The sequence below is a fragment of the Phyllobates terribilis genome, unplaced genomic scaffold (genome assembly GCF_046119375.1).
Source record: "Phyllobates terribilis strain yellow unplaced genomic scaffold, ASM4611937v1 Scaffold_7__3_contigs__length_470593459, whole genome shotgun sequence".
Classification (NCBI taxonomy): Eukaryota; Metazoa; Chordata; class Amphibia; order Anura; family Dendrobatidae; genus Phyllobates; species Phyllobates terribilis.
Genome location: NW_027362767.1, coordinates 251,431,802 through 251,555,014, shown reverse-complemented (window position 1 = coordinate 251,555,014; position 123,213 = coordinate 251,431,802). Strand labels below are relative to the sequence as shown.

Here is a 123,213-nt window from a genome sequence, read left to right as displayed (position 1 = left end):
CATTTTGTCTACAAGAAGAAACAGGGAGAGAAAAATCCGTCATATCACACCTGCCGAGGACACAGGTAAGAAAAATGTTCCCCAAATTTCCATTTGTACTAGATGTTGTCCCCAAGTGACGCCATTTGTTGGCATGCCACGCTTGGTGCCCTTGTTCAATATGGCATGTACTATTTACATATGATGTGGAGTGGTGCAGGCATTTAAGGGGTTAACCACATCTTCACAGATAAATATTTTTGGATACTATTTGTAAAAATAAGCACTTTTGCAGTTTACTGATTCTTAAAATATTAACACTTTTCTTTTGATACTGCTTGTTGCCTAGGAGACCGACCACCGCTGCTGTCTAGCTACGCTGAAGATGGACGGGATTAGGAGGTAACAGTATTCTCCAACAATCCTGGACAGCATAAAAAACAGCGCTTACAAGCTCAATAGAGAAAAGCTTGTAACTACTGCGCATGTTTTGCTGTGTGACCAGTGTCCACTGTAAAGTGTGTTAATATCTCAAGAACGGCTGAAAATTTTAACAAGCAGAAAATTACTTGTATTTACAAGCACTATCCAATAATACCTATTTATGTAGATGAGCATAGCCCTTTAAGTGGGCTCATATACACTGATGTCCTAATTTAAAGGGGTGTGACTTAGTGAAAGATACTCTTTATAATGGTATCTGATACAGAGCTCCAAATCACCTGCTCTAACATAGAAATTCTTGCTGCCTGCGGCCACCAGTAGAGGGAGTTTTTGAGCTTACTGCATACAATAGAGTGAATAATAAAACAGTAAACTCCTAAGCTCCCCCTAGTGGTGTCTACAAGCAATTAGAATTTTTTAACAGAAATGTTTAGCTTTGTATCAGAAAATAAAGATGTCTTTAAGATAGGTTACTATAGACTTTCTGGTCCTTCTATGTATTAGGTTTTTCTTAGTGGTTCAGGACAATTTGAGCACTGTAGAGAGGCATATAAAATATCAATTTGTGCCTAAAAACATAAGCTTCGAAAGTGACCAATGTAAATGTTGGTAACTAATCTAAAATGAGTGCAAGCCTTATCAGCCAAAGAGAGGTCTACATGTAAAAGGCCACATTACACCATTTAAAGGGGTAGTCTATATTTCTTTTTCCTCAAACAGCACCACCTCTGTCTATGGTTTATGTCTGGTATTGCACTTTAGCCCTTTTCACTTAAATGGGCATTTTCAGCAATACAAGACACACCATGGTGAGAGATGGCGGTGTTTTTTCTGGGAAAAAAATATCCAATTTTTTAAATCTTGGGGTTGTCCACCTCTGGGAATATTTTTTGGGAGGCTAAAAATCTTTTTTTGCAATTCTGTCTCATAAAGAAAAATCTAAGGGGTAACATTTCTCCTTGCGGAGAGCGACATGTTAAGCATGTCAAGGTGAGGAGACTTTTAAAGCCGCAATGCTCCTCTGGGAAATATGCAAATTGTCTCTTCAGAGAGGAAGAGGACTAGAACTCTAGTGCCACCTACAGGAAGTAGCAATCCTAAAAGTCAATAGTAACCCTTTAACGAGCTTTAAGGCTCGTTAAAGGGTCACTATTAACTTTTAGGATTGCTACTTCCTGTAGGTGGCACTAAAGTTCTGGTCCTCTTCCTCTCTGAAGAGACAATTTGCATGAAGAAACGTGTCACTGTTTTGCTTGCTTTTACAAGCTCTTTTGTTTCTTTGCACATTCAACTTTGATGTGATCCAGGGCCATAAATCAGCTATGGAGCTAAAAAAAAAAGACATAAAAAAGTGTGAAACTCTCCCATCGGATCGGATCGTCAGAAAGAGCTCACTGACAGATTCTAAGTTAACCCATACTGCAGCCAGCAATAGACAGGGCAACACAGAGTCTAGAGAAGGCAACATTTTTGATGAAGCTCAATTACAAAAATAATTTTTAGCCAAAAGTACATGCATTTAAGAAAAAAAAAATTGTCCCCAAAGACCAAAAAACATGCACAAAGGGGTTAACGGGAATGTCCATGCATAGAGCCAACAACTATAGTCCTGTACTTGTGTAATGGGGGGCTCTATATGCTGTGGGGTGTATTATTTATATTATTTAGGGGCTCATAAGCTGGGCATTTTGGCGCCCCCTAGTGTCATGGTATCTACAGGATAGCACCTGTCCCATTGTCTCACAGTTCCTATGAATGGGCAGAACGGCAGGACCGGCAGCAGGCCTTGCTATAGTACCAGTGACTGCACAGATTCACTTTAATGGCTAAAGCACAGTTTGTTCCAGCCTGGTCTTGACAGCTGTCATCTAGAGGAAGAGAGGTACAGCTTGTTACACAGATAGACAATGTACATGAGCCTATTAGTTCTGAAATTACTGGAATAAATAGAATATACGGCATGCAGGCATAGCAGCCCGTCGTATAATCAGCAATTACACTACAAATCAGTGGCCCTGACATTCTCCAGGTGTCTCTGCAGGATGAAAGATTTACTTCTATGAATTTATCCTCATTTTTCATGTTTTTTTCCATGCATTTACACCCCTCTACCTTTTGCCTATACACATTTTACTGTATAGCACCTAGTGATCAATAGGAATAACGACAACCCCTTTGTTTGCTGCCACTGCGGGACCCCACTCCCCTCCCAAACAGATGATTTGTAGTATAGTACAACATAGCAGCCATTAGCTTGTTGTCCTGTCTAATAGAGGAGGAGGGTAAGTGCCCATAGGGGTTACTGGTATAAATATTTAGCTCAGATAAAGCCAGCCAAAGAATGGGATTTAAAACCGACAACCACTTTTCTAATCCAGATATGTGCCCGGAGAAGGTGTCAGCTCCCATCCCACACTCTTTTGAGATGTTCATGCAAAGTGCATTACTCAGAACTAAAATTGCACAATAAACCCCAACCTACCGTAATTTTAAATTTGTTACCGCTTCCGAAAAATGGATTATTCAGAGTCCTCCCTCGGACCCTTGTTCTTTTCCTTTCTGCTTTACAAAACTACTACCTCTCCTTTCCCTTCCTGTGCATTCAGAGGATCGAGCATGATGAAATCCAACATGCTTGATCATAGTTTTCCTCTACAACTGCTGTCTGGAGTGAGGGAAGCCCCCATACTTGACTAGATTTATGGTCCCACAGAAATTTATATAATGTATTTGGGTGCCCCTCACAACCCTTTTCCAGTGATCACCTCTCAGAAATGAACAATCTGTGTGGAGATGAACCCCCTCCATGCAAAGCTCTACGATTTCTTGTAGCTATGCCCTTGGCCGACATGTATTTAAGAGAATTCAGTTATACTTAGTATTGCAATTTGGAAATAGATGTAGACCCCCTCAGTCTTGGGGTCACATGGCAACTGCGATGCCTACAATCCTAAAAGTTTGTCCCTTGGACTCACCTGGTGGATCAGTTGGACAAGGCTGCAAATCGCAGGTCTGTTTTCCAATTGGTTTCACTAAAAGATCGCATCCTCGCACAATATCTCTTCCCTGGAAGCACTTGACGTCCCTCATTCTGACTCCAACCCCACAAGTCTTGCTGCACTGCAAGGTCAAAAAGGCTATCTCATTACGAAGAAGTCACCAGCCTGACCGAATTCACGTCACCCACGACTATTTTTTATATTTGTTAAAAACACCAATGAAACATATTCTACTCATGTCTTAGGTTGATCCTAATTATGTATTTAGAGGTACTCAAAAATTGTGCTCCTCAAAACGATATAAAGTAAAGTCCCTTCAGAAAACATCTGTTGTCCACCTATCGTATGTGTAACGTATGCAAAGGTCTGTTAGATTTACCAAAAAAAAAAAAAAAACTAAACTAGTCACAAGGGGTTAATTACACTTATCCCAAAACAAGCGGGACACTGTTTAGATCTTGGCAGCTGGAGACCACAATGAAGCCTTGGCCAGGCAGTGCTGTAAAGCTGTGTCTGGCACCAATACCCCAAATCTAATCATCTCTTGGCAGCCGAGAAACAGTCTGTCTGCATGATACCCTGTGACGTCCATTAGTGGTCAAAAAATCTCTCTCAAGTAAATTGTTTAGAGGAGAAGGGTTTCCTACCTCAGACCAAGGGGTCGTATACCACTTAAAGCATGGGCGTTCAAAGCAGGTGTTTTCCTCAGCAGGCTTCTTGGCAACGTCACAATCGGAAGGGTTGCGAGTCTTGACTTTACCGTTGGCCACTTCTAGGCAATTGACCACTCGTTGTTTCGCTCCTCTGCCGCACGTCGTGTTACACTGCGGGAAAGGAGGTAACTTTGTGAGCCCTATATGGATTGATATTAGGGATGAAGATGGATGAGCAACCAAAAACTCTACAAAATGTTTCAGATGGAGCATGGCACTAAACCACATGTGCCTACAGGCTCCACTGCAGTAGATGTATAATATCATTGTGTTTGGGAAACAAATGACTGATCCATTGAATACCCCTTAGGCACCAGCTGTGATAGAGTGGGAGACATCATAGTGCACCTTTTGGCCAAGTTGTCACTTCAGGTGATCATGCCCACCAAACATTATACCAAACTCATGTTCTATCTATCAATTACAAACATATTCAAGATGAACCAACTTACCCTTTCCCAGTCCTGGCTGATCCATTGTGCAGGACAGTTCTTGTCCCCACATGGATGTATGGCCAATGGTTTTGTCTCTAGATTACACTGGGACTCAGGTACCACTCTGCCATCACTGGTCTTGCAGTACACGTGTCTTATCATCTTCCCTGGACCACAAGATCCACTGCACTGTGGGGAGAAGTTGGATGGACACAGCAAAATAAACACAAATTTCACTTTTTAGACCCAATTAAGAATCATAGAATCACAGAAGGTTACAGGTGGAAGGGACCTCCAGGGTCATCTGGTCCAACCCCCTGCTCAATACAGGAGTCACTAAACCATCTCAGACTGATGTCTGTTCAACCTCTGCTTCCATTGAAGGAGAACTCACCACCTCTCTCTCGTGGCCGCCTGCTCCACTCATTGATCACCCTCACTATAGAATCATACAATGTTGGGTCTTCACTCGGTATGTAGCTCATTGTGTGGTACTTCAACCCTTGTATGCATCTTCTGGCCATGTGAAGTATCTCATCCATCAAATATCACACTCAGAGGGTCATGTTGTGAGTTCTAGCCACGCGTTTTAGATCAAGCTCACTTCATGAAGGAGTTGGGGAACAGTCTTATTAGTATGAGGCTACCTGAAAGTTTCCCCAATGGTAAATGTCACGGGTAAAATGGATTGGGCATGTTGGATTTCAACATGCCCAATCATTTGCTTCTGAACTACATAGGTCACTGAAGGAGTCAGCCAACGGTCTTATCAGTATGAGGCTGCCTAAAAGTTTCCTAATGAAAATGTCATGGGTAATATAGATTGGGTATGTTGGATTTCAACATGCCCAATCATGTGCTTTTGGAGTAGATAGGTCACTGACAGAGGCGTCTAGCAGCAGATTATTCTCTGTCACTATTGAAATAAACAGGTTAATTAGCAACTAATGTATTTCTGGGTAACAGGTTATGTTACAGCAGACTGCTTCTGTAGACTACACAGACTTGTTTTAGTTTGCCCCACTTGGACAACAAGGTCCAGGAGAAGACTATCTGGAATACATCATGTAGTTAAGAGAGTGATTGGCTCGGGTGAGACAGGAATATGTGTTACAACTAATCTCCTAAAGTCTAACCACCAGAGCCTCGTGGACTTTTGCCTTTTCCAAACCTATTTTCTACCTTTTCCGAAAATCATCAATTACCACTAAAAATAGTCAGTGGCACTGGAAACCGTTGCCTAGCAATATCTGTTAAATGCCCTCAGAAGAGATTTAGAAGTTGCATTTTGCTTGAAGATAATTGGATTATTTGTAGATTGTGAAATCTTTTAATGGCCCCAACATCATTTCACCAGAAGGGATGCAAATTCTAAAGAGAACATATGCCGTCTGAAGCGGCTGTTCGTTCTGTTCCTTGCTTCTTTCGAAAGCTAAATGGGCAGAAAACGCTCCTGGAGAAGGAGATATGCTTTCTGTTTGATCACTGATTACTTTTTTTTTTCTCTATGTAAATCATGTAAATGCAAGGCATAGAGCTGTTCACATCTGCAGGATTAGCTTGTGGTCGCTGACTGATTACTCACGAGATCAACCCTTGTACGTGTTTTGGAGAGATTCCTGATCGTGTGAAATGCCTCAACCAACAACATAAATCACACATGATAGGTTCATGTTCTAAGTCCTGGCCATGCACATTAGTTCAGGATCATTTGGTTAAGGAATTGGCCAATTGGCCCTATCAGTATGAGGCTGAATATACTGCGAGTAAAATGGATTAGGCATGTTGAATCTCAACATGCCCAATCATTTCCTTCCTTAGTAGATGAGCCACTGACGAAGGAGTCTGACAGCATGTTATATCCCATGACTATTGAAATAAACATACATAGTCGCCCAAGAACAGTTCACATTTACTGGCCATGTAACTAATGTCTCTAAGTACTGGCCATGTTCATTGTATTAAGGAATTGGCCAATTGGTCTGAAAGTTTCTGAAGGTAAAAAGGATTGGGCATGTTGAATTGCAACAAACCCAATCCTTTTCTTCCGTAGTAGATAAACGACTGATGGAGGAGTCTAAGAGAAGGTTACTCCCCTTCACTACTGACATAAATGCACTGTCGGGCAAGTTGGCATAGTTGGGGTAAATTAATGTTAGTCAAATAATCTTTAATCCAATGGTTATGTCATGCCAATTCACGGCCAAGTTCACAACTGTACAAAAAGTGTTGGATTAACCCACCAAAGGAGCAGAGCAATTAGAAGAAATTACCATTGCTCAAATGAGCTTTGAGCTCATGGCTATGTGAGCTGTGAGGCCAACGCTAGGTCTAATTCACAACTATTGACAACTGAACAACCAATGTTGGACTGGCCCACCAAAGGACCACATGATCCTAAACTGCTACCAAAATGGTTGGCACAGCCAAACCAAGACCGATGAGATTCTGCAGAAAAAATGTAATACTTAAACTGACATTGGAGACAAATACTAGAAGAAAGTGGCCATCGTCACATCATGGCTTAGATACAGGCCATGAGGGACTCCTGTCAGTGAGATCAGTCCCGATTACAAAAAGATCCAACGAAACCAACCCATTGATAAAATATGTTTCACATGACTTACTACATCAGTTGTACTCATGTCAAGAAACCTGTGTAAGAAATGTCCTTCTTCAGGGTCAATATAACAATTTTCAGATTTAAATTTATAGGGTTGTTTTGCATTTTTTCAGCCTTTGATGGAATTCAGGTAACAATTGGGGAAATTTGATATCACTCACAGGCCCCCAGTCTGATACTGTCCATTGCCGGTCACAAGGAGGTCCGGTGCAGTTCTTCTCTGAAGGTGGTCTGGTGTTCGGGTCACAAAGATTCTCCTCTTCTGAACAGCGCACATCTCTAGTGACACTACTACGCTCCCCACATTTTGCTGTACACTGAAAAATAAAAGAGAGGGTTTAAAACATTTTTGATTTCTTTAAAATGTGAGATGGCGGACCTAAGGACATCTGCAAGGACAGGGTAGTATTAAATTGGCTGATGAAGCATTCATATTTTTTTATATTGAGTAACAACTACATCCATAGTTCTATTTGTTTTTTTAGAGATTATGGTCCCGAACTTTTTGTTGACTTTAGAAGCCATTCTCAATTATGCGGTGGGTAGAACATAGCCTTCAGTAAGTAGCTAGAAAATGTTTTGATCTAATCAGCTGCTTGTTAGGGAAACTTACCTTCACATTTCACCTTCCCCCTGTGGGAAACCACAAGCAATAGTTGTCTCCATCTTTCACTGGAGACTTACATATTGTAGTTCCACCATAGATCTTTTGCTGGGTCAATGGTTTGGCAATAAACTTCCATAATCCGTCATCGGGTTTTATGTAACACATTTTTATTTACAGGAATATATCAAACGGCCCTTTAAGAAAGGGTTGAATGACATCGTAGTCAATAATATAAAAAATATTGGTGGATGGATGTCTCGCTCCATCCACCAACGTCACGATGCACCACAGACTGTCCAGGAGTTGGCGGATGCTTTAGTCCAGGTCTGGGAGGAGATCCCACAGGAGACCATCCGCAACCTCATCAGGAGCATGCCCAGGCGGTGTAGGGAGGTCATACAGGCACGTGGAGGCCACACACAATACTGAACCTCATTTTGACTTGTTTTAAGGACATTACATCAAAGTTGGATCAGCCTGTAGTGTGTTTTTCCACTTTAATTTTGGGGGTGACTCCAAATCCAGGCCTCTATTGGTTAATAAATTTGATTTCCATTGATGATTTTTGTGTGATTTTGTTGTCCGCACATTCAACTTTGTACAGAACAAAGTATTCAATGAGAATATTTCATTCATTCAGATCTAGGTTGTGTTATTTGATTGTTCCCTTTATTTTTTTGAGCAGTGTATATTTAGGATATTTATATCCCTTTCCAAGGAGTGTTTAGAAAACAAGTTGAAAAACCAAGATGGTGGCCATGGACTATACCATGTTCTTCCAGACCAGTTCTTTTGGGCCAACGTTGAACAGCACTAACACATATTTTGAGTGCTAAGGATGGGGGTCCACCTCCACCATTGAAGGAGGCGGATGGCTATTGGTAATCATTGTCTTACTATTCATATTGATTACCTATTACACACCCGTTGACACCTCAACACCAACCCAGAGATCACTGATGGTGCAGTGGAGAACATGGTACACCTCTATTAACTTCTTGGAGAATTGTAGGTTGGAATTAGAGGAGGTTCTCTAAAGCCACTTCTCACTTACTTCGACCCTCCAAGTAATTGGAGTTGACTCTACAGTTTGCCTTTTGGCTTCACTGACCATGAGAGGTGAGGGGTCCAACTCCTCACTTCTGCAAAAAACACAGCCGTGATTGAAACACTAGGAGAACACATGGAAAACTGACCACTTGGCTTTCTCTATTGGAGTCTAACGGAATTACAGAAACAGGAGAGCATGCTTGTCATTACTATAGTCATCAATAGACTTTCCATAATGCCCATAACTCATGTTCTCCAAGCCAAGGTGACCCAAGTAAACTGCATACAACAGGATACCAATTTAAAAAATCTGCTTTCATGGGTTTACTGTGTCAGAGAGGAGCCAGAAGACCGCAGCATCTGAGTTCACGTATTCCTGCATTAATTAAAAGCACTTCTCCCTCTTATTAATTGGTGCTGGTTTCTTTCAGCAGTGCAGGAGTTAAACTGCTCAGCTTGGAGTCTCTGTAGCTTTCTTCCTGGAAGTTCTCAGCTGTGCTGTGCAGTATCAGCCACTCCCCTCTCCTATATACTGTAGTCCTCTCTGGTAATCTGGATTGCCATTGCTAAATCTTGAACAGCCTGGTGAGGAGTGGAGGATTTGGTAGAGGCGTTTAAGGAGAGTTGTTCTGTGACTGTTGCTTGGTGTTTTGGCTGTGTGCATAGTCCTTTCCTCTTCTATTTTTGTTTACCTTCCTAATCCTTTCGGTGTTTTACCTCTGTTGTCTGTGAGTGCATATTTTGTATGTTTGGTATTTTCAGTTATCCCTGTACGTCCTTTCCTCTTTGGTCTGGTTGGTGTGTTTACATACACTATTCCACCCCATTTCTCTGTGTGGGGGAGGGGACAGATAAGGGCTGATTCAGGAGAACAGCAAGGTATGTGGCCCCAGCATCTTCACCATCAGAAGTAACCTGGGGAGCAGGGATAGCTAGTGCGCCCGTAGCGTTAGGGACAGGGTAGGAGCCCCTGGTCCTGGGTTATCAGACAACAGTATCGTGACATCTGCTTTCTTAAAGCCTGTGAGAGTTGTGGGAACAGGTGACCAATTCTCCTAGAATGCAATTGAGAAGCCATTTTAAAATATATCATGCCCATTTTTAAAAAAAATTCTTTAAGATTTGAGCTCTTAGGTCTCATTTCTGAAAACAAGGCAGACATCAGCCGTGGTCTGTTTCCAAATGCAGCCAGCAAAATTCTGAAAAAAGATATATATGAGATGACAAAGAAACAAATCTCTCACAATTGCAGCCTAAAATGATATTTGCAATCTTTCAGCTTTTTTATGTAAAAGCATGAAATGAAGTGGAATTACCCTTCGATGAATTTGCTCTTTTGGGCGGAACGATCAGTTTTAGAGTCTCTTTCGATATGTGGAGAAAGATGGAAGCAGAAAAATGTGCAATAAAATGGAGACAAGGCTTAGCGGGAGAGTCACCCATTACGTGAAATCATGGTGTCCTGCCTGTGAGAAGCCTTGTACCTCCAGACAACATTACTTGCTAATTCTACCTACAATCATAATTAATCTGCAGACAAGAAGACAGCTGAGCAGCGCATATTTATCCGCTGCCAAGACATCTGCTTTAAGGTGTGAGATCATTTCACAAAATGCTAAAGTATCATCTATTATTCTATGCCTGGGCTCTTAAAGGTAAAGGCCGGAATGGTAGGAATAGAAAGCGATGTGATGGCTCCTCCCCAAACAGAAACCACTCCAACTAACTTTTTGCTAAAGAACTGAATTTGGAAGTGATGGATCATGGGACCTAACTACAAATGGATATAAAGGTATGTCTACATTCCGATATACCCCTATAGGTGCTGATATCCTGATTTAAAAAAATAAAATACATTTTCAAATACCTTATTAGAAAATTGTCACTTGTTCTGGAGACTTATCTATTAGCCAGAGACTAGAACACATATAAATACAGTACAGACCAAAAGTTTGGACACACCTTCTCATTTAAAGATTTTTCTGTATTTTCATGACTATGAAAATTGTAATTCACACTGAAGGCATCAAAACTATGAATTAACACATGTGGAATTATATACTTAACAAAAAAGTGTGAAACAACTGAAAATATGTCTTATATTGTAGGTTCTTCAAAGTAGCCACCTTTTGCTTTGATGACTGCTTTGCACACTCTTGGCATTCTCTTGATGACCTTCTAGTGGTAGTCACCGGAAATGGTTTCCACTTCACAGGTGTGCCCTGTCAGGTTTAATAAGTGGGATTTCTTGCCTTATAAATGGGGTTGGGACCATCAGTTGTGTTGTGCAGAAGTCTGGTGGATACACAGCTGATAGTCCTACTGAATAGACTGTTAGAATTTGTATTATGGCAAGAAAAAAGCAGCTAAGTAAAGAAAAAAAAACGAGTGGCCATCATTACTTTAAGAAGTCCGTGTGAAAAATTGAGAAAACTTTGAAAGTGTCCCCAAGTGCAGTTGCAAAAACCATCAAGCGCTACAAAGAAACTGGCTCACATGAGGACCGCCCCAGGAAAGGAAGACCAAGAGTCACCTCTGCTTCTGAGGATAAGTTTATCCGAGTCACCAGCCTCAGAAATCGCAGGTTAACAGCAGCTCAGATTAGAGACCAGGTCAATGCCACACAGAGTTCTAGCAGCAGACACATCTCTACAACAACTGTTAAGAGGAGACTTTGTGCAGCCGGCCATCATGGTAAAATAGCTGCTAGGAAACCACTGCTAAGGACAGGCAACAAGCAGAAGAGACTTGTTTGGACTAAAGAACACAAGGAATAGACATTAGACCAGTGGAAATCTGTGCTTTGGTCTGATGAGTCCAAATTTGAGATCTTTGGTTCCAACCACCGTGTCTTTGTGCGACGCAGAAAAGGTCAATGGATGGACTCTACATGCCTGGTTCCCACCGTGAAGCATGGAGGAGGAGGTGTGATGGTGTGGGGGTGCTTTGCTGGTGACACTGTTGGGGATTTATTCAAAATTGAAGGCATACTGAACCAGCATGGCTACCACAGCATCTTGCAGCGGCATGCTATTCCATCCGGTTTGCATTTAGTTGGACCATCATTTATTTTTCAACAGGACAATGACCCCAAACACACCTCCAGGCTGTGTAAGGGCTATTAGACCAAGCAGGAGAGTGATGGGGGGCTACGCCAGATGACCTGGCCTCCACAGTCACCAGACCTGAACCCAATCAAGATGGTTTGGGGTGAGCTGGACCCCAGAGTGAAGGCAAAAGGGCCAACAAGTGCTAAGCATCTCTGGGAACTCCTTCAAGATTGCTGGAAGACCATTTCCGGTGACTACCTCTTGAAGCTCATCAAGAGAATGCCAAGAGTGTGCAAAGCAGTCATCAAAGCAAAAGGTGGCTACTTTGAAGAACCTAGAATATAAGACATATTTTCAGTTGTTTCACACTTTTTTGTTAAGTATATAATTCTACATGTGTTAATTCATAGTTTTGATGCCTTCAGTGTGAATGTACAATTTTCATAGTCATGAAAATACAGAAAAATCTTTAAATGAGAAGGTGTGTCCAAACTTTTGGTCTGTACTGTATATTAATTTACAACCTGTTATTTTCAGTAGGAATTGTGCAATTCTTTATTTCTCCTGCGGTGGCGCTTCTGGGAGATTGAACACTTGCTTCCTCCAAAGATCATGACTGATCGCTCGGGGTTCTTGTACCAGGACATTTTGTAATCAGCTTGTTATTGAAGTTAACTTTGTAGGAAGAATGTCATGGGTGAAAGAAGCCCACATAAATGACCATAGAAGTAGGTCCTCTCCTAGCCATATGCCTCCTTAGGCCATCGTCGTGTATCATGGCTTGGGCGAGACTGCTACCTCTGTATCCCCTACAGCTACACCGCTCATGTACATCAGTTAGGAAGATCTTCTCCTACCTGTACTTGTCGTAGATCCTACTTGTACTTATTGTAGATATTGCTGAGTATTTCGGCCTACTCGAACTGACAACACCATAGGCATCGCCAGCAGTTACATCCAGTAGGACAGCATCCCCTGGAGATTGCACATTGGCGTAAGGCTGCATGACAGGACAGCATGTGACCAACGCGTTTCTCAAACACTTCACATGGGCTTTAAGGCTGTTCACGTCACTCTGTTACAGGCCGTTTTATGCTCTGCCAGCTGGCGAGAAGCTTCAGACTGATCAAAAAATGAGATTAGTTTAGCTGGTAATGGTGCCCAGAGGTTAGAGGAATGCGTGCAAGCCTCACTCGCAGCAGGGGACGCACAGCTGTACTTTATACAGATCAAACACAGTGGTCACCCATACAAGACGGCATTCTGAACTCAATATTATTAGGCTGGCTAACCGGCAATTATAAGCAGGCCTGAAGTAATGACTGCTCTCAACCCTCCGATGCAGAAAATGCTGAGCGTGCAATCTGCGGCATTGGAATCCTTATTTTGCAAACAGTTGTACTCATGTAGTTATGAAAAGAGAAGCCTATAATACAGAAAGTCACAACGATCACGCAGGTGACTTAAAATTTGTAGAAATCCATGATTGGGGGACTCCTGCCCAAAACAATGGAGGACTAAAGAGTAAGCCTTTCCCTATGATTACCCTGGCTAATTGCAGGTTTTACTGCCGTCCCAATCTCTAGAAATTGAGATCTAGACAGAGTTGCAACCCAGAACTTGCATGAGCTCCTGCACTGCCTAAGAAATGAGAAAGTGATGGCAGATCGCTATGGACTGTTGTGGACATGCTGCTCCCAGTACATTACTGGGAATAATTGCAACCACTCACTCTGTAGGGAACGTTAGCACGGCCCCATTCACTTCATTGGGGCTGTGTTGTCATTCCCTCCACTTTCGAAGCAGCCCCTTCGTCCTAAACATCTGTAGGAATCCTAGCGGTCAGGCCCCAACTGATATGGCATATCGTAGCGATGTGATGGGAACACCGTTACAAAGACTCATACAGTATGTAGGTGATGATCAGCGATTACCTCGGACCATTCCGACATTTCCCACTGGGGTCCACATGCTGGATTTCTGCAAACTTTCTTCTCATCCGGTTTGGTGATATCCGCAGAATCACATAAGTCGCTGTACACCGAGCTGTCGAACCCAGGAGAAATCATTTTCCAGCATCTGACAATACGGAACTGATAGCCCTCGCCGCAGGTCCGCGAACACTCGCTCCAACTACTCGTCTCCCACCTAAAACAAGGAAGAACTATGTTACTGGACTGTCGGGGTTTTAGGACACTATGGGATTATTGTTTCAACATGAACTGCACTTAAAGTTGACATTTTTGGCTCATTGCTCTGCTTAGTATTACTATACCTGATTACAGATACCTTTTTAGTTTTTTTTTTATACAGATATCACTTCATCCTAAAACACCCTCCCATCTATGCATATCATCATAAAATGGGGCCCTGGACAAAGTATGATTCCCACTTACCTTTTCAGGCAGATTTTCTCATAATTTAATTCCACATAACACTGCCATGTAGTGCTGAGACAATGATGCCGCTATTACTAACCACGTAACACCATAATGTAGTGCTGAGACAATACTGCATTATTACTCACCACATAACACCGTCATGTAGTGCTGAGACAATACTGCATTATTACTAACCACATAATACCACCATATAATGCTGAGACAATACTGCATTATTACTCACCACATAACACTGCCATGTATTGCTGAGACAATACTGCATTATTACTCACCACATAACACCGTCATGTAGTGCTGAGACAATACTGCATTATTACTCACCACATAACACCGTCATGTAGTGCTGAGACAATACTGCATTATTACTAACCACATAACACCGTCATGTAGTGCTGAGACAATGATGCCGCTATTACTAACCACGTAACACCATAATGTAGTGCTGAGACAATACTGCATTATTACCACATAACACCGTCATGTAGTGCTGAGACAATACTGCATTATTACTAACCACATAATACCACCATATAATGCTGAGACAATACTGCATTATTACTCACCACATAACACCGTCATGTAGTGCTGAGACAATACTGCATTATTACTCACCACATAACACCGTCATGTAGTGCTGAGACAATACTGCATTATTACTCACCACATAACACCGTCATGTAGTGCTGAGACAATACTGCATTATTACTAACCACATAACACCGTCATGTAGTGCTGAGACAATACTGCATTATTACTCACCACATAATACCACCATATAATGCTGAGACAATACTGCATTATTACTCACCACATAACACTGTCATGTAGTGCTAAGACAATACTGCATTATTACTCACCACATAACACCGTCATGTAGTGCTGAGACAATACTGCATTATTACTCACCACATAACACCGTCATGTAGTGCTGACACAATACTGCATTATTACTCACCACATAATACCACCATATAATGCTGAGACAATACTGCATTATTACTCACCACATAATACCACCATATAATGCTGAGACAATACTGCATTATTACTCACCACATAACACCGTCATGTAGTGCTGAGACAATACTGCATTATTACTCACCACATAACACTGTCATGTAGTGCTGAGACAATACTGCATTATTAATCACCACATAACACCGTCATGTAGTGCTGAGACAATACTGCATTATTACTCACCACATAACACCGTCATGTAGTGCTGAGACAATACTGCATTATTACTCACCACATAACACTGTCATGTAGTGCTGAGACAATACTGCATTATTACTCACCACATAACACCGTCATGTAGTGCTGAGACAATACTGCATTATTACTCACCACATAACACTGTCATGTAGTGCTGAGACAATACTGCATTATTAATCACCACATAACACCGTCATGTAGTGCTGAGACAATACTGCATTATTACTCACCACATAACACCGTCATGTAGTGCTGAGACAATACTGCATTATTACTCACCACATAACACTGTCATGTAGTGCTGAGACAATACTGCATTATTACTCACCACATAACACCGTCATGTAGTGCTGAGACAATACTGCATTATTACTAACCACATAACACCGTCATGTAGTGCTGAGACAATACTGCATTATTACTCACCACATAACACTGTCATGTAGTGCTGAGACAATACTGCATTATTACTCACCACATAACACCGTCATGTAGTGCTGAGACAATACTGCATTATTACCACATAACACCGTCATGTAGTGCTGAGACAATACTGCATTGTTACCACATAACACCGTCATGTAGTGCTGAGACAATACTGCATTATTACCACATAACACAGTCATGTAGAGCTGAGACAATACTGCATTATTACTCACCACATAATACCACCATATAATGCTGAGACAATACTGCATTATTACTCACCACATAACACCGTCAAGTAGTGCTGAGACAATACTGCATTATTACCACATAACACCGTCATGTAGTGCTGAGACAATACTGCATTATTACTCACCACATAACACCGTCATGTAGAGCTGAGACAATACTGCATTATTACCACATAACACCGTCATGTAGTGCTGAAACAATACTGCATTATTACTCACCACATAACACTGTCATGTAGTGCTGAGACAATACTGCATTATTACCACATAACACCGTCATGTAGTGCTGAGACAATACTGCATTATTACTCACCACATAACACTGTCATGTAGTGCTGAGACAATACTGCATTATTACTCACCACATAATACCACCATATAATGCTGAGACAATACTGCATTATTACTCACCACATAACACCGTCATGTAGTGCTGAGACAATACTGCATTATTACTCACCACATAACACCGTCATGTAGTGCTGAGACAATACTGCATTATTACTCACCACATAACACCGTCAAGTAGTGCTGAGACAATACTGCATTATTACTCACCACATAATACCACCATATAATGCTGAGACAATACTGCATTATTACTCACCACATAACACCGTCATGTAGTGCTGAGACAATACTGCATTATTACCACATAACACCGTCATGTAGTGCTGAGACAATACTGCATTATTACTCACCACATAACACTGTCATGTAGTGCTGAGACAATACTGCATTATTACTCACCACATAATACCACCATATAATGCTGAGACAATACTGCATTATTACTCACCACATAACACCGTCATGTAGTGCTGAGACAATACTGCATTATTACTCACCACATAACACCGTCATGTAGTGCTGAGACAATACTGCATTATTACTCACCACATAACACCGTCAAGTAGTGCTGAGACAATACTGCATTATTACTCACCACATAATACCACCATATAATGCTGAGACAATACTGCATTATTACTCACCACATAACACAGTCATGTAGTGCTGAGACAATACTGCATTATTACTCACCACATAATACCACCATATAATGCTGAGACAATACTGCATTATTACTCACCACATAACACCGTCATGTAGTGCTGAGACAATACTGCATTATTACTCACCACATAACACCGTCATGTAGTGCTGAGACAATACTGCATTATTACTCACCACATAACACCGTCATGTAGTGCTGAGACAATACTGCATTATTACTCACCACATAACACCGTCAAGTAGTGCTGAGACAATACTGCATTATTACTCACCACATAATACCACCATATAATGCTGAGACAATACTGCATTATTACTCACCACATAACACAGTCATGTAGTGCTGAGACAATACTGCATTATTACTCACCACATAATACCACCATATAATGCTGAGACAATACTGCATTATTACTCACCACATAACACCGTCATGTAGTGCTGAGACAATACTGCATTATTACTCACCACATAACACCGTCATGTAGTGCTGAGACAATACTGCATTATTACCACATAACACCGTCATGTAGTGCTGAGACAATACTGCATTATTACTCACCACATAACACCACCATGTAATGCTGAGACAATACTGCATTATTACTAACCACATAACACCGTCATGTAGTGCTGAGACAATACTGCATTATTACTCACCACATAACACCGTCATGTAGTGCTGAGACAATACTGCATTATTACTCACCACATAACACCACCATGTAATGCTGAGACAATACAGCCGGTTTTACAGTCTAGATAATACCACCATATAGTGCCCATACCATTAAAAAAAATGCTCCTATGAGGAGTCCATAAAATACTGTTCTATAGATCCCACATAATTTAAGTCAAATAATCCCCCCATACAATGCTACATAACACTAGAGCATTTTATTTTGCCTCTGTATTTTATATATAGACAAGGGATAAAATGACAAAAGCAAGAGGGGATTATGTAATTTGGGTGGAGTAACCTTTTCGGGACTAGAATATTTTTATTTTACTATTTCAGGACAGAAAATAAATCCTTATTTTTAATTACGTTACTTTGGAAAACCAGGGTTGGCGGCGACATAAAGCAGCAAAGTGCAGTACAGTCATGGCTCGGTATCCATCACATCACCGAATGACTCAGTACATTTCTACCAGAAGCCTTCAGAAATGCGTGATGATATTTTTGGCCGCCTCCATCTGGAAGTTGTGAGAAGGTTGGTCCTGGAACGTGGCAGTCGGAGTAATCTGCAAATGAGTGTTTACTACAGTGTGTACCTTGGCTGACATTCCCGCCCGGCACAGAACTCGTGTACGGGCTCGGGACGGGTCAACGCGTCGCAGTGTGAGTCGTCCACCTCCACTCCATCATAACGCACGCACATGGCGTAATTTGACATCACTCCTATGAAGAATTAACAAAAATTAAAATATATATATATATATGTATAAAAAAAATTATAATTTTTTTCCCATTTTTTGGGGGTGGTTTTATGTTTTCTTCCTTGATTTATATCGATCCTGGTAATGTTAGTAATTATTGACTGGTAATGGCTGATCAAAAACGGGCCTCATGGTGCCAGGTCTTGCCATCCAGGACAGAGGGGCCTCATGTTTCTCTTGACTATTGGGCCAATTTCCTTATCACCTTGTTTGCTACAAATGCCCCTTCTCTGGAGAGGGAGTTCTGCATTGGTTTTTGTTACCCTGGAACAAAGGGTCCACCCAATGGCCTTCTTCTCTCCAAGGACTACCTCAATGGTTTACTATTTGGATCTATTCATTAATATAGGATAACAAAAGGGTCTATTTTGTTAACCCAAGAGACCTGTAATGCCTAGCCGTTCTTCATTTTGCTTATTTTATTTGGATTATTTATTACTATTATTTTATATTTATTATATTATTTAATTTTAGTATTGCTATTATTATTTATTTGATGTTGTTCACTTAGCCTATTTTATTTTGATTAATTCTTCTTCTTGTTATTATATTGTATTATATATTTATTTAATTATTTTGTTTTGCTATATTATGACTTATTTATTTTGTTATGTTGAACACTTATTTTTATTTTGATTATTTATTATTATTTAATTTAACATTTATTAAATTATTTTATTTTGTCATATTATTAATTTTTTTATGTTGCTAACTTTTTATTTTGATTATTTTTTAACTATTATTTGTATTATTATCATTTTATTTTCATTATTATTATTATCATTATTATTCTCATTATTATCATTAATTATTCTTATCATTATTATTATTTTAGGTTTATATTATTTTACTTTGTCATATTATTTTATGTTTATTATATTATATTCATTTATATTATTATTGATTATATTAATTTTATTATGTTAACCACTGAACCTGTTTGGTTACTTATTATTATTATTATTATTAATTTATATTATTTTATTTAGTCATAGTATTATTTTAGGTATATTATATTATTTTATTAATTAATTAATATTGTTATTAATAATATTTACTTTATTATGTTGATCACTTAGCCTATTTAATTTTTGTAGCCATTTTCCACCTTGTCAAATGGATGGCGAAGCCATATGAAGTATTAATGCCGCTATACAGATGTTGAAGACATATAGATGGTTAATGGAGGATTATACAAATGGTCTTGCAGGGTTTCAATAATTGAAATAAAAAAAATTCCTAAAAACTAAGCAATGTCTGGTTTCAGGAGTAAGACTTATTTGAGTGATAGGCACATAGAAATGTTACACGTTCCTTGATGGAAAGTGTCTGTCTTCATAGTCAGCATATTTTTTTTATTATCCCGTATAATTCCGCGCTCGGGAGGAAAGGGACATGGCACACGGCGAGCAGCCTTCCTGCAGACGCGGAGTCGCATTTAGTGTCTTCTGGTCTCCTACTCACAAAAGAGCCTTGTCTAAAGTCCCAGGCTGTGCCCCTCTACCACTCTGCCAGTGGAAATATTGCTGAGCCTATCTCACCACCGGGCACTGACAGCCAAGTTGTGGGGAACAGCTAATGTGTATTTATGCACCCTAAGCCAGCTCAGTGTACGTTATTACACTCAGCAGACATCGGGGGGCGCTGTGCTGAGCAGCTGTAGACTAAATATAACATTACTCTCTGGTTTATTTTTTGGTGGTCTACAGGTATAGTCGATGGTTTTGGAAACATTTCCATGATATTATTTATACAAATAGGGTATTGAGCAACCAATTATTCATTTTTTATTGCCCCAAGGCATTTAAAAAAAGGCTACCGTTTTGTGCACACAGCTCCAACGCAAACCAATGTGTCTCATTGGTTACAGAATTCAAATAAATACGGTGTCTCTAGTAGTTCATACAAATTTGAAAATCTGCAAACAAAATTAAAGTGACTTTTAAGGGTTGAGCGCCTCATGGAAGACTGATACTACCTTGGACAGTTGTTAGTAATAGACAATGAGAAAATTCTAGCAAACTTATATAATTTGGTATCTTCGTTCAGGATATTGAAAGTTTCTACATTATTAGGCAATTCCACGTGAAAACAGTTTGTGGCAAACTATTAGACTTCTTAGAAAATTGTTTAGTCAGTTAAAAGGGTGGTCTGCTTTGATTAATCTCTTTTTGTTAGAAAGGTTTCCAGTTGATAAGATGATCATAAAGTTTTGCTGCTGGGGTTTTTGCGCAGCAATTGTTTTCTGTGGAGGAGCTTGGCAACAATTATTCAATTTTCCTGCAGTGCCCCCGCAGGAGAAATTAAGTATTACACCCTTTTCATAGAATTGTCAAAGCTTTTAGAGCAAGACTCTTTGCTCTGGCCAGTAGATGAAGGATCCTAATCAGGTAGTTGACCAGCAATTTAGAAAAAGACTAGCCCTTTCGTGTCCCATGGAGTATGATTTTGGAAAACATTACAGATTTGTTTAATACCAGCTTATTTCAGCCATGTTTCACCACCATTGGATGGATTGTTTCAGTCTGTATAAAAAAAGTTATAAGTCAACGTAGTGCCGAATGATAGGATGGGTATTCCCTTAGGTCCCCACTACCTTGGAGACCTGATGGAGAGGTGGACATGTGTGATCCTCACTTTTGCAGTCTAATGGATGTACAGCACATAGAATTGGCTTGGCAGTCCATAAACTTCATTGTCAGTGTCAGGTGGGTTCCAAATTTTGACCCATGAGCATCCAACAATCTAATTTCAGCCCTGAAACAGGGTAATAGAAGATAGGTATATGGCACAAACCTGTAGTACATGTGGCACTGCACGGCTCGTGAGAAGACAGCTTCCATCGGTACATGTCCACAGCGCTTATTCCCTGCACCTTCCTCAGTAACTTTGGCCCTTTTCTATCGACAGACAAAAAAACAGATGATTTATGAGTGCGCCACCATTACCATGGAAAGAGCGCAAGTTCTTATAGACACAGACAGTTCGTAAAGTTTTTCAGCATCACGATCTCTTGGTTACTGGTTGTGTTGGTTTACTGGTATGTGGACATGTAGAGATACATTATACAGACATATATCTTATGGAGGGATGTGCTTAGGTGGTTGATTTGGGGTATTAAAAACATACCTGTCCTGTTCCCCAAGTAGAATCCCCAGCCTGGTTAGAAGCAGAGCTTCCACTGTCTAAAAAGAGAGAATGGGATAAAAATACCCAGTATAGAAACAGATCAGAATATAACAACAGGGACAAGGAAGTCTAGGGACATAACAACCACCAGTCGTAGCTTCGAAAGAGCAGAAACCGTATGAACGGGTCTTGCTGACCACCATTGTCGGGGTTATTCGTCTATTGATTTCGAAGGCTTTCATGGACATTTGTTTTTTTAAATGTGTCCTTTAAAAAAAAAAAACAAACACCGCCCTTCCTTATACTTGTAAACAAAGGGTTCCTCCCCACTGCGTCACAGGAGACCCCTAAAGAAATTGAGCCTCCACAAAGGAAAAGAGGATGTCCATAATAAGCACAGTGGACCATTTTATCGGGCCCATTCCCCCCTTTAGGCTACTGCTTCATTTCTTCCCACGCAATGGGATTTCATCACCCCAGCGCCCAGATTAGCGGCGCTGGGATATTGAAATGACATTGCGTCTCCTTTGTAGAGGCTCAATTCCTTCATGGGTCCCCTGCTGCGCAGGAGGAGAGAATCCCAGTGGGGCATAGGAAAAATGCCCTATGACACAAGTGCAGGGAGGGGAGGTGCATTTTTATTTAAGGGGCGTTTCCTAAAATGGAGCCACCCTTTATGGTCATTAAGTGCAGTATTTTTGCACCGTTCATTCAGTTTCTGTCTGCGTTGACCTGACAAATGTAGTCATAACATGCAGAACTTCCTACACGGATGTGTAGTATCCCTCATATAGACCCCATATTAATCAGATCTTCACAGGTTACAATATCTATCCCCATTTACACCAGTATGTCCCAATGTTTTTTGTTTTTTTTTTACCATTGGTACATTCAGAGTGTCTAATTCCATACCAGGCACTAAGGCCTTTTAATGCGTCAACTGGCCAATTCAATAATTACCAATAACAAGGGGGTGTGGGAGGTCTTCTGAATCAAGAACCCCACATTCTGATTGGGGGGAGAAGCAGGCTTTTTAGAGAAATGGGATAAAATACATGCACACAACGCAAGTTCCAAAAGGGCACAATCAAACTTGGAAAACATAATTTCGAAAGACAAATGGAATAACAATTTGAGAAATTCTCATTATGACCTTCTATTTATATATAGAGTTGGTCATTGACGTCTTGGAAGAACCTTGGGAACTGGCCACTGTTGAAGAAAGTCAATAAGTGATTGATAAAATGATTCCCTCCTGTCTCCACCTCTGGAAAAGACAAGTCTACATCTCTGAAGGGGACCACCATACCGGTGTTCTGATATGGACTGTACGTTTCGAGTATCACTGCTGGGTTTTGAACCTTCCAGTTGTATTGGTCCTTCAATTTCAAGCACCAAAAATGAAGATAAAATATCATCAGCCAACCAAGTGGAAGTTCAGACTTCCAATATACTCTTTGGCAGACCGAGATGTACGAAGACACTAGGCCTACAAAATGTGGTAAAGATATAATGAGCTCAATGTTGGTGGTCAGTGGTCTCAGGGTTGGATTTGGTTTAGGTATAACAGTAAATCTTAACCAAAGTGACAATGTTGAAAAGGTGTTGGTCAAGAGAGACAATGATGGGACCTTGAAAACCAATTCAATCAATTCCAACAAAATGTAAAGACTATGACCTGGTGTGATTTTGTCAGGATTGTCTGACCATCAGATGTGTATGGGGGTGTCCTGGAGTATCAGTCAGCGGCTTTCTCTTCTCTCACAGTTGAAAATATATGAACATTCATGTATATGGGGGAGTCAGGAGAATGTAAATACTCAGCTTACAGCTATCTCGTGTATGGTCAGCTTTGAGGTAACAATATACATACATTAGTTAATGAAAATGAATGGCTTCAACTTGAAACAATCACAGACTGAGATCATCTAAAAGTAAGTTTCCATGTTTGAAACGGTTGTCTAATAGTTGGAAGAAAAAGCTTTCATCTTGTCCACGAACGACCATCCCTTGAAAGAATATTTCCATAAAGATGGTTCGGCCCTCTGTCAATGTCAAACATGCATGCTATATCCACGCTGAATGCCTGTAACGTCCACCATGGCCGATATGGACGGGTTCAGCCAACAGTCTAATGTGTATGTGTCAGTCAGCTGCTTTCCTATAGAGAACACGGGAGAGCTTGATCGTGGAAGCGCTAGATCGTGTATGGTAGAGTCGGCCAAAATGGTTGTCGACCGAATGATTGGCTGAAGCATCATTCGGCCATTAGCAATCTAATGTGTGTGGCCAGCTTAATCTCTCTTTCACCTAACATGTTCCATTTTAGAAGAGTTGACACCTGTCTATACACATTAGGAAATTGGCCGATTCAGATGACTTACATTTCCTTTAATTTACCCTCCAAATAATTTTTTAAAAAAGTATGTGGACAAAAAAATCCCCTTTTCTACACCGGATAACACATTTCACTAGATTAGATGCCTTGGTGACTTAAAGGGGTCCAATTTTGGCAAAGCCTTTTTGCTAGATGAGTTACATGATCAGAGGTTTTGCTGGGACCCAAGTGTTCAGCTGTAATCTGAAGAGGGACCTGGCACGAAGTATTCAGTTTCCCTGCAGCAACCCTGCAGGAGAAATGAAGTATTACATATCTGATCTCTTTTTTTCAGTCCCTGTCATGCACCCATCGCCTTACGCCCTGTACTAGGCATATAATAAAGTATCAGTTTTGCCTGTAGTGATCCTTTAAGAAAAGAAAAAAGTCTTGAAAATCTAGACCTAAAGTAACCAGTCATAAAAACCAGCAATAGGATGGACTCTTGTTAAGTTTGTCCTTTTTAGCAATATTCTTTCAAGTATACATTTTTTTCGGTTCTGTCTGGCCTTAGGTGGGTGTGCACTTGTGTTTCAGTAAAATTGCCAGCTTTATAAAACAAAACCTATTCTTTCCCTCTGGATTGATCCCGCAGTGTTTTACTGGACTAGTCCATGCCAAAAAGGGAAAAGAGTGAAAAAAAAATAAAAATAAAAAAAGAGGTTTTGGCAAGAAGTTACAGGACTGGATTCAAGTGTTGTTTTGGCTGCCTAAGTTGAAGACGGGTGTTTGAAACAAAAGTATAATGCTGCGGACTCTTGGGACCTAACCTAGTCTGTGCACCTAACTTTAGTGAAATTAAATTTTACATGTTTTTTCCTAATTAGTGTAGTCTTTAAAAAAAAAAAAGACAAAATACTCCTATTGACTAATTTTTCCTAAAATTTAAAGAGAATTTGACTCCACTAAAAAAGTTTGTCTCCCTATCGGGTCTTTGTACTAAGGTGGGGGGGAGTTGCAAGTAAGGGGATTTGACTTAAAGCAAAATTCTTAGGGGTGCAAAATTTCAAAATAAACAAGAGAAAGTAGCATTAGCGCTGCTAATGCCAAAGACTTCTGGCCGAGGGTTCCAAATCTCCGTTCGAGCGCCACTTTGAGCTGTATCACCATCAACATGATGCCGATACGGTTGAATCCATAGGATCCGTGTCCTAACTTTCTCCATAATGTAGGCCTACAAGATGTCAGCGTCCCAGAAAATGAGGCACAATGACACCACAGCATTGTGGCCCTTGTACCGTGCCAAAGACTTCTGGCCGGGTGTTCCAAATCTCCGTTCGAGCGCCACTTTGAGCTGTATCACCATCAACATGATGCCGATACGGTTGAATCCCTAGGCTCTGTGTCCTAACTTTCTCCATAATGTAGGCCTACAAGATGTCAGCGTCCCAGAAAATGAGGCACAATGACACCACAGCATTGTGGTCCTTGTACCGTGCCAAAGACTTCTGGCCGGGTGTTCCAAATCTCCGTTCGAGCGCCACTTTGAGCTGTATCACCATCAACATGATGCCGATACGGTTGAATCCATAGGCTCCGTGTCCCAATTTTCTCCATAATGTAGGCCTTCAAGATGTCACCGTCCCAGAAAATGAGGCACAATGACAGCATTGTGGCCCTTGTGCCGTCAGCTCCGTGTGCAGGGAGGATGAGAACTTGGTCGTTCAATCGCATTAGGTGAGTATAAACTTTGTTGCTTCTACTGAGGGTAGCACAAAGATGGCATCATTACTTTTGAAGAGGGCACTCAGGCAGCATCCTTACTTTTTAAGTGGGCACTAATACTTTCTAAAGGGGGCCCTGATGGGGGATTTTTTGTTTTAAGGAGACACTCTGGGCATTATTGTTTTTCAGGGGAAATTCAGGGGGCATTATTACTGGGTTAGGGAGAGTAATACTAGCCTTGCCTTGTGAGCTGTGAGCCCACTGCCTCCATAATACCTTCATATAATATTCAAATAATATAATATTCAAGTGTCCTCATAACTGTGCTATACATTTCCCACAAAATTCTCCTTTCTAATGCCCATATAAAATGTTTTTCAGCTCCACGCTAAGGTTGTTTCTGGGGGTCTCATCCTGCGCCATTGGAGCACGTGGACCTCAGGCAATAGCCCAATGTTTCATCTTCTAAAACCTTCCTTGTCCTTCAGCCTGGATGTATGTATATTTTATCCTACATATGTAAAGTCATGTGTTTCCATCCCTCTTTACGTTTGCAGTTTTTGGACGAGTTCACCTTGGTTATTTTTGCAGTGTGGTTAAAACCTGCGGGCCAATAAAAATGACCTACAGAAAACAGCATGTAATCCCTGAGTCGAACCGTTCAGCAGGTTTTCATGAATTGTGCTCAGCCTGCGTGCGTCATAAAATTATTAGTTAGACAATTTGATTTTGGTTCTCCTGGAAGCGATCATATAAAGAAACCACGGCTCCCTATACTGCACGCTCCTTCTAATGGATTCCATAAATAAGCACTGTCCTGCTGAATCTATCATTAACCAACATAGAATCGTAAATAAAGCACTTTTAGGTTTTAAGTTAGAAACGAGTTCCTGGAATTTGATGTTTTTCACCCTTTTCAGCTTCCATCAGTAATTTACATTGGCCCTCAACAACGTCTAGTCGAAAGATATGGCCACCAGATTTGGATAGTTGTATCCTTATGAACTTAAATGGAAAAGACAAGGTCATGGAATATGGATATTACGGTAACAAGAGGACACTCACTAAGACTGGAAGAGAAAAGGTTTCAGCACCAGCATAGGAAGGGGTTCTTTACGGTAAGAGCAGTGAGAATATGGAATTCACTGAGTGAGGAGACGGTTATGTCGGATTCAATACACCAGTTCAAGCGGGGACTGGATGCATTTCTAGATACCAGGCAGATTTCAGCATATACTTAAAAATAAAATAAAATAGTAGGTTGATACAGGGATTTATTCTGACTCCTGGTTTCAGAGTCGGGAGGGAATTTTTCCTCAGGTGAAGATTGGCCAAATCATTTGGGGTTTTTGCCCTCCTCTGGATCAACTTTAGCAATTACAGAACTAACAGGTCGAACTTGATGGACGCAAGTCTTTATTCGGCTTTACAAACTATGTTACTATGTTACTATGGAGCAAATTGTACAACAGGACCCTTCTATGGGCTGGCTTATACCATCAAATGCCCACATGTGGGGTCAAGTGTGCCCAATGTCCCTTGACCCCATACGACTATTCATCCTTTGTAGGACAGGGCTGGTGGCAGTATCCCTTCGTCTGGTTCCTTATCCTGTGTTTGCTTATATTGAAGGGCCTGTGAAAAGGGTTCAACGTCCAATCCTTAAGTAAAATTGGCACTCAGTCTCATTATCTTGGAGACCCATCATAGCAGCATGCCTGTATGGTAGAATTTCTCACAATGGCTCATATATGATAAAGAGATATCTAGGAACCAATCAAAGATAGGTGGAAGTAGGGGAGATTATGGGGTCAACACCCACACCATGGCCCTATAAGTTGCACCATTATTGTGCTATGTACAGTACAGACCAAAAGTTTGGACACACCTTCTCATTTAAAGATTTTTCTGTATTTTCATGACTTTGAAAATTGTACATTCACACTGAAGGCATCAAAACTATGAATTAACACATGTGGAGTTATATACTTAACAAAAAAGTGTGAAACAGCTGAAAATATGTGTTATATTCTAGGTTCTTCAAAGTAGCCACCTTTTGCTTTGATGACTGCTTTGCAAACTCTTGGCATGCTCTTGATGAGCTTCAAGAGGTAGTCACCGGAAATGGTTTTCACTTCACAGATGTGCCCTGTCAGGTTTAATAAGTGGGATTTCTTGCCTTATAAATGGGGTTGGGACCATCAGTTGTGTTGTGCAGAAGTCAGGTGGATACATAGCTGATATTCCTACTGAATAGACTGTTAGAATTTGTATTATGGCAAGAAAAAAGCAGCTAAGTAAGGAAAAAAGAGTGGCCATCATTACTTTAAGAAATGAAGGTCAGTCAGTCCAAAAAATTGGGCAAACTTTGAAAGTGTCCCCAAGTGCAGTTGCAAAAACCATCAAGCGCTACAAAGAAACTGGCTCACATGAGGACCACCCCAGGAAAGGAAGACCAAGAGTCACCTCTGCTTCTGAGGATAAGTTTATCCGAGTCACTAGCCTCAGAAATCACAGGTTAACAGCAGCTCAGATTAGAGACCAGGTCAATGCCACACAGAGTTCTAGCAGCAGACACATCTCTACAACAACTGTTAAGAGGAGACTTTGTGCAGCAGGCCTTCATGGTAAAATAGCTGCTAGGAAACCACTGCTAGGGACAGGCAACAAGCAGAAGACACTTGTTTGGGCTAAAGAACACAAGGAATGGACATTAGACCAGTGGAAATCTGTGCTTTGGTCTGATGAGTCCAAATTTGAGATCTTTGGTTCCAACCACCGTGTCTTTGTGCGACGCAGAAAAGGTCAATGGATGGACTCTACATGCCTGGTTCCCACCGTGAAGCATGGAGGAGGAGGTGTGATGGTGTGGGGGTGCTTTGCTGGTGACACTGTTGGGGATTTATTCAAAATTGAAGGCATACTGAACCAGCATGGCTACCACAGCATCTTGCAGCGGCATGCTATTCCATCCGGTTTGCGTTTAGTTGGACCATCAGTTATTTTTCAACAGGACAATGACCCCAAACACACCTCCAGGCTGTGTAAGGGCTATTTGACCAAGAGGGAGAGTGATGGGGTGCTACGCCAGATGACCTGGCCTCCACAGTCACCAGACCTGAACCCAATCGAGATGGTTTGGGGTGAGCTGGATCACAGAGTGAAGACAAAAGGGCTAAGAAGTGCTAAGCATCTCTGGGAACTCCTTCAAGATTGTTGGAAGACCATTTCTGGTGACTACCTCTTGAAGCTCATCAAGAGAATGCCAAGAGTGTGCAAAGCAGTCATCAAAGCAAAAGGTGGCTACTTTGAAGAACCTAGAATATAAGACATATTTTCAGTTGTTTCACACTTTTTTGTTAAGTATATAATTCCACATGTGTTAATTCATAGTTTTGATGCCTTCAGTGTGAATGTACAATTTTCATAGTCATGAAAATACAGAAAAATCTTTAAATGAGAAGGTGTGTCCAAACTTTTTGTCTGTACTGTATGTCATTTGACTAAATGATGCTTTACAGGGAAGCAAATGGCACCACCAGGTTATTTTTTCTCTGTATATTTAAGACATTAGACAACCCATAAACAGGTGGTAGATGATTGGTTATGGGACTTTACGTAGACCTTTGGATGGTCAAAAGATGTCAATGTATGGAAATACTCTCATTGGTCACAGGCACCATCTGCATGGGATCATCATATATCCCAGTGCCCTGTGGGGCTGTTTCCATGCACTAAAATCTTTAGACAATCCAATGTTCCCTGGAAGGTCTCATGGCCAAAAGCGTTTACCACTTTTTAGGTATTGTGCAATGTTTTGAGTAAATAAGTCTTGCATTATATTTTGGAGTGTGCTGAGTTTTTTCTCTACCTTCAAAGGGTTGCTAAATATAGAGTGTGAACAGGGTGTTCCTAGTTCCTAGTTCAGGTTGGGTCCAAACCTCCTTCCTCATCAACGAGCTGAGGTTGGCTGAACACCCATTTTTCATGGATAAGCTCAGGTTGTCTCAACATCTCTTTCTCATGGATGAGCTTGAGTTGGCTCAACACTCATTTCTCATTGATGAGCTCAGGTTAGCTAGACACCTCTCTCTTATGGATGAGCTTAGGTTAACTAGACACCCCTTTCAACACTCATTTCTCATTTATGAACGCAGGTTGACTCGACAGCCCTCACTCATGAATGAGCTCAGGTTGGTTCGATACCTCTTTTTCATGGTTAGGCTCAGGTTGGCTCGATACCCCTCACTCATGAATGAGCTTAGGCTAGCTCGACACCTCTTTTTGATGGTTGAGCTCAGGTTGAGTCGACACCCCTTTCTCAAGGATTAGCTCAGATTGGCTCAACACACATTTCTCAGATTGATTAAACACCCCTTTCTCATAGATGAGCTCAGGTGAGCTAGACACACCTCTCTCATTAATAAGCTTGAATTAACTAGACATACTTCCCTCATGCATGAGCTTAGGTTGGCTTGACACCCCTCTCTCATGGCCTCAAATTAGCTAGACACCCCTTTCGCATGGATGAACTCAGGTTGGCTCAACACCCAATCCCCATGGGATGAAGAAGAGTACATAAGTACTGGAAGATTAGCAAAATGGGCAGGAAAGCCAAAGATTGAAGCTCTTCTCTGCTTCACAACACAAAGTCTCCTCAGCATGGGATAGGCTTCACGGTGGCATGAAGCAGCACTAGTCTTGAGGTCCCATTGTGGGTTTTTTTCTGGGGGGAAATATCCATTTCTGATAGAATCTCATCTCACGACAAGGTGCCTTGTGATGTCTTATGAGTGACAGTCGGCCCTCGGAGATTTCAGGGCTTTTAAGCAGCATGTGTTTATTGTCTGTGACTGCTTGGCATATCTATTACTGGGCAATTCTGCATCTCCATGTGTACGTCTCATGTTTTATTGAAGAAATGACAAACAGTCTCACATTCTTACAAGGGACACCTATGCCATGCATTCCACCAGGAACGTAACTTGCTATTTAAACGTTCAGCCTAATAATGTCCTGTCTAGACTGTCTTGCTGCACAGAAGCCTCTTTGTAACATGGGGAAAGAATTAGCCTAGCTATTATGTGAGGTACAGTAAGTGGCGGTAAACTAAAGACTTTCTCTCCAAGATAATGGATTCATTTTTTCATGCGTGGTTTAGTTAGTCACCTATCTATTTCCCAACTCTTTTTTTTTTGTTTGTAAAACCAAAAATAATCCTAACTTTCATAAAATTAAATTCTGTGTTGCAAAATCTTAGTCATGACTCCGCTCATGTATTTTCAATGACAACAACGACAAAACAATATTAGTTATACAGTACAGACCAAAAGTTTGGACACACCTTCTCATTTAAAGATTTTTCTGTATTTTCATGACTATGAAAATTGTACATTCACACTGAAAGAATCAAAACTATGAATTAACACATGTGGAATTATATACTTAACAAAAAAGTGTAAAACAACTGAAAATATATCTTATATTCTAGGTTCTTCAGAGTAGCCACCTTTTGCTTTGATGACTGCTTTGCACACTCTTGGCATTCTCTTTATGAGTTTCAAGAGGTAGTCACCGGAAATGGTTTTCACTTCACAGGTGTGCCCTGTCAGGTTTAATAAGTGGGATTTCTTGCCTTATAAATGGGGTTAGGACCATCAGTTGTGTTGTGCAGAAGTCTGGTGGATACACAGCTGATAGTCCTACTGAAAAGACTGTTAGAATTTGTATTATGGCAAGAAAAAAGCAGCTAAGTAAAGAAAAACAAGTGGCCATCATTACTTTTAGAAATGAAGGTCAGTCAGTCCGAAAAATTGGGAAAACTTTGAAAGTGTCCCCAAGTGCAGTTGGAAAAACCATCAAGCGCTACAAAGAAACTGGCTCACCTGAGGACCGCCACAGGAAAGGAAGACCAAGAGTCACCTCTGCTTCTGAGAATAAGATTATCCGAGTCACCTGCCTCAGAAATCGCAGGTTAACAGCAGTTCAGATTAGAGACCAGGTCAATGACACACAGAGTTCTAGCAGCAGACACATCTCTACAACAACTGTTAAGAGGAGACTTTGTGCAAGCAGGCCTTCATGGTAAAATAGCTGCTATGAAACCATTGCTAAGGACAGGCAACAAGCAGAAGAGACTTGTTTGGGCCAAAGAACACAAGGAATGGACATTAGACCAGTGGAAATCTGTGCTTTGGTCTGATGAGTCCAAATTTGAGATCTTTGGTTCCAACCACCGTGTCTTTGTGCAACGCAGAAAAGGTGAACGGATGGATTCTACATGCCTGGTTCCCACTGTGAAGCATGGAGGAGGAGGTGTGATGGTGTGGGGGTGCTTTGCTGGTGACACTGTTGGAGATTTATTCAAAATTGAAAGCATACTGAACCAGCATGGCTACCACAGCATCTTGCAGCAGCTTGTTATTCCATCCGGTTTGCATTTAGTTGGACCATCATTTATTTTTCAACAGGACAATGACCTCAAACACACCTTCAGGCTGTGTATGGGCTATTTGACCAAGAAGAAGAGTGATGGGGTGCTACACCAAATGACCTGGCCTTCACAGTCACCAGACCTGAACTCAATTGAGATGGTTTGGGGTGAGCTGGACCGCAGAGTGAAGGCAAAAGGACCAACAAGTGCTAAGCATCTCTGGGAACTCCTTCAAGATTGTTGGAAGACCATTTCAGGTGACTACCACTTGAAGCTCATCAAGAGAATGCCAAGAGTGTGCAAAGCAGTCATCAAAGCAAAAGGTGGCTACTTTGAAGAACCTAGAATATAAGACATATTTTCAGTTGTTTCACACTTTTTTGTTAAGTATATAATTCCACATGTGTTAATTCATAGTTTTGATGCCTTCAGTGTGAATGTACAATTTTCATAGTCATGAAAATACAGAAAAATCTTTAAATGAGAAGGTGTGTCCAAACTTTTGGTCTGTACTGTATGTCACACCCCATCATCTATGCAGGGAATTCAGTCATAATCACAGTAGATTTCTCAATTTCACAATGAAAGCAAAACTCCAGCCTAGTTTGGATGTTTCATGCTTTACTTAAGTCGAAATTGAAAAACAATGGGGCTGAACTGCAAAAACCACACACAACTTCTAAACTGCTGTGGTGCTGTTTGGAGAAAAAAGCATCCATGTTTTTCTAATCTTGTAAACCCAATAGAGAACAATGGCATTCAATGAATTTGGCACAACTTTTAGCTGCCTTGTCCCACTGCAAGAAATGTACTCTAGTCAGATACTAGAGTACATTTCTGTCATAATTTACACCTTTTTTGATAATATAATTATAAGAAATTTGTCAGCCACCCACTTTTCAAACTGTTGGTGGATCTGGCTGTGACTGTCGTAAAAACTCCAAAAGTTGCAAAAATGTTTTTCGCAATTACAAGTTGCTGAAAATTTTTGCAAAATTTCATGCAATTTTATTTTAGAAATCTGTCAGAAATTGCTTGATGAATCGGGCCCAAACTCTTACACACCACTTTAGTGACAAGCTGAGGTTTAAGGTGCTCTCTAGAGATGCTTCACTGTCCCTACAGAACTTACAGGGGGGCTCAAATTACCAATGAATATTATTCATCAGCTGAACAAAAGTGTCTCTTCGAGGTCAAGAGGTTGAAAAAAATGTACTTTTTGACCTATCTGAGATACAGGTTTTCACATTGGTTCATCCATTCCAGTTCTACAGAATACTAAACCATCTCCAAAACATGAACAGGTCCTGGCATGGCCTGATGTCTGGATCACTCAGACGAAAATGACCACCTCTATGTTAGGTAAGGTAGGACAATATAGGCCACATGGTAAGTGCAGATATAATTTTGAGGATGATTGTTCAAAGATCTATAGAATTATAGGGGAATTAAAAGAACCTCACGAGATTGTGGAGCTCACCTACCTCACTTTCTGGGTCCTATTTGTAGAAGGGGCCGATGCGTTGGTCAACTGAGTCTCAGCTGAGGTGTTAATGCTCAACTCCAAGAAGGTGACATTCCAGTCAAAAGCGGCAGTCTCCTCATTTTCCTCATAATCAGCATAGAGATTGTCCAGATTGGGCTCCACAGAGTTGAGAGGTTCTCCAATGCTTCTGTTAAGGTGATGGAAAGTCTCTCTGGACCCAGTGGCTTTGTTGGAAAACTTCTTGGCAATGGCATTGCCAGGTAGGAACTCTTTGGAGTTATATCTATGTGAAGAGTCCTGTTCTCCAGTGTCTGAGATATAAGTAGTCTTGTTTGTGCTCAGATCTACGTGAAGAGAAGAATAGATCATTTGTTCTGTAGTAGAACCCCTTGAAGGCATTAGGCATACATCCAACCAACCAACAAATACAATTTTTACCTTTAATTGTTTTGCATTTTGCCCTCTTCTCACATTCCATGGCTTCTCCTCCTTCATACACTTCATTTGTGTTCCGCTCATTGACCGGGCTTCCGTTCTCCCTTGAGTTTTGTCTCCCAAAGGTCGGAGTTTCCCCTTTTGTTCTTCCTTTCTGAACATTAGTGTTGAGACTTCTGTTCTGGGATGTAAAATCCTCTTCAAACTCTTTGCTTTCTTCACTCTCAGAGTCTGGGAAGGGGTAATAGATTGGCTGAGTGACCCGAGAATTTGGCTTTCTGAGGAGGGTGTATTGGAAAGTGATTGAAGGGTTTTTGCCATTTTGGTTCCATACCTGTAAAAAGATGCAACAGTACAAACGATTACCCCTTACATGGCACAATAGGATCTGTCTTCGGTCATCTTCTGACCATTCGACATGGTAACAAAAACACAACACATCTACTAGACTCACCATGATGTTCAAGGCTTGGTTGGTTGGTCCTTGAGCCACTATGTACTCTATTCCAGTTTCATACACATCCATTGGTCTCCGATATTTAAAAATAGTGCCGGCAATATTAAAATTTTTGGGGGTGTCAACTTTGAAATTGCCATTGAAGTAGTAATATCCAGATTCATCTGCAACAGCTTGAGACACAAAGTTTGAAGACCCACACAACATGAACATTCATAGATACCATAGTTGCATGACTATATTTGGCACCATATGAGTGACTGTTACTGACCTAAGACATCTGCAGATTTCTTGCGTTCAACTATCTGGATATCCCTTGCGCCAACAGGAATATATGTTACTAGGGCATAACCTAAGAGAAATTAAATGTTATACAGGGTTTAAGTATTCTAAACCTCTTCAGCTGGATCATGAGTCTGAGTCCGACCATGTGTCCCACCAATATGACCTTGATACAGTTACCTGCAACTTTTGCCCACCAAACTACTGTTCCTGTAAGACACCCAAGTCACTCAATATGGACTGGTAAACAAAGTAGATGTCATTGGGCAACTGTAATTGCCCAACCCGCTTTTTCTGGATATCTTTTGGCACAAGTTGTTACTTTACAGTCAAGTTGGAGCTTCGGCCAATGCAACTTTTTTCATTTATTTTTGTTTCATTTAGTACCTGATCCAAAGTGGTTGCCCCATGATTTCAAACACCAGGATTTGTGGTTGACTTACTCCTTCAAAAGTTTTCTTACGGACAAAGTCATAAGAAAACTCATTAAGTGAGAAGTGGGGAAAGAATTATGCACGTTGATAACCTTGAACCATTTACCAAGATGGGAAGCTCCCTTCCGGTAATTCCCAGTGACATGGACACAGCTGCTCCCGTCTCCCTGGCAGACACCACATTTATCCAGTGTGTGGGTGGAGAACAAAACTCCGTCACATCCAATTGGCTGGGGAGAGAGGAACGGTAGATATAATATGGACCAAGCAGCAAAACGTGCATCTGTTGAAAGTTTTTTAAAAAAATTATTGCCCAATGTTCTATAGGAATGTGTCAACAAACCTCACATTTTCCAGACACACAAACCCCTCGGTAGTCACTGTATTTGCAGGATGTCCCATCTCGAGCCTGGACCATTAGCTGTCTTTGACCATCAACTGTTGTGCATTGCAGGTCACACGGTTTGCTGGAGATGTGCACATAGTCATCTAGAACCCAACATCCATAAGTAAGTCCAGACAAGATCAATACAACACCTTCACTTTACCAACTAGTAGTCCAGCTAAAAGATGAATTACAGGATATATTATATAGGCACTGTAGGAATAAAATTATATTATCATTCTGGTCAGATATGAACATTTTTTTAAAATTAAATCTATATTCTTACCCGTAGGAGGCAGTATTGTAGAAGTTACAACTAACAATGCTATTCTTCTTTTTGAGCCAATAGTTGAGTAAGGAAGAAAAGTGACAGCTAGTTTTCTAAACATGAAAAATATACCCAGTAGACTTTACTCAGGGGTGTCAATCAAAGAGCAAGCTCCTCCCAGAAATTCAAATTTGTGCAACATTCTAAAGCCGGATTGGAAGAAAATTCAAATTTATTTATTTTTTTTGGACAAAGACTACTGTTAAAGGAACACTACAGACAAAATTGACTACTGTGTTATGAATAGAACAGAGATCCAAGGGGGTGACATAGAGGAATCAAAGAACACCAAGGAGAGAACCCTCGTGTCACTCTCCACCGCCTAGGACCTCACATCAGACACAACACATGGTCTGACTTGTACCTGGAGTTTTCCTTTAAAACCACTGGACAGATCCAGCAAAGTCATTGAGCATTTCCTACTTTCAGCACCACGGGTTTAAGTCTGTGTACAGTCCTCACCACAGAAGTGTGTAAAGGCATTAAAAAGCCATTCCGATACTAGGACTGTGATTTTGCCATATGGAAACGTGTGCTGTAATGAGGTCATACCCATTGGTTCAACAGGGCCGAGATGTGCAACACTGACTATAAATGGCTTCTTCAGACCTGCAGTATGTACAGAGGACCCAGTAATTTCATGGCTTTCCTTTTGTAAATCACACATGCAATGACACTCACCAGGATAGAGCGGTTTCCATTGATAGGTTTTTCCATTATACACGTGAGAATTGAAAGATGTGCACTGTTCTTCTCGGAAACTCCTGCTGTTACTCGGACATTCCTGCAATGAAACCCACACCGGAGAGCACCAGGTTTCATCATTCTCTAAATCCAGTCTACATAATTGCCGGCACAACATGAAAATGACATTATAATCTGCATAAACTGAAAGATGAACATGAAAAGCAAAACATTTTTTTTTTTAAAAAAACAGCACCTCAAATTGTCTGGTATTGCATTTACTTGAATTAAGGAGGACCTGTCACTTGCCATAAATATGTCATTTTACCCAGTGTAATGCCGCTGTTCTCCTGAATCCGGCGTTGTTTCTCTTTAGTTCCTATGCCTCTGCCTTTCTGAGATATGAAAACTAAGAGGAGACTTAATAGCTGTCTACAAATATCTCAAGGGCTGTCACACTGTAGAGGGATTAGCTTTATTCTCATTTGCACAAAGAAAGACTAGAAACAATGGAATGAAACTGAATGGGAGAAGATACATATTAGATATTAGAAAAAAAATGTGACAGTGAGGGTGATCAATGAGTGGAACAGGCGGCCACGAGAGGTGGTGAGTTCCCATTCAATGGAAGTCTTCAGAGGCTGGACAGACATCTGTCTGAGATGGTTTAGTGAATCCTACATTGATCAGGGGGTTGGACCAGATGACCCAGGAGGTCCCTTCCAACTCTACCATTCTATGATTCTTTTCTGTATATAAATCTAGTCTTTTTAGTTAGCAAAGCATGTCCCTCTAGAGAAGACAACCATAGAGTAAAGAACAACACCCACTTGGCTATGAAGCCTAGATTTATATACAGGGAAGAGCAGGCCATATCTCGTGAACGGAGAGGCGCAGGAACAAAAGAAAAACAATTCTAGATTCAGCAGAACAGCAACATTTACACTAGGTAAGAAATTACATATTTATGGTATTAAGCTGAGCTGCAATACAGGACAAAACCTATAGACAAAAGTGGCGTTGTACTCAATATCATTACTTGAGGAGTTGTCTAACACCTTACCTGGACTTTACAAAGCTGATATCTTTTAGACGTCCCAGTGCAGTTCTTATTTCCGAGTGAACTGAGAGATTTCCGCCTGGAAATTTAAAACTGTGATTTTATTCATTGTCATGTCTTATTGAACTGGGAAGAAATTTTAAAGGGATGATTCCTGTTAATAAGGCAACTCTAAGATTCTGGGCCCCAAAGTAAAATCTGTAATAGGGCCCTCACTTAACATGTGAGTCTTCTTATGTGGTAGAGGAGCCTTTGGGCTAATTGTACACCCTTTCTGGCTCACCCCTGGTGACCACTAAGTTTAAAAACCCTGAACATAATAATATGGCAGCTGCTATACTTTTTTACCTTTCAGTCTCTCAGCCCTTATCCACATGCATGTCACTTGACAAATGGTAAGGTTTTAAATATTTGAGTTAGGACTGTCGCATAAGGGTTGCCGTGACGAGGCGGGATAGCTTTCGCATTATTTTGATCAAAATTCTGTTAACTAAGTAGTAGTACCTTTTATTATTTTCATGCACTATTGCAGTTTATTTATTTCTTGCAGGGTATTTGTGTATTGTGTTTCTGTCTTTGGATTTTTACTTTTTTACCTTTGCCTGAGGCAATGCCTTTCTTGAGACTTTACTCCTCCTCCACAGGTTCTAGTACAAGCTGTCCATTTGGTCCACTCTCCCCACCAGAACGTTGTCACTTCTGTCCCATCTTCAAGGCTGTTAGAGGCCTGAGCAATGTCCTGATTTTCATCCAAAAACAAAAATTAAGCACTTATAGGGTCAGGGTGAAGAATTGTGCCCTGTGCTGTAGGTTTGATCGGCAAAGAAGAAGTAGCTAGACTTCGTGCTGCTCCCATTCCATAGTGTGGCAAGTTCTAGGGGTCTATCCATATGGGCTAGAGGTGCTCCCTTCAGTAGGCACGCGCCCAGTCCAACCACACCAGTTGAACATTCATCATGACCTGTGTTTGACCAACGAACCATTAAGTTTTTGCTAATATCCATTAGGGTAGAGCTATAATAAGTTATTTCAACATAGCCACAATGTCTACTAGAGTCTACGGTAGTCAAAAGTTCACCTCTTACCTGTTTTCTAATTATTTTGAAGCTTAGACTGTTTCCTCTTATGCTTTGCTCTCACTAAAGCTCTGAATGGCTTCTACATAGGAGCACAAGCCCACTATTTCACTTCCCACATGTCACCAGAATCTATAAAATGCTATTAAACCTAAAGGAAATTTTACACCAGGTTTTTGCTATGTAATCTGACAGCAATGTGATGTAGGGACTGAGATCCTGATTCCAGTGATATATCACTTGCATGTCTGCATGTTGTCATTTTGATGCAATTATAGTTTTCTTTGCTGCAGATCTAGAAGTGCTCAGAATTCCGGACCATTTATGGCCCTGCCCACACCACTGATTGGCTGCTTTCTATGTGCACTGTACATTGACAAAAAGCTGATGATCAGTGGTGGGGGCGGAGTTATACAGAGCAGATGACTAGGAGGCACAAGACACCTAGTCATAGGCGGATTATAATGAGGGCAATCCGGGCGACCGCCCGGGGCCCCGAGCCTCCAGAGGGCCCGCGGCTCCGGGCGAGGTGTCTAATGCCGGATTGCCCTCATTATATGTGCGGGCCGCCGCGGCACATACCGGTAGCAGTGGCGGGAGGGGGGGCCCCGTACCGCTCCCCCAGCAGCGGCCGCCGCTACTTCTTCATCCGCCGGGCCAGCACTTCAGCAGTTAACTTCCCTGTGCTGGCCCGGCCGCGTCACTGCTAGGAGACACGGCCCTGTGCGCGGCCGTGTCTCCTAGCTGTGACGTCACGCAGTGCGCACGCGGCCTGCAGTGCTGCACCGGAGAGCCTGAGGACTGGAGCCGAGCCGGGGGATGGTGAGTGTGTATGTGTATGTGTGTGTGTGTGTATGTGTGTGTGTATGTGTGTGTATGTATGTGTATGTGTATGTGTGTGTATGTGTGTGTATGTGTGTGTGTGTGTGTGTGTGTGTGTGTGTGTGTGTGTGTGTGTGTGTGTGGGCAGATGTCATTGTGTGATGTCTGTTTGTGTGTGTATGTCTGTGTGTGTGTGTGGGCAGATGTCATTGTGTGATGTGTGTGTGTGTATGTGTATGTGTGGGCAGATGTCATTGTGTGTGTATGTCTGTGTGTGTGTGTGGGCAGATGTCATTGTGTGATGTGTGTGTGTGTGTGGGCAGATGTCATTGTGTGATGTCTGTTTGTGTGATGTCTGTGTGTGTGTGTGTGTGTGTGGGCAGATGTCATTGTGTGATGTCTGTTTGTATGAGTGTGTGGGGGGGCAGATGTCATTGTGTGATGTCTGTTTGTGTGTGTGTGTGTGTGTGTGGGCAGATGTCATTGTGTGATGTCTGTTTGTGTGTGTGTGTATGTCTGTGTGTGTGTGTGTGGGCAGATGTCATTGTGTGATGTCTGTTTGTGTGTGTGTGTATGTCTGTGTGTGTGTGTGTGTGGGCAGATGTCATTGTGTGATGTCTGTTTGTATGTATGTGTGTGTGTGGGCAGATGTCATTGTTTGATGTCTGTTTGTGTGTGTGTGGGCAGATGTCATTGTGTGATGTCTGTTTGTATGTGTGTGGGGGGGGCAGATATCATTGTGTGATGTCTGTTTGTGTGTGTGTGGGCAGATATGATTGTGTGATGTCTGTTTACATGTATTTTTGTGTTTCAAATGTGTTTATATATGTCTGTATATGTTTGTGTGTGTGCGTGATTGCGTGCGGCCACCTGCTGAGTATAGTTGGCGCCGTGCGGCCTCCTGCTGTATCTGGGGGGGGCGCCGTGCGGCCCCCCGCTGTGTATAGATGGCTACGTGCGGCCCCCCGCTGTGTATAGATGGCTACGTGCGGCCTCCCGCCGTGTATAGATGGCGCCGTGCGGCCCCCTGCTGTGTAGGGATGGCGCCGTGCGGCTCCCCGCTGTGTATAGATGGCTACGTGCGGCCTCCCGCTGAGTATAGATGGCGCTGTGCGGCCTCCTGCTGTCTCTGGGGGGGCGCCGTGCAGCCTCCCGCTGTGTATAGATGGCTACGTGCGGCCTCTCGCTGAGTATAGATGGCGCTGTGCGGCCTCCTGCTGTCTCTGGGGAGGGCGCCGTGCGGCCTCCCGCTGTGTATAGATGGCTACGTGCGGCCTCCCGCTGAGTATAGATGGCGCTGTGCGGCCTCCTGCTGTCTCTGGGGGGGCGCCATGCGGCCTCCCGCTGTGTATAGATGGCTACGTGCGGCCTCCCGCTGAGTATAGATGGCGCTGTGCGGCCTCCTGCTGTCTCTGGGGGGGGCGCCATGCGGCCTCCCGCTGTGTATAGATGGCTACGTGCGGCCTCCCGCTGAGTATAGATGGCGCTGTGCGGCCTCCTGCTGTCTCTGGGGGGGGCGCTGTGCGGCATCTATACTCAGCAGAAGGCCTCACGTAGCCATCTATACATGTATACTCAGCAGGAGGAAGCACGTAGCCATCTATACGGTGCCATCTATACACAGCGGGAGGCTGCACGTAGCCATCTATATACAGCGGGAGGCCGCACGGCGCCATCTATACACAGCGGGAGGCCGCACGGCGCCATCTATACACAGCGGGAGGCCGCACGGCGCCATCTATACACAGCGGGAGGCCGCACGGCGCCATCTATACACCGCGGGAGGCCGCACGGCGCCATCTATACACAGCGGGAGGCCGCACGGCGCCATCTATACACAGCGGGAGGCCGCACGGCGCCATCTATACACAGCGGGAGGCCGCACGGCGCCATCTATACACCGCGGGAGTCTCAGTGCTTTGCAAGAGCAGTCAATAAATTCTGCTTGACTAATTCTGAGCACCATAAAGTCTGGTTCGCTTCTAACCTGCTGTCTTCATTTTCAGCTTGCTGAATTCTAACTCATTTACTGTCATTCGAGACAATGCCTTTGCTGGTCTCTTTTACCTTGAATACCTGTAAGTGCTCCACTTAATGTCATATTTTTGATTCTGTTATTCTTCATCTTTTGGCATGTGCAATTGTATGAGCAAGTATTCATATGAATTTATGACCTACTTAAACCTTGGAGGACCTTAAATTTTATTCAATCAAATTTTTTTCCAGTTTAAAACTATGGGACATATATGTGCCTTGGTCCTCAAAGGGTTTTAAAAGGGGCTGCAAACATAAATAAGAAAAAAATAATTCAATTTGTGCTTTTTGTGTTCATTTAATTTTTATTTGAAGTCCATTTTTTTATATACCTTGAAATTAAGCCCTACCCCATGGAATGAAGCCCTACCTACATGACATCTGAGAGCTACATGGATCCCGCTTGTGAGGTGCCTGTCCGTCACTACTATTCAGTTTTAGGGTCCACTCACTGAGCCATATATTCTCTCATGCAAGAGAATAGGGCCAATTATGCTAATGACACTCGGCTCAAACTCTGTCAGAGCTTCAACTGAGTGTGATCCGATTCTCTCGCAGCACAGATATGGAGAAGATGGAGAACTTACTTTCTCCATAGTCTCTGTGAGTGTTCATCGGACTGCACTTGGATGACATCCGAGTGCAGTCCAATGTTTTACGTGCACCCGTAGACTTGTATGGGTGCACATGGTCCGAATATCGAATGAGATTATTTTCTCATGCCAATAATCGCAGATCTGCACTGTCCCATAGTATAACATAGGGCCGAGTCCTATCCGATAAAACATCACATAGCATTCGGCCGTGTTATACGACAGTGTGAGCGAGCCCTTAGAGTCAAGGAATATTTACATGCAGATGATGATATTACTCTCCCAGTGTATATTTTTTTAAGCGAGTTCATAGTAAATGCTTTGCCTTTTTGACAACTAAAGAACAAGAAAGATTTAGGACCTCCCCTATAGAGAAACGGAAAATAGTTTGGAGGACTTGCATGTCCTTTTTTATTTATTATGAGAAAATCATAAAAGATCCAGTTTTTTAACCATGCTGTGACTTTCTGCTGAGGGAGAGGGAGAGAGCTGCCCTATTCAGAGTCTGTAATAAGACCTGCTGACAAAAGTGTTGAAGATACAGTCTAATGTGAATTAACAATGAAAAAAAGTTAATTTCACAAATGGCTTGTATTTTTTTTAATACAAACTTTTTTGTCTTTACAGCTCCTTTAAAGGGAATCTGTCATCAGGTTTTTGCCACCTAATCTGAGAGCAGCATAATGTAGGGTTAGAGGCACTGATTCCAGTAATGTGTCACTTACTGGGCTGCTTAGTGTTGTTTTGATAAAATCATTGATTTGTCAGAAGGTAATTGACTAGTAAGTTCTGTAGGACCCCACCCCCATCACTGATCAGTAGATTTCTGTGTACACTGAGCATGGGCAGAAAGCTGCCAATCAGTGGTGTGGGCGGGGCTATACAGAGCGCAGCATTCAGAGAGCTGCTAGATCTGCAGCAGATAAAACGGTGATTTTCTCAAAATGACAACAAGCAGCTGAAAAAGTGACACATCGCTGGAATCAGGATATCTGCCCCTATATTGTGCTGCTCTCAGATGAGGCAGCACAATTAATATTGTGCCAAATTAATTTCCCGTGAACTATCACATGATCTATCACAGGGGATCATGTGACATGTCACGTGGTAAATCAGGTGTGTGGGGGGCCCCCGCGCCTTCTAAACTGCCCGGGGCCCTTGCTACTCTTAATCCACCCCTGCACCTAGTCCTATAGTGATAATAATCTGCTGATAAAACACTGATTGTATTGAAACAGCAACACACAGCCTAGTAAGTGACACATCGCTGGAATCAGGATAACTCCCCCTACATCATGCTACTCTCAGATTATATAGCAAAAACCTGCTGGCAGATTCATTTTAATAAAATCACTCTCAGATTATCAGTTGGCACAAACACATAGCAAAAAATCTGAGCAGACCCAGAAGATACACTATAGTTCATTGAAAATAGAAAAAAGGTGGCACTCACCGTCCTCTGAAAAAATCTTTATTTCATGTCCTGAAAACATACAGCGGAAGAATCATGTGGAAGCTGACCTCGCTAACCGTGCTTCAACGTGTCTGTCCAGCTTCCACATGATTCTCCCGCTGTATGTTTTAAGACCATGAAATAAAGATTTTGTAAGAGGATGGTGAGTGCCACCTTTTTTCTATTTTCAATCGACTATGCTGATTGCACTTTTTTCATGGTGAGCACCCAAGTTCCCACAAACATAGTGTAATCCATCTGTCCGGAATAGGCTTTATTGTTTCAGCGTGAGTCAGTTTCTGGTGCCGGTTTTTTTTTTTTTTTTGCTATTCCAGAAGATACACTCACTTGTGTGATAGAAAATGTAACATTTCCGATTAGAATAAGAAGTGGGATCCATGCTTTGCTCAGGCTTTGTCTGGTAATAAATAGGACGGGTTGCAGGTTCCTATGAGTAGTGATCATTTCTACAAGAAAAGAAAAAAGTGAAGATATTACTTAGAAGTGATAAAAATGTAGATGACTCTGGATCTGAGATAGGCTTAAAGAAATGAAATCAGAACTAATACTCAGGATGGACCTTGGAGAAAGACTCTGGAGGAGTCATAGACATGATAGATCACATCACGGTCATAGTTGACCTTATACTGTATTTCCATTCACCTCTCTTCTCAGATCACAGTTGAAGAATATAACTAATACACACTAGTTATATATTTTTTTTTCTGGTTAGCCAATAAAGGTATCACCCCAAGAATACTTTTGTAATTTTTGGCATAAAAGTATTTTTCTGGCTAACACCGTACCACAATATAACATTACACACTGGAGCTATAATTTCTAACTTTTTTCTTGCATTTTTTTCCCTTAACAAATACAACTACCCCTTTTCTGCCATAACCGTGGCATCTCCTGCTGCCTTCAGGAGAACATCTAAACCTGTCCCATAACCCCTGGTGAACACTGTACTAGGTCTTGGCATTGGATCTACATTGACAAGTGAGGTGAGATCTTCTACTCTATAATCCACTACATGAGTATTTGATGGACCAGGGAACAAGAAGAAGGTTGTGGTGTTCTACACATGTGGCAATCAGTTGTTTGAGAACCATTTTGAAGTGGTAAGATTAATGAGAATTGAAGACCTACCAAAAATGTACATTTTTGGACCTCAAATTTTTGAATCACCTCTCTAGTTGGTTGTATCCATGTATGACATTTTCTTTGTTTTGTTACCCTGTTTTGTTTATTTTTTTATTTTTCAAAAATCAAATTAAAATTTTTAAAAGTTAAATTTAAATGAAGTAACAAGACCATCATCAATGATCTAAAAGGACTAGTGAACTTCAAGAAAAGATCCAGGCCAGATGTGCAAAAAATCCGTTCCTTTGGCACAGATCACCCAGCTGAGGTAAAAAGCCCTGGGGTCACTTTTTCATCTCCGGCCATAGAGTGTTTGACTAGGAAACAAATCCTACTATTACATGGAGGAGCTGAGCCCAGCCTTAACACAGACTCCATTCAGTCAGGAGGTGGTGTCGTGGGACAAGAACTTCCATACAGCGGCTCTCAAAACAAGCAAACAAACATGTGCGCCTTAGGATCATCTCACGGTGTGAAGCGTTGTCTCCACCCATGGTCATCAGAACAAATGATCATTCTTCAAGCTTTTATGTCATTAAGGGGGGAAAAATGGGTTTATCCTGTGTGGATGGGGTTTGGAATACTTTAAGGATGCCTAGCCTAAATTTGGGTCTCTCTTCTAACAAGTGTAGTAAAAATACAGACGTGGAATATTACCAGTTAGGACTTTCAAGGACCATCGGGGGGGAAATGTCCGATTTCTAATTAGGGTCACTGGTCACTCATAGAACTTCACACCAGTTGATAATGCCAGAAGACATTGCGGCTGACCCTAGTGATAGTGTAGGTTGCGAGGGGGGACATTCCCCTTATTTTGACTACTGACGCCTTAACATGGCATACAGAGAGAGGGGCAGCGGTGGACATACCATTGGTGCAACCTCTTCAGCTGCAAAGGGGCCCTCTTCTGTCTAGAAAGGAGTTATACATTGTGCATGCTTCCATCGCTTCATATTGTGGTGATCTATATACCAAATTCATCTACATTTAATCACCATTTCTGAAAACGTGGTGCACATCCTTCCCCTAAAAATGCCCCCCCCCCTAGACTATTTTAAGCACCAGACTTCTTCATAGGTTGCGTCTTCCATTGCAGTTAAGTTATATTGAAAAAAATGGGGCTGAGCTGCAATACCACCAACAACCTGTGAACAGGTGTGGCGCTGTTTTGGGAAGAAAGCAGCCAAGCTTTTCTAGTTTTGGGCAACCTCTCTAAATAGACACCCCTTTTTCCACTACCCTAAACATTTATTCGTTTTCAGTCAGCCTTTAACCACTTTCCCCCTTATTCTGACTTTTTTTTTTCTAAGTGATTGTTTGAGAAGCACACTAATTCATTGATGAACTTCAGCCCAGAGGTTTTGGCCGGTTCCTCAGCGGACAGGTGTCTCAGTGTCTTCCCACACTTGCTTTTCATTAGGTCTTCCAGACATATCTGGGTCCGGGCCAAGAAACACTGCTTAGTGCGACATCTAACATGAACTTTCAAGGAGGAAAGAGCAAAGATGGAACAGCCACAGTTTAAGGAGCTGGCTGCAACCTCCGGCGGAGGAACAGTATACACGCAGATTAACTAGCGGAGGTGAAACCTATAAAAGAACAACCATCGAATGCTGTTAACAATACATTGTTGTGGGGCCATTAAATAGTGATCCTTCAGACAATTTATAAAGTGTGAAGTCAAAAATCTTGGAATGGCTGAAGACTCGGCTGATATATTATCCTAGGGGAGATATTCTCAATATTCTCCCTCTTGAAGAACATTGTCCGAAATGAAACGCACTAGATCCTATTAAAAAACATGAAGTCAGACAATGAACTTCTAGGGTGGTCCTATATAGGACAGGGGGTCAAGATAAGAAAACCTAAAATGTCACATCCTGACGGGACTGCTTTACAAAATCATCATGTTCCTGTATATATCACAGCTTCATAAAATTATCACTTACCATTAAAGGCGCTGTCTGAGCTAGAAATCCAATTTTTCACATATGATTAAGGCCCCGTCACACTAAGCGATGCAGCAACGATCCCGACAACGATGCGACCTGTCAGGGATCGTTGCTGCGTCGCTATGTGGTCGCTGGTGAGCTGTCAAACAGGCAGGCTCACCAACGATCAGGGGAGCAGCGACATCGTGGAAAGAATCTTTCCACGATGTCCTGCTCCTGGTTACGAGCCTGCTGAAGCAGGAGCAGGCTGGTAACTATGGTAAACATCGGGTTACTAGGGGCTCACGCGCACTTAGTAACCTGTTGTTTATCATGGTTACCACTCTGCTACAGTGAGCGGGAGGTTACCGCTCACTTTAGCAGGCTCGTAACCATGATAAACATCGGGTTACTAGGGGCACACGCACACCTAGTAGGGTAGTTGTCTATGTAAATAGAGGAGGGGGCGTCAGGATCTGTTAAGGACCCTTATCTATTAACTAGTGCATCTATTTCTCTGAAAAAATTGACACATCCATACTTTATGCGAAGGGCCACTGATTTTGAAGTGAAAGGTGTAATACTTCACTTCCCCTCTGGAGGTGATGCAGGGAAATTGAACTCTTCCCCACAGTGTTGATCGATTGAGATCTCTGCATAAGAACAATCCCTACTTATATATTTATATATATATATATACGAGGAACTGTTTGGAAAAGAAAATGTTCACATCGCTTAAAATAATTCAAGTTCTCCACTTTTTAAAATGTAATTACTATGGCAGGAAGGGATAGAGAGAGGCAAAGTGTAAGTTCTCTTAAAAGGGTTGTCCAGTGAAAATAAATTGTCACCTATCCAAAGAATTGGTTGGTGGGGAGCCGGCCATTGGGATTCACACTGATTGGCAGACAGAGGAACTTCTGTCCCCATTAGAATGGAGAGGCAGAAATGTTTCTAATGATCAAATATGTTTGTTTCACTTTTCTAAATTGAAGTCACTCAATCAGTTAATCACTTCAGGTCTGATTTCTCTAATCCCTGACGATCAATTTAGGGAAGCTCAATGCGGCTGCTCATTTCCCCAACAGAGGTCCCTGCTGGTAAATAAAAGTATTACACTTCTTCCCATTTAAATTAATAGGTTCATTTAGTCTACCAAATAAGGATCCACTCTCCTAGAGGGGGACTCAATCAGGGGGATCTCCCTATATGATGTATTGTAGGTTCATATGACTTTTTTTATTTGTGGATAATCACTTTAAATCATGTGGTTAAAGGTTACCTGTCAGTAGGGTACAGCCGAAAATAGCGCACCATCAATTATACCACAAATACGCATAGGGGGCAGTTAAAGCAGCAACCAACCCTCAACAGTGAGGAAATAGAAAGGAAACTTTGTTGAAAGTAGGGACAAATAATGAATACAAATTTTAGCTTTGCCCCACAACTGAAATTAGTAACAACTCTTTAATTAATATTAAAGGGGTTGTCACATCAAGACATCTCCTCTTTATGTTACCTATCAGGGTATAAAGATATCATAAAGGGGGACATCTCTCTATTATTTAATTTAATGAGCATCATGTAATACTACCTTTGCCCTGTAGTGGCCACTGCAGGGAAAATGTGTAGCTTGACAAACTTTAACCGCCAATACCTGCTGTTTGTGGGGTTTTCCAGTAGCCTGACCCACAGTGACAACTGTCCATCATGGGTCTGATGAAGCATTGCTGCATTTTCGCCAGTTAAAACCTATCCCCAAAATTCTATCCCTCCATCATTTTCTGCACTCACAAGGGTCAAGGAAGCTGAGATAGAAGGAGCTGTTTGGTGGGGTTCACATACTATATAGCTGCTTTAGCTGTGTTTTGACAGCCTGTAACTTTTTGATCTAATAAGGACAGGTTATAAGTAAATATACAGATTGCTAAAAAAGGTTCTACAGTGTGAAAACCCTATAAAACAGCACCCCGTATCTCAGCTTCCGGATACCTGGGAGTATGACGCGGGAAGAAATCAATACTGCTCTACCTTCAGAACCAATACCATGTTAGATGATATGTAGGTGTGATATATATATATATATGTGTTTGTGTATATATATATAGGTGTGTATATATGTATGTATATGTGTGTGTGCGTATATATGTATGTATATATATGTGTGTGTGTATATGTGTATGTATACATGTGTGTGTGTACATGTATTTGTATATATATATATGTGGATGTGTACGCAGTAAGTGCATGTATATATAAGTGTGTATATATATGTGTGTGTGTGTATATATTTGTGTGTGTATATATGTATATGTGTGTGTACACAGTAAGTGCATGTATATGTGTGTATATATATATATATATATATATATATGTGTGTGTGTTTATATATATATGTGTGTAAATATATATATGTGTGTGTGTACATGTATTTGTATATTTATGTGTGTGTACACAGTAAGTTCAGGTATATGGGTGTATATATATATGTATGTATATATGTGTGTGTATATGTAATATGTATATATGTGTGTGTATGTATATGTAATATGTGTATATGTGTTGTGTGTATATGTGTGTAGTACATAATATGTTTGTGTATACCTATGTGTGATGTATACATATACATGCAGTATATAAGTGTGTATACACACATACATACACAAACACACATATATATGTATATACAAATACATATATATATATATACATGCATGTTTGTAAGCGAGCGTGTTCATGCAGTCACCTACTTTTAAAACTGGCTGAAAGCAGGGAACCTTAGCTTGCAATTATAGAAAAACTTGAATACATAGTCTTTTAGCTTTTTCGGACTCTCTAACCTCTTTGGGGCTGTTCAGAGGTCAAGTGATTAAGATTGATTGACAGGTGGTGTCACAGCAATGCACACTCAGCACAATTACATATATATATATATATATATATTTATATATACATGCGTGTGTGTACATATATATATATATATATATATATATATATATATATCTTTCCAATTTAGCCATAAATCATGGTAGTGCAAACCCCAAGCAGAGCATAGTGCTATGTCTCAGCTCTGCTCCATGTGCTTTCCTTTCCTGAGCATTGCAATGCACTTGATGGATTGGAGTAGAATAGTAGAATAGTACCTGTCTGTCCCTGGCAGTGTGTCTGTCTGTGTCGTCTGTGCCGCCCCAGTCACTGCTCCTCTCTTTTATAGTTGCTGTCAGACAGGCCGCCAGGAATTCCCACTTAGAGACACAGTTGAGCCTCACTCTCTCCTGTCTTCTCTCCTCCTTCAGAGTTTATTCATTGAGTCTGTATAATAGCCCCCTCCTTCTTCCCTGTTCTTCTCCACACTCTCCGCCCACAGCCCCTCTTCCCAATTCCCCCCATGTATCCCCCTCATGGCAATAATGCCTTTATCATTTTGTTTAAGTCTGTCTTACTGTCTGCCCTGACGTCACTCATAAACAAAGCGTTAACCACTGAGCTGACTTGCAGGAGTCTGGGCATTTTTCAGGCTGTTTTACAATTATAATTCTTGCTGGGGAGATGATAGAGAAATGTTGAAGAGAGAGAAGAGAATGACCAGATCGGTTACTTAAAGGGGATCTCCAGGTGGCCAGGGCGACGAGCAAAGTAGAGCACTCCTGCTTCCATTTTAGATAGTTTCCACTTAGTTTCAGTCCACATAATACTGCCATATAGTGCTAAGGTAATAGAGCCCACATAATATCACCATATAATAGCAAAATAATATACAAGTCCCAAATAGTACTTTAATAAAGAACTCAAATAATACTGCCATATAGTTAACTCATTGTACTGGAACTATAATATCACAACTGCTAAATGAGACAGGTAGGCTTTAGTGGTGTCAGTCCTCAGAGCCCCCTAATTAAATGTAATTAACCCTGCTTTTCAAGGTTACCTTATAGAATGAATTTCCACTCTTGCCAGTGGTATTTCAGTAAAGTGTTTAACGGAAACTGTCAGCATGTTTTTATGGAAGTAGTGGTATAGCTGTATAGGTTCATGTCTCCTACTAAAAATGATATCTATTATATAGAGATGCAATGTGCCAATCATGAGATATCAAGAGTAGAAGACATATGCAAATCAGGCTGAAAGTGCACTGGAGGCGTGTCATTGCACCAGCATAGCTTCTTACAAGTGCATTGAAACGCCCCCAATGCACATCAAGCCTGATTTGCATATGAATGTTACACTAGATTTCTCATGATGTTATTTATCTGTACAGTACATAGCACTTTGCATGTTATTTGGGTAGTGATTATACCATGACTGCTTTCCATATTACTTTTTTGTCCTATATGCCATATTGTTGTGATGTGCTCTAATATGAAATAAAGAGAAATGTGTACATTTTTCAGTAATTGGCGTTGTCTGCTTTATGTACAAAGGTGTTTGGTTCATTTCTAATAATACATAAAATATTCAAATAATACTGCCATACCATGTAACAACCATATTACACTGCCATATATTTCCTACACAAAACAAGTGCTGAAATAATATTGCCATACAATACCTAAAAAATACTATTAGAATGTAACCAAATACATAGTGCTACTGTAAGGGTGTGACAGGAGCTGTCATACGCCTTTCCCCCTAAAGACAATGTCTGCAGACACAGTTTGTGAATATCTGTTAGAACATGGTTTTATTGTATAATAATGTAATACAATGTAATAATAATGTTTTATTGTATAATAATGTAAAATGTGAAACTCCATAGAATCTTATAGGCACTAATGTGCTCAGTTAATGTAATTAATGTATAATATTCTTTATGTGTAGGGAAAGTCTAGGGTAAAGTATAGGATATAGGTATAACTAGAGCATCCTATAGTATAGGATATAGGTATAACTAGAGCATCAGATATAGGTTAGGAAGAGGAAAGGTTCAGTTGGGGGCATACTAGATATAGGAAGTAGGAAGTGAATCTCACAGGTTAGGATACAGTTAAGTGTTCCGGATCAGCCCCAACATGGGAGGGGGAAGGGTTAGTTAATAAAGGGAGCACTTCCTGTTTTTTGTCAGATAGAGATGGTTGAAGATTAGATTGTAAGTGACAGAGTGTTAGCAGCGTTCAAGCCAGAGGACTAGAGGATACGTGCTGACTGTTCGGTCAAGTGCTGACTGTTCGGGCAGCATGAGAACGTCGACTACTGTTTTCTGCGGACATGCCTGCAATATTCAGGGCCTACAGCCAGAATTAGGCTCTGGAAAGCATGCCTTATTCCCTTCCCACAAGTGGAAGCCGAATGGGGAGACACGCCAGGGAGTTCGAAACTCATGGGAGCTGTGGGGCCGGGTGGAGTATCCCAGGCGCCACGAGAGCCATTAAGTGAAGGGATAACTCAGGCCGAACGAACAGAGAAACATATTGTGCTGTAACATCATTTGAACATGAACTGCTAAGTAAAGTTGAACTGTTGGTTATGAAGCAAGTGTCCCCTGATTTTTGTGCAGCTGTTCCGGGATTCGAAAAATGTGGAGACAGCAGAGGCCTCCGGCCTAAAAGTGAGTATGCTGCATTGTACACAGCCCAACATTGATGGACTGGAACACTGTTTATTTGTGGAGTGCCAGGGCATGGAGAAGCAGCAGCTCACCCATGACTGCCGCCCTGGGCACCTTACATTACCATACAGCAAACACCTACCACAGCCATATACAGTATTTTCCACATAATACTGCCATTTCATTCCTAAAATACATCAACATATAATGCCTACATAGTACTTCCATTAAGTATCCAAATTGTGATACAATCCTGCCATTTAGTTCCTAAATAATACCGCCATACAACGTTCATATAATTCCTTCATATTTGTCCAAATAATGCTACCATAGACTGCCAACACAGTCATATAAAGTACTTTGTGAACAATCCTGCCTTTCATTTCCTAAATAATACCACCATATAATGTGGAAATTGTACCTCCATATTTGTCCAAATAATGCTATCATTAATTTCCCACAATATACAGTCATATGCAGTATTTCCCGCACAAAACTGCCATTCAGTTCCTATATAATACCACCATACAATGCCTAAATAAATAGTATTTCCATAAAGTATCCAAATAATGCTACCATACATGCTGACAAGTCATATCTAAATACAGTATTTCCCACACAATACTGTCATTCAGTTCCTAAATAATACCACCATACAATGTCTAAATAATTCCTCAGTAAAGTATCCAAATAATGCCACAATACACTGCTGACATATCACAGCCATTTACAGGATTTCCCACATAATACTGCCACCCAGTTCCCAAATAATAGCTCTATATGATACCTATATAGTACCGCCATAAAGTATTCTAATAATGCTGCCATATAGTGCTGACATACCACAAACACATACAGCACTGCCAATTTGTTATGAAATAAAGCCGCCAAAGAGTGCATAGTAAGGATGGTGAGAAATCCCCCTTGGTTTTCTATAGGCCTTGCCCTTTTGTAATTACTGCGCCCCGATGGGCCTCCTTTTTAAAAAGAAACCTTGGCCAAAAACTTCTATAAACTGGTGAAATTGTAGATTTGGGAAGGAACGGCCATAAAGCTTTATAAATAAACTTAATAGTATGTAATTGTTGTCTGTGAGGGAAAAGAGACAGGTCTGTGGCCTTTCTATTACCATTTTCCCTGTCTCCACCATTATCCACCACATCCCTCACTCCCATTATCACCAGCAAATCACACCGATAAACATATTATTTAGTCTTATGGTTCAGACAGAAAACAGAGACTCCCCGCCTGTATCAAAGTCACAAGAACGGCCACAGCCCTAGAGAACAGAACCGAGGAGCTGATGACTGCCTGTAATCAAGGACCATCCAGGATCGTTATCTGGTAACAAGAACCTTCTATTACTCATTTCAGACCTCGGACTCTTCTATGCAAGAATGGACATAATATATTATATCCGTATCTACTACAAAAAATAAATGGAATATCTTAAAGTGACAGTACCCAGGATAGAGCATTTCATCTTAGCACTGATATTGTCAATCTTCTTCTCCAATACTGGAGTTCAAACACAAACTCAAGACAACAAGAGTTCATTTATTGCTCCAAACTACCGAGTCAGGTATTATTGGTTCCTGCTCTACCACCTTTTCTTGACCGTTGTGCCAATTCTTCAGGACTCCTGTATGCTAAAGTTTCAGTTCCTCAACAGAGAGTAGTCCTACACAGGTTGTTACCGATGTTACCGATAGGATACCGAAGCTCATCAGTTCCAAGGATGTCCACCCATTTCTTCTGATACATGTTGGCACCAATGACACGGCAAAGAAGGACCTACCGACAATCTGCAAGGACTTTGAAGCATTGGGGAAGAAAGTAAAAGAACTGGATGCGCAGGTAGTTTTTTCTTCTATCCTTCCAGTAGACGGGCATGGCGTCAGGAGATGGAACAGGATCCTTGATGTGAACAACTGGCTGAGACGATGGTGCAGACAACAAGGATTTGGATTCCTGGACCACGGTGTGAATTACCTCTATGACGGACTCCTTGTCAGAGACGGACTACACCTCAACAAACCCGGGAAACACACATTCGCCAGGAGACTCGCAACACTCATCAGGAGGGCGTTAAACTAGAAGAAGAGGGGATGGGAAGAAAAACGCCGGACACGAACATGAAACCAGAGAACATACTAATGAAAGATATGAAGTGCCACAAAGAAGGTCCAAGACAAGATACTTGGAAGGGAGGTAAGAAAATTTCTAATACAATCAACAGGGAGAAGATTGGAACAAAACAAAATTGTGTAAACTGCGTGCTAGCAAATGCCAGAAGCCTGACAAACAAGATGGATGAACTGGAAGCAGAAATATCTACAGGTAACTATGACATAGTGGGAATAACCGAGACATGGTTAGATGAAAGCTATGACTGGGCAGTTAACTTACAGGGTTGCAGTCTGTTTAGAAGGGATCGAAGAAGTCGGAAAGGGGGTGGAGTCTGTCTATATGTAAAGACGTGTCTAAAGCCTACAATACGGGAGGATGTATGGGAGGGAAATGAGGAGGTCGAGTCCTTATGGGTGGAGATACATGGGGCAAAAAACAATAATAAAATTATCATAGGAGTCTGTTATAAACCACCAAATATAGCAGAAGCCACGGAAAGTCTATTAATGAGACAAATAGACGAAGTAGCAAAAAATAACGAGGTGATTATTATGGGGGACTTCAACTACCCCAATATAGACTGGGAAACCGAAAGCTGTAGATCTCAGAAAGGAAACGGGTTTCTGTCAATTATCAAAGACAATTATTTGTCACAACTTGTGCAGGAACCAACTAGAGGGACGGCCCTTTTAGACTTAATATTAACTAACAGGCCAGACAGAATAACTGAGGTGCAGGTCGGGGGGCACCTGGGAAATAGTGACCACAACATTATACAATTCCACATGTGCTTCAGTAGGGTGCCCAGCAAGGGAGTCACAAAAACACTGAACTTCAGGAGGGCAAAGTTTGATCAGCTAAGAGATGCCCTTCACCTTATAGACTGGGATAGTATCTTCAGTAATAGGAGCACGGATAGAAAATGGGAAATTTTCAAAACAGTCCTACATAGTCACTGTAGAAGGTACATACCTTATGGGAATAAAAGGGCTAGGAATAGGAGGAAGCCAATGTGGCTAAATAAGGAAGTCAAGAGGGCAATGAAAAACAAAAAAAGGGCTTTCGGTAAACTTAAACAAGAAGGCAGCGAGGAAGCGCTAATATCTTATAGGGAAAAAAACAAAATCTGTAAGAAACAAATAAGAATAGCAAAAGAGGAGACAGAGAGACTAATTGCCAAGGAAAGTAAAACGAATCCCAAACTGTTCTTTAACTATATAAACAGTAAAAGGATTAAAACTGATGGAGTTGGCCCATTGAAAAATAACCTGGGTAAAATCATAGAGGGCGATGAGGGTAAAGCAAACCTACTCAATAGCTTCTTCTCCACTGTTTTCACAAAAGAAAACAATTTATCAGAGGAAATGCAGAGTGATAAAGTAAACCCTCCGCTAAATATCACCCACCTAACCCAGGAGGAAGTTCAGAAACGCCTAAATAATATCAAAATAGACAAGTCACCAGGCCCAGATGGCATACACCCCCGGGTACTAAAAGAATTAAGTAATGTGATAGACAGGCCGCTGTATCTTATATTCAAGCACTCTTTATGGACAGGGACTGTCCCACTAGACTGGCGCCAAGCAAATATGGTACCAATATTCAAAAAGGGGTCTAAAAGTGACCCTGGGAACTATAGACCAGTCAGCTTAACGTCTGTTGTGGGTAAATTGTTTGAAGGATTTCTTAGAGATGCTATTTTAGAATATCTTAATGATAATAACTGTCTAACTCCATATCAACATGGATTCATGAGGGATCGCTCCTGCCAAACAAACCTGATTGCCTTCTACGAGGAGGTGAGCTCACAGCTGGACCGGGGAGAGTCAGTGGATGTTGTATACCTTGACTTCTCCAAAGCGTTTGATACCGTGCCACACAAAAGGTTGGTATATAAAATGAGAATGCTTGGTCTGGGGGATAATGTGTGCAAGTGGGTAAATAGCTGGCTGAGTGATAGAAAGCAGAGGGTGGTTATCAATGGAGTAAGCTCAGGGGGTGTCAGGGTTACTAGCGGGGTGCCTCAAGGGTCTGTCTTGGGCCCTATATTATTTAATATATTTATTAATGATCTAGTGGAAGGGTTGCATAGTAAAATAGCAATATTTGCAGATGATACTAAACTTTGTAAAGTAGTTAATACAGATGAGGATAGGGCACAGCTACAGGAGGATTTAGATAAATTGGGGAGTTGGGCCAAAAAATGGCAAATGGGGTTCAATGCCGATAAATGTAAGGTCATGCACATGGGAAAGAAAAACAGCAGTTACCCATACATATTAAATGGGAAACCGTTGGGGAAATCTGACATGGAGAAGGACCTGGGCGTCTTGGTTAATAGCAAATTAAATTGGAGTGCCCAGTGTCAGGCAGCAGCTGCGAAGGCAAATAGAGTCATGGCATGCATCTGACGCGCCCCTGGGCCTGTGTCGCACTGCGGTGCGCACGCGGGAACTTACCCGGAGCCGGATCCGTGGAGGGTTGTAGTCTCGTGGCGGTGACCCGGTCCGTGCCCAGGGAGTCAAACTGGACGGCAGTCTATTAGTAGTAAATAGTTGATGACTACGCCACCCGTTGAGTGCAGCCAGGGAGCTGCTGCTGCGGGGCAGACCGCTGAGGCCGATGGTAGGATTATGCAGCGTGATAGTATAACCCCCAACGGGAGGGGTATGGCCTCAGGGCAGCCGACGTGGATGATGGGGGTAGCAGTAACCACTCAGAGACGGTACGGTGTAGTTCAGGGTCTTTACTGGTAACAACGATAGACCCTCCCGGAGTACTTGCTAGCGAACGGGGCCTGGTCAGTCCTTGAGCAGATGGGATCTCCCCTGGCCAGGCGTAGTTGTAGGCCTCCCAAACTGACTGTACTCTTCTGGCTACCTTGCTAGAAGCTGATGTAAGTAGCCCACGTCCCTGAGTGTACCGTGTGGTGCTCACCCGTATGGCCGGTGACTCGGGGCCTTCTAATGGCTTCCGCTCCACGATGGCGGTGCTGGTCCCACGCGTGTGACCGTGCCTTCGGGCTTCTGGGCCAGAGGACCTGAAATCCCCTGCCTGACGGATTCTGCTGCTGGGTAGGAGTTAGTCCCCACAGCCTCGGACTCCGGGTCCGGAAAGAAGTCTTCTTAGTCAGGGCGAGCTCTGCAGCTGCCAGCCCCTGACTCCTTGTGACTCTGCTGTTTCCTATGCTGCTTCTTGTCTCTACTCCACTTGTCTGACTCACCCTGCCTCAGCCCCGGGTTTATACAGGGGAAGTTCTTCCCCTCCCAAGACTGGGCAGGAGGTGTGGCATGCACAGGATCCCTGACCAAAGGACCTCCCACCTGCTCTCAGACATAACATTACATTACTGTGGAAAACCAGACCCCTGGGGTGCCACACATCAGAAGAGGAATAGGGGCATATGATGAGAACATTGTTCTTCCTCTGTATAAAGCGCTGGTAAGGCCGCACTTAGAATATTGTGCACAGTTCTGGGCTCCGGTGCTCAGGAAAGACATATTGGAGCTAGAGAGGGTACAAAGGAGGGCGACTAAGGTAATAAAGGGAATGGAGGGACTAGAATACCCAGAGAGGTTGTCAAAATTAGGCCTATTTACGTTGGAAAAGAGAAGGCTTAGGGGAGACCTCATAAACATGTATAAGTACAGAGATCTCTCCCATGACCTATTTATACCAAGGATGGTGACAAAGACGAGGGGGCACACTATGCGTCTGGAAGAAAGGAGGTTCCTGCACCAGCATAGAAGGGGATTCTTTACGGTCAGAGCCGTGAGACTCTGGAACTCTCTGGCAGAGGAAGTGATGATGTCCAACTCACTTAATGAGTTCAAGAGAGGCCTGGACGCCTTTCTTGAGAACAGTAAAATTACATCCTATGCTTAGTGATAGTTAATTAATCCAGGGATTTAATCTGACTGCCAGATTGGTGTCGGGAAGTGAATTTTTCCTCAATGATGTAAATTGGCCTATACCGCATGGTTTTTTTTTTGCGTTCCCCTGGATCAACGCTGCGGAATAGCTGCAGTGCACAAGAAATAGGCTGAACTGGATGGACGCTTGTCTTTTTTCGGCCTTATAAACTATGTAACTATGTAACAGGTTCTGTCTCTCTGGTACCTTCACCCTGCCCAATGACCATGAATAACTAATCTACCCTCTCTTGATTTATAATTCCCTATTTTGCTGTGTACATACATTACATTACTTATCCTGTACTGATCCTGAGTTACAATCTGTATTATACTCCAGATGTCACAAATAATTTGGGGATTCGTGGCAGCTCTAGGTATGATGTAATTTAAATGTAGGTTTTTCCTTTTTTGCGCAGGAAGGGTTAATCTTAGTCTCTTGCTGGCAGCCTTTTGTGGAGGATCAGCTGATGTTGGTTGGTGCCACTCCCACCTCCCTTTAAATAGCCACATGATCCATCAGCTGACCGCCAGTTATAGTTCATTCTATGCTGACCTCTTTGAAGGAGCCAGGCTCTGGAGAAGCTGTGGTGTTCGTTGCTGTTGCAGCTGTGAAGTTTCCTGTTGGAAAGCTAAGCGTATTTTGTGTTGTGTTTATCTTACCTTCCTCGTGTTGTCCTATTATAGTGGTGAGACCAGTGTCTCGCTGGCCTGCACACTAGCCAGGTTAAGTCGAGGGCCAGCGAGGGCTTAGGTACGTGATCGCTCACGGGGGGGAAGGACCCGTCTAGGGATGATAGAAGAGCTTAGGGACAGACACAGGTTGGTGTCAGGAGGTGTCCCTTCCCTCGTTCCCTACCGCTAGGGCCCTCCTTCCCTCTATTTCTTCCAGTTGCATCTGTGTGTTGTGCCGTCTGCCAGACATCCCCTTGTCCGTCCATGCCATTATATCCAGCCAGCACCATTTTTTCCCCTGGGTTCCTATGGCTCAAGCTCATACTTTTGCACAGCTGTTTCAGACCCTCATGGATGAGGTTACTCCGTTGCGGTCACAGGTGAGGCAGCGGCTTCAGCAATTGTCTGGGTATTGGGTCTTGGCTTATGCCCAGCCTGAACCCCAAATATCTCTCCCTGACAAGTTCCGTGGAGGGAGTGTCATGCACAGTGTGGGAAAGACTAAGTGCAACACGAAGGGATGAGGGGAAGGAAGCCCAGACACTGGGGAAAAGGGGAGTGGCGATACCTTGGCAGATCCAATAACACCCTGCCTACCCTACCATCCCTATATTGGTTCCACACCAATCGTCGAGCAGGAAATCAAAGCCGTGTGTATCTCTAGAGCTAGGCCCTAGATAGGGAGGGGGTGAGCAATGGTCAGTCCCCACTATAAACTAAAGACAACAATGGAGACAAACAAAGGAGGGAAAACTTAGCTTGAGCAGACACCAGAGAGATAACACCAAATGTCCTCCAAGGACACCAGAGAGGAAGCTAGCCGACTGCTATAGCTCCAAGCCTTCACAAGGGAAAATGGGAATATTACCAGCAACTCCCTGAAGCAGACTGAGAGTTTATAAACATCCAGACCAGGATGTGTCAATCAGAGCAGGAGGGAGGTTGTCACTGGGTTTAAAAGTGAGAAGGATTAAGAAGGCTTCTTAAATGCCAAACGCAGTGACCTTCTACAGCCAGATGCAGAGCGAATTTCTGTTACATCTGACACACCCGTGACAGTGCTCCCCCTTTTATGAGTGGCCTACGGACACTCAGGACCAGGTTTCTCAGGATAAGAAGTGTGGAATGAACGAACCAGCCTGGGGGCATTCACCACTGATGCTGAAATCCGCATCCTTTCCTCTGGACCATAACCCTTCCACTGCACCAAGTATTGTAGGGAACGGCGTTGGAGAAGAGAATCTACAATCATTGAAATCTGAAACTTCAGATTACCATCAACCATTATTGGGGGCGGCGGTAGAGGTGAGGACTCAAGAGGTTCGACGTATTTGTTGAACAGAGACCTGTGAAAGACATTGTGGATCTTAAGGGCCTGAGGTAGCTCAAGACAAAATGCTGCTGGGTTTATGACGGCTGTTATTTTATAGGGACCAATAAATCTAGGTCCCAGCTTCCAAGAAGGAACCTTCAATCTGATATTCCTGGTAGACAACCACGCAAAGTCATTCACATTCAGGTCCGGACCTGACAAGCGTCTCCTGTCAGCCATACGTTTGTACCTGTCTCTCATGATCTTCAAATTACTCAGAACCACCCCCCCCCCCGCACCACCATACCAAGTAGATCGACGAAGCAAAATGTTTCTCCTCAGGAACTCCCGAAGCCCCCTCCCCACTAAAAGTACCAAACTGTGGATGATAACCGTATGCACCAAAGAACGGTGACCTGCCGGTAGATTCTTGATGATGATTTTTAATAGCAAATTCTGCGAGCGGTAATTCTGCCCAGTCCTCCTGATTTTCGGAGACGAAACACCTGAGGTAAGTCTCCAAACGCGCTCAGTCTGTCCATTCGACTGAGGATGAAAGGCAGAGGAAAAGCACAGCTGTACCCCCAGTCGAGAACAGAATGCTTTCCAGAATTTGGAAACAAACTGAGTACTCCGATCTGACACCACATTGGAGGGAACCCAGTGAAGCTTCACAATCTCATTTATAAACACCTGAGCAAGATTCTTGGCATTCGGAAGTGCCAGTAATGCAATGAAGTGAACCATTTTACTGGACCTATCTACAACCACCAAAACGACAGTTTTGCCTGCCGATACCGGTAGGTCAGTAATAAAGTGTGTCCATGGCATACTAGGGATATGTAGTGGAAGAAGAGTACCAGACAGACGGGTATGCGATATTTTAGAACGCGCCCAAATTGTTCAACCACATCCCAATGCAACCCCGGCCACCAAAAACGACGAGAAAATAGGTCCGCAGTTGCCTTACCACCTGGGTGACCAGCAAGCACAGAGTTGTGATGTTCCCTAATTACTTTGCAGCGCAGATTAGATGGTACAAATAACCTCCCCAAAGGGCAGGATGCAGGGGCGTCCCCCTGAGCCTCCGACACCTCACCGTCCAGTTCAGGTTACAATGCTGAAATGACTACCCCCTTCTGCAAAATCGGGGCAGGGTTCTCATGGTCACCATCACCAGGGAAGCTCTGGGACAAAGCATCACCCTTGACATTGTTGACCCCTGGATGGAAAGTGACAACAAAATTTAACCTAGTAAAAAACAGGGACCCTCTAGCTTGCCTAGGGTTGAGACGTTTAGCTGATTAAATATATGACAGGTTATTATGGTCAGTAATAGGATGGACAGCCCCCTCCAACCAATGTCGCCATTCTTTGAACACCAATTTAATCGCCAAAAGTTCCCTATTACCCACGTCATAATTTCTCTCAGCTGAAGATAATTTCTTAGAAAAGAAAGCGCATGGACGCCATTTACCAGGGGACGGATCCTGAGACAACACAGCCCCAACCCCCACCTCCGATGCATCAACCTCCGCAATAAAGAATTGGGAACATCGGGTTGACTGATTATAGGTGCCACCGCAAAACAGCTCTTTAGGGAGGAAAAAGCCTGCAGGGCAGCATCCCACCATTTGGAAAAATCAGACCCCTTCCTTGTTATGTCAGTGAGGGGTTTCACAATTACTGAATCATTTTGGATGAATTTCCGGTAAAAATTAGTAAAGCCCAGAAAACGTTGTAGAGTCTTTCCGGTTCTCGGGATGTTCCCAATCAAGGACAGCACGGATCTTCTCCGGATCTATCCGAAAACCCGAAGATGACAACAGGTACCAAAAAACTTCACCTCCTGGACGGCGAAAACACACTTTTCTAGTTTGGCATATAGTTTGTTATCCCTTAATATCTGAAGCACCTGTCTAACATGCCCCCGATGTGTCTCAAAATCAGGTGAGTAAACCAAAATATTATCCAGATAGACCACCACAAACCTGCCCACCAAATGATGGAAAATATCATTAATGAAATGCTGGAACACCGTAGGTGCATTGGTCAGACCAAAAGGCATAACCAGACTCTCGAAATGCCCTTCAGGTGTATTGAACGCTGTTTTCCATTCATCCCCCTCTCTGATTCTAACTAGATTGTAGGCTCCCCTTAAATCCAACTTGGAGAACACCTTAGCTCCCACAACCTGGCTGAACAAATCTGGAATCAGAGGAAGAGTGTATGGATCCCGGATGGTAATTTGATTTAATTCCCGGAAATCTAAACAGGGACATAGACAGCCATCCTGCTGCTACGGGCGAAGATGAGGGTCTGATATGTCCCTTCTCCAGACTTTCCGCAATGAAATCCTTCATAGCTTGTCTCTCAGGGCCAGAAAGATTATACAGTCCGGACTTTGGTAGTTTAGCTCCGGGGGTCAGGTTAATAGGACAGTCATATGCAAGATAAGTAGGCAAATCCTGACACCCCCTCTCAGAAAAGAATGTCAAAACCAAACAAAAATGCAGGTAAGGTCTCTGTATAGACTGTAGAAAGGGAAATATTTAAACAGTTGTCATGGCAGTAATCTCCCCACTCAATGATCTCCCTGGATGGCCAATCCACCAACGGATTATGTTTCACCAACCAGGGTAGACCCAAAACCATTGGGGTGGGAAGACCGTCCAGGACAAATCAAGGAATTATCTCACAATGGACTGACCCCACCCTCAGTTTTACACCATGTACAATCTGAGTCAGAGTTCTCTGTGCAAGTGGAGCTGAGTCAATGGCAAAGATGGGAATGGGCTTAGCTAAAGTACAGCAAGCAAGGCTATGAGTTCTCACAAACTCAGCATCAACCATGCTGACTCCAGCTCCACTGTGAACAAAACAGAAATGTTCTCGGTTTTGCTCTGTGCTACCACCTCTGCTGTCAGGACAAACTGGGAACTGCAGGTTGACGATAAATGCACCCCTTGCTTATCCAACGCCAGACCAGGGTTAATCGAGTTTCCTTTTGCTTAGGAATCGAAGGACAGGCCCCAATAAAATGTTCCTTTTTCCACAAAAACCACATGCCCTTCTTTTTGCGGATCTCCGGGGAAATGTACGATGCAGAGGCACCCCCCTAACTGCATGGGTTCTTCTACTTCCCCCGTACTGGTTCACTGCCAGATCGCCCCCAGCAAAGGAGCATTACCCTGAAAATAAGGCTCCGGAGAAGGTGGACTCACCCACCTATCCTGAAGGCGTCTATCAACACGTATAGCCAGCGACATGACAGCCTCCATGGACTCTGGGGTTTCATACACTGCCAAAGCATCTTTCAACTTTTGACGTGTTACTTTTTTATATATATATATACTTTCCGTACCCACTGTATATGCACGACTGGTGATAATGTCACGCACAGTGTGGGAAAGACTAAGTGCAACATGAAGGGATGAGGGGAAGGAAGCCCAGACACTAGGGAAAGGGGGAGTGGAGACTCCTAGGCAGATCTAATAACACCCTGCCTACCCTACCGTCCCTATATTGGTTCCACACCAATCAATGAGCAGGGAACCTAAGCCCTGTATATCCCTAGAGCTAGGCCCTAGATAGGGAGGGGATGAGCACTGGTCAGTCCCCACTATAAACTAAAGACAACAAGGGAGACAAACAAAAGGGCAGAAAACTTAGCTTGAGCAGACACCAGAGAGATAACACCAAACATCCTCTAAGGGCACCAGGGAGGAAGCTAGCCAACTGCTATAGCTCCAAGCCTTTACAAAAGAAAAGGAGAATATCACTGGCGACTCCCTGAAGCAGAGTGAGAGTTTATAAACACCCAGACCAGGTTGTGTTAATCAGAGCAGGAGGGAGGTTGCCACTGGGTCCAAAAGTGAGAAGGATTAAGGAGGCTTCTTAAATGCCAAACGCAGTGACCTTCTGCAGCCAGATGCAGAGCGACTGTCTGTTACATCTGACACACCTGTGAAAGGGAGAGATAAATTTTTTGTTTTTATGGAAGCCTGCAAATTATATTTCAGGCTCCGCCCTCGTTCTTCAGGGAGTGAGGAACAACGTGTGGGGATTGTGGTCTCCCTTCTTGGGGGCTATCCCCAGTCGTGGGCCTTCTCCCTGCCGACCGACTCTCCATCTTTGTGGTCGGTGGACGAGTTTTTTGCGGCTTTGCCCCTAGTATATGGTGATGCTAATGGCGTCTCCCCGGCTGAGTCTAAACTCTGTAGGATCAAGCAAGGGGCCTGGCCGACTGAGGAGTACTGCTCGGAGTTCCAGAAGTTGGCCATTGACACTCAGTGGAATGATCTGGTCCTTAGGAGTCATTTTTGTAAGGGTCTGTCAGTTAGGCTGCAGAATTCTCTAGCCCAATACGCTACTCCAAGGTCATTGAAGGCCACCATGGTCCTTGCTATCAGAGTGGATAGAAGCCTCAGGGAGAGAGCTACACCAATTCAGCCCCCTCTGTTGTGGTTCCTAGGGAGGAGGCCATGCAGATGCTGTCGGAGGAACCCATGCAGTTGGGGGGTGCCTCCGTTCACACTACGTTGCGGTTCACCGTGGGAAGGGGACATGTTTTTGCTAAGGTCTTACAGATCATTACATCAATGTCTGTCCATCTCGTGCCAAACTTGCTCTTCCATCACATTAGCCACGCCCCCCTGGTCGTGTGGAGGGAGATGACCAGGGTGTGTACATTTCCTCCATTAATACGTCTTCGTTTTCCATTTCAGCTGACATAGTAGTGGGTGGGAAAACTGAGACTATTCCGGTTTTGGTGGATGGTGGAGCTGGAGTCAGTTTGGTGAATGCTTGCTTTGCTCAATCCCATGGTCTTATTTGTAGAGCACTAGCGAGATCCATTCCTATTTTTGCATTGATTCCGCTCCCTTTGGCCAGAGGAATTTGACCCAAGTGGTACATAATGTGAACTTGCACATAGGGACTCTACATAGTGAGTTGCTATCATGCTATGTCATGAAGGGTCTGCCTACGCTCATCTTGTTAGGCCTTCCCTGGCTGAAGAAACGCAATCCAGTCATAGATTGGCGGTCCAGAGAAGTAGTCAGTTGGGGCAAATTTTGTGAGAACAGTTACTTGGGGGCTACTATCTCTGCCGTCTTGTTGAAACCTACCCCTCCTTCTCCAGTGGAGGTAGCTAAGGTGCTACCGGAGAATAGGGGTGAGACTCTACCTATACCCCAGGGTAACTCTGGACCTCTGTGTCCTCCCAGGATGATTGGTCAGGGGGGTGCTTGTTACCACTGAGTCTTCTAAGGGTAGGAGTTTTGTGACATGGGGGGACACTTCCATTGTTGGTCCTGCAACGAAAGTACCATCCGGTTCCAAAAGTACGTTTGGTAATAAATAATGATGAGCGAATATGTTCGAGATCCGATCTCCAAACTTAAGTTCGACACGAATGTGGCATATTCGGATTCGTAATCGGAAAGGCGAGCAAAATTTGTTAAATTCGGGATAATCTGCAACGTTCGGCGAATTTCCGTGGTTATGTGATTGTGGGGCAACTACGGCGTTTTTTACAGTTTTGCTAGCATAGTGCTTGTGTATGATGAGCGGGGAGACGTGGCAGATGAGTGGGGGAGCTGGTAATAGCTCAGAACAAGTCAGATCAGCTGTTTCTTTTTTTCCTGTAGGCGGTAACTTTAAGTCAGGAAAGCGCGGCTAGCCAATCAGAGCGCAGGAAGCATCCACAGTGTCCCAGACACAAGGGCTTCTGCAATTGGCTGCTGAAATCACATGTCCTATCCATATAAAAACCAGCCATTTTCCCTCTGCGCCATTTTATGCATGTCACTACTGGAGACAGATGCTGCTCCTGCACCCAGTTCCTGTGTAATGAGAGATATTAGCTAGATAGATAGGCACTTCTGTGGAAGTCAGATAGTGTAGATAAGTCCTATGCTGTGTACCTGTTCAATCAACCTTGCTGCCGTTTTTTGTTGTTTTTGTGCAATTACTGAGATTCTGACAAAGAGCAGGGCCTATGGCATAGAACAATGTTGTGCACCGGTTGTACTGTCTGTGCTCCATGCAGACCTTCAATCTATTTTTGCAGTTGCTAATGTGATAAAGCAAGCAAGCCCTTGTAGGTCACTTTTTGATTTTGTGGGGTTGAAATTCAGCTATCTGCAGAACTTGTCAGTGCAGACCACAAAAAAACGTAAAACTTTTTTTTTTCATTTGCTAATGTGATAGTGCAAGCTGTGTTAGCCCAGTTTGTCATTTTTTGGTGGATGAAATTCAGCTGTTTTCAGAGTAAAAAGATTTTTTCTGTTGCTAGCCACAGTCCACAAAATAATTTTGTGTGTCGCAGACGTGTTACACTCTGCTATAAGCCACCTAGTGCTTTCAGTGGCAGTTGAAACTCAGCTGTTTTCAGAGTGAAAAAATAGATTTTTTCTGTTGCTAGCCAGAAGTCCACCAAAGATTTTTTTATGTCGCAGACGTGATACAGTCTGCTAAAATCCACCTACTATTTTAGTGGCAGTGAGCCTCAGCTGTTTTCAAAGTAAAAAAATAGATTTTTTTGCCTGGCTAGGCAGAGTCCGCAAACAATTTTTTTGTGTGGCAAACGTCATACACTCTGCTATACGTCAGCTACTACGTTAGTCTCGGTGAACTTCAGCTGTTTTCAGAGTAAAAAAAAAGAATTTTTTCTGTTGCTAGACAGAGTCCAAAAATATTTTTTTTCTGTTGCAAACGTGTTACACTCTGCTATAAGCCTCCTAGTGCTTTTTGTGGCAGTGAGATTCAGCTGTATTCAGAGCTTGTGCAGAGTCAAAAAAATCTATTTTTTTGCTGTTGCTAACATTATACAGCAGGCTAGATCTGAGTTTGAAATAGTTTGGAGAATATCTCTTTATGTTATACAATCGTCATCCACAGCAAAAAAAATACTTTGTTCGGTTCCTAACACTATACAGCAGGAACATCTCAGTTTGAAATAGTTTGGAGAAAATCTCCTATGTTATAGGCGTCATCCACAGTAAAAAAAAGTACTTTGTTCGGTTAGTAATGTACGTTATACAGCAAGCCATATCTTACCTTGTCATTTAGCGCCGCTGAAGTTCAGGTGTGTGCAGAGCTGTTGCAGATGAAAAAATCTAATTTTGTTTTGCTAATAGCGTGCTCCTACTACAGTATCTGAGTAACATGAGTGGGAAAAAGAGAGGTTGTGATGGAAGGGGGAATAGGCTTGGTGTTCAAGGTATACGTGGGGTAGGTGGTAATGTTAGTGAAAGCACTAGTAAACCAACCCCGTCCTTTCCTATCCAAAGACAACTGACAACTTCTGTTATTGGACAGGCTTCTCCACTCCCTTTCTTTGGCAGCCGCACAGCGAGCAGAAGCAGGTGCTCCAGTGGATGGCAAGCGCTGCTTCAAGTGGCCTCTCCTCTTCTTCCTCCACCTCAACATCACACACAGTACAGTCCACAGAGGTGGCACCCCAATTACCCATGCTTCCCCCTGTGTCACAACTGTCCAAGTGCCCAACTGACTGTAGCGAACCACAGATGGGCGAGTCTGTAGAACTGTTCACCCATTCTATAACATGGGCATCAGAAGTGTACTCCAAACATTCACAGAGTCAAGAAGAGGAAAGCATCTGCACCGAAGCCCAAATTTTTTTACGTTGGATTTGGGGCAGGACGGAGTAGGATCTGAGCAGGATTCTGACCCTCATCACCAGACGTTAACCACCGGGGAGGGAGATGATCCTGATGAGACTCAGATATCTGAGGCTTATGCGGACTGTACTGTGCTGTCAGGGCAACAAGAGGAGAAGGGTCACTCTGCGGGCGAGGAATGGGATAACATATTGGATGATGATGAGGTTTAAGATCCTACTTGGTGTGAACCCAGAGTCACGCAGCCGAGTAGCTCATCTGAGGAGGTGGAGGAGGAAGACGAGGAGGTTACCTTCCGCCCTACGGCGCAAACACGGTGTGATGCAAGCACGAGGAGCACTGCATCCTTAGCCACAACTGTGGCTGTGGCCAGCAACGGTCGCGGGTCTGCAGCTCGCAGGGGTGGCAAGGGTTGCCTAGCCTGGGCCTTTTTTTAAGATCACAAAGGATGAGCCAACTCACGTTATCTGCAAACTTTGTGATAAAAAAAAGTCAGTAGAGGGAAAACGTGCAGTAATTTGACTACTACATGCATGAACCTTCTCATGTGCAAACAACGTGCGTTACTCTGGCAATCTCACTGCGATAAAATGCAGACCAGCGTACCTCTACAACCATCAGCTGCCCCATCAACCTCATCCTCTGCTTCTTCCTCCTTCTCTGTTACCATGCCAAGTATTGGCACGCAGGTCTCCCACTGCAGAACCTCTGCTTCTCTACCTGCTCCAGTCAGGCTAAGTGAGAGCCAGTCAGCTGTAACGGAAGCAGACATGCCTGCTGTGTTTGTTTCACCGAGCATACCACATGTTTCTCAATCCACCATAACATGTCCCCCTGCACCTCACTGACGGTCCAGCAGTTTGTCCGTTTCACCGTACTCCGCCCTCTCTCAGCACTGCAACCAGCTCTCGGTCCCGCATTTGTGGTCACGTAAAAGATTGTTTCCTCCTACACATGACAAAGCTAAGAGGTGGAAATCCACCATCTCCAATTTGTTGGCCATGGAAATGGTGGTGTCAGGCCCTAATTTTTTGAACTGTGAACACTCCTGTTTGGCTGCTTTTTTTACTGAGGAGGTAACTGGAGAACCTGGAGGAAACCCCCGCAAACACGGGGAGAACATACAAACTACTTGCAGATGTTGTCCTCTATCATCATAAAGGAGTTAGCTCGTTGTCTAGGAGACTGACCACTGCTGCTGTCTACCTTGTTAACATTGTGTTGAAGCTTGCAAGGTGTCACGGGTTTACTGTGACAGAGAGGAGCCAGAAGACCGCAACGTCTGATTCCTCCCACTCCTGCAGTCATTAAAAAGAAGCCTTTTGCCTTCATATTAACCGGAGCAGGGGTTAATCTGCTCAGTTATGAGCTCCTGGAAGCTTAATGTAAATTAGGCTCACGACAGATTTGTCCCGTGCATCTCCCCTACTGTGATAACTCAGTACCCCAATACATCAGACTGTAGCCTACCATGGAAAGCTTGAAAAGGAAGCTGAAGACCCACTTCTTGTGACAAGCGTACTATCTGCGGTAAGCCTCCCTCCAGCATACCGCTGCACGACTAGCTGTAGCCTGACCTACTGTATCCTCACCCATCCCTTGTAGATTGTTTGTGCACACTCGCGGGCAGGGTCCTCTCTCCTCTTGTACCAGCTAATGAGCTTCGGGGACTCTGGGTTCTAGGTTGGTCGGTCTGTATAGGGTTACAGCCGTCCTCAGCCCTACGACCTTCCAGTTGGAGTTACCCCCAGTGATGCGTTTCCTTAACGTATTACACAGGTCGTCGCTTAGGAGATTTGTTGCGCCTCCAGAGCATTCGTCATTACTATCAGTATCGGTCTGCGTTGGAGGACCAAGGATCTAAGGAGGTGAATATTGGTGTTTCGTGGTGTTCCTGCCGTATGTCATTTCCGGTCTTGAGGGTTCGGTGGCCCCTCATAGAAAAGAGGGGTACTGTCACGAATAATTTGGGGATTCGTGGCAACTCTGGGTATGCTGTAATTTAAATGTCGTTTTTTCCTTTTTGTCCAGCAAGGGTTAATCTTAGTCTCTTGCTGGCAGCCTTTTGAGGAGGGTCAGCTGATGTTGGCTGGTGCCACTCCCACCTGCCTTTAAATAGCCATATGATCCATCAGCTGACCGCTGGTTATAGTTCATTCTATGCTGCCCTCTTTGAAGGAGCCAGGCTCTGGAGAAACTGTGGTGTTCATTTCTGTTGCAGCAGTGAAGTTTCCTGTTGGCAAGCTAATTGTATTTTGTGTTGTTATCTTCCCACTGTTTGTCTCACCTTCCAGATGACGCGCCCCTGGGCCTGTGTCGCGCTGCGTTGCGCACGCGGGAGCTTACCCGGAGCCGGATCTGTTGAGGGTTGTAGTCTCGTGGCGGTGACCCGGTCCGTGCCCAGGGTGTCAAACTAAGTGGCAGTCTATGGCAGAAGATGTTAACTTGGATGTCGACTACGCCACCCGTTGAGTGCGGCTTTGCAGCCGCCGCTGCAGAACAGTCCGCTGAGGCCGGTGGTATGGGTGCAGCGATGATGTTATAACCCCCAACGGGAGGGGTATGGCCTCAGGGCAGCAGGTGAAGATGATGGGGGTTGTGACGGTGCAGTAAGAAGAGTCAGAGTCAGGAGATGCAGTTTCAGGGTTTTTACTCACGGGTGTTCTCTCAGTCACTCTGGCCTTGAGTGACCACCCGAGCCGTGCTGCGTCCACCAGGTCCTGGACTCGGCTAACCCCCAGGCAGTTCCGGAGCGTGGTCCTGAGCTCCCTTCTCTCTCTCTGTCTCTGGCCGTTCCCACCAGGGATCCACCTTTGGCCGGCTCCCTCGGGTCTCTTGGTGGTCAAACCTCCTCTGGGTTCCCTGACCCTATACTTGGTGTGCCTTTCTGGTGGATTTGGTGAGGGTCGTGGCAAATCTTGACCACGACCTCCGGTTCCTGGCTGAGGATAAGTGGCCTCCACCAGTTCGGGTTCCGGTACCCGTGTCCGCCAACCCTTCACCCTTTTTGGTCTGATTCTGGGTTCTTAGGGTTCCCTCTGGTCTTCCACTCTGGGCCTTTCTTTCTCCTCTCTCCTCTGCAGGCTTGGCTCTGGAGCTGGGCCCAGCCGGAGCCACAGCTCCCTGTCAGCCCTCCTGGCTGAACTCTTCCTAAAGACTCCCTCAGCTCTCTCTGTCCTAAGATGGTGCCCACCATATATACTCCCTCTATGTATGAGCCCAGGTGACTAGCACCCAATGAGCTCCTAGCTTTACCCAGAGTACTCCCCCTATCTGCCCCTACACTACTGGGATGTTCCACCCCCCTCCCACTCCAGCCAGGGACAGACGCTGTCGTACCTGCACATTTACTTGGTGGGAGTACCGTAGTTCTGTCCCCCGGAAATGGGATGTATGTAGTGCATGCAGCCTACTGAGCTCAGTCCCACACTCCATCCTTACCCGGGAGTGGAATACCACACCTCTGGGTCGAGGTGCAATACCCCTGTAGCAGCCGAGTCCTCAGGGTGCTACACAGACAAATAAGACCTATTGTAGTGGTGAGACTAGCGTCTCACTGGCCTGCACACTAGCCAGGTTAAGTCGAGGGCCAGCAAGGGCTTAGCACGTGATCGTGCACGGGGGTAGGACTCGTCTAGGGATGATAGGGGAGCTTAGGGACAGACACAGATTGGTGTCAGGAGGTGTCCCTTCCCTCGTTCCCTACTGCTAGGGCCCTCCTTTCCCCTATTTCTTTCCATTTCATATGTGTGTTGAGCCATCCGCAAGACATCCCCTTGTCCGTCCATGACACCAGAGCTGCACTCACTATGCTGCTGGTGCAGTCACTGTGTACATACATTACATTACTTATCCTGTACTAATCCTGAGTTACATCCTGTATTATACTCCAGAGCTGCGCTCACTATTCTGCTGGTGCAGTCACTGTGTACATACATTGCATTACTTATCCTGCACTGATCCTGAGTTACATCCTGTATTATACTCCGGAGCTGCACTCACTATTCTGCTGGTGCAGTCACTGTGTTAATACATTACATTACTTATCCTGCACTGATCCTGAGTTACATCATGTATTATACTCCACAGCTGCACTCACTATTCTGCTGGTGCAGTCACTGTGTACATACATTACATTACTTGTCCTGCACTGATCCTGAGTTACAGCATGTATTATACTCACTCCTCATACTGTGTCTGCATACATTTTTCCCCTCACTACTCATACTGTGTCCGCACCCATACCACCACTCATTCCCCATACTGTGTCTGCACCCATACCGCCACTCCCTGACTCACTCACCATACTGTGTCCGCATACATCCCCCCCTTCTCTTCCCATACTGCATTCACACCCACCCCCCCCACTCACCATACTGTGTCCACACCATCCCCCTCATACTGTTTCCTCATACAAGCCCCCATCTCTCCACTTGCTCCTCATTTGTGTCTTCAAATTTCTCCAGCTCCTCATATTGTGTCTGCACCTGTCCCTTCCTTGCTCCCCAAACTTGTGTCTACAAATTTTACCTATCCCGTTACATTAAATTTCCCCCACCCCTCCTCCACATTAAATCTCCTTACGCTAAATCTCCCCACACTAAATCTCTCCACACACACATTAAATACCCCCATCCCCACACTAAATCTCCCCACACACACATTAAATACCCCCATCCCTACACTAAATCTCCCCACACACATTAAATTATTATTATTATTATTTATTTATATAGCCATTGATTCCATGGTGCTGTACATGAGAAGGGGTAACATACCAGATACAGATCACTTACAATAAACAAACTAACAATGATAGACTGGTACAGAGGGAAGAGGACCCTGCCCTTGCAGGCTTACATTCTACAGGGAGCTGGAGAAGGAGACATTAGGTTGGGGGGTTGCAGTAGCTCCGGTGTTTTTGAGGTTTCAGCAATTAAATACCCCCATTCCCACACTAAATCTCCCCACACACAATAAATTCCCCCATCCCCACAATAAATCCACCCCACACACTGAATCTTCAATGTCTTCAGCTCCACTAAAGCACTTGACACCAATGCACACCTCTGCAACGCCGGCGAGTTACGTTAGCAGCGTAATCACACGACCTGATCATGCTACTGATGGCGCTTTGACTCGGCAGCCAGAGCTTCAATTTTACTCGTGTCTAAAAGATGCAAGTACAATTCATCACTGGGAGCCAGCATGCTGCAGCCTCTCGGTTGTCAGCTTGACTGCCAGCTCAGAGGACGGCCGACTCCCAGTCCAGGAGGGTGGCAAAATGCAGCCGCTGGGGAAGACACTTTGGACTGCCGCATTAGGCAGCCCAATGGCGCCGCCCTGCTGACTGCGCCCGGGGCAAATGCCCCGTCTGCCCCCCTAGATACGCCTCAGTCACTGTGCACATACATTACTTATCCTGTACTGATCCTGAGTTACCTCCTGTATTATACCCCAGAGCTGCACTCACTATTCTGCTGGTGCAGTCACTGTGTACATACATTACATTACTGATCCTGTACTGATCCTAAGTTACATCCTGTATTATACTCCAGAGCTGCACTCACTATTCTGCTGGTGCAGTCACTGTGTACATACATTACATTACTTATCCTGTACTGATCCTGAGTTACATCCTGTATTATACTCCAGAGCTGCCCTCACTATTCTGCTGGTGCAGTCACTGTGTACATACATTACATTACTGATCCTGTACTGATCCTGAGTTATATCCTGTATTATACTCCAGAGCTGCACTCACTATTCTGCTGGTGCAGTCACTGTGTACATACATTACATTACTTATCCTGTATTGATTCTGAGTTACATCCTGTATTATACTCCAGAGCTGCACTCATTATTCTGCTGGTGAAGTCACTGTGTACATACATTACTTATCCTATACTGATCCTGAGTTACATCCTGTAGATCTTTTATTATAAAAATGAAAAACATAACAATAATAATAACAGAAACATAAGAAAATTAACAACCACAAAATAAACAATGTAATGAACTGGTCCAGCCGCTCCCTCTCTCCTCACACAGATATTATACATATATACACAATAATAAGAACTTACACTATGACATCTGGTCCGGTTACCAAAGAAAATAATAACCACAAACAATAAATAAAATAAACATAAACAAAATAAACAATAGCTGACAAATATATACAAACTTTTTTTTTTTTTTAAATTAATATAAAATAAATACTAACTATACAAATATATACAAGACAAAACAAAACACCCCACACTCAAGCCCACCATTCCCAACCCCGGCACTGACCTGAGAGCTGGTCCTACGTCTCATGCCTCAGTCCATATCCAACGTCCATAGGCCAGATCAGGCGGTGCCAGTTTTTCACCCGAATAATCAGTGTCCCAAAGCCCCACAAGATGAACCCACCTCCCCCCTTTTCCCACCACCCAACCTAACACCTACACCCAAATCCATATCCTTATATACAATATATACAGAAACAAACAATACAATAACAAACAATACAATAACCACAACTGACAAAGCCCAAGTTCGGCACCTGCAGCCCTACATCACTGTCTACTGATCAAAACAAAACAAAAATCTATGGTGCCAGCAGCAGCCCACCACCAGGAGAGGAGATGACCAGACTAGGGCACACTAAAAGAAAAGCCCCTCCAGAGGAGAGCGGCCCTTCGTGTACCCAGTCTCTCATACTCCAGAGACTTGCCCAGTCTCTCATACTCCAGAGAACGCACCTTCACCAGGTCACTGAGTATGGTCCTAAACACATCGTTCACTGGGAGGATTTTCCGTTGCGTCGATACTAAGCACCGTGTGTTCCACGTGTGATACCTAACCACTGCGCTAACTAGAAATAAGGTGCAGCGGTCCCGACCACCCAGGTCCCCGAATGCTCCATAGGCCCATTCCGCATAAGAGAGACCAGCCAGTCGGGGGCAGCCAATGGAGGTGCCCACCCTGTTGTACACCTCTGTGTTAAAGGGACAACGAAGCAGGAAGTTGTCCATGCTTTCAAGCATGGTACCACAATGCTCCCGAGGACAGTTCCTATCCTCAGAGCTCCTACACTTCAGATTGTCCCTCACACACAGTTTCCCATGGAAGCAGCGCCAAGTCAAGTCCCAAAACTTCGAGGGGATCCTGATAGAATTCAAAAGATGCAGACCCACCCCAAGATCCCGACTTGGGCAATCCCTGAGCGCCAGAGGCCTCTGAAAATGGGTCAACAGAACCCTTTTGTCAAGGAGCTTCCTTGGCAGAGTCCTGACCTCCCACATTCCCAGACCCCACCGGCGAATTACCTTCAGAACCACAGTAGCGTAAGCCGGGAGATGTCCATGCGGTGTGCGTAGATCCTTCACTTGCCCTCCTGTCTCCCATTCCTGGAAAAAAGGCTGAAACCATCCCCTACAGGAGAATACTAGTGATGAGCGAGCACTAAAATGCTCAGGTACTCGCTTCTCGGGTCGAGCAAATTGGAATACTCGGGTGCTCGACCCAAGCAACGAGCCCAATGTAAGACTATGGGAAACTCGAGCATTTTTCAGGCGGCTTCCCCCTGGCGTTGTGCAGAGGGCCTAAAAATTGCCCAAATCGATGGGAACAGTGCTCAAATGACATGGGAACAGCATGGGGAAGACCCCTGGAGGCATCTCTGACTCCCAGGTCACTGCTGTCAACAACGTTGTCAGAGTATTACGCCACTTTTATGGACTCACAATAAAATATACAAAAATGAAACCAAAATTGATTTTCCTGGGAAATATGTTAAGGAACTTCCTTTCCAGGGTAATTACTTGTATATAAGGCAAAATAAATAACCAAAAACAAAAATACTCCTCCACACCTTGGGCTATGTTCACATGTAGCGTTTTTGATGCGTTTTTGCACTTTTGCATAGCTTTCAACCAAGACCAATAGAAATGTCATTTTAACATTTTACAACCTTATCTGGCCATGTGGTGTGTGACACATCATCAGACACATGCATACAGTGCTGAAAAGACATGGGAACAGCATGGGGAAGACCTCTGGAAGCATCTCTGACTCCCAGGTCACTGCCTAAAAGTGTGCCCATCAGAAGTGATCCTTGGTGCATGCGAAGATGCCTCCCGCCATGCACCTGTCGTTGCAGACTTGCAACAATCACCATCCACGTCCTTGTCCCAGTGCAGCGTTCAGTTGTCCCTACCCCATTCCTTGGAATGCAAGCGCAAGTATGCAGGCAGCCACCCACCCACCCACAGGCTGCAATACTATACTGCCAAATTTTGGACAGCTGCTTGCACTTGAAATGTGGCCTTTTAGGCTCGTGGAGGCGGAAGCTTTTCATAACCTCATGCTGGCGGTGGCTGGGTGTCCATACTCGGTCCCCAGCCGCCACTATATTTCCCGGTGTCGCCTCCGCCTTCCACAAGCACAGGTCCCGCAACATTACCCGTGTCCTCCCCAGTGCACTTACTGGGAAGGACTGCCTAACCACAAACACGTGGATAGGTGAATGTGGCCAGGGACAGTACGGAGCCAGTCCACAACTTTTTTTTGCTAAGAGTTGTATTTAGCTCGGTGAAAGGACTGGCATAGGGGGAAACCGTATCTACCCTGCGTGTCATTTATCCCAGGAAGTCCTCTAAAGCTGCTTGCACTTGAACTGTGGCCCGAACATTACTGCTGGCACTTTTCTGTGGGAATTTGCTTGCCTCCTACCAGCCTGGAATATTTCCAGCAAACTATGGTACGACGCCATGGTATTAGCACTGTCCCCAGTACCAGTAGCGAAGCCATCCCCAATTTCCTTCTCATGAATTTTATTTGGTAGACTGAGTGGCTGCCCAAATACATTTTCTCACAAAGGAGCTGAAGATAGAGTGGCAGTAGGTGCAAGTTTCTCCAGCCTGTTAGATATTAGAGGGTGAACGGCAGCACATTGGATCAGTGGTTAGCACTGAAGCCTTGCAGCGCTGGGATCCTGGGTTCAAATCCCAGCAAGGACAACATCTGCAAGGACTTTGTATGTTCTCCCCATGTTTGTGTGTGTTTCCTCCTCAGTAAAAAAGCCATAGAGTGTCCGGGAACCTTCCCACACACTTTTCTTAGCAGGGTTGAATTGTCCCACCAGAGAATCCTCTGGTGTGCCTTGGCTTCTACCTCACGAGAGTTCATGATAGCGCTAACTTTGCAGCTGCTATGGGGCTCTTGAGTGGGTGAGAAAGGTTAGCCCTCAGAATCAAATCCTCTGGTGGGCACAATGTTTTTCAATCTGAAACAGCTTCTCAGTGGGAGTTGTATTTCACCACAGCCATATTCTTTAGCCGGGTGAAAGGACTGGCATAGAGGGAAACCTTATCTACCCCGGCTGTCATTTTTCCGTCACCAGGTTCCGCCCATTGTCACACACGACCATGCCTGGCAGTATGTTCAGCGGTGAGAGCCACAGATCAGGCTGCTGTGTTACAGCTTTCAACAACTCTGCAGCGCTGGGCGGTTTGTCAATTAATCATTAAGCATGTTATCTTCAGCACAGCCTGTTGCCACTTGGCCAAGGCAGTGCTGCAGTGCTGTCAGCTTGTGACTGATGTGGTCATTTCGGAGATGGAGGAGGAGGTGCATGAGCTGAACAATGTGATTACATTGAGGTTAAATTGGTGACGCTGTTTTTTATACTAAAGAAAGATCCTATTGTTTGTTTGTTTTTTACGTTATTAAAGTCATAAAGCCTATTTTTATAGGGACATCAGACTGCCCTTACTATTCTTAAAAGGCCAGCAGTTGGCCCTAGGTATTGTTAGAGAGCCATCAGCCGGCTATGCTTTGTTGTTCCCATTATTAACAAGTGGGTCTCCTATACTGTTATTGCGTATCCAGTGACTGCAAGGGCTGCCAAAAATTTGGACACAACCCAATACCCCTTTGAAGAGACATAGAGAAGGGTCTCAGTAAAAAAATGTTCCCATTATAAAGGAGTGGGCCTCCTATAGTGGTAATGTCCATGCTGTGACTGCAAGGGCTGCCAAAATTTGGGAAAAACCCCACTAAGAATTTAAAGACACATAGAGCAGGGCCACAGTAACAAGGTACGACATGTTCCAATTAGAAAGGAGATGGTCTGCTATACAGTTATAGGGTATGCAGTGAGTCCAACGGCTGACCAATTTTAGGAAAAACCCCAATAAGAATTTAACCCCTTTACAACCCAAGGTGGTTTGCATGTTAATGACCAGGCCAATTTTTACAATTCTGACCACTGTCACTTTATGAGGTAATTACTCTGGAACGCTTCAACGGATCCCCCTGATTCTAAGATTGTTTTTTTGTGTGACATATTGTACTTCATGATTGTGGTAAAATTTCTTTGTTATCACTTGTGTCTATTTGTGAAAAAAATGGAAATTTGGTGAAAATTTTGAAAATTTTGCAATTTTAAAAATTTGAATTTTTATGCCCTTAAATCAGAGAGATAGGTCACACAAAATAGTTAATAAATAACATTTCCCACATGTCTACTTTACATCAGCACAATTTTGGAACCAAATTTTTTTTTTTAATTGGGAGCTATAAGGGTTAAAAGTTGACCAGCAATTTCTAATTTTTCCAACAAAATTTACAAAACCAATTTTTTAGGGACCACATCATATTTAAAGTCACTTTGAGAGGTCTTTATGACAGAAAATACCCAAAAGTGACACCATTCTAAAAACTGCACCCCTCAAGGTGCTCAAAACCACATTCAAGAACTTTATTAACCCTTCAGGTGCTTCACAGGAATTTTTGGAATGTGGAAGAAAAAAATTAACATTTAACTTTTTTCACAAAAATGTTGCTTTAGACCCAATTTTTTTTATTTTCGCAGGGGTAACAGGAAAAACTGGACCCCAAAATTTGTTGTGCAGTTTCTCCTGAGTAAGCAGATACCCCATATGTGGGGTAAAACCACTGTTTGGGCGCACGGCAGGGTTCAGAAGGGAAGGAGCGCCATTTGACTTTTTGAATGTAAAATTTGCTTGAATAATTAGCGGACGCCATGTTGCATTTGGGGAGCCCCTGATGTGCCTAAACAGTGGAAACCCCCCACAAGTGACACCATTTTGGAAGCTAGACCCCTCAGGGAACTTATCTAGATGTGTGGTGAGCACTTTGAAGTCCCAGGTGCTTCACAGAAGTTTATAACATTGAGCCGTAAAAATAAAATTTTCACATTTTTCCCACAAAAATGTTTTTCAGCCCCCACTTTTGCATTTTCATAAGGGCAACAGGAGAAATTGCACCATGCAGTTTGTTGTGCAATTTCTCCTGAGTAAGCAGATACCCCATATGTGGGGGAAAACCACTGTTTGGACGCACGGCAGGGTTCGGAAAGGAAGGAACGCCATTTGACTTTTTGAATGTAAAATTTGCTTGAATAATTAGCGAACGCCATGTTTCATTTGGGGAGCCCCTGGTGTGCCTAAACAGTGGAAACCCCCCACAAGTGACACCATTTTGGAAACTAGACCCCTCAGGGAACTTATCTAGATGTGTGGTGAGCACCTTGAACCCCCAAGTCCTTTACAGAAGTTTATAACATGGAGCCGTGAAAATAAAAAAAATCAAACTTTTTCCACAAAAATTATGTTTTAGCCCCAATTTTTTTATTTCACAAGAGTAAGAGGAGAAAATGGACCCCAAAAACTTTTGTGCAATTTCTCCTGAGTACGCCAATACCCCATATGTGGGGAAAACACAGTGTTTGGGCGCACGGCAGAGTTCAGAAGGGAAGGAGCACTGTATGACTTTTTGAACGCAAAATCGGCTGGAATCGAGAGCAGACGCCATGTCGTGTTTGGAGAGCCCCTGTTGTGCCTAAATAGTTGAAACCCCCCACAAGTGACCCCATTTTGGAAACTACACCCCTCAAGGATTTTATCAAGGGGTATAGTGAACATTTTGAACCCAGAGGTACGACACAGAATTTGATGACATTAGGTCATCATATTGAATAAGTTGTCATTAGTCTTGAGTGCAAGTGCTCGCTACTTGAGTTTGCATCGGGTACTCAGGTATGCACCATTTATCACGGGTGCTCAAGTGAAATGCTCGAGTCCCCGCCCGCATGTTTCACGGTTATTAGACACCCCCAAAAAAAATGCGGGGATCGCTCGTGCATGGCAGGCGATCCCCGCGAGTTTTTTTTGGCTGCGAAGCATATGGGGCGGAGACTCGAGCACCCGCGATACTCAATGCATACCCGAGCACCCGATGCAAACTCAAGTAGCAAACACTTGCGTTCCACACTAGTTGCCATATCGTCATCTTTTATTTTTTCTTTACTTTTGAAAAAAAAAACAACCCTAACCCCAACCCTAACATTAGCACAACCCCAAACCCAGCCCTAACGTTTATTTTTTACGCCGTTCCTAGTGCGGTATAAGTGATTAGACGACCTTATTCTTCGGGTCGGTGCGACTACAGAGATACCAGAATGATATTGGGATTTTATGATTGACAGCTGTCACACACTAAAAGACATATTTTGCAAAATCTAGTTTCTGCATCGCCATATTTTGAGAGCTATAATTTTTCCATATTTTGGCCGACAGAGTCATGTGATGGCTTGTTTTTTACAGGATGAGTTGACGTTTTTATTGGTGCCATTTTCAGGCACGTGACATTTTTGATTGCTTTCTATTCCAGCTTTTGGGAGGCGGAAAAAACAAAAACCAACAATTCAGGAATTGTTTTTTTTATCATTTTTTTATTCTACTCCGCGTGTGGTAAAATTGATAAGGCAGTTTTATTCTTCGGGTCAGTACGTTTACAGCGGTACCACATTTATATCGTCTTTCTATGTTTTGGCACTTTTACACAATAAAAGCTATTTTATAGAAAAAATTATTTTTTTGCATCGCTTTATTCTGAGAGCTATAACTTTTCGATTTTTCGGATGATGGAGCTGTATGGCAGCTTGTTTTTTGCAGGACAAGATGACGTTTTCAGCGGTACCATTTTTATTTATATTCGTCTTTTTGATCGCGTGTTATTCCATTTTTCGTTTGGCGGTATAATGATAAAGCACTGTTTTTTGCTTCGCTTTTTTTTTTTACCGTGTTCACTGAAGGGGTTAACTAGTGGGACAGTTTTAGAGGTCAGGTCATTTCGGACGCGGTGATACCAAATATGTGTACTTTTATTGTTTTTTTTTATATTAATAATAATATTTATTGATGGGTACATTATATTTTTATTTTTGGTGGATTATTTTTTTTATTTTTTTAATATTTTTACAATTTTTTTTTTAAATTTTTTTTTCACTTTCTGAAAGTTTTTTTAGTTTTTTACTTTGTCCCACTCTGGGACTTTCACTTTTTTTATTCTGATCGCCTGCATAGCATAGGGATGTAGCACCATCCCTGTGCCATGCAGGCAGTCAGCGCTGCACGGTGAGAAGATTGTTTGATCATGTGACGCGCCCCCAGGGCCGTGTGTGGGGGAATACCTGGAGCCGGGTCTCTGTGTAATGCTAGGGGTTGTAGTCTCCATGGCGGCGACCCGGTCCCGTGGCTCAGGGTGGTCAAACCAGTGGCGGATCTGTTTACTTGGTTTTTAATGTTGAAATGTCCGACTACGCCACCCGTGGATTGCGGTCACTGAGAACCGCCGCTGCAGGGCAGACCGCTGAGGCTGATGTTGTGTGCGCAGCAGAGGGTAGTATAACTCCCCACGGGAGGAGTATAGCCTCAGGGCAGCGTGTGTAGATGGTGAGGGTTGTGGTGCATGGGCGCAGCAGAAATGACTCAGAGTCCATGCAGTGCAGTTCAGGGTCTTTACTGTTGGTAATGAAGAAGGCCCTGCCGGGAATACTGGCTAACATTAGAGGCCTGGTCAGTCTGTGAGCGAACAAGAGTCCCCCTGGCCAGGTGGAGATGTAGGCCTTCCCGTCTGACTGCACTCTTCCTGGCTACCCTGCTGTAGTCGTGTAGTAGCCCACGTCCCTGAGTGTACCATGTGGTGCTCACCCGTATGGCTGGTGACTTGGGGCCTTTGGTACCTTCCGCTCCTCGATGGCGGTGCCGGTCCCTTGCGTGTGACTGAGCCTCCGGGCTTTCTATGCCCAGAGGACCTGAAATCCCCTGCCAGGTGGTTTCTGCTGCTGGATGTGGATATCCTCACAGCCTCGGACTCCGGTGTCCGGTTCTCTGCATCCTCGGCCAGGATGAGCTCTATCAGCTCCAATCCCTGGCTCTCTGCTCCTGTCTTGCCTACAGGGCTCCTTGCTTGCTGCTCTGTCCCTGTCTCTGGAACTACTACTCTAACCCCGCCCCAGATCCAGTTTATAAAGGGCAGGTTCCTCCCCTCCCTGGACTGGGGCAGGAGGCGTTGCATGCAACAGTGCTCCTGACCAGGAAAACCCATGCTCGCTCTCAGACATGGTATTTCTACCACTGTGGCAACCAGACCCCTGGGGTGCCACATTCCCCCCTGGTAAATTTTAGTACTCCGGGACTAAACACATTTTATGAAAACATACATAACAGGGTATAAGCAATAACACATCAACATATGTACAAGGAGTTCAGTCTTTATAGGTCACGGCGCTTCCGTAACCAGGTGTCCATGTCACCCAAGATGTATTTTGAGGGACCCGTCCCAAACCCTCCACGTAGGCCCTGGGGTGGCTACAGGGCATCGATGATCCGGCGTTGGACCACGTCTTCAGCCACCTCCACGGGTTTTTGTTCTGTGGTCTGGCACAAAAGGGGCACTTAACAGGTGCAACTATTTACAAGGTACACTTCCGGTTATTCATTGTCCATAACCTGTCAGTCCATAAACCCTGTCGGGTAACTTGAGAAACATAATTATTATTCATGCAACAAACATAAAACATTTCAACATTTGCAATATACAGGTATATATCATTTTTTTTTTAGATTCTCCAGTGAGCGGGCTTCTGACCTCTGGTGCTCCTGGTGGACCTACGTCACACACTATCTGGTGGTGTTCTTTCTGGGTCCCCTGTTTCCACCCCTTGTGTAGTGGGCTCGCTAGTGTCTGCACTACAGGTGTTTCGAGATGTTACGGGTAGGTTGGCCAGCTTTCTGCGTACTCTTTGGCTTACCACGGGAATGTCAGGCTCACTACTAGCAGAGGGTTGATTCTCCTGGGCTGCTGGTATGGAATCTTCTGCCTCCGGGGCCGGTTGCTCTTCCAACACTACTTGCTTTTCTGTAGGCCCTTGAGGGGCTGGCTGGAGAAAGGTAAGGACGAGTACCACAATAGCGTTGTTAATTTGTGTCCAGGACCGGGGAAATTCTCAGAGTACTGTACTGGCCATTTCTTCCCTTTCCTCTGCGGGTTGAGGGCTATCTTGGTCTTCATCAATGCTTTGTAGCTGCTCGGGACACTTCTTCAGGTGGTCTCTGGAGACAGTGGCTGTGGTCTCTCCTCCATCCTTACTGATAATGCATACTTTCGGATTTTCATGACTTGAGGGCAGTACTGTGTACGGGTCTTTCTCCCACTGGTCATCCAACTTATGGAGCCGCCTCTTCCTCTTCAAGACCTGCTCTCCAGGTGCCAGGGGAACAGCGGGAGCATGCTGGTTGTAAGTCCTCTCTTGCCTTTCTCTTGCTTGAGACAGACTTCTCTCAACACTCTCCTGCACTTTCCGGTACTGCTGCTGCCGTTCTGTATCCCAGTCTGCCTCTGGCGAGGTGTCCTCGGGTGTCAGGACTCCCATATCCAGGTCAATAGGCAGCTTACCTGGTCTTTCTCTCATTAGGTAAGCCGGGGTGCAGTTGGTGGAATTTACTGGGATGTGGTTATACAAGTGCACCAGATCAGGCAGTTTTTCAGGCCACAGACTGCGTTCTTCCAGGGGCAACGTTTTCAGCTAGTCTATCACCACCTGGTTCATCTTCTCGCACAATCCATTGGTTTGGGGGTGATAGGGCGTTGTCCTTATCTTCTTGCAGCCATACAGGTTGCAGAACTCCTGGAAGACCTCCGCTTCGAAGACTGGACCTTGGTCAGTCAACACTTGCTCCGGATACCCGTGTGGACGGCAGAAGTGCTGCTGGAAGGCTCTAGCTGCTGTCAGAGCTGTTAAGTCCTTGACAGGGACTACCACCAGGAACCAGGAGTAGTGGTCTACAATGGTGAGGGCGTAGACGTACCCGGACCTACTTGGAGCCAGCTTCACATGGTCCAGGGCTACCAGTTCTAGTGGCTGCTTGGTGATGATGGGCTGCAGGGGAGTCTTCTGGCTGGCACGGTCCTTTCTTCTTAGGTTGCACTTGCCGCAGTCTCTGCACCATCTCTCAATGGCCCCTCTCATGCCTACCCAGAAGAACCGTTCACGCAACAGGAACTCCAACTTCTTCCATCCAAACTGCTCCGTCGTGGTATGCCTCCAGGACCATAGCCGCGTCTCGTCTCGGGACCACTACCTGCCAGGTCAGCTCATGTGTCCGGGAGTTGACAATTCTCCGGCACAGTTTTCCCTTGTAGAGAAACAGTTTACTCTTCTCCTTCCACAGCTGTTTGGTCTCTTCCGGAGCGTCTGGGTCAAGGCGGGCATCAGCCTGTGTCAGCATCTCTTTTACCAGGCGAACTGCTGGGTCACTGTCTTGCGTCTCCGCCCAGCTGTAGTGGGGTAAGGGGTTGAACGTGGCAGAGTGCTTGTTCCTTACACAGTGGGAACACTCGATAATCCCATAACGGTGGAACGCAGGGAGTTCAATCTCTTCCAGTTCTTCTGGATCTTCCCCTCCGTCCGGCAAGTTCGGCATCCTGGACAGGGCGTCTGCGTTGGCATTTGTGCGTCTCGCCCCATATTTGATGGTAAACTTATAGTTGGACAGCCGGGCCATCCATCTTTGCTCCAGGGCACCAAGTCTTGCAGTGTCCAGGTGTGTCAACGGGTTGTTGTCCGTGTACACAGTGAACTTGGCAGAGGCAAGGTAATGTTTGAAACGTTCCGTCACTGCCCACATCACGGCCAGAAACTCTAGCTTGAAGGAGCTATAATTCTCAGGGTTTCTCTCTGTGGGCCGTAGTTTTTGGCTGGCGTAAGCAATTACCCGCTCTCTGCCCTGCTGGATCTGGGATAGTACGGCTCCCAGCCCCACGTTACTGGCGTCTGTGTGGAGGATGAAAGGCTGGCCGTAATCAGGGTAAGCCAGGATCTCATCCCCCGTGAGGGCCATCTTCAGCTGGCGGAAAGACTCCTCTTCCAGCTTGTCCCACCTGAAGGGCGGCTTCTGATTCTTGGTCTTTGACTGACCTAACAGGAGGTCTTGCATAGGGGCTGCCATTTTGGTGAACCCGGGGATGAATCTTCGGTAGTAGCCTACCAACCCGAGGAACTGCCGCACTTCCTTTATGCTGGAGGGTCTTGGCCAGTCCTTAATCACTGTGATCTTATCAGGGTCTGGAGCTACTCCGTCAGCACTCACCACGTGTCCCAGGTACTGTACCTTTGGTTTCAGTAGATGACACTTGGAGGGTTTCACCTTTAGGCCGTAGCCTGCCAGGGCGTCAAACACCTCTGCCAGGTGTTTCAGATGGTCCTCATATGTTTTGGAATACACGATGACATCGTCCAGGTATAGCAGGACCGTCTCGAAATTCCTGTGCCCCAGGCAGCACTCCATCAACCGCTGGAAGGTTCCTGGTGCGTTGCAGAGCCCGAACGGCATACAGTTGGATTCGCTGAGACCCATCGGGGTGGTGAACGCGGTCTTCTCCTTGTCTGCCTCTGCTACAGGAACCTGCCAGTACCCGCTAGTGAGATCCAAAGTGGAGAAGAAGTTAGCAGACTTTAATGTAGCTAAAGATTCCTCTATCCTAGGTAACGGGTACTCATCTTTGTGTGTGATACGGTTGACCTTTCTGTAATCTACACACATTCTCATGGTGCCATCTTTCTTTTTCACAAGAACTAGTGGAGCTGCCCAGGGGCTACAGCTGTCCCTGATTACCCCAGCCTCCTTCATTTCTCACAACATTCCCTTGGCATTCTGATAGTGTGCAGGGGGTACAGGTCGGTATCTTTCCTTTATGGGTGGATCGTCTCCCGTGGGGATGTGGTATTCTACCCCCTTTACTTGCCCAAAGTCTAGCAGGTGTTTGCTAAAGACTCTTTCGTACTCCTGAACCACCCGGTAGACTCCCTGTTTTTGGTGTGAGGGAGTGGAGTCGGTGCCCACTTGCAGCTTCTGACACCAGTCCTCCATTTGTTTCTTGGAGCCGTTACCCTCCTCTGGTTGAGATGGAGGCAAGGGTTCCATGGCCTTTACAGAGTTTTGGTTAACGGTGAACAATTTGGCTAGAGTGGCATACCGGGGCAAGTATATTTCTCTTTCCCCAATGTTTAGGATACGGACGGTACCCTCCCATGGCGTACATCGACCACCCCCCGCGCTGTCAAAATGGTGGGCCTACTGTCTGAGTAGACGGGTTCTACCATGGCTTGGTAGTCCCTTCCTCTTAACCCGATTGCAGTCCGGCACCAGATCATCATCTCACATTTTGGGGGCATGGCGATAGGGAACGGGTCACTCATCCTAACACTACCAATCTCACCACCAGACAGTTCTACCTGTTGCCTTTTCATCAGGGCTCTTATCTCTTTTTGTAGGACACGCTGCTGGCTGGAGCTGGCATTCACCGCAACCTGCTGTAATATGACAATTATCTCTGCAAGACAATTTTCAATAACATTAGTACCCAAGGTTATCTTAGGGTGGCTTTCATGACGGTCAATGTCCACAATAATCAGTCCTTGCGCTGGCAGTTCAAGTTTACCAATTTTGATGGTCACCTCCTTGAATCCCACCTGCGGTATGGGCTGACCATTGCTGGCGATGATGCTCAAATCGTTATCTGGGTAGCGGGTAATGACTGAGTCATTCCAGTGCCGCTTAAAAAGCACATAGGGGATGGTGGTTACCTGTGACCCGGTGTCCAGTAGTGCACTCATAGGAATGCCATCCAGCACCACAGGCAAGACCGGTCGTCCCCCTACGTACTTATCCTGCCAGCTCAATGGGCCTGATGGTCTTATGCCTGGGGGTCGGCCCTCTGCCCCAGGTTGGGCCCGTTTAAATGACAGTACCTTGCCATATGTCCTGGTTGGTTGCAGCGGCGGCAGATGGGTTGTCTGTCCTGGTCGTAGCGGTCGCTGGGCCTTCCTCTGGACGATGGGATCCTCCTCTGTCGGCGCCAAGGGACGTCCACCGGACTGGAAGCCAGCTGGATCTTTACTGGAGGGGACACCTGTAAAGACTGCACAGTTCTGGTTAGTGCGGCAACGCTTTTGGTCAGCTCTTGGACTTGATGGTGCAGGTCAGCAGCCGGGGCTTTGTCCAAAGCCTGTGCATCAGCTCCCACAGGCTCTGCAGACAAGGGCGCTGCCTCCTGGTCATAGGTGATAGTGGGGGCCTGTGGTTTACAGCGCCACCTGGTGCCGGTTCTCGGAGCACCCGGATGGCTCTGTCTTTAAACTGCGCAAAGTCCAAATCAGGGTTCTGCAAGGCCATTACACGCAACTGGGTTCGGTGGGCGCTGTATGTAGACCCTCAATGAACTGTTCAGTCAACAGCTTATCCTCATTCCGCACGCTGTCAGGGTCTGCCTGCTTAATGGCTCTCAGGGCCTCCTGCAAATTCAAAGCATAGTCCCGTATACTGTCTTGTGCCCGCTGTTTGCACCCATAAAATTTTAGCTTGATCTCTGCTGAGGTGCGGGTGTCAAAAGTGTCCTTTAGACGGGCCAGTATTTCCTTTACAGTCCCCTTTTCCCTGGCTGACCAGGACTTCACTTCTCTTTGGGCTGCTCCGAATAACTGGCCTATCAGGATGCTCACTTTTTGTTCCTCGGACAGGGGGTATACTTTGAATAGGCTGTTCAGTCTTTCTTTAAAGTCGCTCAAGGTATGCGACTCCCCTGAGTACTGGGGTAATCATGCCGCTCCGGGGATATACGGCATCGTGAACGGCATCACTGTGGCAGCAGCCGCGCTGGCGGTGGGAGCTCCCTCCATTCCTGGTGTCTTCCTCCTCCCTAGTTAACCGTGGCCTACCTTCCGTTGCTTCTTCTCCGTAGGCCGCGGCTCCGCAGGCGATCGTCGGGGTCGAGGACCTTGCGTCGTGCGCTGGTGACGTCGGCGTCCGCTGGACTCCTTCCAGGACCTTGCGCAGCGTCAGCACGTAAGGCGGGGCTTCAGCTCTTGCGCGCTTTTGGCGTCCACACCCCTCTTCTTCCCGCGCGGCGTCCCAAAAATGGCGCCCAATGGCGGGAAAATGGCTGCGGGTGGCGGGGAACTTCACCACGGTAAGTAGCATAGTCTTTCTTCAGGCACGCAGTACTCGGTGGTTGCGGGCACGAAATCCTGCCGACTACGCCAAAGTTGACGCGCCCCCTGGGCCGTGTGTGGGGGAATACCCGGAGCCGGGTCTCTGTGTAATGCTAGGGGTTGTAGTCTCCGTGGCGGCGACCTAGTCCCGTGGCTCAGGGTGGTCAAACCAGTGGCGGATCTGTTTACTTGGTTTTTAATGTTGAAATGTCCGACTACGCCACCCATGGATTGCGGTCACTGAGAACCGCCGCTGCAGGGCAGACCGCTGAGGCTGATGTTGTGTGCGCAGCAGAGGGTAGTATAACTCCCCACGGGAGGAGTATAGCCTCAGGGCAGCGTGTGTAGATGGTGAGGGTTGTGGTGCATGGGCGCAGCAGAGATGACTCAGAGTCCATGCAGTGCAGTTCAGGGTCTTTACTGTTGGTAATGAAGAAGGCCCTGCCGGGAGTACTGGCTAACATTAGAGGCCTGGTCAGTCTGTGAGCGAACAAGAGTCCCCCTGGCCAGGTGGAGGTGTAGGCCTTCCCGTCTGACTGCACTGTTCCTGACTACCCTGCTGTAGTCGTGTAGTAGCCCACGTCCCTGAGTGTACCGTGTGGTGCTCACCCGTATGGCTTGTGACTTGAGGCCTTTGGTACCTTCCGCTCCTCTATGGCGGTGCCGGTCCCTTGCGTGTGACTGAGCCTCTGGGCTTTCTATGCCCAGAGGACCTGAAATCCCCTGCCAGGTGGTTTCTGCTGCTGGATGTGGATATCCTCACAGCCTCGGACTCCGGTGTCCGGTTCTCTGCGTCCTCGGCCAGGATGAGCTCTATCAGCTCCAATCCCTGGCTCTCTGCTCCTGTCTTGCCTACAGGGCTCCTTGCTTGCTGTTCTGTCCCTGTCTCTGGAACTACTACTCTAACCCCGCCCCAGATCCAGTTTATAAAGGGCAGGTTCCTCCCCTCCCTGGACTGGGGCAGGAGGCGTTGCATGCAACAGTGCTCCTGACCAGGAAAACCCATGCTCGCTCTCAGACATGGTATTTCTACCACTGTGGCAACCAGACCCCTGGGGTGCCACACATGCACTGCGCATGACCAAACAATCTTCCTGCTGTCTGGTGACCCGGATGTTGTCATGACGACATCGGGTCGTCATGGGAACACCCGGGAAGCCGCGGCAGACAGCGCTGGAGGCCGGAAGAGGAGGTGAGTATTGTGATCACCTCCCCTTAGCCACGGCAATGCTGCGATCGACTTCGATCGCAGCATTACGGGTGTTAATGTGCCGGGAGCTGTGCTGACCGCTCCCTGCACATAGTACCTGGTGTCAGCTGTGACAATCAGCTGACACCCGGCGGCGATCGCGCCCGCACAGCCTGTGTGCGATCGCGATGACGTACTAATACGGGTTAGGCTCTTAAGTCCCAGGGCACAGACGCGTATTAGTACGTCATGGGCTTTAAAGGGGTTAATGAGGAAAAAAATGAACTTTTTAGAATTTACCAAATGGCTGCAATGCTGTTTTGCATTTGCAGAGATGCGCCACTGATCTTTAGCTGCTGTGAGGCGCCGCTGATCTTTAGCATCAGGATCTTCCTGACCAGCGGCGCCAACACAAAATAGCACTTTCGTGGAGGACTGGAACTCTCAGCCTCAGCAGCCCCCTCACACTGCCGCCGCTTCTCAACTAAGTGATCAGCGGCAACAGCATTCAGAGGCGCCGAGGCTACCGGAGCTGCCCCCGACCCCGGCTGCTCCCCCCTCTCACTGAGGAGCGCACCACAGCATCGTGGCCTGACCAAACGCCCACCACCAGGCCGCCCTCACTGTCCAGCCTCTCGGCTGATGCACCTCCTGCTGAGCCTGCCGCCGACTCAGGGGATACAAGGAGGGGGGTATATACGTATCTTACTGCTTCCTGCAGCTTTGGTTTGGTCTTCTTAGCCTTTTTGTGGCCCCCAGGTGCCTCTTCTGGTAGATCGTCACCAAGATGGAAGTTCTGGAGGCACACTGGGGACTCCAGGAGCTTTATCTCCGCCATTAGCGCCCCTCCCTGGCCGCTGCTGTCACTGTCCTCCCCAGAGCCAGCAGAACTGCGACCGGATGTCATTGTCACCTGTCCTGCAGGGAGCTCGCTGCACGTGGCCTGCGGGTGACTTTGCAGGCTGCCAGGTGGGGCTTTCTGCTGGTCATCATCACTCGCATCATCCACCTGGCTCTCAGGCTGCAGCCCCATCTGCCTTTGCTCTCTGTTATTAGCCATTTCTCTGAATCAGTCTTAATTTATCAGTTTTTCCTTAAACGGACCACTCTGCTCTCTGATGGTAGCTTTCCTTATTTCCAGCACATGAATCTCACTTGTGAGCCTCTTTACCTCCGCCTGGAGTTTAGCTTCCTCGATTTGGAGGCCCCTGCAGCTTTGGCGCTTGTGCAGCGCAGCTCCTCCCGTAGCCTCCTGACGACCTTACTCGCATCTTCATACTCACGGAGGTGGCTCGTGACCCGGGAGGCATAGGTGCACACAGACTCCCGGGGACTTTGAATCGCCCAACCTTCCTCCTCAGTGAGGTCGGCCTCACCTCCGTGAGCACTTAGCTTTCCTCCGGAAGGAGCGCCATCATGATCGCTGTCAGGCTTTACCTCCATGCTGGAAGCCTTGCGGCTTCTAGGAGTCTCCACAGTCCCAGGGGGAGTAGGAGCCACATTGCTGCGACTCCTGGTGGAGCGTCTCACCCCCGAGTCCTCCGATGTGTGTGAAGCCTGGGACTTGGCTCCATCACTCATCCCAGGAAACCCACTCCCTCCCTGGGTAGGAGAGAGAGCAGATCCCTCAGGTGGAGAGGTGTTGGTTCTCACAGACCTCAGGAGCACACAGCAGGATCTGCTGCCACCACACCCTCAATCACCACAGTGAGCCACAGCTGATCAGAGCTACACTCACTATTCTGCTGGTGCAGTCACTGTGTACATACATTACATTACTTATCCTGTACTGATCCTGAATTGCATCCTGTATTATACTCCAGAGCTGCATTCACTATTCTGCTGGTGCAGTTGACGCGCCCCCTGGGCCGTGGGGTACTCGGCAGCCGGGCCTCTGTGGATGCCGGTGGGGGATATCACGGTGGCTGGCCCGGTCCGTGACCAAGGGCGGTCAGTAAAAAGGGGGATTCTTTATAAGGGATTTAAAGTAGTGTTCGTGACGCCATCTGTGGAATGCGGCTAAAGGGTGCTGCCGCTGCGGAGCAGTCCTCTGGAGCTGGTGTTACGGCAGCAGCAGTCTTTGCTCACAGTTCTTATGACAGTTCCACTGGTGCACTGTACAGTCGTCGGCCTCCCACGTCGCGCTGCATTCACCAGGCAGAGGTTCAGCACTTCCTCAGGTGGATTAGGAGTACCTGGCAGAACCCCACTTTCTTGTGTTCCTAGCTAGACCGTCTTCACGCTGGGTCTTTCTCCCTCCTGCCCTGCGCTTCCTACACTAAATCCCGCTCGGGTGCTCTGAAGTCCCTCCTGTCTCGTCGGACTTCCCGGACCTGCTTGACCCTCACGGGGATTAGAATGAGGCTTCGGCAACTGACTATATAAGCCAGAAGCCTCCGGTTTTCCCAGCCAAGACGTAGTGTAACACGGCTGGACCAGGGGCCAGTCCCCTTCTTGCGGCCTACGATCCCTCTGTCTTCTGACAGATGCGGGGCGTACGGGTGCCGTCCTGCACTCTCCGTACCCCCTAGGATCCCTTCTTAGAACGGAGCCTACTCCTCTGCTCCCCTACTGGGCCTCTATCACTAGGCCCTACTTGTGGAGCAGAGCTCCTAAAGAGCCTCTGCTCCCTGACTGTTCTCCACTGACTCCTCTACCAAACTCTCCTGCCACCCTAAAATGGCTCCCCTTTATATACCTACTACTATAGTGCTCCCTTAAACTACTTCCTCCACCCACACCCACTACTGGTTCCCCCCTACCTCTGGGTTCCCCCCACTCCAGCCAGGGACAGGGCTCAGCAGGAAACACATTGCATCTTGCCCTTCCAGCCGGCCTGGAGCAGTGTAGTGTTGGATGCAGGTGTTTGGGGTTCCAGGCAGCACTCCCTCCTTACCTGAGAGAAGGAGACACCACACCTCTGGGTGAGGTGCAGTACCTCTGTGGTGACTGAACCCTAGGGGGCGCCACACAGTCACTGTGTACATACATTACATTACTGATCCTGTACTGATCCTGAGTTACATTCTGTATTATACTCCAGAGCTGCACTCACGATTCTGTTGTCAGAATCACTGTGTATATACATTACATTACTTATCCTGTACTGCTCCTGATATGTATCATGTAGTTTATACTCCAGAGCTGCACTCACTATTCTGCTGGTGGTGTTTATTATATGTAAGAGATGTCCTCACTGTTCTGCTTATTTACAGTACAAAGATGTGCTGCTGAGGTAGAGTTTTTGACTTCTTCTGAGGTGACAAATGTTCCAACTATCTCTGAGGTTCCTCCCTTAGGATGACCCTTTTCTCTTCTAGGAACCTCCAAAAATGGGATTCCAATTCCGATGTAGTGTCACAAAGATAAAGAGGACATTAAAGAGAAAGGCCACCAATATAGTAGAACCGTCTAGTTTTCCACATCTGGCCAACCTTGATCCCGTTCCGTCTTTGCAGTAAATGATGCAATTCCTCATGACTTCCTTGTCTGGCGCCTTCTACATTTCCTTCCACTGCTCACTGTCTTGGGGCTGAAGAAAGACTTCTTGTATCCCACGCAATGCTGACTGAAACCCATGTTTTGTGTCTCGCAGGTAACGAGTAATTAGACTGGAGGTGCGCGCTAATTCTTCTCAATGGACGATTATGAGCGGAATCTGAATGTCAATGAATAAAGCACATTTTTCGCATTAATGCCACGCAAGGTTCCAATGTGAATTTCCTGGAACTGTTCTGGAGGTTTCTGCCATGCTTATACGATGTGGACACCTCTTCATTATCTAATGTCTACTACCTGTATGACATCCAAAGCATGATATGTGAAGCCTAGGAAGTCTTGTATGAAAACAGAGCTGCTTCGTTCAGCGCTACTTCCACCTCCCGGAATACGCCAGCTTTAAGCTTCTGGGTCTTACATTGTAAAACGGAGAAATATTTTATCCAGATGTTCTTTCGGGAGCAGCTTTTGAGACAAAATAAAGCTTTCTCGCAGCAACTGGACGATCAAACACATCTGCAAGACAAAATGAAATGTCTTAATTCTCTGGAAAGCCTGTAAATCCAACGTGACGTGACATATGAATGGAGGAGGCACATGAAAGCAATTAGTAAAGTCTTATTAGAGATCCTGATCTTACAATAGAACTTCACAAAAGTGGCTACAAGGACTGTCTATAGCAGGGATGTCAAACTCAAACACATAGAGGGCCAAAATGAAAAACTTGGACAAAGTCGCGGGCCAACCAGTATACAGTATAATGGGCCCCACACAGTCCTCCATACAGAATAATGGCCCCACATAGTCCTCCATATAGTATAATAGCCCCTACATAGTCTTCCATACAATATACCAGGCCCCACAAAGTCCTTCATATAGAATAACGGGCCCCACATAGTCCTCCATACAGTATTATGGGCACCACATAGTCCTCCATACAGAATAATGGGCCCCACATAGTCCTTCTTAAAGAATAATGGCCCCACATAGGAGTGGTGGCTCTGGGGTCGCGGGCCAAATAAAACCACCCTGCAGGCCAGATTTGGCCCTCGGGCCAGAGTTTGACATGTGTGGTCTATAGGAACCTGCGGAGAAGTCATGTGCCTTAAAGTTTCTATCACTTTGGAAAATTACATGACCATTGTCAGTCCTTTCTTATTGGCTTTTTGATTGTCCTACCCAGTCAAAAAGAGGTAGAGAGGTGGCTATGGATGTCTGCCTTGTTGGGTTGGCTGTCAATAAGCACACTCATCCTTTATGTGACAGCCATAGGGCACCATCTGGGAAGTAGCTACATGGGCCGTCTATAAAAACCTGCCGTAGCATTTCTATCACTTTGGAAACATAAAAACAATTAGCAAAGTTTTATTACACCAAGGTCTTACAATAGAGCTTCAAAAATGTGGCTACAAAGGCCGTCTATAAGAATCTGTGGAAAAGGTATGTGCCATGGTATTTCTATGATATTGGAAATTTAGGTGGCCACTGTTGATCCTTTCTGATAGGCTTTTTGATGGTTCTGCTCTATCAAAAATAGGTAGAGAGGTGGCCATGGATGTTTACATTGTTGGCTTGATAGACCTCAATAGGCAAACAGCTCCATTATATGACAGCCATAGAGCACCAGGTGTGATCTGGGAAGTGGCTACATTTGCCGTCAAACCAGTTGAGATTCTATCACTTTGGAATCTTAGGTGGCCACTGCTGACCTTTTCTGATAGGCCTTTTGGTGGTACTAGTCAATCAAAAAGAGGTGGAGAGGTGGCCAGATATATTACCATGCTGGTTAAGCTGTCAACTCAGCTTCCATATACTTCAGAGGGCTTCCTGTCAAAAAGAAGTGAGGAGATGACCACGGATGTCTGCCTTGCTGTCTTGGCTGTCTATGCAACCTTCCATATACATCAAAGGACACACCTTTCTTTATGTGGTTGCCATATGGCATCAGAAGGGAACTGGGATGGGGTTTCTCACCAAATTTCTAGTGCAGGGTTGCACACCAATTTTATTCTGATCCTGTTGGTATTTGATGAGTATAGTTGAGGTTTTTCCCCTTTTTGTAATGAAGGACGCTATTGGAGGGTATGGACCATGTCCAGCCCCCTCCCAACATCTAAGATTATGGGTGTATACAGTGTACCTTTTGGCTCTGGGGGACTGAAAGAAAAGTGAAATCCTTAGGAGAACTCACTTTAAACAATGGTTGGTATGGGTGCCTAATACATGCAATGAATGACCTTCTTATGCTTCCTATTGGTTGTGCCATTTAAATAATAAATACATTTAACAAGGGTCCAATACTGGTCTACAATTTTTCTTTTCACATTCAAAGCTGCATCTAAAATTTTAAAAGTAAATCTCTCATTATATTAGTTGGTAATCCACAGTCTCCCGTCTTTTGGTGTCATTACCACAGGTATAAGGTGCGACAGAAGAACCAGCACTGTGCAGAAACAGGATCATTTGAGGGTGCGGAGAAATGGGAGCTTAAAGTTTCGGCTTTAAAATGGGGGTCAAGATTGGAGCTATACTTTTAAGGCATTCAACGTTTGATATCCTAGGACGAAGGAAGCAGCAATTTTTGCTATCAACAATCAAGGATCCCCTGAAAATAAGGTGATCATAGAATGTCCCATTAGTGGGATCTGTCAGTGGTCAGATTTGATGGAGTGTTTAGTGACGCGCCCCTGGGCCTGTGTCGCGCTGCGATGCGCACGCGGGAGCTTACCCGGAGCCGGATCTGTTGAGGGTTGTAGTCTCGTGGCGGTGACCCGGTCCGTGCCCAGGGAGTCAAACTGAGCGGCGATGTACTAGCAGTAGATGGTTGGTGACTACGCCACCCGTTGAATGCAGCTATGGAGCTGCCGCTGCAGGGCAGACCGCTGAGGCCGGTGGAAGGATGGTGCAGCGTGGATGGTATAACCCCCAACGGGAGGGGTATGGCCTCAGGGCAACCGACGTGGATGATGGGGGTAGCAGGAACCACTCAGAGACGGTGCGGTGTAGTTCAGGGTCTTTACTGGTGACAAAGATAGACCCTCCCGGAGTACTTGCTAGTGATAGGGGCCTGGTCAGTCCTTGAGCAGATGGGATTTCCCCTGGCCAGGCGGAGTTGTAGGCCTTCCCAACTAACTGTACTCTTCTGGCTACCTTGCTAGAGGCGGGAATAAGTAGCCCACGTCCCTGAGTGTACCGTGTGGTGCTCACCCGTATGGCCGGTGACTCGGGGCCTTCTAATGGCTTCCGCTCCACGATGGCGGTGCTGGTCCCACGCGTGTGACCGTGCCTTCGGGCTTCTGGGCCAGAGGACCTGAAATCCCCTGCCCGACGGATTCTGCTGCTGGGTAAGAGTTAGTCCCCACAGCCTCGGACTCCGGGTCTGGTAAAGAATCTTCTCAGTCAGGGCGAGCTCTTCAGCTGCCAGCCCCTGACTCCTTGTAACACTGCTCCCCACAGAGCTCCTGATGTTTCTTGCTATGCTGCTTCTCTTCTCTACTCTTGTTCTGTCTTCTTTCTCACTAACTCTGCCTCAGCCCCGGGTTTATATAGGGGAAGTCCTTCCCCTCCCAAGACTGGGCAGGAGGTGTGGCATGCACAGGATCCCTGACCAAAGGACCTCCCACCTGCTCTCAGACGTAATATCTCTATCACTGTGGCAACCAGACCCCTGGGGTGTCACATTTAGCTCTCCTGCAGCGCCACCTAGGGGGACACAATCATTACGACCTACTGATGTCTATTGGAGCCTTGTGAACATTGATCAACAAGGGTGCAGTTATAGGGGTTGTGGAGGCAACAGTCACATCCAGTGTCTAAAAGGGAACAGAGTAAGTGGAGGGTCCTGTTATAGATTTTGCATTGGGGCCCAGGCACATCAACTTATGTCTCTGTACTTCAAAGATATGGAAAGTTCCAAGTAAAGTATAAAACATACCTCCCTTGATAAAGAATAGCCACTAGAGTCTTCAAACTAAGGCTGGACAAACTGTCTGAGATGGTTTTGTGAATTCTGCATTGGGCAGGGAGTTGGACACGAGGACCCTGGAGGTCCCTTCTAACTCTAACATTCTAGGATTCAATGAGCAAATCGATTCAAGGCAAATCAGATTAGCAGGAACACAGGTTGATTTGATTCACCCCTTCCCAGCCTTTTAGGACTCGAAAAAGATTTTTTAAAAAATTATACCTTCATCTTTTTTGGCACCACAGCTTCCTGCTGGGTCTTCACTCACTCACTCTGGCTCCGGTCCTCACTTCAGTCCTCACTCTTCGGCGCCTCTGGCGGTGGCTAAGCCTCAATCGAGCCATAGAGGCGAGGAAACCGGGCTGGGAGCTGAAGCACCAGGACATCCTTAATAGCTACCCCTTCATTTACTTTGAATGGGTGTACCGGCTCATTGACCCTCACGACTTAGATCTCCTACTAGATCTTTCAGCTACATTTCCAAGACCTCTGAATGGTAAATCAGTGTTAGTATTTGTGTCCATGTCTCCTAATAGAACTATTTTAAATGATGTCCCTTTAAATAATTAGAGTCATCATCTTCTGGGCTTTCAAAATAATGGAAAGCCCCAAGACACTGCGTGCAGCAATCATCCCCAAAGTAAATGAACCACTGTGTGTACAGAGAAGGACACCGGCGGAGAACAATTTGGAAGACAAGTCAGCAGGATGCAGCTGTGTGTTCCTTCAGGATTTTCCTGATGTTTTTTCTTTGCTGTAAGAGGAATGTTACATTCGTTTTCTAAAGCCGGCTCCAGTTCTAGACTAAAGTGTCAATATTATACAGTGAATAATTGTTCTTGTTCTTTGGACAATTCTTTTTTGTTAGAAGAGATTCCCAATAATTAACTGATCACAGAAAACTTGCTGAAGCAAGAGTTCTATTTCCCCACAGTGCCTCCACAGGAGAAAATAAGTATTACACAGCTGCCATTGAAACCAATAAGCTACCTGTGCCCTTAAAGAATACCATTAAAGAATATTACCTCAATTATATAAGAGAATACATTATATATTTTTTATGGTTGTGGCTTTTTTACTTTACTTTGCCAGCAGTATTGGAGACACGAATATCCATTCTACCTTCTCTGCATTGACAGTACATTGAGATGTATATTCTTTGTGTCAAACTCAATAAATAGTAATTTATGGACAGAAAAGCATTCAGAAACTAATATCTGCTGCCAAAGATGGCATTGGGGCTGCATACCTGTGGCCAACATGAATAATGTGGCCTTGCTGCCTTATCTAGCCCTCCCATAGTACAATAAAGCTCTCATCTGTAATTAAATCTTTTGCCTTTCAATAATAATGAGATGACTCTGCTGACTCTGTCTCAGACTACACTGCAAAGCTGAAATGTTAGCTGCAGAAGACAGGCTCCAAAAACGGGTTTTAAAACTGCCATGTTTACATTTTTTTATTATATGGGTGATCAAGAAAAAAAAATTGGAACATTTTGGAAAAATCTTATTTGAATAACTTGTATTTTCCTGATATAAAATGTATTAAATGTAACACCCTCTATTTTCATAAAGGGAAAGTAAAGGCTTCTCCTTTCATTTCTATAGTCAAATAATATATGAAAATATTGAATATATTAAAAAAGTAATGAAACTATGGATCAAATTGTATCAAAATTTTGCTTTTAATTTTATCCTTTGCAAAATCCACAAAAAAATCCTAAAGTAAAAGTGTAAGGCAAAAATAACCACTTCCAATTAAAATATTTGTAGCTTTCAAGAGATGTGAGATTCTGTATTTTAGCACTTTGGCTTACATGGAAATGACTGTTTCTTTTTATTGTCCGTAGACTAAAAATAATCCAAAAATGTTAACAGATACTTGATTGATTTCATTCTTTTTTTTATTTGAAATTTTTTATCCTGAGTTTAGGTAGACATTTTTTTTCTTAAAAATGTATGACATATAGTAAAAAATATAAAATAAATGGACCGAAAAAAAAACAAAATAACAATTGCTCGATGAGAAAATGTGTCACCCAGGAATAAGTGTAGAATATACACTATAGGTTTGACCATGATAGATTTTTTTGTCCTTGACCCAACTAACTGACTTAGTTCAATTTAGTTTTTATCCAAAGTAATGTGGTAAAATCCTTTATTTTTGCACATCTTCATTAAAGTTTAACACGTTTATGTCAAACTTAAACAACCCTTATTTTTTGTTACTTGTGTAAAAAAAATCCAAATATTACTTTATTTCGGTAATGTTTTTGTTCTGTTCTTTCGTTTGTTTTTTTTAAAGTTTTTTCTCCTTTTCTTATCAGACAGCTGAGAATTGAACACATCCCTCATTGCTCAAAAAAATTCTTTTTAATGGAAGATAAATTGGAGAAGTGTGATTAAAATGTCTGTTACAAACAAATAAAAATGTAAATATGAATATTTTATTTTTGGGGATTTTTTTGGGTCGTGGGGGTTGAATTCTAACTATTTTATACATTTTTTAGAAAGTTTCTTATATTGTTTGGGAGCTGGAAAATGAGAGATCTATGGGTTTTGGAGTCCCCAGACTAAACAATGAAGCCGTTCTCGGTTCTTCGCAGTCTTGATAACGAGATTACATACATTGTCGTCATTGACTAAAACCCTTAATAGGTTCAGGTTTAGCTTTCTGGGATTTGCCTGCAGCTTGCACATAAGAAACATTGACATTCCAATCACCTTTTCCAAGAAGAGCCGCTGCTTCACATGGGAGCCGGGCCAAGCAGACAAATACGCAACTTGAGTTGAGGCAGTCCAAGTCCATCCTTCGAGAGTTGACACCTGTTGAAATGTGGACCATGACCCACAGTAGAAGATTAAGAGACAGACAAGTTGCGAAGAACAAAATACCATACATACAATTCAAGTCAACAATGTCATAAAGAATTTACTTCCTTGGCTGGAGGACCGGCCCGCAACACATTTTTTGCAATCGGAGAATTTTCTATGACATTAGCACAGACAGTCAGCATTCTTTCTAGAACAATATCCCTTCCAGGAGTTGTTTGCGAGATCACAATAGGTCTATGAAATAAAGAGGGACAACCAAGTGACCCCGAGCTTGGGTTGCCCATTTTTGATAACAGATGACCGTAGAATGCTACCCAAACACTACAAAGAATATTTCACATACAAATAAGTAACAAAACTTAAATAATTTAAAAAATCACAAGGATATATAATTTGTCCACAGCCATATTGTTGTGAAGTGAAGCTCCTGGGCCAAGATTTATAAAGAGCCCCCGCTATCACACTTCATTCATAGAAATAACCTTGACCTATGGGTCCCAAAGTCTGATTGGGCCCATTTCGGGCATCTTTGCCGGGTGCAATTGCATCCTCTGCTATGCTAATGGAAAAGGGTCAATATACATGGTAACACAGAGATCATACAGGTCAGTTTTATTTATATTTGCAAGACGTGTGGCTATGGGATTTGTAGACATTTGTTTGGTTGGTTCCTTAGGATCTGGCAAAACCATTTTGTTTCACTGGTGGAAGCTACTGCATAATGTTATTTAATACTGCTTGATGTATAAATATTCCGGGCTTACAAAGGTTCAAAGTTCCTATTAATATGCATAGCCAAAGAGAGAATTACTTTTTTTCTTCCCCTTGGAGGAGAGTTAATTTACATATCTTTTTCCCATTGAGAATTCAGAACAGCCTGCAGAAGTGACCGGGGAGAGTCCTAGAAGTAACGCCAGACAGTGAGGTGAGGATAGCTTCCATATTGATGATTTTGTCCACTGCATTGCTCTAGAGCTAAGCCACAGTGGTAGCCGAGCATTAAGCAGCTTTTAGGTGGTCTGAACCCCAACGTAAAGGTGAGAATGTCACACGTGACCTTTTGAGGCAGGAGGACCCAAAGTACCAGAGAACACTGAGAACAACTGACTGTAATTGTGAAGAAGGAGTGAGCTTGGTACAAGGCCCACCACAGGTGGTAATGAGGTGCCTCAGTGATATGTAATTGAAAACTTCTAAAATCACATTCTTCCCAGTTTTTAGACAAGGTGGTGTGGGAGACGCTAAAAACAAATTCCAATAACTATGCCCCTTTTAAAAGCCACCCTCCTCCCTGCTTAATGATCCCTGAATGTACGTCTGAACCCTGGGCTTCATCTGATGACAGAGCATCCTGGTGCCACCAACCAGAAACCTTCCTGAAACACTGCTTTCGATGACTATTGTTGGGAATACTCTGAATCTAATTTTTGTACACCTTCTTTACGATGCCACACTCCTCTGTGCCCATTCTACCGCCCCTCAATCTAAAAACAGAGCATCTTAACGTTAAGCACAAGAAACCTTCTAGAACCGCTGTTATTCTAGAGCAGGGATGTCAAGTTCAAATACATATAGGGCCAAAATTAAAGGCTTGGCTAGTCGCAAGCCAACCAGTATACAGTTTTATGGGCCTCACATTATCCTCCATACAATATAAAGGGCCCCAAATAGTCCTCCATTCAGAATAATGGACCCCACAGTCCTCCATAAAGTATTATAGGCACCACATAGTCCTCCATACAGTATAATGGGCCCCACATAGTCCTCCATACAGAATAATGGCCCCACACAGTTCTCCATACAGTATTATGGGCACCACATAGTCCTCCATACAGTATTATGGGCCCCACATAGTCCTCCATACAGAATTATGGGCCCCATATAGTCCTCCATACAGTATTATGGGCACCACATAGTCCTCCATACATAATAATGACCCCACCTAGTCCTCCATACATAATAATGAGCCCCACATAGTCCTCCATGCAGAATAATGAGCCCCACATAGTCCTCCATACAGAATAATGGCCCCACATAGTCCTGCACACAGAATAATGGGTGCACATAGTCCTCCATACAGAATAATGGGCCCACATAGTCTTCCATAAAGAATAATGGACCCCGCATAGTCCTCCATACAGAATAATGGGCCCCACATAGTCCTCCATACAGTATAATGGGTCCCACAAGTCCTCCATACAGTATAATGGCCCCACATAGTCCTCCATACAGAATAATGGGCCCCACATAGCCCTCTGTTCAGAATAATGGGCACCACATAGTCCTGCATACAGAATAATGGGCACCACATAGTCCTCCATACAGAATAATGGGCACCACATAGTCCTCCATACAGTATTATGGGCCCCACATAGTCCTCCATACAGAATTATGGGTCCCACATAGTCCTCCATACAGTATTATGGGCACCACATAGTCCTCAATACATAATAATGACCCCACATAGTCCTCCATACATAATAATAGGCCCCACATAGTCCTCCATGCAGAATAATGGGCCCCACATAGTCCTCCATACAGAATAATTGCCCCACATAGTCCTCCATACAGTATTATGGGCACCACATAGTCCTCCATACAGAATAATGGGCCTCACATAGTCCTCCATACAGAATAATGGGCCTCACATAGTACTCCATACAGAATAATGGGCCCCACATAGTCCTCCATTCAGAATAAAAGGCCCCACATAGTCCTCCATAGAGTATTATGAGCACCACATAATCCTCCATAGAGTATTATGGGCACCACAAAATCTTCAATACAGAACAACGGGCCCCACATAGTCCTCTGTTCAGAATAATGGGCACCACATAGTCCTCCATACAGTAGTATGGGCACCACATAGTCCTCCATACAGAATTATGGGCCCCACATAGTCCTCCATACAGAATTATGGGCACCACATAGTCCTTCATACAGTATAATGGGCCCCACATAGTGCTCCATACAGAATAATGGCCCCACATAGTCCTCCATACAGTATTATGGGCACCACATAGTCCTCCATACAGTATTATCGGCCCCACATAGTCCTCCATACAGAATTATGGGTCCCACAGAGTCCTCCATACAGTATTATGGGCACCACATAGTCCTCAATACATAATAATGACCCCACATAGTCCTCCATACATAATAATGGGCCTCACATAGTCCTCCATGCAGAATAATGGGCCCCACATAGTCCTCCATACAGAATAATGGCCCCACATAGTCCTGCATACAGAATAATGGGCCCACATAGTCCTCCATACAGAATAATGGCCCCCACATAGTCCTGCATACAGAATAATGGGCCTCACATAGTCCTCCATACAGAATAATGGGCCTCACATAGTACTCCATACAGAATAATGGGCCCCACATAGCCCTCCATACAGAATAATGGCCCCCACATAGTCCTCCATACAGAATAATGGCCCCCACATAGTCCTCCATACAGAATAATGGGCCTCACAAAGTATTCCATACAGATAAAGGGCCCCACATAGTCCTCCATAGAGTATTATGGGCACCACATAATCCTCCATAGAGTATTATGGGCACCACATAATCGTCAATACAGAATAACGGGCCCCACATAGTCCTCTGTTCAGAATAATGGGCACCACATAGTCCTCCATACAGTAGTATGGGCACCACATAGTCCTCCATACAGTTTTATGGGCCCCACATAGTCCTCCATACAGAATTATGGGCACCACATAGTCTTTCATACAGTATAATGGGACCCACATAGTGCTCCATACAGAATAATGGCCCCACATAGTCCTCCATACAGTATTATGGGCACCACATAGTCCTCCATACAGTATTATGGGCCCCACATAGTCCTCCATACAGAATTATGGGTCCCACATAGTCCTCAATACAGTATTATGGGCACCACATAGTCCTCAATACATAATAATGACCCCACATAGTCCTCCATACATAATAATGGGCCTCACATAGTCCTCCATGCAGAATAATGGGCCCCACATAGTCCTCCATACAGAATAATGGCCCCACATAGTCCTGCATACAGAATAATGGGCCCGCATAGTCCTCCATACATAATAATGGGCCCCACATAGTCCTCCATAAAGAATAATGGACCCCACATAGTCCTCCATACAGAATAATGGGCCCTACATAGTCCTCCATACAGTATAATGGGTCCCACACAGTCCTACATACAGTATAATGGCCCCACATAGTCCTCCATACAGAATAATGGGCCTCACATAGCCCTCTGTTCAGAATAATGGGCACCACATAGTCCTTCATACAGTATAATGGGCCCCACATAGTGCTCCATACAGAATAATGGCCCCACATAGTCCTCCATACAGTATTATGGGCACCACATAATCCTCCATAGAGTATTATGGGCATCACATAATCCTCTATACAGAATAATGGTCCCACATAGTCCTCCATACAGAATAATGGGTCCCACATAGTCCTCCACACATAATAATGGCCCCACATAATCCTCCATAATAATAATGGGCCTCACATGGTCCTCAATACAGAATAATGGCCCCACATAGATCTCCATAATAATAATGGGCCTCACATAGTCCTCCATACAGAATAATGGCCACACATAGTCCTCTATACAGTATAATGGGCCCCACATAGTCCTCCATACAGAATAATGGGCCCCACATAGTCCTCCATACAGAATAATGGCCACACATAGTCCTCCATACAGTATAATGGGCCCCACATAGTCATCCATACAGAATAATGGGCCCCAGATAGTCCTCCATACTGTATAATTGTCCCACATAGTCCTCCATACAGTATTATGGGCACTACATAGTCCTCCATACAGTATAATAGGCCCCACATAGTCCTCCATACAGAATAATGGCCACACATAGTCCTCCATACAGTATAATGGGCACCACGGTCCTCCATACAAGATAATAGGCACCACATAGTCCTCCATACAGAATAATGGGCCCCACATAGTCCTCCATACACTATTATGGGCAACACAGTCCTCCATACAAAATAAGAGGCACCATATAGTCCTACATACAGAATAGTGGGCCCCACATAGTCCACCATGCAGAATAATAGCCCCACATAGTCCTCCATACAGTATTATGGGCCCCACATGGTCCTCTATACAGAATAATGTGCCTCACATAGTTCTCTATACAGAATAATGGTCCCACATAGTCCTCCATAAAGAATAATTGGTCCCACATAGTCTTCCATACATAATTATTGCCCCATATAGTCCTCCATACAGTATAATTGGCCCCACATAGTCCTTCATATGGAATAAAGGCTCCACATAGTCCTCCATACAGAATAATGGGCCTCACATAGTCCTCTATACAGAATAATGGTCTCACATAGTCTTGCATACAGAATAATTGGTCCCACATAGTCTTCCATACATAATAATGGCCCCACATAGTCCTCTATACAGTATAATGGGCCCCACATAGTCATCAATACAGTATAATGGGCCCCACATAGTCCTCCATACAGTATAATGGGCCCCACATAGTCCTCCATATAGAATAATGGGCCCCACATAGTCCTCCATACAGAATAATGGGTCCCACATAGTCCTCCATACAGAATAAAGGCCCCACATAGTCCTCCATACATAATAATGGGCCCACATAGTCCTCCATACAGAATAATGGGCCCCACATAGTCCTACATAAATAATAATGGACCCCGCATAGTCCTCCATACAAAATAATGGGCCCCACATAGTCCTCCATACAGTATAATGGGTCCCACAAGTCCTCCATACAGTATAATGGCCCCACATAGTCCTCCATACAGAATAATGGGCCCCACATAGCCCTCTGTTCAGAATGATGGGCACCACATAGTCCTCCATACAGAATAATGGGCACCACATAGTCCTCCATACAAAATAATGGGCACCAGATAGTCCTCCATAAAGAATAATGGTCCCCACATAATCCTCCATACAGAATAATGGGCCCCACATAGCCCTCCATACAGTATAATGGACCCCACATAGTCATCCATACAGTATTATGGGCACCACATAGTCCTCCATACAGAATAATGGGCCTCACATAGTCCTCCATACAGAATAATGGGCCTCACATAGACTTCCATACAGAATAATGGGCCCCACATAGCCCTCCATACAGTATAATGGCCCCACATAGTCCTCCATACAGAATAATGGGCCTCACATAGTATTCCATACAGAATAAAGGGCCCCACAGAGTCCTCCATAGAGTATTGTGGGCACCACATAATCCTCTATACAGAATAACGGGCCCCACATAGTCCTCTGTTCAGAATAATGGGCACCACATAGTCCCTCATACAGTACAATGGGCCCCATATAGTCCTCCATACAGAATTATGGGCCCCACATAATCCTCCATACATAATAATGACCCCACATAGTCCTTCATACATAATAATGGGCCCCACATAGTCCTCCATGCAGAATAATGGGCCCCACATAGTCCTCCATACAGAATAATGGCCCCACATAGTCCTCCATACAGAATAATGGGCCCCACATAGTCCTCTATTAAGAATAATGGGTGTAATGGGTCTGGGAGGTGAAACCTCTGAGCAACTATACAAAGGGGCAGTCCTTGTAAGGAAGCGGGTGGCTCCCAGGGAAGGCGGGCAGGTAGTCACGGCAAGTGACAGGGACAGTCTCTGGGTAGAAAGGGCAGGAGGTCACGGCTAGTGACGGGGACAGTCTCTAGACAGGCGGATGGTCACGGCAAGTGACAGCAGGGTAAGAGTCTCTAGACGGGCAGGTGGTCACAGCAAGTGACAGCAGGGAAAGAGTCTCTAGACGGGCAGGTGGTCACGGCAAGTGACAGCAGGGAAGAGTCTCTAGATAGGCTAGCAGGCTGGTAGCAGGTGAGCGCTCCCAGGTGAGCGGGCAAGAGTCTCTGGACAGGCAGGTGGTCACAGCGAGTGACGGCTAAGCCTCCAGGTAGGCTAGCAGGCAGGTAGCAGGTGAGCGCTCCCAGGTGAGCGGGCAAGAGTCTCTGGACAGGCAGGTGGTCACAGCGAGTGACGGCTAAGCCTCCAGGTAGGCTAGCAGGTAGGTAGCAGGTAAGCGCTCCCAGGTGAGCGAGTAAGAGTCTCTGGACAGGCAGGTGGTCACAGCAAGTGACGGCTAAGCCTCCAGGTAGGCTAGCAGGCAGGTAGCAGGTGAGCGCTCCCAGGTGAGCGAGTAAGAGTCTCTGGACAGGCAGGCAGGTATCCGGCAGGTATCTGGCAGGTACTTCCTGGTCCGCAGGCGGATTGATCCATAGACAGACTGGCAGGTGCTGGTAGGCAGACTGTCGGACCACAGGATAGCAAGCAGGTAAGCAGATATCAGGCAGGTATCAGGCAGGTATCAAGCAGGAATCTGGCAGGTGACTGGTAGGTAACTGGTAACGGGACCTGAGGGCTGAAGCAGAGTTGAAAGGCTTTGCAACAACATTGCTCGGGCACCTCCATTTTGGAGGAGGTGCCTTATATATGGTGAGGTCCTCCGGCCATTGGCCGGGGACCCCTTAGGACGGCGCGCGCGGCCCCTTTAAGAGAGGGGGAGCGCACGCGCGCGCCCTAAGCACAGAGGCCGGGAAGCAGCGCGCACTGCCAGCAGAGCGGGAGGAAGCCGCCGGGCACGGAGCGGAGAGGTGAGGGGAACGGCGTCCCTGTCTGGCAGGAGGCAGGGATGCCGACGCTACAATGGGCATCACATAGTCCTCCTTCCAGAATAATGGGCCCTGCATAGTCCTCCATACAGAATAATGGGCCCTACATAGTCCTCCATACAGTATAATGGGCCCCACATAGTCCTCCATACAGTGTAATGGGCCCCACATAGCCCTCCATACAGTATAATGGGCCCACATAGTCCTCCATACAGTATTATGGGCACCACATAGACCTCCATACAGAATAATGGGCCTCACATAGTCCTCCATACTGAATAATAGGCCCCACATAGTACTCCATACAGTATAATGGCCCCACATAGTCCTCCATACAGAATAATGGACCTCACATAGTACTCCATACAGAATAATGGGCCCCACTTTGTCCTCCATAGAGCATTATGTGCACCACAAAATCCTCTATACAGAATAATGGTCCCACATAGTCCTCCATACAGAATAATGGGTCCCACATAGTCCTCCACACATAATAATGGCCCCACATAATCCTCCATAATAACAATGGGCCTCACATGGTCCTCAATACAGAATGATGGCCCCACATAGATATCCATAATAATAATGGGCCTCACATAGTCCTCCATACAGAATAATGGCCACACATAGTCCTCTATACAGTATAATGGGCCCCACATAGTCCTCCATACAGAATAATGGGCCCCACATAGTCCTCCATACAGAATAATGGCCACACAAAGTCCTCCATACAGTATAATGGGCCCCACATAGTCCTCCATACAGAATAATGGGCCCCAGATAGTCCTCCATACTGTATAATGGTCCCACATAGTCCTCCATACAGTATTATGGGCACTACATAGTCCTCCATACAGTATAATAGGCCCCACATAGTCCTCCATACAGAATAATGGCCACACATAGTCCTCCATACAGTATAATGAGCACCACAGTCCTCCATACAATATAATAGGCCCCACATAGTCCTCCATACAGAATAATGGGCCCCACATAGTCCTCCATACAGTATTATGGGCACCACAGTCCTCCATACAAAATAAGAGGAACCATATAGTCCTACATACAGAATAATGGGCCCCACATAGTCCTCCATACAGAATAATGGCCCCACATAGTCCTCCATACAGTATTATGGGCCCCACATAGTCCTCCATACAGAATAATGGGCCTCACATAGTTCTCTATACAGAATAATGGTCCCATATAGTCCTCCATAAAGAATAATTGGTCCCACATAGTCTTCCATACATAATAATGGCCCCATATAGTCCTCCATACAGTATAATGGGCCCCACATAGTCCTTCATACGGAATAAAGGCTCCACATAGTCCTCCATACAGAATAATGGGCCTCACATAGTCCTCTATACAGAATAATGGTCTCACATAGTCCTGCATACAGAATAATTGGTCCCACATAGTCTTCCATACATAATAATGGCCCCACATAGTCCTCCATACAGTATAATGGGCCCCACATAGTCCTCAATACAGTATAATGGGCCCCACATAGTCCTCCATACAGTATAATGGGCCCCACATAGTCCTCCATATAGAATAATGGGCCCCACATAGTCCTCCATACAGAATAATGGGTCCCACATAGTCCTCCATACAGAATAAAGGCCCCACATAGTCCTCCATACACAATAATGGGCCCCACATAGTCCTCCATACAGTATAATGGGCCCCACATAGTCCTCCATACAGTATAATGGGCCTCACATAGTCGTCCAAACAGAATAAAGGCCCCACATAGTCCTTCATACAGTATAATGGGCCCCACAAGTCCTCCAAACAGAATAATGGCTCCACATAGTCCTCCATAATAATAATGGGCCTCACATAGTCCTCCATACAGAATTATGGCCACACATAGTCCTCTATACAGTATAATGGGCCCCACATAGTCCTCCATACAGTATAATGGGCCCCACATAGTCCTCCATACAGAATAAAGGCCCCACATATGGGTGGTGGTTCTAGTGTCTCGGGTCAAATAAAACCACCCTTCGGGCCAGATTTGGCCCATGGCCCTGAGTTTGACATTTATGTTCTAGAGGATACTGGAGGTGGCAGTACCTAGGAGGTTTGCCAAATTTTCCGGGACTCTAGAAGGTCCCCCTTTTTCCCAGAAGTTCCCAGATATTCGGGGAGAGTAGGCAAGTATGATCTATCTATCTCTATCCCCCTGATGACTCAAATTCTTATGTGGCACCCCAGGGGTCTGGTTTTCCACAGTAATGTAATGTTATGTCTGAGAGCAGGTGGGAGGTCCTTTGGTCAGGGATCCTGTGCATGCCACACCTCCTGCCCAGTCTTGGGAGGGGAAGAACTTCCCCTAGATAAACCTAGGGCTGAGGCAGGGTTAGGAAGTAGAGAAGAAGGAGAGACGAGAAACAGTCATAGGAAGAAACAGCAGAAGCTCAGTGGGAGCAATACTACTACGAGTCAGGGGCTGGCAGCTGCAGAGCTCGCCCTGACTGAGAAGCTTTCTTACCGGACCCGGCGTCCGAGGCTGTGGGGACTAACTCTTACCCAGCAGCAGAAGCCGACCGGCAGGGGATTTCAGGTCCTCAGGCCCAGAAACCCGAAGGCACGGTCACACGCGTGGGACCAGCACCGCCATCGTGGAGCGGAAGCCATTAGAAGGCCCCGAGTCACCGGCCATACGGGTGAGCACCACACGGTACACTCAGGGACGTGGGCTACTTATATCCGCTTCTAGCAAGGTAGCCAGAAGAGTACAGTCAGTTTGGGAGGCCTACAACTCCGCCTGGCCAGGGGAGATCCCATCTGCTCAAGGACTGACCAGGCCCCATTCACTAGCAAGTACTCCGGGAGGGTCTATCGTTGTTACCAGTAAAGACCCTGAATTACACCGCACCGTCTCTGAGTGGTTCCTGCTACCCCCATCTTCCACGTCGGCTGCCCTGAGGCCATACCCCTCCCGTTGGGGGTTATACTATCACGCTGCACAATTCTACACCGGCCTCAGCGGTCTGCCCTGCAGCGGCAGCTCCATAGCTGCAAATCAACGGGTGGCGTAGTCGACACTCAAATAACATCTATCAAGACTGCCACACACTGAGTTTGACTCCCTGGGCACGGACCGGGTCCCCGCCACTCGGAGACTACAACCCTCATCTGATCCGGTTCCGGGTAAGCCCCCGTGCGCGAGACGCTGCGCGACACAGCAGGCCCAGGGGCGCGTCAACTTTGGCGTAGTCGGCAGGATTTCGTGCCCGCAACCACCGGGTACTGCGTGCCTGAAAAGCAAAGACTGTTCAAACTTACCAGTGGTGAGGTTTCCCGCCATCCGGCGCCATCTTCTGCCTTCTTCCCGCCATCCGCGAAGTTTTCCCGCCATCCGGCGCCATCTTCGACCTTCTTCCCGCCATCCGTGGAGTTTTCCCGCCATTGGACGCCGTCTTGAGGACGCCGCGCGGGAAGAAGAGGGGCGTGGACTCCGAAAGCGCGCGAGAACTGAAGCCCCGCCTCACGTCCGGACGTTGCGTAAGGTCCTGGAAGGAGCCCAGCAGACGCCGACGTCACCGGAGCGCGACGGAAGGTCCTCAACCCTGACGATCTACTGCGGAGCCGCGGCCTACGGAACAGGATCATCGCAAGGTAGGCCACGGTCCACTAGGGGGGAGGAAGATGTCGGATGCGGAGGAGAGCTTCACTGCCTCAACCCCCGCCAGCGCCACCGCTGCTGCAGTTATGCCCTTCACCATGCCCTATATCCCGGAAGCAGCTTGGCTACCCCAGTACTCAGGGGAGTCACATACCCTGCATGACTTTAGAGAAAAGCTGGATAGCCTCTTCCAGGTGTACCCCCTCACAGAAGAGCAAAAAGTGAGCATCCTGGTGGCCCAACTAACCGGGGCAGCCAAAAGGGAAGTAAAATCCTGGCCACCTGGGAGGAAGACTGTCGCAGGGATACTATCCCGGCTGAAGGATACCTTTGATACCCGCACCTCAGCCGAGATTAAGCTTAGATTCTACGGGTGCAAGCAGCGAGCGCATGAGAGTATAAGGGACTATGCACTAAACCTACAAGAGGCCCTGAGGGCCATTAAGCAGACCGACCCTGATGGAGTGGGAAACGAGGACAGGCTGTTGACCGAACAATTTATAGAGGGACTATATTGTAATGCCCACCGAACCCAGTTGCGGGCGATGGCCTTACAGGATCCCCATCTGGGCTTTGCACAGTTCAAGGACAGAGCCATCCGGGTGCTCCGAGAACCGGCACCGGGTGGCGTTGTGACCCACAGGCGCCCAGCTATCACTTACCACCAGGAGGCGGCGCCCTTGTCGGCAGGGCCTGTGGGAGCTGATGCGCAGGCTTTGGACAATGACCCGGCTCCAGACCTACACCATCAGGTCCAAGAGCTAGCTAAGAGCGTTGCTGCGCTAACCCGAACTGTGCAGTCTTTACAGGTTTCCACCCCAGGGAAGATCCAGCTGGCATCCGGACCGGAGGACATCCCGTGGCGTCGACCAAGGAGGACCCCACCGGCCAGAGGAAGACCCAGTGACCGATACAGCGAAGACGGACGACCCATCTGCCGCCGCTGCAATCAACCCGGACATATGGCAAGGTACTGTTCTTTAAACGGGCACAACCTGGGGTAGAGGGCCAACCCCCAGGAAAAAGATCACCAGGCCCATCGAACTGGCGCGACAGATATGTGGGAGGACGTCCAGTCTTGCCTGTGGTACTGGATGGCATTCCCATGAGTGCCCTACTGGACACCGGGTCACAGGTCACCACCATCCCGTACGTGCTCTTTAAGCAGTACTGGAATGACTCGGATATTACCCGCTACCCTGACGACGACTTGAGTATCATCGCCAGCAATGGCCAGCCCGTGCCACAGATCGGATTTAAAGAGGTGACCATCAAAATCGGTAGAGTCGAACTGGCAGCACAGGGACTGATCATTGTAGATATTGACAAACATGAGAGTCACCCAAAAATAACTCTAGGAACTAATGTAATTGAAAATTGTCTTGCAGAGGTGATTTTCCTTTTACAGCAGGTTGCCAAGAACGCCAGCTCCGGCGAGCAGCGGGTGCTCCAGAAAGAGATCCGGGCACTGATGCGACGGCAACAGGTGGAACTCTCCGGCGGTGAGATTGGTAGCGTAAGAATGTGTGACCCTTTTCCTATTGCCATGCCCCCAAAAAGTGAAATGATGATTTGGTGCCGGGCAGCTATTGGTCTGAGAGGTAGGGATTACCAGGCAATGGTAGAACCAGTTTACTCGGACAGTAGGCCCACCATTTTGACAGCACGGGGGGTGGTTGATGTACGCCATGGGAGGGTGCCCGTTCGCATAATAAATATCGGGGAGAGGGAAGTGTACCTGCCCCGGTATGCCACGCTAGCCAAATTATATACCATTAACCAAAATTCTATACAATCTGTGGAACCCTTGCCTCCATCTCACCCGGAGGAAGGTAACGGCTCTAAGAAAAACATGGAGGACTGGTGTCAGCAACTACATCTGGGTACTGACTCCACTCCCGCACACCAGAAACAAGGAGTCTATCGGGTGGTTCAAGAGTACGAGAGAGTGTTCAGTAAACACCCGTTAGACTTCGGGCGAGTCAAGGGGGTAGAACACCACATCCCCATGGGAGACCATCCTCCTATAAAAGAGAGGTATCGACCCGTACCCCCTGCCCACTACCAACACGCCAAGGGGATGCTTAGAGACATGAAGGAGGCTGGGGTGATCAGGGATAGCTGTAGCCCCTGGGCAGCTCCACTAGTCTTAGTCAGAAAAAAAGACAACACCATGAGGATGTGTGTAGATTACCGGAAAATCAACCGTATCACACACAAGGATGCGTACCCCTTACCAAGGATAGAGGAGTCATTGGCTGCTTTAAGATCTGCTAACTTCTTCTCTACCTTGGATCTCACTAGCGGGTACTGGCAGGTTCCTGTAGCAGAGGCGGACCGGGAGAAGACCGCATTCACCACCCCGATGGGACTTAGCGAGTTCACCTGCATGCCGTTCGGACTCTGCAACGCACCAGGAACCTTCCAACGACTAATGGAGTGTTGTCTGGGCCACAGAAACTTCAAGACGGTCCTGTTGTACCTGGACGATGTCATCGTATATTCCAAGACGTATGAGGACCACCTGAAACACCTGGCGGAAGTGTTCGAAGCTCTGGCGAGTTACGGCCTAAAGGTGAAACCCTCCAAGTGTCACCTCCTGAAACCAAAGGTGCAGTACCTGGGACACGTGGTGAGCGCTGACGGAGTGGCTCCCGACCCTGATAAGATCACCGCAATTAAGGAATGGCCAAGCCCCTCCAGCGTAAAAGAAGTGCGGCAGTTCCTCGGGTTGGTAGGCTACTACCGAAGGTTTATTCCCGGTTTCGCCAAAAAGGCAGCACCTATGCAGGACCTTCTGATAGGCCAGTCCCGGAAGGCCAAGAACCAGAAGCCGCCCTTCAAATGGGAGGAGCTGGAAGAAGAGTCCTTCCGCCAGCTGAAGATGGCCCTCACGGGGGACGAAATCCTGGCGTACCCGGATTATAGCCAGCCCTTTATCCTCTACACCGACGCCAGTAACATCGGGCTAGGAGCCGTACTGTCCCAGATCCAGCAGGGGAAGGAACGAGTAATCGCCTACGCCAGCCGAAAGCTGCGACCCACCGAAAGGAACCCCGAGAATTACAGCTCATTTAAGCTAGAGTTCCTGGCCGTAGTATGGGCAGTCACCGAGCGCTTTAAGCATTACCTTGCTTCTTCCCGGTTCACCGTGTACACGGATAACAACCCGTTGACACACCTGGACACGGCAAGACTCGGTGCCCTGGAACAGAGGTGGATGGCCCGTCTGTCCAACTACGAGTTCACAATCAAATACCGGGCCGGACGCTCCAATACCAACGCGGACGCCCTGTCCAGGATGCCCAACCTGCCGGACGAAGGAGAAGATCCGGAGGGACTGGAAGAAGTTGAACTCCCTGCGTTCCACCGTCATGGGACTATCCAGTGTTCCCACCGGGTAAGGAGTAAGCAGGCTGCTACGTTGAACCCCTTACCTCACTACAACTGGGCGGAAACGCAAGACAGCGACCCTGCCGTCCGACTGGTGAAGGAGATGCTGACTCGCCCGGAGGCTTGCCTTGAACCAGACGCTCCGGAGGAAGCCAAACAACTATGGGCAGAGAAGAGTCGACTGTTCCTTTACAAGGGGAAGTTGTGCCGCAGAATGGTTAACTCCCGGACGCATGAACTACTCTGGCAAGTAGTGGTGCCACGAAGAGACGCAGCCATGGTGATGGAGGCATACCACGACGGAGCTGGACACTTCGGGTGGAAGAAGCTGGAGTTCCTGCTGCGCGAGCGATTCCACTGGGTAGGCATGAGGGGAACCATTGAGAAGTGGTGCAGAGACTGTGGCCCGTGCAACCTGAGAAGGAAGGACCGTGCCAGCCCGAAGACTCCCCTGCAGTCCATCGTCACCCGGCAACCGTTGGAACTGGTAGCCTTGGATCATGTAAAACTGACCCCAAGCAGAAGTGGCTACGTCTACGCGTTAACCATCGTGGATCATTACTCCCGGTTCTTGGTTGTCGTCCCCGTCAAGGACTTAACGGCTCAAACAGCAGCTAGAGCCTTCCAGCAGCACTTCTGCCGTCCACACGGGTACCCGGACCAAGTGCTGACGGACCAGGGACCTGCCTTTGAAGCGGAGGTCTTCCAGGAATTCTGCAATCTGTATGGCTGCCGGAAGATAAGGACGACACCCTACCATCCGCAAACTAATGGACTTTGTGAGAAAATGAACCAGGTGGTAATGGATCTTCTAAAAACGTTGCCCCTGGAAGAACGCAGTCTGTGGCCTGAGAAGTTGCCCGATCTGGTGGACCTATAGAACCACATCCCGGTAGGTTCCACCAACTGTACCCCGGCTTACCTAATGAGGGCAAGACCTGGTAAGTTACCTGTTGACCTGGAAATGGGAGTCCTGACACCCGAGGACACTTCACCAGAAGCAGACTGGGACACAGAGAGGCAGCAGCAGTACCGGAGAGTACAGGAGAGCGTGGAGCGAAGTCTCTGTCAGGCTAGGGAAAGACAAGAGACAACTTACAACCAGTATGCTCCCGCTGTTCCCCTGGTACCCGGAGAGCAGGTCTTGAAGAGGAAGAGACGGCTCCACAAGTTGGACGACCAGTGGGAGAAGGACCCGTACACCGTACTGCCCTCAAGCCACGAGAACCCGAAGGTTTGTACCATCAGTAAAGACGGAGGGGAAACCACAGCCATTGTATCCCGGGACCACCTGAAGAAGTGTCCCGAACAACTGAGGAACCCTGAAGAGGAACAAGAAGACCATCGACCCGTAGAGGAAAGGGAAGATATGGTTAGTACTGTGCTCGGGGACTTCCCTCGGTCTTGGACTCAAGTCAATGGTGCAGTTGTGGTACCCGTACTCACCTTCCTCCAACCAGCATCCCAAGCACCTACGGAGCAACAGGTAGAGCTGGAAGAACAGCCGGTCCAGGAGGCAGAAGACCCCACACCCGCAGACCAGGAGGATCAACCCTCTGCTTGCAGTGAGCCTGCCATATCCCTAGTGAGCCAAAGAGCCGGTAGACAGCTGCCCAGTTTACCCTTGACAGCTCCTACACCCTGTAGTTCAGGGCTAGGCAGTCAGCTCCGTAGGTCCACTAGGGCCACTAGGGGCCAGTTACCCGCACGTTGGAGGATTTGAAGTGTATAAATTGTTTTATTTATGTTTACCTGTGTATTGTTGCTCGTGTATAATTTTGTGTTTCTAGTTATTTGTAGGAGTCCTTGGTGGATTTACTGGGAATCCTTGTACATAGTTGGAGCGTAACCCAGGACGGACTAAAGACTGTTAAGGACTCGGGGCAGGACAAACCCCTACCTGGTTACGTCTCCCTGTTTTGGTGAAATGGACACCTTGCTTTCTTCAAAGACTGCACCCGGTTACGGACATGCCGTGACCACCTTTATGTGTTTCTTTATTGTTATTGTTATATCTTGTTATGTTTTTCTAAAAAAAAAAAAAAAAATGTTTAGTCCCGGAGTACTAAATTTCACTAGGGGGGAATGTGGCACCCCAGGGGTCTGGTTTTCCACAGTAATGTAATGTTATGTCTGAGAGCAGGTGGGAGGTCCTTTGGTCAGGGATCCTGTGCATGCCACACCTCCTGCCCAGTCTTGGGAGGGGAAGAACTTCCCCTAGATAAACCTAGGGCTGAGGCAGGGTTAGGAAGTAGAGAAGAAGGAGAGACGAGAAACAGTCATAGGAAGAAACAGCAGAAGCTCAGTGGGAGCAATACTACTACGAGTCAGGGGCTGGCAGCTGCAGAGCTCGCCCTGACTGAGAAGCTTTTTTACCGGACCCGGCGTCCGAGGCTGTGGGGACTAACTCTTACTCAGCAGCAGAAGCCGACCGGCAGGGGATTTCAGGTCCTCAGGCCCAGAAACCCGAAGGCACGGTCACACGCGTGGGACCAGCACCGCCATCGTGGAGCGGAAGCCATTAGAAGGCCCCGAGTCACCGGCCATACGGGTGAGCACCACACGGTACACTCAGGGACGTGGGCTACTTATATCCGCTTCTAGCAAGGTAGCCAGAAGAGTACAGTCAGTTTGGGAGGCCTACAACTCCGCCTGGCCAGGGGAGATCCCATCTGCTCAAGGACTGACCAGGCCCCGTTCGCTAGCAAGTACTCCGGGAGAGTCTATCGTTGTTACCAGTAAAGACCCTGAATTACACCGCACCGTCTCTGAGTGGTTCCTGCTACCCCCATCTTCCACGTCGGCTGCCCTGAGGCCATACCCCTCCCGTTGGGGGTTATACTATCACGCTGCACAATTCTACACCGGCCTCAGCGGTCTGCCCTGCAGCGGCAGCTCCATAGCTGCAAATCAACGGGTGGCGTAGTCGACACTCAAATAACATCTATCAAGACTGCCACACACTGAGTTTGACTCCCTGGGCACGGACCGGGTCCCCGCCACTCGGAGACTACAACCCTCATCTGATCCGGTTCCGGGTAAGCCCCCGTGCGCGAGACGCTGCGCGACACAGCAGGCCCAGGGGCGCGTCACTTACATGAGAAGTTAAGGTTTTCGCTGAGGGTAGATAATGTTTTTTATTAACAAAATAATGGCGTTATTATACATTTTAGGTGGAGTCCGCCTTTATGAGTCCCTTATCTATAATTTAACCTCTTCAGTTTATGCTTTCTGCCATGTTGCATTTGTTCTGTGCCATACAGCACGCTACATTTCTGCATCAGGGCTTCATATGTCTGAGAAATGTCTGGACAGCTGTGGCAGCCACAACATTCTGGTCTCCCCAATGTCCAGCTCAGCTGTTCGGAGTCTTCAGAGAACAGAAGGTGGAGCTCTGTCACACAGCTGCTTGCTACAAGGAGAAAAAAATCCCCCCGGCTTCCTTTCCACTCTCAGTTATTGAATGATTTGAGGAAGAAATGGGAAAAAACATACCTGATAGCAGCCAGAGACGTCTGCAAGCCATTGCTAAGACACCTGTAAGGGATTACAGACGGTTCCTTTTAGACATAGTATCCTGCATACTTAAACTACAGAAACACATTGTTTCATGGACAACGTCCTAATATCATAAAGTCCTACAGAAATGTTATCTAGGGATCCAGACATCAGCTGATGTGAGGTCGCCCAGAGCCGCCTGCCATCTACCCTGCTGTACTCCGTCTCCTGGAGCGCTTATATCAGCCATCATTTCTTCAAGTCGGAGAGAATTATGGAGAGATCAATTGAGGAAAGACAGATGCAGGGATTTTGCAGACACTCCTTGAAAGGGGATGTCTGCTTGTTTGCAGGGTCTATTATTTCTCAACTAGTCTTGAAAAGAAACAAAAAGTACCATTTTTGTGTATACATCTTTTATGTAGACCTATGTGTCTCAATGGTTTCAAATTCCAAAAACAATACTGCATGTTGTCCAACCATGCAGTCATTCCCCTCCTGTCTAACTACTATAATACTGCTCCTATGCACAAGAATATAACTACTATAATACTGCGCCCTATGTACAAGAATAAAACTACTATAATACTTCCCCCTATGTACAAGAATATAACTACTATAATACTGCTCCTATGTACAAGACGATAACTACTATAATACTGCCCCCTATGTACAAGAATATAACTACGATAATACTGCTCCTATGTACAAGAATATAACTACTATAATACTGCTCCCTATGTACAAGAATAAAACTACTATAATACTTCCCCCTATGTACAAGAATATAACTACTATAATACTGCTCCTATGTACAAGACAATAACAACTATAATACTGCCCCCTATGTACAAGAATATAACTACGATAATACTGCTCCTATGTACAAGAATAAAATTACTATAATACTGCTCCTATTTTCAAGAATATAACTACTATAATACTGCCCCTATGTACAAGAATATAACTACTATAATACTGCTCCTATGTACAAGAATATAACTACTATAATACTGCTCCTATTTTCAAGAATATAACTACTATAATACTGCTCCCTATGTACAAGAATAAAACTACTATAATACTGCCCCTATGTACAAGAATATAACTACTATAATACTGCTCCTATGTACAAGAATATAACTACTATAAAACTGCCCCCTGTGTACAAGAATATAACTACTATAATACTGCTTCTATGCACAAGAATAAAATTACTATAATACTGCTCCTATTTTCAAGAATATAACTACTATAATACTGCTCCCTATGTACAAGAATATAACTACTATAATACTGCTCCTATGTACAAGAATATAACTACTATAATACTGTTCCCTATGTACAAGAATATAACTACTATAACACTGCTCCCTTTGTACAAGAATATAACTTCTATAATACTGCTCCCTATGTACAAGAATATAACTACTATAATACTGTCCCTTATGTATAAAAATATAGCTACTATAATACTGCTCCCTATGTACAAGTATGTAACTACTATAATACTGCCTCATATGTACAAGAATATAACTACTATAATACTGCCCCTATGTACATGAATATAACTACTATAATACTGCTCCTATGTACAATAATATAACTACTATAATACTGCTTATATGTACAATAATATAACTACTATAATACTGCCCTCTATGTACAAGAATATAACTACTATAATACTGCTCCCTCTGTACAAGAAAATAACTACTATAATACTGTTCCCTATGTACAACAATATAACTACTATAATACCGCCCCTATGTACAAGAATATAACTATAATACTGCCCCTATGAACAAGAATATAACTACTATAATACTGCTCCTATGTACAATAATATAACTACTATAATACTGCTTATATGTACAATAATATAACTACCATAATACTGCCCTCTATGTACAAGAATATAACTACTATAATACTGCTCCCTCTGTAAAAGAATATAACTATTATAATACTCCTATGTACAAGAATATAACTACTATAATACTGCCTTCTATGTACAAGAATATAACTACTATAATACTCCTATGTACAAGAATATAACTACTATAATACAGCTCCTATGTACAAGAATATAACTACTATAATACTGCCTCCTATGTACAAGAATATAAAAACTATAATACTGCCCCTATGTACAAGAATATAAGTACTATAATACTGCTCCCTATGTACAAGAATATAACTACTATAATACTGCCCCTATGTATAAGAATATAACTACTATAATACTGCCCCCTGTGTACAAGAATATGACTACTATAATACTGACCCCTATGTGCAAGAATATAACTACTATAATACTGCCCTTATGTAGAAGAATATAACTACTATAATACTGCTCCTATGTACAAAAACCAGGGGAGGAGTCCTGAGGAGATAATTTGCATATTCCCACTGCATTTTGGGGTAAGTAAAGAGTCTCCGCGAGCTCAAAGAACACTGTATTTTGGCCGTTGGAGCTGAAAAGAGGACATCGGTAAACCGCGCGCCGGTAGGCGCGCGCATTTTGAAGCCTTTTTTTTAAGCTTTTTTCACTGTTTTCAGAACATTAACAATAAGAACATGGAAGAGTCCAGGAGCCATTTGGTGAGCTGCATATCCTGCTACATGTTCACAGACTTGCCAGTGGAAAAGCCAAACTTCACATGCCAGAAATGCAAGCTTGTGTCCCTGTTGGAGGAAAAGTTGCGAAATCTAGAAGAGAGGTTAACTACCTTGAAAATCATTAAGGAAGGTGAAGAGTTCTTAGACGGAGCAGAATTATCTCTTCATGATTCAGAAAGAGAAGAAATTCGAACTGCACCTGATGAAACAGAGGAATGGAAGCATGTGACCCACAGAAGCAGGAGGATCCAGAGGCAGTCAGCACCCATACTGCTCAGGAACCAGTACCAGGCTCTCACGCAGGAGAACCATGAAGAAATACAGCAAAATAAGACTTTGCCAGCAATGAATAACCTTGTAAGCCCTCAGAATCCTCCTGGATGGAGAAAGAAGAATGTTGTGAAGAAAAAACGGAGAGTGGTGGTCATGAGGGATTCCCTGTTAAGAGGAACAGAGGCCGCTATCTGCAGACCAGACATAACCTCAAGAGAAATGTGCTGTCTTCCAGGAGCAAAAATTAAAGATGTGTCTGACAGGATATCAAGACTCTTCAGACCTACAGATCACTACCCATTCCTGCTAATACATGTGGGGACAAATGACACCGCAAGAAAGGACCTGGAAACCATCTGCAGTGACTTTGAAGACTTAGGCAAGAAAGTGAAAGAATTGGGAGCGCAGGTGGTCTTCTCATCCATCCTCCCAGTGGATGGCCATGGAACAATGAGGTGGAATAAGATTCTACAGGTGAACAACTGGCTACGTCGATGGTGCCGTCAACAAGGATTTGGATTTCTGGATCACGGAATGAATTACCTATACGATGGACTACTTGCTAGAGATGGGGTGCACCTTACGAAGACTGGAAAACATGTATTTGGAAGTCGCCTTGCTACACTCATCAGAAGAGCTTTAAACTAGAACAATGTGGGAAGGGAAGCAAAAGGCCAGAAAAAGCCATACAGCTGACAAATACTATTGAGATCTCTGCTACTGGAAGTGGAAAGGAAGAACAAAGACAAAACAATTTAAATAATAAAAATATGGGAGGAAGAGAAACCAATCACAAACTAAAATGTTTTTATACAAATGCACAAAGCATGGGCAACAAACAAGGAGAATTGGAACTACTAATGCAGGAAAAGGAATATGATGTCATTGGAATCACTGAAACTTGGTGGGACGATACACATGATTGGAATAAAAGGCTAAAAGGATACAACTTATTTGCAAGAAACAGACTTGATAAACGAGGAGGAGGTGTTGCATTGTATGTTAGAAAAGCGTATATCTGCACAGAGATTGAAGCTTCAGAGACTGGGAGTTCTGTGGAAACTGTTTGGGTAAGAATACAAGGAGAGAACAACGGAAAGGACACCATTGTAGGCATTTACTACAGGCCACCTGGGCAAGCTGAAGATATGGATGAACTCTTTATGTATCAAATGACCAAGTTCTCCAAAAAATATGACGTAGTGGTCATGGGAGATTTCAACTATCCAGACATTTGTTGGGAATCTCTCTCAAGTAAAACTAACAGGTCAAGCAAATTCTTATCCTCTCTTGCTGACAACTTTATCTTCCAAAAGGTAGGGGAGAAAACAAGGGGATCTGCTACTTTGGATCTAATCCTTATAAACAGGGAGGAAATGGTTGAGGAGGTAAAGGTGGCTGGGACCCTAGGAGGCAGCGATCATGCTATTATAGAATTTTGGATAACTAGAGGAGGAAGACATGTGAAGACTCAGACTTCAAGGTTAGATTTTAGAAAGGCAGATTTTAAGAGACTCAGAAAGAGAATAGGAGGGATCCAATGGCTGGATGTCCTTAAGGACAAAAATGTCCAGGAAGAATGGGAAATTTTTAAAAATGAGATTCTCAAAGCACAATCGTTAACAATCCCGAAAAGTAGGAAGAATGGGAAGCATTTAAGGAAACCAGGATGGATGAACACAGAACTTAAACACATGCTAAAAAGAAAGAAAGAAATGTTTATTAAATGGAAAGAGGGAGGCATATCTAAAGAAGATTATAATGCAGTCTGCAGATCCTGCAGGGCACGTATCAGGTTAGCTAAAGCTGACAATGAATTAAGGCTTGCAAGAGATGTCAAAAGCAATAAAAAAGGATTTTGGGGGTATGTCAAAAGTAAAAGAAAAGTCAAAGATGCTATAGGATTTTTACAGGATGAAAATGGAGAAATGGTAAGAGAGGATGTTGAGAAGGCCGAACTTTTTAATTCCTATTTTGCATCTGTTTTCTCTCAGAAAGAAAATGTAACATCAACTGATCTTCACTGTCCTTTTAAAGGAATAGAGGAATCCAAGTTATCTGTAAACAGAAAGATTGTGAGGGAATATTTAGCTAACATAAATGAGTTCAAGTCTCCAGGTCCAGATGAATTACACCCCAGAGTACTGAAGGAGATCGTAGAAGAAATTTTAGAACCACTCTC

The 123,213-nt window shown here is 44.9% G+C and overlaps 1 protein-coding gene across 1 annotated transcript; it reads right to left on the bottom strand.

Annotated features, from left to right (window-relative positions):
- Positions 1–1,626: 1,626 nt before the first annotated feature.
- ADAMTSL2 (ADAMTS like 2) lies at positions 1,627–50,186 on the bottom strand. Its single transcript, XM_073637799.1, has 19 exons — positions 50,001–50,186; positions 44,132–44,250; positions 38,402–38,544; positions 37,809–37,884; positions 36,743–36,845; positions 35,692–35,837; positions 35,455–35,578; positions 34,904–34,984; positions 34,630–34,805; positions 34,179–34,509; positions 33,739–34,084; positions 21,447–21,550; positions 18,486–18,612; positions 13,834–14,047; positions 7,354–7,509; positions 4,588–4,758; positions 4,070–4,246; positions 3,399–3,543; positions 1,627–2,291 (listed from the first exon to the last, which is right to left on the bottom strand). Exons 2-19 carry the CDS (start codon positions 44,246–44,248, stop codon positions 2,173–2,175), a joined length of 2,856 nt encoding a protein of 951 aa, XP_073493900.1. The 5' UTR covers positions 44,249–44,250; positions 50,001–50,186; the 3' UTR covers positions 1,627–2,172.
- Between the last annotated feature and the right edge of the window lie 73,027 nt (positions 50,187–123,213).

Bases quoted from the DNA above. Each gene is read 5' to 3' on its own strand.
- ADAMTSL2 (XM_073637799.1), bottom strand. From the start codon at position 44,248: ATGATCACTACTCATAGGAACCTGCAACCCGTCCTATTTATTACCAGA. The intron at 18,613-21,446 runs GTTTGTGCCATA...AATTCTTCATAG, and splicing joins CAGTGCCACATGTACTACAG to GAGTGATGTCAAATTACGCC. The intron at 2,292-3,398 runs GTGAGTCCAAGG...CTCTTCCTCTAG, and splicing joins TTGTCCAACTGATCCACCAG to ATGACAGCTGTCAAGACCAG.